General features: G+C 40.8%; 2 protein-coding genes across 13 annotated transcripts in view; both read right to left on the bottom strand.

Moving 5' to 3' along the window:
- Positions 1 to 4,392: 4,392 nt before the first annotated feature.
- Positions 4,393 to 86,749, bottom strand: plekhg3.L (pleckstrin homology and RhoGEF domain containing G3 L homeolog). 12 transcript variants are annotated; one of them, XM_041573366.1, is made up of 20 exons: positions 86,532 to 86,746; positions 75,803 to 75,887; positions 65,315 to 65,568; positions 26,315 to 26,757; positions 24,473 to 24,576; positions 20,985 to 21,054; positions 20,339 to 20,385; positions 18,850 to 19,000; positions 17,598 to 17,729; positions 17,022 to 17,204; positions 16,743 to 16,835; positions 15,804 to 15,890; positions 15,218 to 15,251; positions 13,834 to 13,929; positions 13,265 to 13,303; positions 12,447 to 12,457; positions 10,635 to 10,937; positions 9,812 to 9,913; positions 7,434 to 8,880; positions 4,393 to 5,837 (listed from the first exon to the last, which is right to left on the bottom strand). In XM_041573366.1, exons 3-20 carry the CDS (start codon positions 65,505 to 65,507, stop codon positions 4,939 to 4,941), a joined length of 4,434 nt encoding a protein of 1,477 aa, XP_041429300.1. In that variant the 5' UTR covers positions 65,508 to 65,568; positions 75,803 to 75,887; positions 86,532 to 86,746; the 3' UTR covers positions 4,393 to 4,938. The 12 variants fall into 12 exon arrangements, with proteins under 12 accessions (XP_041429300.1, XP_041429299.1, XP_041429298.1 ...); XM_041573365.1 differs by lacking the exon at positions 75,803 to 75,887 and having other exon boundaries at positions 86,520 to 86,746; XM_041573364.1 differs by lacking the exon at positions 75,803 to 75,887.
- A 13,928-nt stretch (positions 86,750 to 100,677) lies between these two features.
- The window catches only part of LOC108699246 (protein transport protein Sec23A), a 77,145-nt gene continuing 55,926 nt past the window's right edge, over positions 100,678 to 121,896 (bottom strand). The window contains exons 14-20 of the mRNA XM_018231207.2: positions 120,620 to 120,773; positions 119,787 to 119,864; positions 117,573 to 117,734; positions 109,550 to 109,636; positions 109,266 to 109,421; positions 107,727 to 107,792; positions 100,678 to 101,428 (exon numbers count right to left, since the gene is read on the bottom strand). Of these exons, the coding sequence (XP_018086696.1) occupies positions 101,339 to 101,428; positions 107,727 to 107,792; positions 109,266 to 109,421; positions 109,550 to 109,636; positions 117,573 to 117,734; positions 119,787 to 119,864; positions 120,620 to 120,773 (793 nt within the window). The 3' untranslated portion in view covers positions 100,678 to 101,338. The remainder of the gene's footprint in view (positions 101,429 to 107,726; positions 107,793 to 109,265; positions 109,422 to 109,549; positions 109,637 to 117,572; positions 117,735 to 119,786; positions 119,865 to 120,619; positions 120,774 to 121,896) is intronic.

The raw sequence follows: 121,896 nt of genomic DNA, 5'->3' as shown, positions 1-121,896 counted from the left end.
CAGTGTATAGTTTATGTGCCATATGTTAGGAAATGTAGGGGGGAAGCCAGTTACCCCAAAAAATTTGTACGCTCATTTGCAGCCTATCAGCCTGAAAAAAGGAGAAGACGCTAGCGTTTTTTTCAACTAAAGTTTGAGGAACTTCTATCTACTCTAATACACTTCGCCTGGTCTGAGCTGTCGAAGGCAAGTCCGCCTGGCGTTAAGAGTGCGAATGAGTGCCATTAAATTGGCTGAAATGATGAATTTTCGCCAGCGTTAGTCACTTTGCCCTTTATGACTCCATGACTCTAAGACACTTCACATGAAGAGGTAAATTTACTAAGCGGCGAAAATTCGCCATCGATGGGTTCACAGCCATCACAACACTTCGCCAGGCGACAATTTGCTCAGACGTTAATTTACTTAAATGCAAAGTTGCGTCCAGGGCGCCGAACACTGGCGAATTTTCGCTATCGTTACCTCGGCAATGCAAGCAAATCAAAGCAAAGATGCGCTCGCGTTCAGTTCTGCCTAGCACAATTTCGTTAGAGGTCTTCGCTCAGGCTAATTTGCATACGCTGGGAAATGATAAAGTTGGATGGACGTATATGTTGCAGCAAATACATTACATTACACAAGTCCAGGGAACCTTAATAAATAAAATAGAATTGTTATATTGCCCTATACATGAGCCCACTGTCTAGTTAATGTTCCATATGTTACATAGTTACATAGTTAAATTGGGTTGAAAAAAGACAAAGTCCATCAAGTTCAACCCCTCCAAATGAAAACCCAGCATCCATACACACACCCCTCCCTACATTCACATAAATTCTATATACCCATATCTATACTAACTATAGAGTTTAGGATCACAACAGCCTTTGATATTATGTCTGTCCAAGAAATCATCCAAGCCATTCTTAAAGGCATTAACTGAATCAGCCATCACAACATCACCCGGCAGTGCATTCCACAACCTCACTGTCCTGACTGTGAAGAACCCCCTACATTGCTTCAAATGAAAGTTCTTTTCTTCTAGTCTAAAGGGGTGGCCTCTGGTACGGTGATCCACTTTATGGGTAAAAAGGTCCCTGCTATTTGTCTATAATGTCCTCTAATGTACTTGTAAAGTGTAATCATGTCCCCAACCTTGACAGTATCCCCTCATAATTTAAGTCTTCTGTCCCTCTAACCAATTTAGCTGCACTTAGTCTCTGCACTCTCTCCAGCTCATTTATATCCCTCTTAAGGACTGGAGTCCAAAACTGCACTGCATACTCCAGATGAGGCCTCACCAGGGACCTATAAAGAAGCATAATTATGTTTTCATCCCTTGAGTTAATGCCCTTTTTTATGCAAGACAGAACTTTATTTGCTTTAGTAGCCACAGAATGACACTGCCCAGAATTAGACAACGTGTTATCTACAAAGACCCCTAGATCCTTCTCATTTAAGGAAACTCCCAACACACTGCCATTTAGTGTATAACTTGCATTTATATTATTTTTGCCAAAGTGCATAACCTGCATTTATCAACATTGAACCTCATTTTCCAGTTTGCTGCAAAATTTTAGAAAATGTATGGGGGAACCCGGTTACCCGAAAAGTTTTTTAAGGACTTTTGCAGACTATCTCTCTGAAAAACGGAAAAGACACCAGCCAACTTTTTCCACTAAAAAAATATGATGTAAGTAACAGAAGATTGAGGAAGATCTCTTAACTCTATTGCACTTCTCCTGGTCTGAGCTGGTGAAGGCAAGTCTGGCGAAAGAGGTAACGTTCAGTAAAACGAAAACGTTCAGAGCAAAATTTGCCTGGCGATAGAGTGCGAATGACCACTTGAGTCTATCTCCTGCTCTAGCGAAGTGACGTCCTGAAAACGGTAACGTTGGTGAATCTTCGCCAGCGTTAGTCACTTCGTCCTTTAGTAAATCTGCCCTTAAGTTCTCATCTTTTTTAGTCTTTGTATTTTTTTGAATTTCAAATTTTACCTGGTTTGCTAGCGCTAAATTACTCTAGTAACCAGGCAACTCTTGGATCTCAGAATAAATGATGAATAGCAAAGGGAGAGAAAATAAATCAATTAAAACAAAAAAGAACAATACATTTGTACCCCCACAGTTGATTTGTTTTTTTTGTTGTTGTTGTTAGGGACCCTAACAACCAGAGAGCATTTTCAGTTGCTGACAAGGAATTCTGTTTATTCCTAAACCATAACAACAAATAATGAAGACCAATTAAAAAGAATAGGTCTGTCAAGAACATCCTAAAGGCTAACGTCCCTTTTCACGTTGCCCTGTGTTAACGCATCCAGGGTTAATAAAACAAAGTATCTTGCCCTTTGAAGTAAAGTATCTCTGATTGATATTTAAAGGGAAACTATCGCGAAACTAAGCTTCAGCATACTGAAAGACGAAACTTGTTAAATACAATCAATTAAAACATTTGTACGGTTTCTGAAATAATCAAGTTTATCTTCACTATTCCTCTCTCAGCATCTGTTTCTCCTCATTCTGTCTTCATTCAGGAGTTGGGTGTCAGACGAATGATCCAATATATCATCTCCTTTTGCCTAGAAGATGTATTAGAGCTCACTCTATTAAACTCACCAGACATCATGTCTCTCTACATGCAGAATTTGTGCAAAAGGCAGTCATTTTGATAGATCCTATAAGATATATTGGATCTCACGGTCAATGACACCATTAAGAGAGAATGAAGAGAAACAGATGTTGAGAGAGGGATAGTGAACATAAACTTGATTATTTCAGAAACAATGCAGAATTTTTAATTGATTGTATTTAGAACGTTTCTTACTCCAGTATAAGGAAGCTTATTCAATTTTCATTTTCGCAATAGTTCCTCTTTAATAACAGGCATTTTGCTGTAAGTGTCTGTGCTTTGCATCCGTATTTGGCAGCCCCTAGCGGGGGGGGGGGTGTGTGGGTGGGTGTTTTTTTTTTCTTTAAAGGGGTAATACATGTCCTTGCACCTCACACACATCTGCAGCCAGTCCTTGGCTCAAGCACCCATGGTCAGGCTGTAGCCAGAACTTGTAAACATCACCCTATACTAATGCCAATGATGTATTTTATCTACCTAACTTGATCTGGAGGGTTGATATTATTGGAACATACGTGGTTCGCTTCAATTATTCTGCCTGTCCAATTTCCTGGGTTTCACAGAATATCAGTGGGCCCTGAGTATCTGCTTAAAACTGCCTACATAGCCAATGCCTGTTCCGCATGTAGTGATGAAGGTGGATCTGAGGCAAGATATGGACACTGTGAAATGGATTTACAAAAAACGCCATATTGCCCCGTTTATACCATTGATCCCCAACCAGTAGCTGGTATATAACATGTTCCATGGCACCCTCTTGTTGGTCCCAGTGGTTTCGAATCAGTTGCCCTGTTTGGAGGATCTGCCTGTTCCTGATTGGATATCTTCCTAAACCCTAAACTACAATGATGCAGCTACTAATAATCAGGTTTTGTAGATTAGTGCAAAACCTGTACAATCCTACAAAAAGTCCCTGCAGATGCCAAATAAGGGCTGTGATTGGCTGTTTGGTAGCCTCTATATGGACTGATAGCCTACAGGAGACTGTTTGTCAGTACACCTGGTTTTTATGCAACTAAAACCTGTCTCCAAACCTGGAATTCATAAATAAGCTCCTGCTTTGAGGCCACTGAGAGCAACATCCAAGGAGTTGGTGAGTAACACGTTGTTCATGGGCCACTGGTTGGGGATCACTTTATAACATCACTTACTCAGGCTTTAAAGGAGAACAAAACCTTGAGTAATAATTGGGTCGTCCTCCTCCCGAACCGCACCACTGGGGACCCCATAAACGTGGCTGTTAGCTTTACCTTGTTGTGAGAGTAGTACCCCAGGGTTGGCAGGCTCCATCTTTAGGTCCTCTTCTCTGCAATTTTCCAAACGGAGCACACGCACAGCCAAAGCTACTCCAGACCGCACCTGCTCCGTGTTGGCGATTAAAGAGAACTTGGAGTGGGAACAACAACCCCACTACCCTGCTTTTCACAAGATTCAGCAAATGGCCATGTTAAGGGTTTCCCCTGTGGTGCAGCTTGGGAAATGGGGGGAGGAGGGCCCTTAAGGGGGGGCCCAGTTATTGCTCAGGGCTAAGTTCTCCTTTAGAGAACCTTTATAAGAAAGTAAAGCAAACCATACTGATGAATAGGGGGTGCTTTCCCTTAAAGCACTTAGCATTTAAAATTCCCAAATATGTGGCAGTGGATCAGTCAACATGTAATCAACCAGCTTCTAATGGATAAATTGATGTATCAAATATAGATTTGTATTTTACTTACCAGAGCCAAATACCAACCTAATCACGAGCATTCACTGCCTTATTTCCAAGAAGCGACACAATTTCCCAGCTATAGTTTACTGCAAAGAGCTTTATAGAGTGACTTGTATTTACATGACAGAGAAATAATTACAAATTCGTAACACAGGGACCTCCACTTTCCTGAAATATTAAAATCGAAATCGACCACAAAATAATAATAAATAGCACAAAAAAAATAATCACAGAATGACTCTATCCTTAAGGCCCCCCTAATAAGCACCGACGAGAAGCCCGCACTTTTCAGTTGACTTCAGCTGTACATTTGAGGTGCTGGAGGATCGGTAAAACAGATGAGGATTAAATACAGTCATTAAAAAAAAAAAAAACAATAAAAAAAGCACAAATTAGGAATGTAGAAATATCCAAGGTAGGCAGTGTCTTGCTGTACATCACCTGGCTAGTGAAATGGGAAGTTATTATGGTCCCCAGAGAAAGAGGTTAAAATCCACAATATATAAAGTGCCGTTAGGATAAATGAAGTGATACCATGTGAGAGGGGTAGTGGCTAGAAGGAAATCAGGTTCTTCTCTGAACATTATACCAGGGCGACTATTCATGGAAAATTTCCATACAGATTAGTGGACTTCCGACTGTTTCAGGCTACTTGAGTGCTGCTGAGTCTGAAATTTTTCTCTCAAGTTCTTGACTCTGTTCTGCTGGTTTCCGTCACAGCTTGATCTGTCAGGATTGGACTCTTCGTGAGGAACAGGTTCAGTGGATTCAGTGGTTTCCTCTACTTCCCTGGATCGGTACTCCTCAGACTCCTGGTAGGCTTTGCAGCGCTCAATCAAAGCTTTGAGCGAGATCTTCTCCCTGCTGGTGGGAGACCTGATCTGTATGTATGCGTCGTCGCTCTCCAGATCATGGGCGGAAGAGCCGTTGGAGACCGTGGAAATTTTTTCCATAACGATAACTTTCTTGTTATTTTCCAGAGGAGCCTCGGCGCTGACGTAATACCCAGCCTTTTCACAGGTCACTAGTGGCTCAGGTTTACTATTGAGATTGGACAATACTGGCAAAGGAGGCTCAGCCTCTACTTTGTTATTCTGTGTTGAGTCCTTGGTGCTGCCATTGACATTCTCTGTGTGTTTCACATTCATGCTGTAAGAGTGACTCATGCAATCCTTACTTTCCACGTCAGAATGGCCCTTCACATTGGGCACAGTTATCCTTTCTGGCACAGATTGGCTCCTGATGACGGAAGGTGCCTTACTAGAACTGGCTGCACTTGTGTACCTTGATCTCAGTTCCCGGACGTCAGGCCAGTGAAATCTCTCTGCCTTGACTGGACTCAGAGGACTCTTGCAGTCGGCCATTGTTGGGGAAAGAGCCCCGGGGCTATCACAGGGTGTAGAAAAGGAAAGATGCTTTGGGGCGTTGTCTCTGCTCAAGGCAGATGTTGGAGTTGTAGGGCCATGCTCTTGGAGTATAATGCTGTCGTAGGTAGGGAGTGATAGTATCGGCTTGCGTTTTTCTAGAGAGTAGACATATGCAACCAATTAGTAAATAATGTAATGATATAATTTATGTAATGAATAAAAAATGCTGTATGACCCTGGCTGAGAATCCAGTTGTTCTACATCTAAAAAGCTGCAGGTATGGGGACAACTCATCTTCAAGGGGTGATTAACTTTTAGTATGTTATTTTTCAGTTGGTCTTCATTATTTATTTTTTATAGTTTTTGCTCTGTAAGGCTACACACCTATTGTTATTACTACTTTTTATTCGTCGTCATTCTTTTCAAGCCCTCTCCTATTCATATTCCAGTCTCATATTCAAATCAGGGTATTCTGGACCCTAGCAATCAGACTGCTGAAATTGCAAACTGGAGAGCTGCTGAATAAAAAGCTAAATAACTCAAAAACCACAAATAATAAAAACCAATCGCAAATTGTCTGAGGATATCACTCTCTACTTCATACTAAAAGTTATTTTTAAGGTAAACAATCCCTTTAAAGAAGCCCAAAGTTAATTTTATATTATAAGCCATTAATACCCAAGCCTCAGCGTTACTTCAAATCAGACTGTTTGTGCAAAAATATTGAAATGGAAATATGAGGACCAATTGCAAACTGAAGAATAGAAAATCACTGTCTGCTGTAAATGAACAAAGTCTGACGTAGTTTCCCATTAATATACACCTAAAACAGGAACATCCTGAGGAACAGAGTATAATAATGTTGCAGGATCACAGGACACAGAGAACCTTTAGATTTTATAAGAAATAAAGCCTCTCTCTTTCAGAATACGGAAGGATAATAGAGATTGCCTGAAGTTTAATGTTCTTGGCCTGTGGCCTCATGTCATTACAAATCCCATAACTCCTCAATTAAGGATACATTAATCCATATAAAACGGGCATAAAGGGTTAAGTTATATTTAACAGACATAAAAAAAAATAAGATTTTTTTTTTTTAAATTCAGGACATTTTATTTTCCCTGAGAGGACACGGGTAACTGCAAGCAGTGCATTGCACCTCTCAGGGTTTCTATTTATACATGAGTGGCACTTCCCATAATGCTTGCCTTTCCCCTAGAATCCTCCAGAGAATAACAGTATTGTCTATTTATAGCTGCTCATGGGACATTTACATTGGTGTCTATGGGGGAAGCCTGATGATTGATATGATTTAAAGCAAACAGAGAGTAATGCTAACCAGTGCACGCAATAAGTTATAACCTTAATGTGGCCCTACTTTATAAGATCCGCTAGTTTCGCAAGGTCACCAAATGAGTGGATTTGTCCCCTAATATGCCCACCAGAGAGGGGTGATATTGGGCTTATCTTATCGCTTGGCCCTAGGAGCCAAATGATTGGATGACAACTAACGGAAAAAGGGCTGTCGGGGAGACGACTGCATCAACGAGTCAATAAGGTCCTCAATCCTACGTGAAAATAAAACCTGCCCGATCAACATCTGGCCAATTTAATGGTGGTAAATAATAAACCTACTTAAAATACAGTAGCAGTATGTTAACAGTTATCTGAAACCCATTATCCATTGATGCTTCCTTAATGTACCCTATTTTCCCATGGTGCTATCCACCATATAAAGGCATTATCCTCACCTTTCTCCTCCCGGTTTTCCTCTTGTACAGCCGGCAGACTGTTCCTTCTGAGATCCTCCTCGATCTCCTTTAGATGCCTATGTGACACTGGCTTGTTGCATTTGATCCTCTGACTGTACTGCCTGGCCAGCTGATATACCTTGTTCTTCATCTTCTCCGACATGTCTTCATCCATGCAGTTGGCCAGTTGCATTATCTTGGAGTGTAACTTCTCAGGTGTTTTATACTCATTAAAACCAGTGTTATTCAGAACAGATCCAAACTGTTTAGGGGAGGTGCTTTCCGGTGTAGGAAGAGGGGATTCCTCTGTTATAGTACTCAGATCGCTGTCTTCCAGTATGAGCAGTGGTTCATGACCATTTTCCAGGTCACTATGTGCATCACTGATGGATTGTTGTTTGTCATCTTTTTTGGCAGTTTCTGAGGCCTCTTTCCATGCATTTACCTTTTCAATTTCATCCCACTCTTTAATCATTTCATTTGGTGCCCGGAACTCCTCATCAGTAATGGAGGCTGAATGGTCTGACACGCCATTTGTGGCTGGTTCCAACAGCAGCTGACTTTGGGCTCCTAGCTGTTCTGGCTCATTAGATCTTGTGTCTGCCAAGGAAGCGTGTCTACTGCTCACACCGCTGGTATTACTAGAAGAACTGGACATTCTCTGCCTTGATAGAGAACTCTGGGCAGAATCAAATCGGGGCAGGCTGTTAATCTTAAACACAGAGTTTCTAACAAGTCCAGTGGGGATATAGTTTAAGCTTTCTCTGCGCTTAATGCTAAAAGATGCATCACGATTTTCTGCGTCATCATAGTACGTTTTGATTTTGTCAAGGAGTTGTCTATCTTGGATGGACAGAATGGAGTCCCTTCTCTTACACGTGGGCCTCTCTCTCTCCTCAAACACATTCTCCACGCTGGCAGAGTTCGCCTTATTAAGAGTGGCGTCAAGAATATCTACACCGGTGTTACTACAAAGGTCAGGGAAGTCCTGGATGTCATTGGAACCATTCTGATAAATAATGGTATCTGTACATTCCAGATTGATCAAACTACTGCAGCGGCTGGTTAATCTTGGGGTAATGTAGCCTATAACTTTCCCATCTTCCAAAGCCATACTACTCCTCCTGGATATGCTGCTTATAAATCTCTCAGCAATTACACTGGCCTGGTCCAGAACAGAAGGAGGGAGGATACTTGTTGATTCATGGGTTGGTGTTTCCTCTTCATCTTCTTCACTGCTGAAAGTCTTTGAGTCTTCTGTACTTTCGGCTTCTTCATTCTCCACTGATTCATGGACTTTCGGGTGAGCTGTGCTCTCATCTTTCTCAGGCTCTGTGTCATCCGTGTTTTCCAAGAGGACGGCTTGTTCATTCTCAGAAGAGCCGACGACCACGGCCTTGTAGATCTCTTCTGACACTGAAGTTTCCTTATCCATTTCATATACAGACTTAATAAGAGAGAGACAAATATGGATAACATTAGTAAAATAAAGCCTTAGAAGCTCAGCAATCCCCTCATTAATTCTAAAGCAAGCACCTGAATCTTACCTACAAATCTGGGTCATTATATGCCTCTATCTTTGAATAAGAAAGCTTTTGTTTTTAACTCAGGGATGTGTTTCATAATCACTAATTCTAGTCCCCCTATTGGTGTAGCCCAGGTGGCCAACGTGACAGGGCAATGTATATTTTTGTGATATTTACAGCTGCCTTCAGCCTTACAGTCATTTTGTTGGCAATGTTACAAAGGAGTGAAGTCACTTTTCTTCTACCTCTGAAGACCACAGCTGGGCCCAAAGTGCAGGGTGTCCAATCAAGTCCCCTGCTGTCACCTCCCCCCCCCACTGGCCTGCTCACTGATCCTGATGTGCAGGGTCTTAAGTCCTAGCTCTCCACCACCTTTGTGTCCTCTGCTGCCTACCCCTATTTCCGGCCCTGCTTAAGGCATTCTTGTTGCCTTTGTACTTATCCAAAAAAAAGTCTGAGTGTTGGGATGGATTTATATCAAAGGCATACTACAATAATAGGTCAATGAGTTCTTTGCATATCAGTAAGTTTAAAGTAAGAGGGAAAGCTACTGGGGTGGTGCAGGTTCTTGTTGCTTTGTGAAAGCCATAAACCATCTAGTTGAAAAATTCATTGTGTCTGGATGTTCTTATGTTCTGAGTTAACAAGCTCCAACCACTTACACTTCAGTTTTCAGTACTACTGTGCCAACCAAAATACAGTATCATATATGAATTAGTAATTCCAAGAGATGGCTACATATAATCAGCACTCCGCATTTCTCTGCACCATGCCCGACACAGTCACTTGATTAGTTAATACACAGCCTGATTATAGTTGCACTTCTCCAACTCTACACATTGAGTAACTTACCTCTTGGTGCCCAGATGTGACCTCCACACTCCTCCTCTTCTCTGCATTCCCAAATGACTGGCTGTTTTGTCTCTTGCAGCCTTTTGGTACCTCTTCTTTAGTCTAAAAAATATAATACATTTTTAAAAAAAATCATGTTACGCAGGTCAATAAATGCCACATTCCTCATTAGACCCATATGCACTGCTTACCAACAAAGCCAGAGTAAATGATGGCTATGGTACTCTTCTGCAAGCAAATCAGGGCACCCCAACTTCTCATGGAAGAATTAAATGAATACAATTAAAGAAATTCTTCTTTATAACCTTCATCATAATTAGGAAAGAAATGGAACAAAATCTATGGGAATCACCATCCTATGGAGAACTGCAAGGCAGATATATGGTACTCCTGAAGCATAGAGCAGAAATGTGGATGTATCTATGTTCTCATACTTATATATAATGTTTTTGCCCTGTTTTGGTAAGCTGGTGCATATGGTGGTAAAGGGGTTTGTGACTATGTTATATGAAAATGAAACACAAGGTTATTCGATGAAGTAAACAAACTCCTTGCTTTATTCACAATTCTATAGACATGGCGGCTGTTAAGCTCATGCAGTTAATTGGCTCACGTGGTTCTTTGCGTGGATACACATAGTCATGCAGAAAACTTATGTTATACCAGATGATGTGAACCAGATAATTAACCAAAAAGCCATGCAGGTGCCTTTAGCATGAAATAAGGTTATAAGTAGGTCAATTGCTCGTGATAACAGCTGAATTAAGTTACTCAGATTAAAAAGACGCCTAGACAAGGAGAAAGAAGACAGAAAGACCCTCACCATAGGAGCACCCCATGTATAAAGCAAAGTCTTGGCTCTATAGTGCCAGCAATGTATGACAGCCAGTAGGGAGCTGGCAAAATCAGCTACCTGCTCATCATCATCATCTCCCAACTGTATCTCCTCCTCCTCCTCCTCATCAGAGGCACTGAGCTCTGTCACGGAGCTTCTACTCAGCTGTGTGCTGACAGGACGCTCCTTCTCTCCCTCAGCCTCCGGCTGCTCAAGGCTGGTGCCCAAGTTGCCAATACAAGGCTGTGGGATGTCCTCAAATTCCTGAAGATCTCCATCACTGCCTGCATGCTGCACAGACAAAGTTGATTTTTTTTAGGTATTAGGCCAAGATGTGGCATAATAAAAATTCTTCCAGTTGTAGAAGGTCATCCATGGCTCTGAATGGCCCCAAACAACCACCCAACTATGATATCCACCATGTAGGCCAGGCTCTTCTTGTCTACATCTGTATACCATGTAAAATAAACCCCATACTATAGTGCCACAGCCTGATCCCGACCCTGGAGTACAAAGGTCTAAAACAGCCTGATCCCGACCCTGGAGTACAAAGGTCTAACCTATCTGCCCTTTAGATGCAATTCTCTGGCACAACAAGGCAAGGACTTCTAACTTGCAGACATACTTATGAGAATTATAATACAGTAGAACCTCAATTTTACATCCCCTGATATTAAGTTTTCCCTCATCTTACATTTTTGTTTTGGGGTCCCACCTATATATTATGCATAATACATTTCCCTGATTTTACATTTTCCTGGACTTTATAAAAAAAAAAATTCTGGTCCCCTGAAAAATGTAAAATGGGGGTTTCTACTGTAGTCCCAAAAATCACAAGTCTTTTGTCATTTATAGGATGAAAAATTGTACAGATAAATATGCTGGTCTTTGGTAAAAAAAAAAAGAATAAAAGGAAAGATACACAGATGGAACTGTCCGCATGCCTGCAGTGACATCAGATTGAGAAAAGGTGGCATAAAGAAGGCTGTTAAGGGACGGAATAGTGATAATAGAACAAATTTCTATTGGAACAAGCAGCTGAGTCGGCAGTTGGGCAAAGCAAACATTCCACGCTTCCTGCTCTGAGACACAATATGCAGCCTTCCTGATTGGATCTCAGAAGTCTAGCAAAGTACGGAATGCTTTATACAGAAGATCTGAATAAGGCATATGGACAGAGAAAGAGGGGTTGAATGAGGCCTGGTGTTGATTGCCACATAAATTAGCTTTATACTTCGGGATGCACCAAATCCACTATTTGTGATTCGCAGAATTCCCAAATCCTTTGTGAAAGATTTGTCCGAATACGCATATGCACATTAGGGGTGGGGAAGGATAAAGTGGAAAAGATTATTTTTACTTCCTTGTTTTATGACAAAAAGTCATGTGATTTTCCTTCCTGACCCTAATTTATACATGCAAATTAGGATTCGGTTTGGCCGAATACAGAAGCGAATCCTGGATTCAATGCGTCCCTACTTTACACACGTCTTGCATCCATGCCTAAAAGCCTATGTACATAAAAGTATATGTACAGAGTACATAAAAAAACAAAGTACATAACAACAAAACAGTTTTACATGTTCCCTTTGACCTACTGAACCAAAGGAAGTAACACAGCACCCATTGAGCGCGGTACTATGTTACTTTATTTATATATATATATACATACAGTATATTGCAACGATGGATATGTATTGGATGTGTATTGCCGGATAAAGTAAAGCACTTGTAGGTCTTGAAAAAATATATATTTCATGTCCCTTCATTTTAAAACAATGGAATGAAAACTGGTTTTACCTTTATTCCTGCTTTAGTCCCCAGGGAAGAGAAAGGAAAAAAAAAAAAAAGAAAAATTAGAAAGGGAAATTTAGACTTACAGTAAATGTTACATTGCACCATACAATCGTGTACCTGGGAATCAAACGTAAATATGGTGTGGACAAAAATAACAGAAACACCTACAAATATATTGATAATTTCTTAAAAGAGTCAATCCCTCATGGATTTTAGCCATAATTACAGTGTTGTAGCGGGATATAGGCGGATTCTTCAATAAAGAAAATAGAAAGGGTTTGAGGGATGAAGAAGATATTCTAGTAGACTCTTCAGAAGTCTGCTTGTTGCCATCGCCTCACGCATCAAAGTGCTGATCATAAGACCCTTTCTTTGTAGCGGACACACTGCTCATATATATATATATATATATATATATATATATATATATATATATATATATATATATATATATATATATATATATATATATATATATATATATTAGGGATGCACCAGGATTCGGTTTCGGCCAAATCCTTCTGCCAATCCATATTCTAATTTGCATATACAAATTAGGGGGGGAGGGAAATGGCGTGACTTTTTGTTACAAAACAAGGAAGTAAAATATTTTTTCCCCTTCCCACCCCTAATTTGCACATGCAAATTAGGATTCAGATTCGGTTTTCGGATAAATCTTTCGCAAAAGATTCGGGGGTTCAGCCGAATCCAAAATAGTGGATTAGGCGCATCCCTTATATATATATATATATATATATATATATATATATATATATAAATACACACACACACACACACTGTACATGTGATTGATACCTTACCTTTGTCATTCAGATGTTTTGCTATGTATTTGGAAGGTTCTAAGTAAAAAAAACACAAAACAGAACATTATTCTATGGAAAATATAGAATAAGTGCACAAAAATGATCTAACTCCAATATTATCTGTAGTTTTTAGAACACAATTATAGGCTCACTTTTAAATCCTTGAAGTTTTTTCAACAATAATTACATGGGACTATCTGTATGCCACAAGGTGGCGGTGTAAGCCACTGGGTCAGACCAATATTTTCTAGGAATGGATACACAGCAGTAACAAGCACATACTTCATCTCTGTACAATAATATAAATCCTAGAGCCAGCCAACCAAATTTGTTTTTGAAAGGTAATTTATGCCAAAAAGCTGGATGAGAAGTCTGAATTGAATTGCTACATGAAGTTATGTGAAAATATGGCAGTCTACATTTCTTTATGCTCCAACCATAAATGAGCAATTACAGGCTGCACGGTAATATAAATGGATGATGGCGCCTAGAAGAGTTTCATGTAGGGCAGTACATTTAGCTCAGGAGTCTATACTGCTGGAAGAAGATTAGAAATGGGATCTTACCAGACTGTCTGCGTCCTGAGCGGTGTGTCACTGAGGGCTCAATGGCAGACATGGTCTTCTTTTGCCTTTCCGGGCTGTATTTGTACCTTCCTTTATCTAAGAAACAGATGAAAACTCTGGCGTTGGTACAGTACAAACTAATGAAAACACACTAGCAGTACAAACGGAAAACAAGTCTGACTGCTTCTCACTGATCCAATTTGCTTCCTTTCCTCTTCCACAGCTGGAATTATCCACCACTGCCTGGTTCTGGTAGAGGTAATATATATATATATATATATATATATATATATATATATATATATATATATATATATATATATATATATATATATATATATATATATATATATATATATATATATATATATAGTGAATAAAGTACCCCTCTTGTAAAATATAAGGATATTATAAGTTACCGAGGAGTTTCATGACCATATAAAAACACGAGGCCGAAGGCCGAGTGTTTTTATACAGGTCATGGAACTCCGAGGTAACTTCTAATATCCTCATATTTTACAACTGGGGGTACTTTATTTATTATAATACACAAATTTCAGTGAGTCATGTGACAGAAATGACATCAGAACTAACCGTTTATAACTGATGACATCAGAAGTCACCGTTTATAAGGATATAATTTACAGGATATTCATGGCTTTTGTGTTTTATATATATATATATATATATATATATATATATATATATATATATATATATATATATATATATATATATATATATATATAAAAATACAAAAATGTAACAATGTAAAAATGACAAGAGTCATGAACAAACTATAAATTATAGCCTTATGAAAGGTGCTTAGTGATGTCATCTGTTATAATCGGAGCTTAGAGATGTCATTTCTGTCACATGACTCACTGAAACTTGTGTATTATAATAAATAAAGTACCCCCTGTTGTAAAATATGAGGATATCATAAGTCACCTTGGAGATCCATGACCTGTATAAAAACACTCGGCCTTCGTCCTCGTGTTATATGGTCATGGAACTCCTCAGTAACTTATAATATCCTGCACCCCTAAAGCTTCCACCCTCAGCATCTGGCCCTGTCCCAGAACAATTTATACAATATACAGTAACTTCCCGGTCACATTCACACACATCATGGTCACTATTAACTGTAGCCAATGACTCTGCCTGTATATATTTGGAGTGTGGGAGAAACCAGAGTAAATTAAAGAAAACACAAACTCCTTGGAGATAGTGCCCTGTCTAGAATTCAACCTACTACCCTAGCGCTACAAGGCAGCAATGCTAATAAGCTTCCATGCTGCCCACATAGTATTTAATATTCAAAATCCACAAGACCATTTTATACAGGGTGATGTGCAGCAAGAGGGCGACTGATCAGACTTACACATATTATCCATTTCCAGTATTGCCTCCTTGGCCTGAAATAAAAGGAGAGATTTTAATGGGCACTGTTATACAAATAAACATTCCATCTTTCAAAACATTGAAAATTAGACATTTTAATTAAAACAAAAACAGTTTTAAAAACCAGCACCTGCACAGAGCAAGGATCAATGCAGGACATGTGGTTCAGAGATCATTTCTCTATGTAGGTGTCTTCTCCAATCAGGAATAGGGAGCCCTATATTCTACCACTGTCACTGCAATGGGCTCTACAGTATAGACCATAGTTCCACTGGAGTTGTTATAGCAGTGTGCTAAGATTAGGGATGCTGCACTTTCCTTCCAAAGCCCAGTAGAGTTAGCTGGGGGCAGGAAGAACCCTATACAGAAGGTTTTTGAAGCATCCAACACAGGTAGTTAATCCTGAGCCAGTGACCTTGCAGAAACAAATGCAAAAAAATGTTTTTAAAGACTTTTCCCCTTAAAAAATAGCTTAACTGAAAGAACAGAAATTATAAAATTGCTCAACTATTAATGTTTTGGGCACAATTTAGTTTGCAGAAGAATAACGGAAACAAATGCATTACCTTTTGGGGGATGATTGCATGGTGGTTTTCTAAAATAAGTTTCTTTAAATGATGGGTCCAGACATGTTTCTCTTCAACGGTTTTGGCCTGGAGATGAGAGATTGAGTTACTGCACAAATGTTTTTAGCCTGTATCAGTGTGGCCTTGACAAAGGAACCCAGTGACAGCACGTTGCAGATTTCAGCGGCCCGTGCAAAGCAGTAGGGCACAATTAAAGGAACATTAACACTGAAAGTAAAAATTAAAGTTTCTTAAATGAATGACAATATAATGTATTGTTGCCCTGCCTTGGTAAAACGGGTATGTTCGCTTCAGAAACACAACTACATTTATATATACAAGTTGTTGTGTAGCCATTCAATCACAGGATACACAGTAGATAGCAGATAAGTTTTGAAGAATCCCATTGTATATTAAAGAGATTATCAGTAATCTGCTGGGTATCCTGTGCCTTTTATCCTTTGTCAGCTTTGAATGGCTGCCCCCATGGCTACACAGCAGCTTGTTTATATAAACTATAGTAGTGTTTTTGAAGCAAACATGCCAGTCTTACCTGCAAAGCACAACTGAAAATTATATTTTTATTACTTTTATTTTTGGTGTTACTGTTCCTTTAAGCACATTACTATTCAAAGCCCCCCTTGCAAGGTGCAGGCACTGGCAAGTTATTGGCATTGTTAAGGACTCTTTATTTACACACAATCCACCATACCTGATTAGCTAATGAAAAACACCAAACACATATCATACATTTCCTGATTCAATCCCATCTGCACCAAATGCTTGTCTCCAATTTTCCCCTAGCAATTGTAATTTATACAGCTGCTGAATGAGACTAGCCGCTGCTATTAAACATACTTTTTGTTAAACATATTATTATATTTTTTTTAAACATGAACTGAAATGGAGCTGAACGCTTCACCCCACACACCAGCTTACCTGCACATTATGCTGCTGTTTGCTGTTCTTGTAATGAGTTACGCTGAAGCAGAGGGAGTCCCGGGCACTTTCAATCAGCATCAAGCTTGAACACTACAAGAAGCGGAAATATATAGTTATTAACACAGGTAAACGAGGGATAACCAAGCAAAATACTTCTACCTGCAGGAATACTGTATGGGCATTTGATATACAGAAAATATCTGCAATGTTTAATACACCTTGTGTGTGGAACTGCTTCCCACTTGGCACATTGCAAAGAAAGCAATAATTACTCACAGGGATATATGTTTTGTAGACATAGTGGTCTCCACGTCTCTTGGTGATAAACAGGGCCTTATCAAAAAGGAAAAATGTCCTCTCACTCCGGGCACGCTGGAGCCGAAATGTTCCCTCGAGCACCAGTTCTCCATATGCAGTGAGGTCTATACCCTTCCAGTTCAACAGCAAAGACTGGATCTCCTGTCAGATCCCACAGAGATGTAATATGTTAATATACAGGCCTAAGTTGCTCATCCTAACCTTGGCTACGGTCACTAGAATCCAGAAGGCAGATACAGAATAAGGACAAGCAAATCAAGAAAGTTGGAGCTGTTCAAAAGAAGCTTAGGGTTCTCATCTGCCCATGTTTTATCACATAAAGTTAAAGTGTATTTTTTGATTCAAGCTTGGACCAAACCATTGTACCACAGTGTTACTCTCCTACTGTTGAGCCCCATCTTCCACCATCCTCAAGTTGTTAATGAGTAGATGATACTGGTAGTTAGTCAATAACCCACTAAGCCCAACGGCTAGTCTATGACAATAAAAGCTTTCAAAATATTTCTAGTTTTTATTACTACAGGGTGTGTGTACCTGCTGCCGCACAGCATGTTCGTGCTTTCTTTTCATGTCGTTGATGTACCAGGCTACTCCCGTCATGGTTTCAATAGCCTCCTCAAGCACCTCATATCCTTCCACCTTCACATCAAGATGTTTCGCTATTTCCTGCAGAGTAAAAGAACAACAGTTACACCATCTCTGCTGCACCGACCTACATCAGATTCTTATATCCAAACCTCAATTGTGAAGATAGTAGGGATGCACTGAATTCAAGATTTGGTTCGGGATTCTGCCTTTTTCAGCAGGATTTAGATTCAGCCAAATCGGAGTGCCTTGCTGAACTGAATCCAAAATATCATGAGACATTTTGTCACACAAACATGGAATTAATAGATTTCTTTACCAAGCACTGTATGTGTTTTTTTTATTTCCCCCTAATTTGCTGTACATATGCTGCAAATTATGGTTCGGTATTCAGCTGAATCTTTCACAAAGGATTCGGCCGAATCCTAAAATTGTGGATTCGGTGCATCCCTAAAAGATAGTGAAGTAAAGCTAATAACTATTACAGCCATTAATCATATGCCATTTATACAGAAGTCAGGTATGTGAAGGCCTGGGTGTGGGGCCCCGCTGTCTCAGGAAATCTTTCCCAGTTGTTTTTCAAGTGATCAGGGAAAAGGATTTGACAAGCAAATGCTAGACATCCCATAATCAGTCAGTTTAGCAAGATAATTATTAAGGTGCATATACACAGACCAAGTTGCATCCAATGCACTTTTACATTTTTATCCTATGAGTAAGTGCCACGAAACGTGTCAGGCTACAGTATGTCCTAATAAAGTTTTTTCACTTTTATAATATTTGGGCTCCGTCTTCACTAAACAGTAAGTCTTTTCCGATTTTTGCCTTTTGAAATTATTTAACCATGTACAACCCTTGGACTGGGGGATAAGAATACTATGTATAATTTTTTATCCCCTTGAATAAGACATCTGTGACTTTAATTAGACTTTGAATTACAGTTAGAGAAGTGGAGGCATACACCACAGCAAAATTCAGTCAGTTCAGCCAAAGAATGATAAAGGTGCAAATACACAGACCAAGTTGCATCCAGTGCACTTTTACATTTTGTCCTGCAGCGGGCAGTTTATACACAAACATTTGAATCTATATGACAAGGTCCCATCTGACATAATTTAAATGTTTCATGTCCCCTTTTTAAGCCAGCACATCTTGCCATATATTTTCCCTTTAAGCATCTTGGTGCTGTAACTGCGAGTACCTGAAGCAGGAGGTGATACTTAAGTATTCTCTGCACTGGCTTTAGAAGGTAGGCCCCGAGAGGAAGGGACTGGTTCAGCATCTCCTGCTTCTCCCGGAAGAACTTGGCCAGGGTTTTATTCCTCATGCACTCGGTGAGGGTGGCCACAGAGCTGAAAAGAAATGGCAACATGAAGGATCAGCTTTACACTGCTTGCAAGACTTCAAGCCCAAGGCCCTGTGCTTAATACAGAGCTGTTATCCATGTAATGCTTATAGCCAAATGTCACAATAGAGCATATAGACTACTGGTGCAGCCTGGTCCAAAAGACGAAGGGTTGTTAGTTGCCCAGGACTGGCATTAGCTTCCATATGACATGAGGTTGTCAGCAATGGCCCAGACCCACTTTTAGGACTCCTGAACACTTATAAAACTACAACTCCCAGCATGCCATGACACACCCAGAAGTGCGGGAACAGTAGCTCAATAGCAGCTGGGCGACTGAACTTTGGACTACAGTCATAATCTGCCGTTTCAACCAATACACAGGTTAGCTCCCCAACAACACATGATATAAGGAATGTGGGAATAAAAAAGGGTTGTTTTTATATTTAAGAGTTGTTAGAACTCAAATCTGTAGAGCTGCAATTACGAAGGCATAAAAGGCATTCAGCTGACTCTTTCACATGATAAATCTTGCTTGTTATTTTTCCCAGTGAAAGTATGTTCTCAAATGAACACAAAATGCCTCCCGAAATGAAAGTGCTGTTTCTCGGTCTGCCCAACGCTTGTCCAGACAAGTCAAGTATCTCTTCCACACCCTTCCTTTGTAGCTGCAACACCCTTGGCTGTGTAATAAAAACCACATGGCCCACTTTGCCTGGATTATTCTACTTAAATACAAAATAGACCATATAGTCTTAATGGGGTTGGTCACCTTTAAATGAACTTTTAGTATAATGTACAGAGTGATATTCTGAGACAATTTGCATTTGGTTTTTAATTTTTTATTATTTGTGATTTTTGAGTTATTTAGCTTTTTATCCAGCAGTTCTCCAGCTTGTAGTTTCAGCAGTCTGGTTGCTAGGCCCAAATTCCCCTAGCAACCATGCCCTGATTTGAATAAGACTGGAATATGAATAGAAGAGGCCTGAATAGAAAGATGAATAAAAGAAAGTGTCAATAACAATTATATTTTAGCGTTAGAGAGCATTTGTTCTTTAGTGACCCCCATTTGAAAGTTGGAACAAGTCAGAAGAAGGTGGCAAATAATTCAAAAGCTATCAGAAATAAATAATGAAGACCAATTGAAAAGTTGCTTACAATTGGCCATTCTGTAAGATACCAAGAGTTAACTTAAAGGTGAACCACCCCTTTAACTGTTTTCTATCAAACATCTCCGTCCCTTCTAATTCTCCAACCCCAGAGCCTGAGCCGTTCAGTCTTCTTGAATTACGCTCAAGGAAGCAATGTTGCAATATATAGTGCATATACACAAGCACACACTTACTTGGGATAGTTGGTGCAGTACTGGGTATAGATGTCAAAGTCCTGACTCTGCAAAGAAGTTAGAATGATATTTTTTTAGGATACAAAGCATTAACAACAGTCATAACATAATGAAGATATGGGTATAAGGCACTATACTGCTTTCTCCGTAGCCGACTATAGGCTTGAAAGAATAATATTCATTAGAATTAGTTGATGCTGAGTACTAAGTATCCCTAAGACAAGGAATCAGCCTTGTTTTTTTATATAAGTTTTTGGTGGTCCCTCAGTCCATGTGTTTCAGGGTATCTCCAACAGAGTAGTAGCCCCGTCCAGCCACAAAACTTCCAAATCAGCTTAAGAATAAACTCTGGAGAACCACAGCAAATTCAGTGTAATTTATTTCTCACAACATGTTTCGGATTTAAATATCCTTCATCGGGTGCTTGTGGGCCTGATGAAGGATATTTATATCCGAAACATGTTGTGAGAAATAAATTACACTGAATTTGCAGTGGTTATCCAGAGTTTATTCTTAAGCTGATTTGTTGATTTCTTATTGCACAGATTCCTTGGGTTACCCCAGCTACACATAAAGCACCCGGTTCTCACAGGCAGCATTGTATGGAGCTACGAGTTCTTTTTCATGGATTTCATTCTACTCTGACCTTTTCGACAAAGCAGCTGGCCACGGCCACGGGGTCATTCCTGCAGTTATCCAGGTCCTGGAGCAGCTCACTGCAATATAGAAGAATTCAACATGAAAACGGGTCCGCTGTTGTGGTTCTCCCCTATAATTCAAGAGGGCCCCCATGTCAAGTGTCCAAAGAGCCTGCCCTGTAGAGATGGCTTTGCTGTGTGAGTCAGGATACTGGGGCACTAGTTGGGCACTTTCTTAGTGTGGCGCTATATTATATAAAGGAACTTGCCAATGACTTGCCCTATGGCATCATTTGGGCACAAAGAAAACAGAACCCTGCAGTAGACTGAACAGTCATCTATATAACTCAGCCTACACTGCCTCTTCATAAACATAAATTGTAATGGCAGAACTGAATACACTTTAAATTCACATCTGTTCCTCCTGGAGAGCGTCCGGACTAAATAAGAGCTGGACAAGGACTATAAAGCCCACCCCCTTAGCACTCGATGTGCAGTATATAAAGCATATACCAGAGAACATGCACTGAATAGTGATGCAACTCCTTCTACAGGTTTTTTAATTTGTACATTACAATATACACACAATATTACTTAAAGGGGTGCTTCACCTTTGAGGTAACTTTAGTGTGTTATAGAATGTCCAATGCCTAGCAACTTTGCAATTGTTCTTCATTATTTATATGTTATACTTTTTTGAGTTATTTGCTTTTTTCTTCTGACCCTTTCCAGCTATCAAATGGCGGTCACGGACCCCATCTTACAAACAAATGCTCTGTATGGCTGCACATTTATTGTTATTGCTACTTTTTATAAGTCATCTTTCTATTCAGGCCTCTCCTATTCCAGTCTCTTTTTCATATTAATGCATGGTTGCTAGTGTAATTTGTACCCTAGCAACCGGATTGCTGTAAATGTAAACAGGAGAGCTGCTGAATAAAAAGCAATTGGTTTCAGAATATCACTTTCTACATCATATTAAAAGTTAATTTAAAAGTGAACAACCCCTTTAAATACCACAGCTAAAGGAATTTAGAGGCCAAAGCCGCACAACTTACACTATTAAATGAGTTGTTCACCTTTAAATGAACTTTTAGTATGATGTACAGAATGATATTCTGAGACAATTTGCATTTGGTTTTAATTTTTTAATTACTTGTGGTTTTTGAATTATTTAGCTTTTTATTCAGCAAATCTCCAGTTTGCAATTTTGGCAATCTGGTAGCTATGGTCCAAATTATCCTAGAAATCATGCATGGATTTTAATAAGAAGCTGGAATATAAATAGAAGATGGCCTGAATAGAAAGTTGAGTAATAAAACGTAGCAATAACATTTGTAGCCTTACAAAGTATTTGTTTTCAGATGGGGTCAGTGACCTCCATTTGAAATCTGGAAAGAGTCAGAAGATAAATTATTCAAAAACTATATAAAAAAAAAAAAAAAGAAAAAATGAAGGCCAATTGAAAAGTTGCTCAGAAGCAAGAGTGGGGGAGATAAGTCGCCCCAGCAACAAATCGCCAGCGGGAGGGCACTCACGGTGCTTCGTTTCCCCATGAGGCAACTTCGGAAAACGAATAGCTGCGAGTTCCATCCCGCTGGCGATTTTTCACTATAGCCGGCGGGAAGGCAGTTCAGGGAGATTGTCGCCCCGAAGAAGAGGCGATCTGTCGCCGGGCGACTACTCTTCCCGAATCTGCCTGTGTGCCCTTACTCTAACAGATTGGAAGGTGGGGGCAAATTTTGCCTGACAAGCTTTTACACCTGTAGTTTCAGCTGGAGAGTTTTTCTCTATCTCCCATTAAAGGCAATAAAATTCTGGAAATCACCCTGTGTACCATTGGCCTGAAAGCAGCAAATGAAATACAGACAGTCCATGCATTATGAAAAGACCAAGGAACAAGAGCAGATCAGCCATGCAGCAGGTATTTAAAGAAATCGTTCTGAACACGGATATAATCTGGGACTGCAGGAAAGAAAAACAAAAACGCAAAAACTGTAGCTGTTTTATATATGTATCAAACCACACAGACACATGCATTTTTATATTCCACTGATGTTTTTCACTGTTGTGCAATAAACAGCTCAAATTCTGTTACTTACCTGGCTACCAGTCCATTAATTTAGACCTCTTGGGGCAAAAGTAATAAAAAAAAGAATGTGGATAATATTAAAGATCAGATGACCTAAGCTTTGGTCCCTAAATCATGTTTTATTGTACCCACTTATGGCAAACACACTTCATTCTCACCTGAATGAAATGCCTGGCCCTGTAGGGAAGGAATGTGTATCCTGGGGCCAGTCATTCCTTCTGTCACCCTGGACCAATCCGCTTAAACCCCATTATAATCTCTTACAGTGCTTAGTGTAGCGCAGCTCCTGCCTCATGCACCTATGGTATTTATATCTAAACTCCTCACTGCATAAATACCGTCTGCTAGTCAATATAACTAGCTCTTGTAAGTAGATGAAGTTACTTTTAAGTAAATAGGGGACACATTATGTGATTTGACCCTAACCACTTCTAAATGTAGATATTTCAATTACTGTTATGTTTCTTCTGCTTTAATTAGGCTTTAAGGGAGAAGGAAAGCTACCGAAGCAGTTTATTTCCAATAGATTAGCCAAATAGTGCAAGCTAAAACACTATATTTGTTCTGTAGAATGCTTTACCATACCTGAGTAAACAGTTCTAGAAGCGCTCTCTGTTTGTTTAGGATAGCAGCTGCCATAGTAGCTTGGTGTGACATCACTTCCTGCCTGAGTCTCTCCCTGCTCACTCATAGCTCTGGGCTCAGATTACAGCAGGGAAGAGGGAAAAGGAAGAGAGGAGCAAACTGAGCATGATCAAGCCCTGCCCTGGAGGTTTAAGCTGAAAACAGGAAGTCTGATACAGAAGCCCATGAGTACACAATAAAAGGAATGAAATGCAGTGTTTCTTTTGACAGAGGACTCAGAGCAGCATTACTTTGAGGGTTTACTGGTGTATTTATATAGACCTTTCTGATAAAGATTACTTAGTTTTAGCCTTTCCTTCTCCTTAAAGCAAAATGCCCACAAAACCCTTCTAGTGTCTAACCCTGTAATAGCTCTTATCCTGCCATTACAATTTACCTATGGTGCCATTACAATGTCAGGGTCAGAGTGATTACAAGGTTAGCCAATTGAGGGGTATTTGTGGGTGCTTTGTTACCCAGTCACAGTCTAGAAATTGTATGGGCCACACCCACAACGTTCCACTGTCCTAAACTCCTCCACGTGGACCCTTCATTGGAACCCTAGAAATCTTCCATAGGTCGCAACCAATCAACGAGATCCAAGAACTGCTGCCCATACATTATTATTACAGGGTAGACGCAGATACAAGTCACATGACTCCCAGACTATACATTTGTGTGTAATCTTTCCCAAAACAACTGTATATTCAACATCACAAAGCAAAAACCTTTTAATCCTGATGGCATTATAGGAAATAGGAAGACAAACAAACTTCTCACCTGTTCAGTTCATAAATATCCTCAATGTTTCCAAAGAGAGCACTGACTTGCTCTGGGGTTATTGGCAGATCCTCCTGTCTGTCTATGATTGCTCCCAGGTATTCCTATAGAAACAAAAGGCACATGAGTAACTCGTCATTCCTTAATAGATGTAATGGTTCTAGTCAGCCCTTTGGCTTGGGAGTCACACAAGAAACATCCCAGATGAACTGCCCAGCTAGGTAGTCATACAGCATAAAGCTCTGCCATAAATTTGCATTCATTTTTGTCACAAAAAGGTATAAAATGTCTCTGTGTTGGAGATACCCCTTCTTGTATCCCAGAAGCACTGGAATTCTGGGAATTCAGATACCCATAGGAATATTCTTCTGTTAATTCTGCCTGTTGCTAACATGAACCTTGTCCACAGTAGTCACAACATGTGGGAGAGCAGTGAAGAGAAACACCAGTCTCATCATATCAAGCTGCTGACCCTATGGGATACAATGGAAATAAACACACTGAGCCGTCATAAAAGGATGATCGTGTGTCTTAAAGGGGATCTATCTCGAAAATTAACATTTGAAATAAGCTTCCACATACAGAAGCGACTTTCTAAATATAATCAATTAAATATTCCACATTGTTTCTGAAATAATCAAGTTTATATTCACTATCCCTCTCTCAGCATCTGTTTCTCCTCATTGTGTCTTCATGCAGCAGTTGGGTGTCAGATGAATGATACAATATATCTTATAAGGGGGCTTCATTTCCTAGCAAATATATTAGGGAACACTCAATAACTGATTCCGGTGCAAACAAAATAAATGCCTTTTGCACACATTCTGCATGTAGAGAGACAGGATTTCTGGTGATTTTAATAGAGTGAGCTCTAATACATCTTCTCGGCAAAAGGAGCCCCCCATAAAATATATTGGATCATTCATCTGAAACCCAACTCCTAAATGAAGACAGAATGAGGAGAAACAGATTCTGAGAAAAGTGAACATAAACTTGATTATTTCAGAAAACAGTATAGAATTTTTAATTGATTGTATTTAGAAAGTTTTTTTTATTTCAGTAGTGTCGGACTGGGCTGGCGGGACGACAGGAAAAAACCTGATGGATCCCAGCCCTCCTGCGCCCCGCTGGCCCAGACCCATTCCACAGAATGAGACCTCCTCCCCCTCCAATCCTGACCTCTGCCTGTTTGCCCGCTTCCACCTCTTGCCCCGCCTCTTTCCCTGCCCGCACTGCCCCACTTTCCCCGCCCACAAATGAGTGCGCTGTAGGTATGCGCTGCCAGGGGGGCTGCGTGGGCCCTGATGTGGCAGCCCTGGTGGGCCCTGACCCCCCCAATCAGACCCTGTATTTCAGTATGATGAAGCTAATATAAAGTTCATAGTTCCCCCTTTAATAAATAATCATCTGTTGGTAGGGTTTCCACCTTTTCTGCAAAAAAATACCGGCCTTCCTATATATTTATCTTTTTTCCCTATTAATAACATTGGGATCAACCATCAGTTTTACCATCATTTCAGGTGGCAACCCTATCTGCTGGTAGAAATGTTGTCTAACTCCACCCAAATGGAAGTTAAGAATTCTGTTTAATTCGGTCCATGAGTATAGGGATTATTACTCCACATACTTGTGATGTGTTGATATCTACACAGCAATTATGCTTACCACTCAATAAGGCATTAGACTAGATTCATGTTAGTGGAAGCCCTTGGGTTTTTGTGATTGAGTTTATGATCTGCTGGCACAAACTTGAGTGAAAAGCGGTAACAATTGGTAAATCATTCTTTCTGCCAAACTATCAAAATATCTGTGACAAAGTCACTATTGGATTCTTGCACTTACATCCACAATGCTGCGCAGATCCTGGACATACATCCTTTCTGTGTCATTGATCTCCAGGACCACCCGTTCCACATAGCTGAGCTTGTGAGTAATGGCGTTGACCTTGTTACCAAAGGGAGAGAGGGACCTGGACCCTTGGCGGGCACGTCGATTAGCAGAATTATTGTTGGGTGTGTGGTTGCTCTTCAGACCGTTCTGCATCTCCCTGTAGGTTGCCTGCAGGCTTTCTGCTGCAGTGGTCACCAGTTCCATGTTGTGAGCCACCGTTCCGTTTCCCAGCGGCGTGTCACTGTTATCTTCATAGGAATCACAGCCTTCACGTATAGAGCCGGTGGACTCAGTAGAGAAGAGACTCAGGGGCCTATCGGAATCAGTGCAGATGGAAGCTGAACTGGAGAGCTTTTCATTGCTGCTCGAGGATGCGGCAGACAGCCGTGGGGATTCTAGGTGAAAGAAAACAAACAAGAGTTATGGAACGGACAAGGCAGTTTTAGTGAGCTCCACCCATTACAGCTATTTCCATGCATCACATGACTGCTTAGGGCAATTGTGGTATCTTTAATATAATTACAGAAACTCATCCCATGTACTTTCCCCCTTTAAAACTCCAACCATTACACCAAAGAAACCAGCTGGTTTTATACGGAGTTATAAAGGAGTTTTTATAGACAAGGTTATGCCAACCCAGTAACATGTAGGTGAATTCTAGGTGAAAGAACACAGACAATAATTATGGAACGGACACGGCAGTTTTAGTTAGCTCCACCCATTACAGCTATTTCCATGCTTCAATATAATTACAGAAACTCATTCAAACAAACGGCAAACATTACACCGAAGAAACCAGCTCGTTTTAAATAGAGTTATAAAGGAGTTTTTATGGACAAGTTTATGCAAACCCAGTAACATCTTAGGTCATAACTGGAAAGAAATGTTTTTATCAGCTCAGCCTTGGCATACTCAAGCAAATGTGCTACACAAAATATCTTCCCCAAACAGCTATAGAACAAGGGCCCATTTATAAACACTGGACAAATTTGCAAATGGGCAGTAACCCATGGCAACTAATCATATGATTGCTTTCACTGTTCAACCTGAAGCCGACTGAAAAAAGCTTTTCACTTATTGATCTCTATGGGTTACTGACCAGCAGGGCCACCATCAGGGGGGCACAGGAGGTACAAGTGTACTGAAGCCCTGAAGGGGGGCCGGGCAGTGCTGAACTTTTCGAAAAGACCCGGACCCCCCTTGACAGCACCGAAGCTGTGCAGCCTCCTTCCAAAGTCCCAAACAGCCAAAATGCGGAAGTGCCGAAAAAGCCGAACAGCTGAAGTGGCGAAAAGACCCGAAGCCGCAAAAACAGCCCAAATTGAAGTCCTGAAGCGGCGAAAAGACCCAAAGTCACGAAAGGAGGCAAAGTTGAAGTCCTGAAGCCACGAGTTCAATTCCTTTGAACACCAATGTGTGTTTTTTTTTTTTTTCAATCCCCTGGCCACCAATGTATTATTTTAATACTCTATAGACCCCTTCCACCAGTGTTTTTTTTAAAAAAAATTCCGTGGGCCCCCAATTTTTTTTTAATTGTAAGGGGGGCCCTGATGTCAATGTTTTTTTAAAAAATATTCTTTGGGGCCACAATTTTTTTTTCCCAATTTGCATGGGGTGCCCTGGCACCAATGCTTTTTTTAAAAAAACTTTTAATGGGGGGCCCTGGCACCAATATATTTTTTTTTAACTTATAGGGAGGCCCTGGTCCCCAATAGCTTTTTATAACTTGTGTGTGGGAGGGGTTACATTTTTTTAAGGTGTCTGTGTGATCTTAACTGTGATGTGGAGTGGGCGGGATCTGGGGCAGGGCCCGAAAATTTTGTTGTACGGGGCCCTGTGATTTGGAACAGCGGTCCTACTGCCCAGGTGCAAATTTGCCCACTGTTTATAAATGAGCCCCACACTAAGATTACAGTGAAAGAAAGAAATAATCGTGTATCTTTATCCTTCCATGCGTCCCAGGTTAATACAACAGTTGTCAGGGCACCAGAGCAAGAATGCGATTCCCCAGCACTACCTTAATCCAGATGGCGCAGGCTGAACTGTTTTGCCCTTATTATCCTTTTTGGCTTCAAAAGCCCATGGCAGCAGGGGGGCGCATGTGGATCTGCTGGGGGCTCTGCACAGGCTCGGGGCATGAATGTGCTTCATTGAGGAATACTCATTTCCCCGTGATACTTTAATAATAGACAAGCAAAAAAATTCTTCCGTCTGAGTAACTGACATTTTTGTCTGCCCTAATCTCCTAGCAAAGTAAACACGAGGAGCAGACAGTTTCATTAATTCACCTGTCTGCTGGCTTTTTGCTGGACTTTACTGAGCATTCATGGGCCAGACATGCAGTCTTGGCAGATATTAAAGGGAAGTACATTACCTCATGTTCCTATGAAGGGTTTATATTTCAATTATTTGCATTTAAACAGACAATAAGAGCATAACCTAGTTAGCACATAAAACATTCCCCCTCTGTTTATTGTATTTATTGCCTTATGTGATGCAAAAGCACCTCTAATGATCATAAACAAACTGCTGCGAGTCTGTTAGCATGGCAGCTGCTAATCACGTGGATAAATCCATAAGCTATATCCATATTGAATAGAAGAAATCTGACTTTTTAAACTGGTGCCTTCATAAAAGGATTTTTGGCTCCTCTAAATCAATGGGAGAAACCCAGCTGCGTGTATGGCAATCCAGCTACTGCCCAGGGCACTGGGAGTCTGGCATCAGCTGGGAGTAAATGTTCTAGGTTCTTCCTGTGGGGAAATGACACGGCTTGTTTCTGACAGTTGAAGGATGACAGATACCTCAGAGGGTTTCCGGCAACTCTGGCCAAGCGCAGGACTACATATTTTAGACATTTAAACAGTTTACATTAGCTATTGACCTACAGTATAGGAATTTCCAAATTGCTTGAGCTACACTCAGGTGCATGATCAGAAACTAGTTCCATAATCTTGTCCATAACACTGCGCACAAATACAGAGCTTTTCCCAGGGGCAAGGCACATCAGCATTACTGTATCTATGGAACCATGTCCACCGACCCTTCCATACCTTCCAACATTTTGAAAATAGAAAGAGGGGACAAAAAGATTCGGTGCGCAATTTTTTTTGACCACGTACATTTTGCACACCCTTATTACCATGTTTGTTTTACAAAAATGTTCAGGTTACGAAAGTTTGAACACGTTTTTGTGGTTTTTATGTGTTATTACAGTTTTGCTAATGAAGGTAAATTGCCCTTTAAACGGGTTGTTCACCCATGAGATAACTTTTAGTATGATGTAAAGAGTAATATTCAGCGGCTCTTCAATTTTCATGTATTTCATTGAATAAGAGACTGGAATATGAATAGGAGAGGCCTGAATAGAAAGATGAGTAGTAAAAAGTAGCAATAGCAATACATTTGTAGCCTTACAGAGCATTTGTTTTTTTAGAAGGGGTCAGCGTCGCCCATTTGAAAGCTGCAAAAAGTCAGAAGAAAAAGGCAAATAACTATAAAACAATAAAAAATAAACAATGAAAACCAATTGAACAGTTGTTTAGAATTGACCATTCTATAACATACGAAAAGTTATCTTTAAGGTGAACCGCCCCTTTAAGCTGCAAGTCACAGTTTCCCCAAGAGAACTGCTTATGTTAAATTGTTATATAGTGAATATAAATTATGTATATTATAGGGATATTATAAGTTATCGAGGAATTTCATGACCATATATAAACATGAGGTAACTTCTAATATCCTTATAATTTACAAGAGGGGGTACTTTATTTATTATAATACACAAGTTTCAGTGAGTCATATGACAGAAATGACATCAGAACTCACCGTTTATAAGGATATCATTTACAAGATATTCATGGCTTTTGTGTATTATAATTGCTTCTTTGCTTATCTTAAATTGTTACAAAAGTATCCAACTGTACCTGCCATGTATTCTGGCCGCTCCTGCCAAAAGTCAATTAAGTTTTAGAAACTTTGTATCTTTTTCTGGCTGTTCAGTGCAGGAGATCATCATCATCATTTATTTATATAGCGCTGTCAAGATACGCAGTGCTTTCAAAGAGAAAGTCGGGACATTTCAGTAACAAACCTGGGACTGCAGGTTGAGCTGTCAAATTCGACTGTCCGACAAAAAACGGGACAATTGGGAGGTATGTCTTCACCCATCCTATGCATGATTAAAACAAACCTGCGTTGCCTGATAATGCTCCCAACTGGATAATACAGAAGCCAGCTCATTCAGGGACCCTCAATTTTAAGGAATCAGCTGTAGAAGCTGTACAATAAAAGCAATGTTTATATGATAAAACCCATCTTTACACTTAGATCATCCCTCTGTCAGTGCCTTGGATTTAATCAGCACGCACTGTATGTTAGCTAGCTATTAGAAACAATGGTGGTTCTGTAGTAGGAGCCACAAAAGGACAAAGACGGTCTCTTTTCTTCCTGACCGTGTGTGTTTGCATAGAGTAATACTTTCTGTTAGTCTGGTTAAAGGGGATGTTCACCTTTGAGATAACTTTAAGTATGATGTAGAGAGTGATATTCTGTGACAATTTGCTTTCATTTTTTATTATTGAAGGTTTTTGAGTTATTTAGCTTTTTATTCAGCTGCTCTTCAATTTGCATCTTAAGCAATCTGGTAACTAGGGTCCAAATTACCCTACTAACCATGCATTTATTTGAACAAAAGACTGGAATATGAATAGGAGGAATAGGATCACTAATAAAAAGTAACAATAACAACACATTTTTTGTAAAAAGTAACAATAACAACACATGTTTTTGTACAAATTTTTTGTCGCCTTCAGCTGGCCATAGATGTTGAGATTTTTAAAAGATCAGATCCTGATCGTGAGACCACGATCTTCTCAGAACAATCGTACGATCGTACGAATTTATCATCAACTAAAAAGACCAATTTGTCAGGAAAACAAAGGGGAGCTGCCTGCTTGGCCCTGCAAACATAGATAGATTGCACTGGGACCGACAAAGATTTTTTGACCTGGCCGATCAATTTCCTGACAGATGTCGGCCGAAAAATCGTAAGATGTACGATCGTTCGAATACCACTAACCGCACGATAATTTCGAAGGATTGGTCGGTCTTCCCTAAAATTGGTCGTTCGGCAAGAAGAATCGTCGCGACTATGGGGAGCTTAACAGAGCATTTGTTTTTTTAGAAGGGAGTCAGTGACACCCATTTGAAAGCTGCAAAGAATCAGAAGAAAAAGACAAAACTACAAAACTAAAAAAAAAAATAACGAAAATCAATTGAAAAGTTGCTTAGAACGGGCCGTTCTATAACATAATAACAGTTACCTTAAAGGTGAACCACCCCTTTAAGAGGATTTTTTTCTTAACAAATAAAGCGGCTTTAACATGAACTCTGTATAAAAATAGTTTCTCTCCTTTGTGGCACCCCATAAGCACAGCAGGGCACCCAGAGGCACATGGAACCAATCACTTTCTCAAGTGATACCTTTACTACTAAAAAAAACCTATAGGTTCCCAGACACGGCAGTAGAATAAAGAAAGATTTACAACTGTTATTTTTCCCAAGTAATAATCACTATGGAAAACAGCTTGTATGAAAGTGTTGAAAGGGCAAGTGATTGCACATTAACGGGTGTGTACGGTACCTGCACCCACAGGCAGTGCTTTGCACTTTCACATGAGGAATGCATGTATCATGGTTTACCATATACCAGTATATAGATGACACACATTGGGGCTGTGAGCTTTTACAAACTACTACTGCTCCAGTTAACTGCTGCAAAACACATATTGTACATTAGCACCCAACACAGACACATATAGCCTCTGGGTGCTGCTTTAGATTCTCCATTATCGGACAGGTGGGATATTTATCCCCTATAGTCCCCTTTAAGTGTGTGTGTATAACTGGCCAGATCTGCAAGCTGTGGGCTTGGTTTGCTACTGAAGCAGCTCTGTGTGTGTTTCCCACGCTGACATATACACATAACTCATACATTGGGCTGGTTTCAGTCACTCTCAGCCCACTGCTCCAGACTAAAAGGGGCACAGGAATGCCAAAAGCAGCCAATGCATACTGTATGTGTATTATAGGCATTTAGATTTGCCTCCATATCTTCACGGGGAGGCACGTTTATTAAAGGTTGAATTTCAAATGCATGTGAGTTTTTAAAAACTCTCAAACTCCCATGAACTCTAAATTCGACCAATCAAAATTTATTAAAAAAAAATTGAATTTGCAAAACTTGATTTGAGTTTTAAAAACTCGTTTTGAGTATTTCTCTGAAAAAAACTTTAATGTCAGTAAGGGTGCCAACTCCAAATTGATCCAATGATGTCTCCCATTGACTAAAACAGCAATTCAGCAGGTTTTAGGTGGTGAATAGCCAAATTTGAGTTCTTAAAGGGCCAGGGTATGATAAATCTAGAAAATCAAATGAATTTTTTTTTTTTAAAAAAACCTTCAATCGAATTTTAACAATTCCCTAGTCTAATATGGCAGTTGTGGCCACAAAAAAAATTCAATTTGAACCTTTGATAAATCTGCCTAAGAAGTGTTTCCCATAGGGTTATGCATACCAACAATATACACATTTTCAACTACTTTATGCACCAGAGTGTATGTGCACCTGTACTCACAGGTCTTGCAAAGTGGTAATTTATTTAAACAACATTTTAAGGACCTTGAGAATGTACTCTACTGAGACCGAAAAGTACGTATACCAGCACTCACCTCACTTCCATTAATTCTCGGGTGCTCCTCATGTTGTAAGAAGCAACAGGAGCACTAACGGATATAATGAAGTACTATATATACACTTACATACACATACACACACGTGGAATGCTCACTTAGTAGAGCAGATATGAAACATTTATATATATTATACAGAATGGGTTCAAAGGTCACAAGTACTGTACACGAAAAGACATACTGACGTAAAGAAACCTGTAGCAGCATTATCAGTATAAGAGTATTTGTCTGATATGACTAATGGGCTATTTTTGGGCCAATATCACTTTATCTTACTAGGTGAACAATATTGTAGGGTTAATGACTGGTACGTGGGATGATTTCCCGGCAAGACAATTTTATCCCCAGTCGGCACAATGTTTTTTAGAAATTATACCTTTGAATAACAAAATTCCTCGCATAACTGATATAAAGGCAAGGGCCAAGCGTAAATCATCCTCCACTGCCTCACATATTCACTGCATGAGTCAAAAGCCGATTCCTGCATTAAGAGCTCCTTGTCCTTTAAATTGCCACTCAGCAAGGACAGCACCCTGAGGAACCCAGATAACTAAGGCTTTCACAAATGCTCTTGCATCATCAAAACCCAAAATGAGTCATTTTGCATGAAAATACACTTCCTAAGAAAGGCGTTAACCCTTTGCTTTCAAATGAATCTTGGTGCCCGATGGTTGCCATAGAGCTGTGGTTCAATCTCCCCCTTAAGGCATTAGAATAAGGAATTCCTTCACAACAAGGTTACAAACATACGTAAACATTGATTTTATCAGATACATGTTCATCTGAAATATTGCTCTAAATAACTTTCAAGGGAATCTAGGACAGTTAAGCTGGCCATACATAGGGGGAGCTACTCGTTTGGCAACGTCGCTAAATGAGCAGATCTCTTGAGGTGGACAATATCAGGCTGATCCGATTGTGGGCCCTAGGGCCCAACGATTGGATCACAATGAGAAGAATAGGGGCGGCCGGAATGAGGACCACATTAACAAACAAATGTGGTCCTTGATCTAAAGGGATTTTTAACCCAGCTCGATCATCATCTACCCGACTTTCGGCCAGATACTGACCAGGGAAGCCTGTTAGAGGACCCCATATACTGGGCCATAAACTGCTGACTTAATCGGTCAGCAGCTTATATCTGCCGGTGTATGGGGGCCTTAAGCAGGTATTTTACCTGATGGTTTGGAAACCACTGTAATCAGTTCAGTAAGGATCAACAGTTCATCAGACGTGTGGTGTCTCGACAGGGGTACAGTGGGTGTCTTTGAGGCAGCTCCCACTAATGACTAACTGTGACTACTGTATGAAGTTGCTCTCTGAGTTTGAACATTATTAAGGTGGGATTTCCTGCCTAGGAGAATAATAGTGTAATATGGTTCTCTCTGTAAAGAAATACGGCACATTTAATTAAACACTAGCAGCGACGTATATAATACTATGAGTTTGTTTATAGATTACATCCGCCCTTCCCCAACATTCCTTAAATACCATTTGAAAAGCAAGAACATCAGAGTTCCATATCCAAAGTACTGTGGCAGAGAACCCTATTTAACCCTGAGAGAAACACCTCATGAATACTGTAGGCCAAACCAGTTTTTGCTTTACGCCTGGCCAATTAAAGGGAACAATCACGTCACCTTCTGTATAGGAAAATATAAGAGGGAAGGGGCAAGTGCAAGCAAGTAGTGTGTGCCAGTGCTAGCAAAGCATTTCCAGGGTGTGATGGGCACGGAGATTTACAGAACTCCTGCACACTGAGAGCCTTTCTGTTCCACTACCAATAAAAAGGAGTAGAACCTGCCAAATATTAACATCAGTATTCTCCATGGCTACTGCCAGTTCCAACATCAAACCCTGTGAACTCTTAACTGTAGTATAATTCCATTTACCCTATAGATACAGCAGTAATATCTACACCCCAGCATCTCTGTCCCTGTTGGGTTATGCTTACAGCCATAATCCTGCAAAACTGTCAGACACATTGATTATTCCTGGCATTAGCTTCAGCAAACAGTTCCATTTATTGTTATGTGTTGCTCCTGAACTGTTTTACCTTAATCATCAGCTAACACAGAAGCAAACCCAACACTTTGGGGCAGATTTATCAAGGGTCGAAATAAAAATTTCGAGGTTTTTTTTATGGCCCAAACTGTGAAATTCGACTAGGGAAATGTTAAAATTAGATTTGAGGTTTTTAAAAAACTTCTAATACAATTTTCGAGATTTAGCATGCACTGGCCCTTTAATAATTTGACTATTCGCCGCCTAAAACCTGGCAAATTGCTGTTTTAGTCAATGGAACATGTCCTGGGATCAATTTGTGTAGTTATTGGCTGCCTTCCTGACGTTTGAGTTTTTTTTTGGAGAAAAAACGAAGCGAGTTTTTAAAATTCAAATCGATTTGAGTTTTTGGTTCGATCTTATTCAGCCGAGTTTTGAAAATTCAGTTTTTTTATTAAATTTTGATTAGTCAAATTTCGAGTTCATGGGAGTTTCTAAAAAACTCACATTTGACTTTTGATAAATGTGCCACCATGTGCAGCCGCTGAGTCACATGACTGTGCCTGATCCAATAATGTGGCCGCGCAATGTAGATCAGTCAAAGGGAACAGTTGCTATCTGACAAAGGATTCTGGGACTCGTAGAGCAGCCACGTGTTATGGATTGGCCAATAAGACTTTTAGATAGACTAAAAATAAACTGAAGAATAAAAGAAAGCAATAGCTTTGCCCCAGTACATAACCTTGTGGCCCCTTTGCCCAGAGCACTTGTGTACAACCAGCAGTCTGAAATTCTCCTTCCCAATTTACACCCCAGACACTCATTAATCTAACCTGCATTGTCCCAGTCTGGCTTCCTTTATTATAGTGGCCAGTGCTTCCGCTGCAAGGGGGGCTCTCCACGGATAAAGGAATTTTGTAGCCATTGTTTGCACACAAGTAAATGGCATTTCATGGGCTAATTATTTTTATTTAACTCCGAGGGGGGCAAAAAAAAAAACATATGGCAATATACCCTTTCAGTAACTCCCTCCAAGCTATTCAGTATACCTTTGTGAGCAAGATTATAGTCACTATCAATAACAATGACTTTGTTGTTTATATGAATATACAAGGTGTAGAAGTGTATGGCCAACATGCCTTATTTAAATCAAAGGAGTGGTAAACTCTACTTATATGCATTTTATATAATTCAATGAATTCCATTATATTGCAACTAGAGTCTGTGAGATTTAGCTGGTAAGAAATAAGTTGAATCCATTGCACCCCCCTTTACTTCAACAGAATGGCACTTACAGCCTCTATTGATGAGTACTAATCAGTGGCAGTAATCAGTTAAACAGTATGGCAGGTCCCACGGATAGCTACACGTACATATTCAGAGGAAAGACTTTATTGAATGGGAGGAAGTTCTGCCCACATACTGTATAACCATGCTTTTATTTAAAGTTTGTATGGGGAGCAGGGTCAGAATAGGAAGAATAGTCGTTCTGAGGTTCCTTCGGTCTCATGCAATGCCAAGGAATGGGAGAGTGTGGCAGCACAGGAAACTAAACACAATTCCACCTCAATAAACGGGATTAAATCTTAAATAAAATCATTACAGAAAAAAAAAAAAAAAAACTAACAATACATAATTGCTTCCCATAGATGGAGCAGTGTATTTCTCATCATAAGCCTTGTGATCAGACATATATGGCTTTCAGGTTACTTATTACTTTTTATTGCCATTCAGAGATGGTTTTATGGCACTAATTACACAGTTTGTTCCAGATCTATGAACAAAGATACACCCCTCAATATGTTCTCCGGAGGACAGAGAATTCTATTTGGGTAGAAAAAGTGGATTGTCATTACAGTGGTGCTGCCTTATTACATTCCCAAAAACAGAAAATGATCTCCTGCAGGCTTCAGTGGAACAGTGCCCCCAGGGGTCACAAAAGGACATAAAAAAGTACAGTTACAGGGGGCCCGGGAGGTATAAGGGGACACTGCCTAATAAGCACTTTCATAATAAAAGATCCAATATAAGGGGGTTCCTAGCGTGGTCATATTGGGCTCCTGGTTGAAAAGGAGGAATGGCTCAGCAGCACAAAACTAAAGGCCACACACACACACACACACAAGGATAGTTTCCAAGGGCCATAACTGGTCGGCACAATGTCCACTTAGAGGATTATAGTAAATCTTATGCTTGTCAGCTGTCTGAGATGGAGTTAAACCCTACCATCCGCTTGCTCAAGGCAATTCCAGGACAAATATCACTTACCAAATAACCTTGAGATTCTGCGGTTAAGCCCTTCGAAACGTCCCCCTCGGTCATCGAACATCTTGCCCAGAACGGATCCTTTACAGTCTCATAGATTCGGTAGTATTGTATCCTTACATGGGAGCTGTGAGCCAGGAGAGGTGTGGATGCATTTACTCACCTGCATTTACTCACCTGCATGCTCTCAGTCCTCCCCCTCATCTTACAGGAAACAAGACGTCAGGGCACCCTCTCTCCGTCCCACCCACTAATATCACACAAGCAGGTGTTGCCAGCTCCATGGAGTCTCACTACAAAAGGTTTTGAGAGCTTCCATTCATATTCCCAAAGCAAACAGACATAAGCCCCCCACCCCCGAATTCCCAAATCCTTCTGCTTCTCAAAGAGGACGGCAGGATATGTGACTGTGCTGCACTTGCTGAACTACGTTTCCCAGCAGCCCATGTGATCATTACTTCCCCATGTGTCTGTGTTTGGAGATGTGAGCGGGGCAGCACTGACAGCAGCTCTTTAGCCTAGAGGACCTCCTATCCACTAGGCTACAACTACTTTATCAATAAGAAAAACCTCCCATGTTGCCAATTTCTTAAAAACACGTCTGTGATTTTTTACATTACCTCTGGTCGACTGGTAATGGTATCTACTATTACACAATCTTGCTTACAAACACAGGCACAACTAATAATAAATCTGACCACCAACAGATAATATCTTTGTATCCCTAGTAATATTTTAAGTCATATTAGCAGCGCTATATAAATAAATGATGATGATGATATTAGGGGAGTTATTTACTAAACTCCAGTCAGGCTTTTTGCTGCAAAACTTGAATTTTGGGGTTTTTTTTTTTAACGCAAATTTTTCGGGATTTATTAAATGCTGCAAAATGTCAGAATCTGAAAATCCGCCATTTCAGACCTGCCGAGGTTGTTTATAAGTCAATGGGATAGGTCTCTATCCTGTTTGGAATTTGGAATTAGCCCGAAAATCTGACTACTTCGGGCAAAAATCTGAAAAATTCGTGATTTTCGGGAAAAAGCAAGAAAAAATCAAGTGATTTGGGGAAAACCTGCACATATCGTATGATTCGGGTTTTAGTTAGATTTTATCGAGTTTTCCCCCGATTCAATTAAATTGCGCTTTTTTTAATAATAAATAAGGTCAAATCTAGTTTGTTCGGCCTTTTTGATTTTAAAAAAAATCTGAAAAATCTGGATTTTCATAAATAACCCTTTTAGGCATATTAATGCTAACGGTAATATTATGGATGTAGATGGTAATGGGACAATATCACTAAAAGTAGACCCCACATTAGTAAAGTATGGGCACTCCTGACCTAGAGACCCTCTGCTTACATTAGACGAGGGGGTAAGGCCCCTGGGCTTTGTTTATACTAGAGATGCACTGATGGCCAAATTACATGGAAAAGAACTCCATTTTTTTGGCTGGGAAAGATCAAGGAGTTGCGATGGGAGTAGAGGGAAAACTGGAGGAGTAACGTTTCCTGCCTGCTAATGTTATAAACCATTCTTTTTGTGCAAGGTATATGTTTATACTTGTATATCTACAATTCCCAGCATCTTTCACAATATAGGCTGGTATCTGTAGTACACAGCAGCGAAACAGGTCACACTCTGGACTCCCAGTGCTAATGTTCTGGTCTTATTATACTTGCTATCCTAGCCCTGACACAGCACGGGGAGTGTTTAACCTCACTATGATCTCGCACAAGTATAGTGAGCAGCAATGCTCTGGCACCTCGTGGAAGCAGGTCAGCTGTCTGAGTGTGCTGACTGGTTGTGTAATTGTGTAATACTCACACAGGCGTAACCATTACTCACACGTACAAGTCAGCACTGCCAAATAGCACACAATTTGCAGCATTCCCAGGCAATAAACTGGGTCGCTCTTGTCCCAGCCTGAGCCTGCCCACTAAAAGAATGCACAGCCTTTCTGAAATTTCTGTCTTATTACTAAGTGCAACAACAATGGTTCTATGGAATGGTGGTCATATCTGGGGAAGCCTTTAGATATCTGCCAATAAAGCTGACCATACACGTTCCAATTATGATCTTTTCTGAAAAAGATCTTTCCAGGAAAGATCGTTCGTTTCAATACACACGTGTAGAGCTGAATCGTCAGATATACAGGTAGGAAAAATACAATTCTACCTTTATCTAATGATTCAGAATAAACAATGGCCGATATTTGGGTGCCTTCAAAGGCGCCCAATCAAAATTTTCTGGCAAGCCCGATCGAAGAGCCCTCCGAGTCCTTCAGCGTATCGGGTACCCACTGGTACCTGCGGGTTACCTGCAAAAACCTGCGGTACACTGCAGGTTGCAGTAGAAGTTTTGGGAGTGGGTATAGACGCAAATCGGCGGTTCTCCAGGTTTGCGGGTCACAGGACGGGTCGTGGATCTTCTCAATAGCGAGTTTTACTCCTTTTTTTCTTATCACGCCTACTACTAATGATGTCACTTACAGTTTACAATGACAGCTCTTCCTGTTTTACTCCTTTTTTTCTGATCATGCCTAGTTCTAATGATGTCACTTCCAGTTTACAATGACAGCACTTCCTGCTTCTTGATGGTTAGTGGGTCGCGGATCTGGTTGCGGATAAGTTACTTACCGGTCGGGTAACGGGTAAGTATGTGGATGCGGGTCGAGGTTTAACAATTTGGTTCAACGCAGTACTCTACCGTCTGATATCCAAATCTTCTGCAGATATCGGTTGGCTAGTCTTCCATCATACACACACCAAGTATCGTACAAAAATATTTTTGTACAATATTATTGTAATGCCCGAAGGCGCAGTAGAAGTAAAGACCAAAGAGGAGGCAACAATCCAAGTTCGCAGTACAGAAACGGGTTTATCAAAGAATGGTCGTAAAACAGGCAGGATGGTCAAGACAGGCAGCACAGATTCAAGGTCAATAACAGGCAAAGGTTCAAAACACGGATAAGCAAGACAGAATATATCGCACCCAGGAACTATATAAAATAGACCTATAATTGGGCAAGGTCAGGATGGAAATGAGGGTCTTTATAGTCCAGTCTATTGGCGCCAAAATTGACGCGCTTGCGTCAGACGCAGACGCCAGCGTCCCCACGCTGACGCCTTGACGCCGGCGCCCGATTCTGACGCCGGCGTCCGTTCCGTCGCCGGCGGCCAATCACAGGGCAAGAAGAAGATGATGCAGGAGGATTGCGACCAGCCGGAGCCATGTGCAGGGAAGGGGAATCGCCATTTTGGACGCCATCTTGGAGCAGGTCAGTAGATTCCATTACAGTACCCCCTTCCTTAGGGGGGGCCTCAGGACCACCGGGACCAGGACGAGAAGGAAACTGCCTATGAAACCTGCGAACAAGGATGGGGGCATGGACATCAGATTTTTTCACCCAAGAGCATTCCTCGGGACCGAAACCCTTCCATTCGACAAGGTACTGGAGAGCGCCCCTGGAAAAACGAGAGTCCAGAATCCTGCTGACCTCAAATTCTAGATGGTCATCGATAACAACAGGAGCTGTGGAAGAAGAAGAGGAGGAAGATACTGCAGGTTTAAGGAGAGATACATGAAAAGCATTAGGGATCCGCATCTCGGGAGGAAGAAGAAGACGAACTGCCACAGGGTTGATGACCTCGATGATGGGAAAGGGACCGATGAATTTGGGGCCAAGCTTGGGAGTGGGAATCTTGAGGCGAATATTCCGTGTAGACAACCAGACCTTGTCACCAGGAGCATAGGGTGGGGCGGCAATTCTTTTCCTGTCGGCAAACTTCTTCTGGGAGGACGAACTTTTTTCCAAATTAGCAGTGGTGGCCTGCCAGATGGCCAGCATATGAGCGGCTTGATCATTAGCAGCAGGAACATTTGTGAGTAAGAGATCCTGAGGGAAAGCCAGTGGGTTCCGGCCATACACACAGAAGAAAGGAGATTTCTGGGAAGAAGAATGTAAAGAATTGTTATGAGGGGGAGGTGGAAGGACGGATGAATCCTCTCTGAAGATTCTCCTGGATGTATAACTTCATAGCAGAAGTTTCCGCAGGAGAGAGTGGGTAGGTGCGGCCCCTGGGGGGCATAGAGCCAGAAAGAAGTTCCACTGGGCAATCGTAAGGCCGATGGGGAGGAAGAATCTCAGCGGAACACTTGTTAAATACATCGGCAAATGCTTGGTACACAGAGGGAAGAGAAGAATTAGAGGACACAGAGGAAATTTTGACAACCGGAACAGTGGGAAGGCAGTTTTGTAAACAAAAAGGACTCCATCTGGAAACTTGCAATGAGGACCAGTCAATGACTGGATTATGTACACATAACCATGGCAGTCCCAGGACGACCGGAGTGGAAGGGCAATCTATGAGGAGGAAGGATAGTCTCTCCAAATGCATGGTGCCCACCCTGAAAGAAAGTTCCTGAGTAGAATGCGAGATGAGGGCAGACGACAGAGGACGATCATCAATCGCCAGGACACGAAGAGGAACTGCCAAGGGTTGGAGAGGGATGGAATGGCGTTCTGCAAAGGTTCGATCCATGAAGTTTCCTGCAGCACCGGAATCTAGGAAGGCTTGAGAAGAAAACTTTAGAGAGCCGAACTGGATCTGCACCGGAAGAAGGAAACGTAGAGCAGAGGAATGGGGAGAATGACAAATCCCACCCAGGTAAGTCTCCCCATGCTTACCTAGGCTTTGGCGTTTCCCGGCTTCACTGGACACTCCTGGGCAGAGTGGGCCTTACCCCCACAGTAAAGGCACAGACCGGCAGCCCTTCTCCGGAGTTTCTCCTGTTCGGACAAACGGGCCCGCCCAATCTGCATGGGTTCTTCAGCCGGCAAGGAGGAAGAAGCAGAATCCATAGGGGCAGGAGGAAGCACTGGGGGAACAGGGTTGAAAAGCAGGGGTCTCTGGAAGCGGGGGGCCAAAGTAGGTTGGAACCGGGGGTACCTTTTTGTACGCTCTCAGTCGAGTTCGAGCTGGAACTCCCTCTGCCGGGTATCCACCTTCACCGCCAAGGCCACCAGATCCTCCCACCGAGAAGGAATTTCCCGGGAAACGAGGTCATTCTTAATGCGCATAGCCAAGCCGTTGTAAAAGGCCGCGTGGTAACCATCGTTATTCCAGGAGGTCTCTGCCACCAGGGTACGAAATTCAATGGCATACTCGGGGACTGAGCGAGTGCCTTGTTGAAGCTGGAACAGTCGAGCCGAGGCTGCAGTAGTACGACCAGGAGCGTCAAACACCGTCCGGAGTTCTTGGAGAAGGGCCCCGGCGTTGTCGATCAGCGGGTCTCTCTTCTCCCAAAGGGGTGATGCCCATTCCAGAGCCTTCCCCGGCAGACGGGAGATGACATAACCAACCTTGGCTTGCTCGGAGACGAACTGGCCTGGCTGCAGAGTGAATTGAATTTCACATTGGTTAATAAAACCTCGACAAGCTTCTGGGTCTCCGCTGAAAAGAGGTGGAGCGGGAACGCGAGGTTCAGACACCTGGAGAGGAACAGGAATGGCAGGAACAGGCACAGCCGCAGGAGCCGCTGGAGACATGGCAGTCAATTTCTCCAGGATAACATCAATAGCCTGGCCAATTTGAGACTGCTGGGCTTCATAGGATTTCATGCGAGAAGCCAATCCCCGAATGGCCCCTCCGACATCGAGGGGTACTTGGGCCTCCTCCGAAGGGTCCATGGCCCAATTATACTGTAATGCCCGAAGGCGCAGTAGAAGTAAAGACCAAAGAGGAGGCAACAATCCAAGTTCGCAGTACAGAAACGGGTTTACCAAAGAATGGTCGTAAAACAGGCAGGATGGTCAAGACAGGCAGCACAGATTCAAGGTCAATAACAGGCAAAGGTTCAAAACACGGATAAGCAAGACAGAATATATCGCACCCAGGAACTATATAAAATAGACCTATAATTGGGCAAGGTCAGGATGGAAATGAGGGTCTTTATAGTCCAGTCTATTGGCGCCAAAATTGACGCGCTTGCGTCAGACGCAGACGCCAGCGTCCCCACGCTGACGCCTTGACGCCGGCGCCCGATTCTGACGCCGGCGTCCGTTCCGTCGCCGGCGGCCAATCACAGGGCAAGAAGAAGATGATGCAGGAGGATTGCGACCAGCCGGAGCCATGTGCAGGGAAGGGGAATCGCCATTTTGGACGCCATCTTGGAGCAGGTCAGTAGATTCCATTACAATTATCAGCGCAACTATGGCCACCTTAACAGAAGTTGTTATAAGGACCTGTCACTCTGCAGCTGCTGTTAAACTACAACTTTTACCATGCCATTGGCAGCTGGTAACGCACAGACCCCTGGTTTAGGGAATAGTGATTTATTGCTGGCAGATCCACCAGTTGTTTTTTTTGGATTACAATTTAAAGCTGTTGGGAGCTAAAGGAAGTTGTAGTTTCACTTTTGAAGAAAACCAGTTTATAGTACATACATTATTTCTCTACAGTGCAATATGTTGGTGCTCTAAAAATACATGTTAATAATAATAATAATAATAATAACAACAAAAATAGGCGCAAGCACATAATTATGACGAGCTCGGTCTCTGACTATATTACCCATGATGAATTCTATGGCTTGGAATAACAGATGTGAAGTTGCCCTTTAATAAGCTGGGCAAGAAAAAGAAAGTGCAATGGCAGTAGGCGGCTTGGCACATAGTGATGCAATGGGGTGGAACCCGGCTTAGTTTCCTGCCCTGAAGGCTGTTTCTTGCCAGGCTGCCAGGTGAAATCTGGGATTATCCACACCTAATAAAGTGATCTCACAGATAAAGCATGAAACGCTTATCACTCTCTCTGTTGTTACACCTATAATAAACAATATTATTTTTAGCACACATAGCCATATAATGCATGGGGAGAAACCATAAAGTAGGTGGGTGCAACAAACACAACACAACACTCAAGTTCTTGCCAATTATTCCTTGTGATGGGAGGGCAGCTACGGAAGGATAAGACACCAACATATTGCATTGTGCTGTAAAGAAAAGAGTAAATGCCAGCAGAGCCAACAAATCATTATTCATATTGGCAAAACATTTATAGTAAATACTGGAGCATAAAAATAGAGGGAAAAATCCAGGAGGGCACATTAAGCTGGCATGGGTCAGCTCTAACCTGAAATCTTTTGTTTTGGCAGCAGAGTATTATGGTGGATATCCTTAACTTACACAGGAGCCTTCGAACTTAAATACACCTAAATACTGTGTGTTGTGATGCAAACGGGGGGGGGCAATTAATTTGCAGAGTAACCCCCAGTTTGTCATGCTAATGTCTCTTAATATACAAATCTCCTCCAGACGCATTCACTCCACTTCCCAGGCCAATTTAGCTCATTTACACGACAGGTTCAAAGCAGGCAGGATCAGGTGCACAGGAAATGTTTATGGCAGGGACCCATTTTGGCACCTTGAACCCAAGCACCAGCTCAATGTGTCTCCAACTGCCTATTGATACTGACAATTTAATAATGTACAATAATAGTGTTTTAATGTACATTAGAAGTTACCTATAGGTCATGTCGATAGTTAATTCACTGATAAGTCTGCTTTTGCAATTAATTGTAACTTGAAGTTCCTAAACCTGACTGTCTCTTCTCAACCTGTTAAAAGTTTCAAATGCTCATGGACTACTTCTGCACAAATATCGCAGCCCCCTAAGGGCTCTTACACACAGGCGTTTTTTCCCACAGACATATGTATGCGCCGAACGCAGGTGAAATGCAACATGTTGGTCCCACCTACATTTGGTACTTACATGTGTCTGTGTGCGTACAGCCACAATATGCACAATAATTGAGTGTGTCTACTCCTGCACTCCCCTGCGGCTGAGCGGAAGAAAGTGCAACGCAGGTGAGTGCAGGAAAAACCGCCAGTGTGTAAAGAGCCCTTAAGCTGACAAACTTAAAGTGCTTGTATGGCAACATCGGCAAACAAGTGGATCTTTCCCCAATATGCCCACCAACTCAGTCCTGGCCATTGGTTAAACTCATAATCAACAAATAAACCTGACCTATTCAATCCTCTTTTAATATATTAAATCAAATTCTTTTATAAATTATGTGACTAAAGGAACATCATCTGTTTTATACAAAACTGGCACAAAACAGGTGCCATAGAGCCAGAAGCCATTAGATGCAGCCCTTAAATGGTTTGTTCACCTTTAAATTGACTTTATGGTGTGGTATGATGTAGAGAGTGATATTCTGAGACAATTTGCAATTGGTTTTTATTCTTTATTATTTGTGTTTTTTGAGTTATTTTATTATTATTATTATTATTCAGAAGCTTTTCAGTTTGCAATTTCAGCAATCTCGATGCTAGGGATCAAATTACCCTAGCAACCATGCGCTAATTTGAATAAGAGACTGGAATATGAATAGGAGAGGCCTGAATACAAAGATGAATAATATAAAGTAGCAATAACAATACATTTGTAACCTTTCTTTCAAGATGGGGGTCACTGCTGTTGTAAAAGTGTAATATTAGCAGCATAAAAGTGATAATATCATGAAAACGCTACAGGAAATGGAATGGTTACAAAAGTGCTCACAAGAGCACTCTCCACAATGTTTTTGTGTGTTTAGTTCCCCTTTGACATTACCTAGTGCTTCAGTTGTCCACAGATAGCTGCTTTGATTGACTGATTTGAGCTCCTTAGTCATCTTAGAGTAAAGCATTATTCAAATATTTCCGTTTCACAGCAACTCCCAGAGTCCTTTGACAGTTAAAACAGGCATTGTCATTCAGCTGCAGCTCCAGACTGACCACCCTTGTCTTAAAGTTAAACAAATACTAAATACACAACATACCAGACTTTTAATACACGAATACAAGCGGACTTAGTGATATTGAATGGGATGTTCTCCCTGACATGTCCACACAAAGACACAAAAAGCAACATCTCTTTTCAGTCTGAAATAACCACAAGATACTCTGCGGTGCTATAGAATAGGCGCAAGCACTTTATTTGCACAGATTACACTACAAGAATGCTTCAAACCTAGCACTTAGAAAAATCCAGGTTTTTTTCAAAGGCCTCCCCGGGTCAAAACTGCCTGCCTGGTTTTCCAAATTAGAAAAACCATGCAGGATTCCATACGATTGACGCTGCAATCGGCCAATCGCCAATGCCTACGCCCCTGACATCACAACCCGCCCCCTCATGATCACAAATACGCCCCCCCATTGCGCCACGGTCCTGCCCCCTGCCCTGATTCAACTGGGCCAAAAAGGTGGCAACCCTAACTAAGGTTCACCTTAGTGTTTTTAGCTGCCCCTGCCAGAACAATGTCCCCATAACCAGTGTTAGCCATTAGGCATGTTTATAAACAAGACATAAATAAATTTAAACTGCAAAACACAGGGGTCAATACATACAGGTGACCAGTTATCCAGAAAGCTCCGAATTATTGGAAGGTCGTCTCCCATAGACTCCATTTCAATCAAATATCATTTCAATCAAATTTTTAAAAATGATTTCCTTTTTCTCTTTAATAATGAAACAGTGCTTGTACTTGATCCCAACTAAGTTATAATTGATCCTTATTGGAAACAAAACCAGCCTGTTGGGTTTAATTCACTTTTAAATAATTTTTCAGTAGACAAGGTATGGAGAGCCAAATTATTTCCCTTGCATCCGACTTGACACCTGCGTTTTTGCACAGCGCCGAAATCGCCCGTGTAGTCCTACCCTTATCCCCAGGTCCAGAGTATTCTGGATAACAGGTCCTATATCTGTACTGATATTTTTAGCTGCATTTCTGTTGTTGTGAGCTCCTTGGTGCAGCACACCTGTTGGACTTTCCCTAGAAAACCCCCCAAGATGTGGGGGGGAGGGAGTTTACGCTTGGGGAATGAGATCATTAGGGAAGAATGAGATTGTGGAGCTGTCTGAACAGTATCATTGTGTGTCTGTATATGAAATTGCACCGGGGCTGCAGGGTGTGGTTTTTACTCACAGGCAAAGTATTTCCCATAAGCAGAGTACCTACAGGAGAGCTGATCCATCTGCAGGCAGGGAGTGGGGGTGCAGCTACTTACCAGCTGGATACTGTCTGGAAGATGATGAGGAATCTGTATCAGCAATACTGCATCACATTAAGAATCTGTTGCTGGCACATGGAATCCTTGTACTTAATCTTTGTCATAAGCAGGAGGCAAGAGGCAAGTGCAAGGCTCTCTAGCACCTTTTAAATTATATTCCAGGGGTGTCACCTCCCATCTTCTTGCCCCCCCCCCTCTGTGCACACAAAAAAGGGGAACAAATGCAACCGGGGGCAAACGAAAAAAAATAAACATTGGCTAATGCACCCGGTTTCTACACCCAGCCCCAATTGGTAAATGAACTCATTACTGTAACTTAGAGCAGTCAAAGCATTAAAGGGGTGGTTCACCTTTAAGTTAACTTTTAGTATGTTATAGGACGGCCAATTCTAAGCAACGTTTCAATTGGTCTTCATTTTTCCTTTTTTTTTTTTTTTATAGTTTTTAAATTATTTTATCTTCTTCTTCTGACTCTTTCCAGTTCTCAAATGGGGGGGGGGGGTCAGTGACCCCATCTAAAAAACAAATGCTCTGTAAGGCTAGAAATGTATTATTATTGCTATGTTTTATTACTTATCTTTCTATTCAGGCCTCTCCTATTCATATTCCATTCTCTTATTCAAATCAATGCATGGTTGCTAGGGTAATTTGGACCCTAGCAAACTGAATGCTGAAATTGCCAACTGGAGAGCTGCTGAATAAAAAGCTAAGTAACTCAAAAAACACAAATAATAAAAAATGGAAACCAACTGCAAATTGCCTTAGAATATCTCTCCTGTCAATCAACTTACACCCAGCATTCCACAAAAATCTCAGGTGCCTGATTTGTAGTACAACAAGACCATGAGAGGCACTCTGGATGCCACACAAAGAAATCTTTGGAGCCCTTGAGCAGACTGGGTGCCATAAAAATCCCTAAGAGGTCCACATTGGGCCTGCAGCCCTGTTCTAGATATAAGTAGAGAATTATTTCATGGACACAACTAGATTTTCATACTGATTTATCCTGAATCCTGTTCTGTTTCTTAACCTTAGGTCCTTGGACAGTGTCGGACTGGCCCACCAGGATACCAGGAAAACTCCCAGTGGGCACAGGTGTCAGTGGGCCCTCATGCTGCTAAATATTTGGCCTATTTAATGACCATTCCCTAGAGAACAAAGAGGCTAAATAGATGGAATAATAGATTTTAGTACCATTATGTAAAGAAAACAGAATAGGCAAATAAAGGTTGAGTGAGGAGCGGAAAAATAATAGCGCCGAGAGTAGGCCCTTGGCCTAAGTTTTTTTGGTGGGCTCCTGGTTTAAGGTTTTTGGGTGGGCCCCTGGTGTTCCAGTCCGACATTGTCCTTGGACAAGTCTCCGCATGCTATGTATTTGGTGTAATAATGAAAGAACACGGATATGTGGTGTCAGACACAGCACAATTGAAAGCAAAACCAAACATTTACCTGCACAGGCCTGTCTCAGACTAATGAACTCTAATAACATGGATAATAACAAAGCATGATTTATAGCCCACTGATAGACATTGTGCGCTCATACAGCAGCCATTCTCCAATCCCCAGGCAAGAATAACACTCACTGCACTAGTAATTTGGGTTGTTCAGAGCCATTGCCTGGCCACGACCATGAGGTGTTGCTGCCATTGCCTGGCCAAGTCCAGGAGTTTCCTCACTAGAATTCATTTGCAAGTAATGCCAAACAATGTGTCTGCATAACCCTTCAGAATAATATGGAAGCAATAGGTTAGCGAATAACCTATATTTCTAATATACCATTTTAACAATGTATACCTGATGGCTTAAAGGGGTGGTTCACCTTTAAGAACTTTTAGTATGTTATAAGCAACTTTTGAATTGGTTTTCATTAGGGATGCACCGAATCCAGGATTCGGTTCGGGATTCGGCCTTTTTCAGCAGGATTCGGATTCGGCCGAATCCTTCTGCCCAGCCGAACCAAATCCGAATCCTAATTTGCATATGAAAATTATGGGTGGAGAGGGAAATCGTGTGACTTTTTCTCAGAAAACAAGGAAGTAAAAAATGTTTTCCCCTTCCCACCCCTAATTTGCATATTCAAATTAGGGTTCGGATTCGGCCAAATCTTTAGCAAAGGATTCGGGGGTTTGGTCGAATCCAAAATAGTGGTTACAGTGCATCCCTAGTTTACGTTTTCTTTTTTATAGTTTTTTAATTATTTGCCTTTTTCTTCTTTTCTCTTTCCAGCTTTCAAATGGGGCTCCCATCTAAAAAAAACAAATGCTCGGTAAGGCTACAAATGTATAGTTATTGCTGCTTTTTATTACTTATCTTTCTATTCAGACCGTCTGCTATTCATATTCCAGACTCTTATTCAAATCAATGCATGGTTGCTAGGATAATTTGGACCCTAGCAGCTAGACTGCTGAAATAGCAAACTGGAGAGCTGCTGAATAAAAAGATAAATAACTCAAAAACCAGAAATAATAAAAAATGAAAACCAATTCCAAATTGTCTCAGAATATCCCTCTAAAAGTTAATGAAGGGTCTGGCCACATTAGCAGATTCGGGGAGATTACTCGCCCCAGCGACAAAATCTCATCTTCTTCGGGGCGACAATCTCCCCAAACTGCTTTCCCCCTTGCGGTGCTTCGATTTCCAAAGTCACCGAAGTTTCCTCGTGAGGCAACTTCGGGCCGCAGGTGATTTTCATTTTAGCGGCGAAGGGCAGGCAGGTCGTGGAGATTGACCGCCCGAAGAAGAGGAGATTTGTCGATGGGGTGACTAATCTCCCTGAATCTGCTCGTATGGCCAGACCCTTAAAGGTTTATTCCATTCTTGTTTTGCTTAGCATATCTCCCAGCACATCTGAACTATATTTGGGGAAAAACAGAGGTTAGTTAATTATTAAAATGCCTGAGCCAATCAACTCTATAGCCAGTAAAAATGCTTGCCCAGCCATTCTGGTACATCAACAAATGTGTAGGATGTGAATCAACCCACAGAGTGAAAAAAGAACCAATAGAGACATGTTAAATCAAACCCAGCTAAACATGCTGAATGTGGAAGAATGAAGGTATTTGGGTGATTTGGTAGAAATACCTAGGGGATGTTGTCACGAACAGAGAAGGTTCAAAAAAATAAACAAAAGGGAAAAAAAGAGAAAAGGATAAAAGATTTTGTCTGTCAGTGATACAGAAATGATATGCTCCACTAGGGCAGGGATGGGTAATTTTGTCTGTTAAATAGTCTAATGTCAGACTTACGGTGGGATAATAGAAGGAACATTTATAATACAAATGCTCGGGACCTCTGGTTTTCTGGAAATGGGGCCGTTCTGTAATTTGGACCACCAAATTTTAAATCTACTAAAAAAAATAATTTAAACATGAATTAAACCCAATAGGATTGCTTTGCCTCTATCTTAGTTAGAACAAAGTACTGCTTTATCATTACAGAGAAAAAGGTAATCATTTTTATAAATTGTAATAATTTGATTATAATGGAGTTTATGGAAGATGGCCTTCCTGTAATTGAGAGCTTTCTGGACAATGGGTTCCTGGATAATGAAAACCTGAACCAATAAAAACAGATGGTAGGGAAAAGAAATGAACACAAGCAAATTGGTGTATAATGGAGTTCAGCAAGCTCGTGTCTGGCTGGGTGCTAAATCCACCGACACACTGTGGTATTTTAAATGGCAGCGGTCTGGGAATACAATTGTCAGGTTGTTTGTGAACAAAGCCAAATCCGAGCAGATTCCCAGCCTGTGTTTGTGACGTATAAACAAAGATCCAACATGCAGTTGTATGGGACAAGAACAATCCAAACGGCACAAATATTCCACGTTTGTGTGCTACAAAATTCCTCTAGAGTTGTTTCTAGACATTCTTGTCCCTTACAAGGAATTCTCTTACTTGTTCACAGCGTAAATTTGGCCTCTGGGTGGCAGTATGTTGACAGATGGGGTTAGAGGTACTAATCTTACTCAGCAGGGGTCCAAAATGATTGGTTTGCTCAATTAAAATCAGATTTGGATTGGATAGGTCTATCACCGTGCAGAGTTGAAAACTACATCCATACCCCTGCCAAAACAGTGCCCGTGTTCCACGTTTTTAATTCATGTAATTTTGGGATGCTGATGTTCTTTATTTAAACATGATCAGGTTAAAGCTGTCCAAGTTGCCCTTTGCGCTTAAGTGTGTGCCATTACCTTCATTCCCTGTAATAGGACTCAGTTTGCAGCAGCTACTGTATGGTTTGGGCTCAGCAAAAAAAGCTCCCAAATTATTAATATATGTACACATACAAAGAGTGCATAATATATACACACAATATAAATACATACAGACTGGAAGACAAAAGTGGACTAATAAATGAAAATCTACAACAGTCTGAGTGCACTGAATAAAAAAAAATAAAAACATAAAAAATGCTAATGGAATGCGGGAGGAGTTTAGGCTTAAGACCTGAAAAATGACAATGTCACAGTTAGGCCCTAACTACTAGGACCCCCGCAGCTTGTAGGGCAATTTAAATACCTTTCATCCAAGCCTTTGAGAAGAGTAATTGAAGCATGGGGAGCTGCAGGCAATTGGGAAAGGAAGAACCCAACATTAAGGGCTAGTCCACACGGGGAGATAGCGACGCGTTTGCGGTCGCGGCGACAAAGCGCCGCGACAGTCGCCGCGACCGGCGCAGGCGACAGTTTTGTATGGGCGCCTATGTAAAAACGCCTGTGCTAACCACACGAGGCGATGCGCTTTTCAACAGTCGCCTGAAAAAGCCTGGCGAGGCATTTTCAGGCGACTGTTGAAAAGCGCATCGCCTCGTGTGGTTAGCACAGGCGTTTTTACATAGGCGCCCATACAAAACTGTCACCTGCGCCGGTCGCGGCGCTTTGTCGCCGCGACCGCAAACGCGTCGCTATCTCCCCGTGTGGAATAGCCCTAACACTGGAAGCCCATGTAACCTGAAGGCAAATTGGCAGAAAACCCCAGGGACCAGATTGTAAAATAGATTAGGGATAGGCTATTCTAATGCCTCACTTAATATAGGTTCTAAATTAGGGATGCACCAAACCCAGAGCCAGGCCTAGTAGTATTTGGCTCATGACAAGGACATTAGTCGCCTTCCTGATCCCGTTAGCCCACTGTGTTTCTTATCTCTGCTATGCCAGGCAATCCAGCCAGAAAAGGCAGTGTCTATGGGGATATTTATCAAAGAGTGAAGTTAGAGTTCTCCACAGTCCTCTAGAGTGAAATTCCTCCACTCTCCATTAATTTCTATGGAATTTTTACAGGCATATTTATCAAAGAGTGAACTTTCACTTTCACCCATTGATAAATACTCTTTTAAAATCCCATAGAAATTAATGGAGAGTGTGTGTTCCATTATGATATATCAAAACATTAAAAAAAAAAAAAAAACCTATAGGATCAATATGGATTCATGCAGCTTAGCTATTAGAAAGTACAAGGTACTGTTTTCAAACAAAGTCTGGAGGCTCTCCACGTGCCCATCACAGGCATTCAGGACAGACTCGCAAGCAGCGGCACCTGATTACCAAGTGCTGCCAGGACACGACCTCTGCTAGAGCCACTTCATCGTTACAGAGTTAATAATAAACAAGCAAAGACTGGTCACGTGACCACACAGGGTTAACTGCTGCACAAAATGCGAAGTACTGTTAATGGGTTTGTGTTCCTGCACCAAGCAAACATAAGCCCTCTATTCCATTTATACCCTCCCACCCTTTCTTGACAACAACTACAACATGAGATACAAAGGCAGGGTATACATACACCTGTTAATAGCCCCATGTATGTGTATGAACGCATGTCACTGTATAACCCTGTGAGTGCTTAGCAGGGATTCACAAGCATTCAGCAGGCATGTAGTGATTTTCTCCAGACTACTATAGCCCCTATCATTAGATAGCCGAGGTTGCTGGGAATTCCACTTCACCGCATCAGAGAGAAGCAGGTTGTGACTTCCCCATCTAGTGGTTTATAGGCATCAAAGTGTTGTTTGATACACCTGCCCACAACGCAAACAGTATCTCAAAAGAGAACGACTGAATCAGCGGAACCTGAAAAACACCTCTGCAAATAGATCTCTTCCCAACACACGTCAGTCGCCGCACCTTCGGGCACATTTAAAAAATGCTGATGATGTATTGACCGTTTTTTAGGGCTCTGGTCCTTACAGACACCTTACAGAGGTTCTATAGGAGCAAACGAAGAAAGGCACAGGCCACACTGGCTAGATGGGATAAGTAGTTGGCTGGGACATATAGAAAATCCACCAACGCAACACATCCAGTCTTGTCCTAGACAATTACTCTTATTTAACTCAATTTCTTTCATTGCTAATATTATAGCAATCAAAATGCTTCTTTCAGGGATACATCTAGTTACAAATCACTCAGAATAAGGAGATGAATGCAGCCTGGAAGAGGAGACATGACCTTACCTGCTGTTGGGAGATCCAATGGAGTACCAATTGGACAGAGTCCTACAGGGTAATGGTCAGCTCTTCTGCCAAACAGGTGTCTGAGGTTTCCTTGATGATCCTAAATCCCACTGGTAAGAGAACTCACAGGATCCCCTGAGAGAAGCAGGAAGTTTCACAGAAAGACAGTGAGGACCGTTTGCTGAGAGTACTGGGCGTAAGAGCAACTCCCTGCAGGCGGAGACTTGGAGGAAACAGCGGGACTGGAGCCCAGTGCTGAGAATTTGCTCTCCCCCCTCCCTCATACAGGAAGCCACTTCTCTCCTGCTGCAATTTCTCCCTGGCACAAGTCCCCTTAGACCACGGCACTGGCACTCTCCTACTATTTCATTCTTTCACTTTCTCATCCCGAGTTAATCTTTCACTACTATTTGTAAAAATGGTGGGCACTGCTGGGCACGTGGGATATAGACAAGAAGCTTACAATCTAACAAGCACAGTGCCAGGTGATTATAAGAGGAAATATCTGTGCAGCTGTTCTATTTGTACTTTTGTCCCGGGAGAAACCATTTCCCATGGGCGACAAACCATGTAACATTTTTGTATAATTCCAGTTATTTCATTGGCACCCAGTGAATGGAAAACAGAAACTCCTGGACAGGGTTATTCAGGCATAAGTAACCTGCAGCCTTGAATAATAATTAACCAGGCAGTTACTGCAGGGCAGAGGGGCACTAGAAGGACACACAGAGAAAAAAAAGAAAGAAACTCAGTTTGACCTCTAACTAGAGAGCTTGCTAAACATCTAAACATAGGGTGAGACTGGCTAAAAGGAGCTAAAAAGCCTTTTATATGCAAGACATGCAGCATAAAGCATTCTGAAAAAAGAAGGCATTTACTTGCCTCTTGCTATATACATAGTACTGCCTTAATGCCATAAAAGTGAGTTAAACTTTCATTTTTGGTATTAAGGCAGTGCTATGTATATGGCACAAGGCAAGTAAATACCTTTTATTTTTGGAAGGTTTTTTGCTGCATGTCCTAAACTTCTCTTTAATGTCATTGAACTACTCCAAAGAGCTTTATGTCAATGTTGCTGTTTATTATCCTATCAAGGGAGTCTAAAACTGCTAATATCTCAGAAACCTCTACAAATAGGGATGGTTTACATGAATTCATTTTTTTTTGGTGTTTTGTTCCCCTTTAAGTAGCTCTGCTATTAAAAGGAGGAGCAGTGCCGTCAGGTGCACAAAGCCAAACAAGACAGCACCTATACTGAATTGCCACAGCATAACTAAAGCCCTCTGCTAATAACTGCAGTTAGCAGGAGTAAAAAGGGATGAGACGGTGTTATAGGAGCTGTCGCTAAGCCAGGTTCTAAATCCTGCCGACTGTCATCAAAGCGGGTTTATCTGGCCATGAAGGATAGGTGTATACTTCACACCTCCTAAATATCCCTGCGTTCTTTAGTTAATTCCTAACCAGATACAATTGCACTGGAATCGCAGGTTCCTCTTTTACCTCGGTCCAATTTGTAGCATGCTGCACCTCAAAAAAAAAAAAAAAAAAAAAGCTCTGCATAAACACAGCATCCCTTTAATGCATGTAAAAATGTTGAATAAAAATCAAAACCAATTTTCAAAAGGTACTAGTCAAAAAAAACTACCTCGTTAAACTAAAAGCAATACATTAAAGGGTTTGTTCACCTTCCAACATTTTTTTTTTCAGTTCAGTTGGTTTCAGATTTTTCACCAGAAATAAAGACTTTTTGCAATTACTTTCTATTTTCTACTTGTGACTGTTTTTCTAATACTGAAGTGTAAAGTGTCATTTTTCACCTTCTAAAGCAGCTCGGGGGGGGGTCATTTAAGGCAGCTGTTAAAATTGATAAAATAGTTGCTTATACTCCAGAAAAGCTGCTGAGAAATCAAATAAATGTTGCAAAATTGTAACAGTTCAGAATCCGCACCTGAATTACTGAGCTGCCAGACTCAAACACCAGACACTCGAACATTAAACTTTAAGCTTAGATTTTGGAAAAACGGTAAAAAAACAAACAAAGAACACAAAAATCTTTATTTCTCAACTGAAAAAGTGTTTGGAAGGTGAACAACCCCTTTAGGGTCAGACTAATCTAATCGCCTCTTCTTCTGGACGACAATCTCCCCGAACTGCCTTAGCTTCTTCCCATCCGTTACAATGAAAAGTTGCCTGCGCTAAAGCACACGCAACGCTTCATTTTCCGAAGTTTCCTTGTGAGGCAACTTCGGAAAGCTAATCGCAGCGTGTGCTTTAGCGCAGGCGACTTTTCATTATAGCGGGAAGACACGCTAAGGCAGTGAAGAGGCGCTTAGTTGCCAGGCGACTAAATCTCCCCGAATCTGCTTGCGTGGACTGACCCTTAAGTGCCAGAAAGTCTACCCAACACCAGCCAGTATATGGCACCTCAGCAGGCGCCACTTGAGAAGAAGAAGGGTTAAAGTTAATGAGAATAAAGCAGGGTAGGTCCTGCTGAGACAATCCTATAATCTATGGGCTGTTACCTAAATAGCTAAGGCTCAATGGGAGATTAGCCAGCAGAGAAAGAAGAAGCGGTGTGTGCAAACACGTGGGGCAAAGGCAGTGCAAACACATGGGAACATGCACTGCTGTGTTCCAGTCAAGTTCATCTCAGCAACATTCTATTCATGTTGATTTCCCAATGAGTCTCTGGATCGATCCGTGCATCAGATTCAGACTCGTTATTGAAGGGACTGGTGTGCATAGAATACAAGACTAGTGTGCACAGAATATAAGACACTTTTTGCCAATACCTACTCCTCCAACCCAAACAGACATACTATATGTATGGGTGCCTTACTTGCTTACAGTTTTCTAAAGCTGCTTTCAGCCTTGGTTGAGCTCCAGGGCCTTTGCCAAATCCTGATTATGTTGCAAACTTAGGGCTTGTATTTACAATGGAGAAACAAAGCGTGTGTAACAACATAACTGCTGCTTTTATGTTCATCACACAGCTATGGCTGCCGCCAGCCCCACTACACATTCTAGTTCTAGAAAAGTTCAGTGAACAAACCCTGGAACATACCAGTTGGCTAAAAAGGCCCAGAGGCAATAAGTAATGGAGTGGCATATTTCATAAAAATGGAATAAAAAATGTCCCTGAAAACAAAATGTAAGTAAGAGTAAACTGGGCATACCTAGTGGCAAAATAATCTCATTAGCCTACAACTACAGAAACCCATCAAGAAAGGATCTCATCAGTGTGCCAATGCGCCCCTTGTCCAACAGGATTTTCTAATCTGCCCAACAGTCATCTAACCATTTTTCAAATGGAAACACCCAAAAAGTGAAAAGGTGCTTCATATATATAATTCAATATTCAGTTCTATTACCCTGCACTTGTAAAATTCAGCCTGCTTCTGAAGAACCTCAAATTAGGATAATCAAAGCAGGGCTGCGGAGTCAGTACATAAATCTGAAAGTGTTTCAAAGTAATTAAAATGATTAAAATGAAGTGCTATGTAACCTGTGCTTTTTCTCCAGCTTGAATGGCTGCCCCTATGTCTACACAGCAGCTTGTTTATATAAACTATACTAGTCTTTTACCAGTGCAGAGCAACAGTATATTATAGGTTAATTACTTTAGAACACTTTCATGTTTTGGTGTTACTGTTCCTAATGTAATTTCCATGTTGATTGAAAGAAGTTAAGTACACAGCATTTTATCACTGCCAAAGCTCAAAAATATAAGCCACATCCTTAAGTAATCCTAAAGCAAAGTCAAAGTTAAACTATATAAGACAAACACAACTGGAAAACATGAAACGACATATATTAATTTAACCTGGCATAAAGCTGTAGAATAGCTGTTAAATACAATCCAAAATTAACTAAAGAAATGGAATTACTTCTACCATATCCTCCTTCACAGTAGCTCTTAAATCTGATTTGATTATTTTCAGTGTTTGTATTTAAAGTTATTAGGAGTCAGTACATTTTTGGCGAGTCCAAGTCATCGGCTTATCATTCAGTGTACGCTCAGTTTGAAAGTGTGTATACAAAGATATATACAGACTGCAGAATTTGCCTTCCTTGACAAAATTGGAATCAGACAATGTATAAAGTTAAGACCCCCATACACGGCAGATATCGGCCCTTGTGTAGAGCCCCCCGACAGGCTTTGCGATCGATATCTGGCCGAAAGTCGGCAAGTGCATATATACAGTGTTCTGATAAAATCTACTCACCCTGGAGGTCCAGTGGTGTGCCGGGGACGCCCTCCGCGCCATTGGTGGAGACGCCTGCCACGTGCTTCCTCTGCCATTGCGGTTTCTTAGGGCGCGTGCGCCCGCGTCTCGTTTCCTATGTCGACGTGGACGCGCTGGCGTGATGACACCAACGCGCTAAAGGACGCAATGGCGCAAAAATACTAGGGTATAAAAGGGGAATTCAGTCTTGTGCAAACTGCCCCTGATAGGATCTGTTTCCTGAACTTATTGCTGTCTGATTCCTGTTTTGACCCTGCCTGGCTAACTACTATTCTGAACTCCTGATTCCTGACCATTGCCTGTTATACGACTACCTCTTCCGATGAATCCCTTCTGATTGATTACCCGGTTTGACCCTTGCCTGCCTGACTACGCTTGTTCTCTGCCAGCCCCGACTCGGCCTGATCGGACTACGATTCTTCTTTACGCCTTGTACTGTGACCTTCAGCCCAAAGACTCTTGCTTTACAGTTGTGCCCCTCTGCTTGTTTAGAACCCCTCGCCTTGCACCTCTCGTTTTAAGACCTGGCGGCATCTGAGTAGCTGAGGGCTCCTCCCGAAGCCAAAGGCGGCTGCTACAGGCAGAAGCACGATCCGGGACCAGGGTGCTTGGCATCGGTTCTAGAATTAGGGTGCCAACCGTTACAAGTATATTATAACACCAGCAATTATGGAGCACAAAACATACAATTATATAATGGAGTACTTACACAAACCTATCTACTGTACTGCCCAACAAACTCACAGTTGGCCATTAATAGACAATATTTGCATTCCAAAAAGTATTGATCATGGTACCCACAGATTTTATATATATATATATATATATATATATATATATATATATATATATATATATATATATATATATATGTTTCTGTAACATTATATATATATATATATATATATATATATATATATATATATATATATATGTTAAGTCTCTGGCTCTTTTTGCAGACAAAACACTAACAATGTACTTCACGACACTTGGGTATTGGAGTTGGAGTAAAGCGTTAGTGTTTCACTTGGTTACCCCTGCTCTGTACACCAGGGAAGCAAGTTTCATTGTTTTCATCTGGCAAAGTATGCTGTAACAACTCATATACAATGTATGAGAAGTGCCACTGGCACTAAAGCGTAACTAGAGTTGAATGCACAGTTACCCATGGCCAGCTAAAAATGAACAGTTAATTCAGTTTCACATATTTCGGTTTTTTTCTGTTATAGGGCCAATTAAAAATGTCACAATTCACCCTTTATGATAAATGGAAGATAGTTAAGTAGTTTGTTTTTGCTGAGACCAAAACTCTGTTCTCTGCAGGCAGTCTGGTCCCATTTAACTGAATGGGTAAATGGTTGATTAAGTGTATGTGTTTAAAGACAAAATTGGATCCAGTACTTTCCACCCTTTGCACTTTTGCCAAAGAGAAAGTGGGCTCTTATTCAAAAAGCAGAATCCTTTGCCAGTGCACAAGTGCAGCTGCCAATAGCAACCAATCAGGTTTTTAAATTTACCGACTTGCAGTTATTGGTAACTGCACTTTGCAATTTTGCAGTAATGTTTGTAAATCAGTGCCTGTAACTAGGAGGTGTGCTCCAACTGTATTGGTGATTTAAGAGCTGGACTTTCTTTTGAGTAAAAGGATTGAGTTGAGTTTGTAACTTAAACCTGGTGTGATGGTGATCACGGAAGTGCTCATTGAATGAGAGACAGGAAAATGAATCGAAGAGAGCCTACATAGAAAGATTAGGAATTAAAAGTAAATAAAACTCGTAGAGCAGTAGTTTTTTTGTTTTTGACTGCTGGATGAACTATCCCTTCATTGAATATATTTAACATTAATGGAATTTGTGAGGACATGATTCTCCTGCACACATAATATCAAAACCAGAACAGGAAACTGTTTTGCAATGTGGCAGAAGCGCAGACATCTATAATCCCAACAGACAGGGAATCCAGGAACTGATCCCTGCAGCAGACACTCCTATCACAGATCTGCAGCACAAGGGCATACCCCTAAGCTAAGAGGAAAACTGGCAGTCATGTGCATCTGCTCCTGCACATTGCAAAGGGCTGGGATTCTTCCTCCCAGGTACCTGCTTGCCAGGACACAAACATCGATCTGAATGCAATGGCTGCCCCCACAAGCAATCACAGAGAGTTTGCTGCCAAGTGTCAGGAAAGAATGTTCTTTACATTCACAAAAAGTTAACTTATTTTTAAGAAAAAAAAACCTGCAGGGATACGGTTTATTTTCTTATTGAGGTTTATTAATGACCTGGAGGTGGCCATTAGTGATGTGCAGGTCGGGTTTTACCCGACCCGCCCAATATTGGCTCTCCCTCCAACCGCGCTGACCCAGCGATGATGTCACAAAAGGGGCGGGGCGAGCAGGCGCATGTCTATAAAAGTTGAACCAGGAAGTCAGAAGCTAGCATTGTAGGGTAGAGCGGGGAGAGCAGGCAGAAGAGCTCAACCAGACCTGCTCACAACCCAGAAAGGGGGGTGCGAAGTCGGCCCGAAACCGCCCGACCCGCACATCACTAGTGCCTATTGATGGTACTCTCTCTATTTTTGCTGATAAAACGAAATCGTGCAAAACTATACAGGTGTTGCCACTTTGCATTGCTATTTGACTAAACTGGGCAGAAAACTGGAAACGGAGGTTCAATGCTGATAAATGCAAGGTTATGGCAGAAATAATATAAATGCAAGTTATACACTAAATGGCAGTGTGTTGGGAGTTTCCTTAAAGGGCAACTCCGGCTACCAAACCAATATTTAATAAAGAGGCCCACATAACACAGAAACTCCTAATATACGCATCACAGTTACCTAATTCTTCAAAACGTATGAATAAATGCCATTTTCTATGCTGAAATCCAGCTGTTTAACAGTTCTTTTCTTTCTGCATCATTTGAAATCCTCGCAGGAAAGGAGGGACTAAACACTGATGTTACAAATTGTGACAACTACTCCACAGCTTACAGACAGCATGCAGGAACTACATAACCCACAATGCATTGCACTGTGATGTTCCGTTCATTATTGAAATCACATGTTCAGGGAATTGTGGGGTTTGGAGGATACAGGCTAAGGACAGATGTCTGTTGATACAAAGTAACAGTAGTCAGCCAGCTCAGCAAAGTACTCAGACAGATCAGCAGGAGAGCAGGTGGCTAGGCTTAGGGAACTGTTTCAAACCATTAAATATCATGAAAAGTCTGCATATTTATGTAAATTGCAAAGTTGCTTGAAATCATGTTTAATTTTCAAAAAGCTTAAGTTATGTTTGTGTGGAGTTCACCTTTAATTGATAAGGATCATGGGGTTTTTATAGATAACAAGTTGTCTAATTCTGGGCAGCGTCATTCTGTGGCTACTAAAGCAAATAAAGTTCTGTCTTGCATAAAAAAGGGCATTAACTCAAGGGATGAAAACATAATTATGCCTCTTTATAGGTCCCTGGTAAGGCCTCATCTGGAGTATGCAGTTCAGTTTTGGACTCCAGTCCTTAAGAGGGATATAAATGAGCTGGAGAGAGTGTAGAGACTAAGTGCAACTAAATTGGTTAGAGGGATGGAGGAGCGTGGTTTTAGTATTGTTAAGGCACTAAAGCACAGTATATCATGTACAAATGAAACAGTGCCACGTGTGACCATATTCATTTTACCAAGACTATTTTTTAAAAGATTAGACTACACTTGCTTTACTTATCAAGAAAGGAGGAATGCTTTCAGATTATAATGCTTTCCAAAGCCACAGGGAGTGAGAATAACGGCATTTAAAAAAGTTACTTTATGTCAAAAAAAAAAAATCAGCAGGAAAAAAAAAAACTTTATGATAGTTTCCATTGCAATGAATACAGACATTTTGGGGAACTGTGACCATAAACGCAGTGGAAACTATAAGGATATGTAAAAGACGAGAACTATGAGAATAAAGGAGGGGGCCTTTGGGTCGATTGGGAAAACTTTTTAAGATAAGAAGTGAGAGACAGGAGAACCAGTATGGCACTGCACACAGACTGTCATACTGATTCTCTATAGAATATCAGCTCAAGGACAAGTAGCACAGCATTTCCAGTCCTATGTAATCCACAGCATGGCAACACTTGTATAAAATGCTCATGTTCCTCCTCTCCAATTTAACAGCGAAAGAGTTTGTTCATCAGGCTTAGCTGCAGCTAACATTTTCATACTGAAAATATGAAAAGATAGCGATTCGTCTTCTGAAGTTGCCTCATGAGGAAACTTCGGCGACTTCGTAAAACGAATCGTGGCGAGTGCCATCCCGCTGGCGATGTACATTTTAGCTGGCGGGAAGGCAGGGGAGTCAGTTCGGGGAGATTAGCCGACCCGAAGAGGAGGAGATATGTCGCCGGATGACTTATCTCCCCGAATCTGCCTGTGTGCCTAAGAGGGAGAAGGAACAAGGCTTAAAGTTCCAGCCTCTTTCACAGCTGTGAGAAATAATGCAGCCCGCGTGCCAAACTTTATATCACAAATGAATGGAAAGGATTAAACTTGGATGAAGAAACACATCTGGATAGGGTCATGATATGATGATGATGATGAAAAACGCTGGGATAGATATAGGAATCCGGTGAAGGAAGGAGGAGACCAGGCTAGATGCTCTGACTGCCCCAAGATGGATTATGTCTGTGCTATAGAACTTAGTTCATTCAGTGGGCCAATTATCATGAACACTAAATTATCCAGTCCGATATGTACACGATATGATCTAAGACAGGGATGATAGTTTAAGTTATCTGACTGATCTGCCCATAAGCTGGAAGGACAGCACACAAGTGCCACACAAAGTATTGCGACCTTTCTGATGGTTCATACAAAGCAACTGAATGATTGGAACAGAAGGAAATAAAGAGAAGCTACAGTATCATGCACTGACACACTTACTGCATCAAACTAGCCTGATCCCCAAACCAACTGATATTTACAGTACGTGCATATTGTTTGGGACCAGCGGGCCACCATACACATACCAATACAAATATATTACTGGTACATGTATGACCATCTTTAGTGACAACAGGTGATAACGGTTTTCTGCCTTACATAAATAACACCAAAGTTCATACCCAATGGTTTATTATTGTGTGTATGTGAAATTGCTGTTATACATTTAAACTGACAGTAATTACACAAGTACATTCTTGTTTGATAGCAGAAGGTTTGTCTGCTTATCCCTTGCAGTTGAGCATATCATTTCATTTTAGTTACCCTCCTGTGCCTAAACTACTAGCCTAGAAATGTGAAGCTCCCTATCCGATTCAGCATGTGAAAGTTCATACATCAACTTGCGGTATCTCCCTTCAGCCAAAAGCCGTACCTGTTCCATGGCCAATTAGAGAGTAGAAAGTCTGGCATTTCAGAGGCAAATTCCGCACAATTTCACTGTTCAGCTGTTTCTGACTCTCAGCAAGTTAAAGGGAGTCAATACTTACTGTGGTGCCCATACATCTCATGCTTACTAAAGAAATAAAGGGGCTGGGGTGGTTTTGGGGAACCAAAACCAATAATTGACTATTATTATTTCAGGTGACTGGGTGAGGAAGGGACAAAATTGGTTGACTCCCCCAAAAAAACCTGTAAGTTGAAATGTTTGTGACTGGAACAGTGGGATAATGGGCACACTATAATTCCCTTACTGTCATAAAGAGAAAATAATTCACTAATATTTAGAGACTGTCATTAAAGGAATTGTTCAGTATAAAAATAAAAACTGATAATAGTAATAATAAAAATAGATAGACTGTGCAAAATAAAAAATGGTTCCAATATAGTTAGTTAGCCAAAAATGTATAAAAAACTGGCTGTCTAACATTATAGCCAGAACACTACTTTCTGCTTTGCAGCTCTCTTGGTTTCCACTGATTACCAGGCAGTAGACTCGAGAGGGGCCACATGTGTCATGTGGCCCCCTTAAAGTCGCTAACTAACTCAGAGTTAGAGAGCTGAAAAGCAGGAAATTGTGTTCTGTTATGTTAGATATCAAGTCACTCTTTATACATTACATTTTTGGCTAACTAACTATATTGAAAACATTTTTTATTTCTCACAGCCTATTTACTTACCCAGTTTTTATTTTTACAATGAACTGTATAAAGTTGCAACGCTAGATGAGCCTAAAGGGTATACAATTAAAAGCCTACACAAGTTAATAAATATATTGAAAAATGCAAACGATGTCAAATAACTGAAAAACTAAACATCACATACATACCAAACAAATTGCACCCCCACCCCTATCTGCTTCTAAGGATTACACACAGCCCCGGCACCAAGCTGCCATTGTCAATCCTAGTTTGCTTTACCTGCATTCCTTACTCAGCACACGCAGCAATGAGGAATGCAGGCATCTGGTAGGCTACTACCACTTAACCCCTTCCACCCATGGCCCCCATGCAACTTATCATCCATCTCGGAGGTCACTTCTTGTCTGCACTCCATGGCTGTCACCTTCTAAACACTTTCACTGTTCACCAGAAATATTTTATTGCGCAAGGGGTGTTTTGACTGCCACTGCCTCCAGCGTAGACAGTGCAGATAAAAACGCCCCTTTTGTTTGATTCAGATATGCAGAGAGAGAAGCGCATAGAACTGTCACAGGTAGACGTTTGCTCAAAAAAAAAGTTCACTTGCAGCAGTGACAGAAAGCAAGATAGGAGTTTTGAATACTGTTGGTGGAGGGCAGCAGCCATCAAAGCAGAGTGTGCCAAAGTCCTAAATCAAAATTGTATGGGATCCGTTATCCTGAAACTTGTTATACAGAAAGTTCTGAATTATGGACAGGCCGTCTCCCATAGACTCCATTTTATCCAAATTTTTTAAAAATATTTCCCTTTTCTCTGTAATAATAAAACAGTAGTTTGTACTTGATCCCAGCTAAGTTATAATTAATCCTTATTGGAAGAAAAAACAGCCTATTGGGTTTATTTAATGTTTACATGATTTCTAGTAGACTTAAGGTATAAAGATCCAAATTACGGAAATATCTATTATCTGGAAAACCTCAGGTCCCAAGCATTGTGGATAACAGGCCCCAAACTATATACAGTAAAATAACAGATAGATAATCAGCTTGTGCAATTTGAGATCAGATATATAACTATACAGCACTGGTCTACAATTAAAGTAGTATTCACCTTCATAGCCCTGGTGTGTTGGTTCCTCAAAGAACAGCAGTTGTCTCTCATCTTTAGAATATCTGGGCAAGGACTCTGAGGTTAAGTGGTCCGCATCTGTAGAGGTCTCTTTATATTGGAGTGTCTGGGGCTCTTCACCATCATTGCAGCCTTTACTTAGCCACAGAGTCTGTAGCCCAGGAGCTGAAGACATCTTCCGATTCCTCTAGAAAATTTAGGACAAGAAAAGTTTCTCTGTCCAGTCCAATCTCACCCTGTATGAACATAAGGATTTTGAAATCAAGATAAGTACATGGCGTCATATTAAAGGTCACAAGTTTCAGCTTAATTTACCAATATATCTGGTTATCCTTTCACAACGGTTAATAATGATTTGGGGGAGAGATTCATACGATGTTTATCATCATCAAGTCACTGAAACATGGAACTCACACCACCACCAGAAATGCTGGAGTTAAGATGCCCACCCAACTGCTCATTCCCATGCTTGAATGGTAACCACCTGGGCGACTACTGGAGGAAAGGGGTGTGAGGCATAGAGGTGGGGCAGGCAATTACTATCTTACTTTAAGGGGTTGTTCACCTTTGAGATAACTTTTAGTATGATGTAGAGAGTGATATTCTGAGACAATTTACAATTTGTTTTCATTTTTTATTATTGAAGGTTTGAGTTATTTAGCTTTATATTCAGCAGCTCTTCAATTTGCATATTAACCAATCTGGTAACTAAGGTCCAAATTACCCTAGCAACCATGCATTAATTTGAATAAGAGACTGGAATATGAACAGGAGAGGCCTGAATAGAAGGATCAGTGATAAAAATATAACAATAAATTTGTAGCCTTACAGAGCATTTGTTTTTTAGAAGGGAGTCAGGGACGCCCAAGTGAAAGCTGCAAAGAGTCAGAAGACTATAAAAAAATAAATAATGAAAACCAATTGTTGCTTAGAATTGGCCCTTTTATAACACAATAAAAGTTAACTTAAAGGCGAATCACCCCTTCAAAAGGTTGAACTTGATAGACGTGTGTCTTTTTTCAACCTAACTTACTATGTTACTATGTTACTAAAATGTCACCTACCTGCTTGCTGTGTTTGTCAATTTTGAGACTTGAAAAAAGATTTAAATTTTTTTTAGTTTAAGTAAAGTTTATATTGCTTGACTAAACTATCATAAAATAGGATTTATAATTATTTCTTATGATGACACGTCCCTTTAATATTGGACATTAAACAGGGTAAATAAAGATACCAGATAATTAACAGTATAAGAGCTCATATGGGGATTTTTGAGAAGGACACAGCAATGCAAAGAATACACGAGATACATGCAGGGGAATGGAGAGTCCAACATCTGCAGGCAGCATCTTGCACTCAGATAGAATCCTCTGAAGTATGTCTCTGTTATAAACACATGATTATATCCTGCTCACAGATGAGGAGTTATTATGGGATCTAAACTATATCGCCTTCCAGTAAATACAGAGCTGAAGACAAACGTTCCAAATGGCTAAAGTTGTAGTTCAGCCGTGTCATAAGAATGGTAGCATTCCGTGCCCTTCTATCGTTACCATTATATACAAGCCAATCATGAATAAAATGATACTCGATTCACTAAGACTTGTTTCATTCACATTGAGTTGTGCTGCAAATACTTGCCTAGCCAAAGCCGGGCGGCCATGTATTGCAGCTATACACCAGCTATATACGACTGGAAAGTCAGGGGTATGTTTAGACAGATCCCAGTGGACTGAAGATTATCCGTCCTGATGGAATATTTCTGTCAGCTAACCAAATGGAAGTGAAGAGCCACAGCTCCTCTTTAATCATGCTGTTCAGATACACGGGCAGAAGGCATGAATAGACTACCCCATCTTTGGCTGGTTTTACATACGTTATAGGCCCATAAGCTGCCAGTCTTGGGCCAAAAATGCTACACCCAATATATAAGATCTACCAAATCAAAATGCCCACTTTTTTTTTATATAAGCTTCTTACATGGTTTACAGTACTGGACTTTTTATACTAAGTTTTTGTATTGCTGTCAGGCTGTTAATTAACTTTGTTAGGGCTCACTTACCCTATTCATGGGTCATATTTCGCAAAACAGGCAGTTTTACTGTATATATTTAAAGAAAAGAAAGGTAAGTAGGGAACTAGCTCTACAAGTAATGGCAAAAAAATAATTTCAAAATGCTGAAAAATAGCCCTAGCATGACAATACTACCCACCCTGCTGGTGCGATTATCTGGCAATTCTTTCTCAAATATCAAGCAATAATATTGCTCTAAGAGTCGTTAAGCATCCAATAATAGAGTCTGGCCTTAAAGGGCTTGTTCACCATCAAACGCTTTTTCCATTTCAGTTGTTTTCAGATTGTACCCCAGAACTTTTTGCAATTACTTTCTATTTTCTATTTGTGATCTTTTTTCTAATATTGTCATTCATTTTTCACCTTCTAAAGCAGCTCTGCGAGGAGGGGTTGCTGACTCTTTAGGGTCAGAACACACAGGCAGATTTGGGGAGATTAGTCGCCCCGCGACAAATCTCATCTTCTTCGGGGCGTCCAATCTCCTCTTCATCGGGGTGTCCAATCTGCTCTTCATCGGGGCGTCCAATCTCCTCTTCATCGGGGCGTCCAATCTCCTCTTCTTCGGGGCGTCCAATCTCCTCTTCTTCGGGGCGTCCAATCTCCTCTTCTTCGGGGCGTCCAATCTCCTCTTCTTCGGGGCGTCCAATCTCCTCTTCTTCGGGGCGTCCAATCTCCTCTTCTTCGGGGCGTCCAATCTCCTCTTCTTCAGGGCGTCCAATCTCCTCTTCTTCAGGGCGTCCAATCTCCTCATCATCAGGGCGTCCAATCTCCTCATCATCGGGGCGTCCAATCTCCTCAACATTGGGGCGTCCAATCTCCTCTTCCTCGGGGCGACTAATCTCCACGAACTGCCTCCCCGCTGGTTAAAATGTAAATCGCCAGCGGCATGGCACTCGGAGCAATTCGTTTTCTGAAGTCGTCTGAAGTTTCCTCATGAGGCAACTTCGGGTGAATCGCTCCAAGTGCCATCCCACTGGCGATTTATATTTGAGCTGGCGGGAAGGCAACGGAGGCAGTTCGGGGAGATTAGACGCCCCAAAGAAGAGGAGATTTGTCGCTGTCTCTGTGTGCCCTGACCCTTAACTGTTCTAAATGGATACATTTAGTTGATACATTTCTTATCTTTGTCCCTGCTGAGCAGAGTCCCTGAGTTTCATTAAAGGCAGCTGTTAGAATTGATACAATAGTTGCTAATATTCTACAGATACTGCTGAAAAATGTATCAAGTAAATGTAGAAAATTGTAACATTTCAGAATATGCTCCTGAATCAGTGAGCTGCCAGACTGAAACACTAGAGACACCTTTAATTTTGGAAAAATTATAAAATTTGGAAAGCAACCTGAAATAGGTCTTTATTTCTGGTGAACAATCTGAAAACAATTGAACTGAAAAAAGTGTTTGGAAGGTGAACAACCCCTTTAAGTCATAAAAGTCTGTAGGATTTATATGTGCAATGTCAGCCTTTCCCTGTCACCCACAGTCTCTCTGTTACTGTCGTGTATTGGATTCTCAAGTCTGGGACACAAATCAATACAGAGGCAAAGAACCAACCCCTGCTAAATACCATTTACAGACTTGAGCAAGGAATAAACCCGGCTGCTGGTTTGTACTAAACTGGCTCTTTAATACAATGGACATATTGTACGAGGATCACAAGGAGTTTGCAATATAGAAACACTACAATTTTAAAGCCAATGATTATGTTGAATGTACAGCCTGTGCCTGCCCGAAAGATCTGGCCTTCTCCTGGAAGGGAATCATTTCCATAATTGGGTATATTTACTGTAACTTCCGCATCAGAGCAAATAATTCCTATCGTGCGTGTAGCCACAAACAGATACTCAGCAGGTAGATAAGACTAGATAAAGAGGAACTGGTGCATAAGACAAGAGCAATGATCAATTAATTCCATGAAACACAGATCCTGGGTGGAACTAGCAGGTCCAACTGTTCTATCTGGAGCAGCATTCACACACCTTTCCTTCACTCGCCTGCATACATTTAACAGAAACAGAACAAGTATCAACATGGGCTGACTGAATCCGAACCACATATCAAAAAAAGAAAACAGTCCCTTACAGGACGAGTCACACAAATGAGTGCTCACAGAGGCTCATGCTTTTGGTGATGGTACTAGTTTTCAACTTGGGAGGCCTAGGTCACAGTTGGGTGACCACACTGCAACTCAACCATATGTATAAATGTGGGCACATATAAGAAGTATAAATACAAAATGCAGGTGGAGAGAAGCAGACGTACATATTGTATGTTTTAACACTTTATGAATTTCACGAGTATGATGGGCCAACAATCACAAGTGTGCTGTGGCTAATGGTCAATTTTTCAATGGGTGGGTTTGAATACTTCATCTGCCAACACAAATACCTGCCAGCAAGGCCACCATCAGAAATCAATGGGTCTTATACTATTTAGTTAGACCTTCTACCACCAGGGGGCTTGGGTTATTAGTCTACCGCACACATGTGCCTCCTGGGCCCTGCCAAGTAGATGGGGTCCAAATTAATTACATTAAGACAGACTTGTTCTCCTGTCCACAAACCTGTTCTGCTCTGGTCACACCTATTTAACCCAAACCCACCCACTCCCTGAATGCTCCACACCTTGAAGGACCAGAAAAATTGGACCTTCACGTATTTAGGGTGCTGCCACCAGTCCCTGAATGGAGTACCCTTGATGGAAGCCCTGTCTGTGCATGGGGAATTGGCAAATGGAGAGGGAAAGAAGCAAAGCTGCTGCTTCTTGCTGTTCCATTTGTTTTGGTGGATAGTTAAAAAGCAGGATTGGTGGAACACACCCATTGGTCAGATACTTTAAAGGATCTGCCCATTAATATCCAATTTAAGCCTCCTTCATTTTTATAGTTGGATTTCCAGTGTCCAGGGCCGTATTTACCAAATGGGCATCTGTGGGCCCATGTGAAAGCTTTAGGGAGACGGCTCTCTGGTGTCTATATGGTAAATACAATTCATTACAAAAAAGAAAATAAATAAAAACCCTCCCCAGCATGCTGCTGGATACTTGGCTTAATCCAGCTAAGGGGTACCTTAATCCTCTGTGATCAGCCCATGACCAATACAGCAGGTGCCCCTGTGCATGCCCCAATTGCAGTTTAGGGGATGGGGTTGAGGTCTGGTGCCTAGGGTGACATCAAGCCTTAAAACAATACTGCTGGTGACACAAATGTCATATCATACTGATGTCTTTAACATGAAACTGTGCTAGTGTTGGATCACAAACATGAAACCAAGACTTGTGATGCTTGAAACTATGGTACAGGGTGCTCTTTTATTGTACCCAGCCCTACCCTTGCCGAAACTGGCTCCAGTTCACATCATTATGAGCCTCCTGATGTTTGTTAAACTAATGAGCGCTCTCAACAATAGGATCCGGGATAAGTGCCTGCACGGATGGAAGCATCTCTGGTATGTATTCATCAGGCTACAGCAAATAGTACGCTTCATGTTTTGTTTTTTTTACCAAAGCAAACACTTTGCATATATTATATATAGCTCAGAACAGTATTATGGCAACATTTTCCACAAAACAGCACAAAAAATAGCAGATTTTCCATTACCACTATTTCTTCCTGCTACACACACTCAGTGTGTCAACAATGACACTGTTTTTCAATCATGAGGAGATCATGGGGAAGTACAAAGGGTGTGGATGCCTCATATCTATAGGCATTGAAAGAATCCTGAAGATAACGTACCCTCTGTACAAGAGGAAACTAGCAACTTAAAGGGGAATGATCATGAAGTTTTACAGATGTTGTTAACTAGCCATTCCTCTAAATACAGTCTAATAGAAATTCCTCTGGAGGCATCTGCCCTGCTTGATCTTCCCAAAATCCAACTTCCACTCAGAGTGGAATTCTATTAGCAGCTGAATGCTTAAAAGGAAATCCAAAGCAGCCCCGGCAGATGTGGGCCAGAGGATAACAGTGCATGTGCTGGGAAAAAGGGTTGTTAATAGAATTATCCTTTATATAAAGTCAACATATTCTCCAGTACTTTACAGAGATTTTAGATCATTTACATCAGCTCCTGCCCCAGTGGAGCTTACAATCTAAGATCCCTGTCTGCCACACCCATGGCCGGTGAGTTTATGGAGTGCGGGAGGAAATCGGAATACCCAGGGAAACCTACAGAAGCACGGGGAAATCTAAAAACTCCTGTACTGTAGCAATTTAGCACCATAATCAGCCTCATATTGCCCGTGTGAATAGATGCATTCAAGTTTATTTACTGGGTTATTGCCCAGGTGCAGTTTTGCCCATCAGTGAAAAACAAAACAAAGGGTTTCTCCCCCTTCCTGTACAAATACGGCATAGTATAAATGAACAGTGCAGCATAGAGTCCTGCACGGAACCAAAAAGACCCGGACCTACAACCAGCAAACCGAACCGCAACCCACATATTTACCCACTTTGATCCGCTACCGGAATGGTATGAAATAGACCAATATACCAGTTATGATCACAAGACCCATGAAATCGAATTCTTTACAAATGACCTCATGGCAGCTCCTGCACTTGGCACAGCATTTAGAAAGGTCTGATCACACCTTGCAGGGATTGACTGGTTAAAGCAACATGGCTAAGTGACAAGAAGCCATTCCCGAAGGCACAATAGGCAGGACTGGGAACTGTCACATGCTGGGTTACAATAATGCTGCTATTCTAGAGGCTGGATACAGAGAGCATTGTGAAGTCAGCACAAAGTGCACCAGATTCTACAATGTAAAAGAAATGATTGTTTAGGTGCCCTTTCATTCCCTTTAGTGAAACTCTGTTTAACCCTTTCCGTGCTGAAAGACAGCTGTGACTGCGGCACACAGAGTCACCAACCACTGGGCTGTGTTTCAGCTGCAGGATGAGGCCCATCAGGTCTAAGATGACAACGAAAAATGCAGAATAAGGCGACGTGTCTTTAAAATATTTATTGAAAATGTCAGCAGCATACTAGCCTGTGTATGTGTACGATGACCTGTCCAACCTGTATCTAGTCAAAAATCATTCCAATGGGCAGGTAAGGGGTTTGGTTCCCCTTTGTGTGTTTACATAAAGTTACCATCAAGTACAAGGTGCTGTCTTATTACAAAGATATAGCAAACCAGTCACAAATGAAGGACTCTGTTCAATTGGACATAAAGGGAGATGGTAGTGCTGTATACCAGTGCTATCTTGATGCCTAGATTACAGAGAACAGATGCCATGCCTCGACTAGAAAGATATTTGTATGTTGAAGCACTACAGGACCTGTGAGAACCCATAGGCTTGCCTGTGTATAGTCTACCAACTGGATATGTAAAGGCCCGATGCCATATCCCTCCCTATAAGCTGGAACTGTCTAGGGTCCCCACGTAGCATTTGTGCTTTGCTTTGTGTTAGTTTGCCTTTAATAAATGGGCACAAAAGAAAAAGCTAAAGTACGACAATTACAAGCATTTATAGAAATGACTAACTTGAAAGTCAGCTTTGTACATAGAAGACAAGCTATGCTTTATTAAAAGCACTGGGGCGGAAAGAATAAAGTGGGGTATTTAGCAGTCAGCTAGTGGAAATAAAGCTTAAAGAAGCAGATATAGCTTATTGAAATGTGATCATTATCTCATCTTCAGAATGTTAAGGGCCAGGCTACTGTGTCTCAGCATGTCAGCACTAAAAAGAAGCAGCTGAAAACCACAACACTGAGACCCTACTGCCCAATACTCCAGGACCCTTGCCAGCAGCTGGGACAAAAGTGGAGATAACCTATCAAAACGGTTGCCTTAAGATGGCCATACACAATAAGATCCGTTTGCTTGGCGAGGTCGCCAAACGATCGAATCTTAACCCGAAATGCCCACTAAAGGCTGGACGATATCGTTTGAATCCGAACGTTCGGACCTGGGGCCAAACTATCGGATTACAATACTGCGAATGGGCACAGACAGGTCGCAGGACCGCATCAACTAGCCAATGCGGTCCTGGATTTCAGAATAAAAAATCAAACTTGCACGATTGATATCTGGTTGATTTTTGGCCTGATATCGATCAGTAGGAACTGTCAGGAGACCCCACACAGACCCCATCAGTCTAAAGGACCGATATCGGCAGCTTTAATCTGGCTGTGTATGGCCACCTTTAGACCAGTGCTCCAGATAAGGATGAAGTGAAAAGATCGTAACTGGAGACATAAATGAGACAATTCCTCTCACAAATAAAGAGTTTAGCATTCCTTTATATAGCATAGCTATATAACCAGAAAAAATATGTCCATGTGAGCCCCTCACAATAAATATGGTCATCTGAATCTGACAGGGGCAACCTCCTTCCTACTGTGTCTCATACCATTTCTACTTTTGTATTTATTGTAATACTTGCCCTCCCTGTGCGTACTTATACATTGTAAGATTGTACGGCACTGCGTATCCTTGTATCCCTTTATAAAGTTATACATACATACATACAACTGGAATTTCATGACATTCCTCTATATCTTAATTGGCCTATAATGAAGCTCATATTTATTTAATTGGAGCAATTTTTTTCCCAATCAAGTATATGCACAGGAATGCTCAGGAATCATGGCAATCTAAATGCTTTCCTTAAAGATATACTGACACCAGAAATTAAACTCTTTTTTCCATCTATCATAATATTGCCGCTACTTATAAATTTGTCATAAAGTATTTGCACAATGCTTTTACATTACTTGTCTGATGCCCCATGTTCCTGTATGAGGGAGATGCCATATTTGTGCAGCAGGACTCCGTTAGCATTAGAAACTTTGACTGACAGTCAGGTTGGCAAAACAGTCAGGTTTAGCAACTTAAACTAACAATTACTTACAAAAACAAAGCTCTCAGCAAAAAACAATCAACATGACCTATAGGTTACTTATAGTATACACTCATATTTTAAAAAGTAGTTTTTTAGTGTCAGTATCACTTTAAGGTGGCCATACACTTATGATCTTTCCAGGAGTGTTATATTTTCAATATACACGTGTAGAGCTGAATTGCCAGATATACAGGTAGAAACAATATAATTCTACCTATTAATTCAGCACTAACAATGGCCGATAACAGGGCCAGAACTAGGGGTAGGCTGAGTAGGCACATGCCTAGGGAGCAAAGCTGAGGGGCACCAGGCACGTACCTTCTCTGCCGCTTGCCTACCCCTTGTCCGGAACCCTCTCTCCTCTCTAGACTGCCTGGCCCGGCTCTGGCTGATTATCGGGTGCTTTCAAAGGTGCCCAATTAAAATTATACAACCAGCCCAATCGACGAGCCAACTGATATCCAAGCCTTCTGCTATCGCACAATTAAGCTGCAGATTTTGGCCCTTTACCAATTCGGCAACTTATCTGCCAATTTTATGGGGCCATCCGACGAGCTCTCCCGACCGATATCTGGCCAAACTTGACCAGGTTTGATTTTCCCATCAGAATGAGGCATGCTTCTGTCTGCTACGGTCCTCAATTCAACTACTGGAACAGCAACAATTATCTTTGACATATGTGCCAAACGATCTTATCTTTCTCACCTTAAAGTGGGCATATCAGTAAAAGATCCACTCGTCTGGCAACCTCACCAGCTATAATAGGAATATATTCTGGTGACAGTAGCCTACACCCTTGTCATTTATGGCACAGAAGTACCTATATGTTTTGCAAAGCTCGGTCATGTAAGCTGTTAAGCATTCACCCTATCACACACAAAGAACTGACCCCAAATGCTGGTTAAAGGAAAATTGTCCTATATTTACTCACCCTTCTCCCACTATAAAAATAGAAAAGTTCTCTGGCAGAAAGCTGGAAATGAATATGGTTACTCATTTCCTGTGTCAATAAGGTTTTCCCCATACCCATGAGAAAAAAATAACATTTACTTTGAAAAGTGATCAGTTTGTGTTCCCATGGCTGCTGGAGTGGGTTGGTGTCTGCAGATTGCTTATTGGAATTCCATTAACTCTTTATTTCAGGGACTGATACCATGAAAGTGTCGGGCAGAGAGCATTTAGCATGTGCAATTCTCGACACAAAAAGTATAAAGCAGCCCTGCTTAATAGTGTGATTTTATGGGAGCCTGCGTGTTTATCTACATGAAAACTACTATTTACTAATGTGTTTAACCCAGCACTAATGTGTTTTTGTAAATATAATCAAATGGAACACATCAATTAAGCCTTCCTGCAAAATAAACACACATTTCCCCCAAGGGAGCATCCTAAGGATAAAACAATTAGAACTGACTAAAATATCCTGGCTAAGCGGCCATATATGGAAAAGAGAGCAGCGACAGAGCTGTAGCGAGGGCTGGATACAGGAAACTCTTCCAAGTGGGAAAGGGAGTATCAAGTCACTAACCAAAGGTAAATGCTAAATACCTGTTTCAAACTGCACAGAATGTACCAACCCACTCCATTAAGAAGGAGACAGTCAACATCATACTGACATTTATTCTGATAATTTCTGGAATGAAAAAAAAATCAAATCTAAAATCTACTTACAAATGATATTCAGTAAATATTTCCAACTTTGTGATCCCCTCACCCCAAACACCCTCATAAGCATTTATGTGAAGAAAGAATAGCACAGCCTGCTTAAAGTGGTTTCATTTCAGTCATAAAACTGTATACTTCTGGATCCCATCTAGGCACCAAGCCTGCCCGAACAAGAAAGCCAGTGCCTATCCAACTCAAAACAAAAGTCAGACAGGAATGTAGGGATATATTTCCTATTATTCTTCTGGCTTCATGTTGCATTTATTTTCCGCTAAATATTTAAGGGGTAACGCATCAGCTGAGAGCTCAATGTGCACACAGATCATTCCTTCTAGGCATCAATGGGAACTGCTATATTGCTTGTCTCATCTTTAAAATTCCCAATAGCCAACAGCAACAGGCACATATTTGTCAGTGATGTCCAGGACCGCCATCAGGGGGTACAAGTGTTACAGGGCGCGGCCTGAAGGGGGGCCCGACAATGCTGAACTTTTCAAAAGAGCCAGGCCCCCCTTGACAGCGCCGATGCCGTGCCGCCTCCTTCCGAAGTCCCGTACAGCCGAAATGCGGAAGTGCTGAAAAAGCCAAAGCCCCAAAGCGGCAAAAAGACCCGAAGCCACTGAAATAGCCGAAGCTGAAGTCCCGAAGCAGCAAAAAGACCGGAAGTCACGAAAACAGCCAAAATTGAAGTCCTGAAGTGCCAAAAAGACCCGAAGTCACAAATACAGCCGAAATTGAAGCCCTGAAGCAGCGAAAAGACTCGAAGTCATGAAAACAGCCAAAATTTAAGTCCTGAAGCGGCGAAAAGACCCAAAGTCACGAAAACAGCTGAAATTGAAGTCCTGAAGTGGCAAAAAGACCCGAAGTCACGAAAACAGCCGAAATTGAAGTCGGATTGCGGAAGTGCCAAAAAAGCCAAAGCCGAAATCCCGAAGCGGCGAAAAGAACCGAAGTCACGAAAACAGCCGAAATTGAAGTCCTGAAGCACCCAAAAGACCCAAAGTCACGAAAACAGCTGAAATTGAAGTCCTGAAGCGGCGAAAAGACCCAAAGTCATGAAAGGAGGCGAAGTTGAAGTCCTGAAGCCATGAGTTCAATTTCTCTGAACACCAATGTGTGTTTTTTTATTTTTTTTAATCCCTTGGCCACAAATGTATTATTTTAATACTCAATAGGCCCCTGCCACCAATGTTTTTTTTAAAAATATTCTTTGGGGCCCCAATTTTTTTTTAACATGTAACGGGGGCCATGGTGTCAATGTTTTTTTTAAAAAAAATATTCTTTGGGGCCCCAATTTTTTTTTTAACTTGTAAAGGGGGCCCTGGTACCAATGCTTTTTTTTTAACTTATAGGGGGGCACTGGTCCCCAATAGCTTTTAGTAACTTGTGTGTGTGGATCCACACAGATCCAGATGAAACATAGTTACTTCATATGAAACATATGTATCCCTATGACTTCTGGAAACTGCTACACAATATGTGGATAAGAAGACACAAATGCCAAGGACTCTAGATTCTACTACAGGTATGGGACCTGTTATCCAGAATGCTTGGGACCTGGGATTTTCATCCAGAAAAAACGGATCTTTCCGTAATTTCCTACTCCCTACATTTAGGGGCATATATATCAAGGGTCTAATTTAGAATTCATGGGAGTTTTTTTAAAGTTCGACCAACTGCAATTTATTAAAAAAAAAAAATCTAATTTTTGAATCTCTGTGAATTCTAAGGGTCTGATTTAGAGTTCATGGGAGTTTTTTTTAAAATCTCAAATCGAACCGAAAATGAATTTCAAAATTACAATTTTCAATTTGACCCTTGAAAAACCTGCCCCTAAGTCTACTGGAAAGTCATTTATGCATTCGTTAAACCCAATAAGCTGGTTTTGCCTCCAATAAGGATTAATCATATCATAGTTTGGATAAAGTACAAGGTACTGTTTCATTATTACAGAGAAAAAGGAAATCACTTTTTAAAAAATTGGATTATTCGGATAAAATGGAGTCTATGGGAGATGGAATTTCCCTAATTCAGAGCTTTCTGGATAACAGGTTTCTGAATAACACATCCCATACTTGTATCTCTAACAATTCAGTGGTAAAAGTCACTGATCAACTTCTATTATGTTCTCCTGCCCCTAACAACAAGCAGTTGGAGGTACAATTAGAAAACAACAGCCACATAGAAACCAAGACTGATGTTGTCCATACACTGGCCAATCAGGAACGGACAGATACCATACGAGGGACCATGGTGGGCCAAATTAACGGATTATAACAGCGGGAATTGAAGATGTCGGAGCGAGGACCACATCAACCAGTCAATAAGGTCTACGATACAACAGGATGTATTTCCTTGGTTCTACACATGCTGATCCAAAAACCCTGCACTGCACCGATGAGCCCCAATAAGGACCTGATTGTGCTGTAAAACTCAGCCTTGAGTGTATTCCATGTCAAGAGAAAATTTAGGAGCAATCCTGGGGCTTCCTTCCCAGAATTCCTTCTGTATTATTGTGATTGTTGTTGACAAATGTTTTGTTTATTTAGTCAGGCAGAGATCCGCATTGCTTCCTTAACAATGTTTAGGTTTAACAGATGAGACTTCCAAACTGGCAGCACAGAGTCGCATTGGGATTAGCTTGAACTTCAGCCAATCGTTGTTACGACCATTTTTCACAAGAAAAAAAACAAAGCACAGGGGGTATGCTGAGATCCAACAGGGGTGTAATACTCATACAGTATAAAGACAGGGATCATAATAAGAGTAGTGCACCCCTGTCCTGCATTAAAGCTATCTAGTTGATAAAAGCTGATCAATTGTATTGTAGGGACCACTATAAAAGGTGCTGGCACACAAGATCCTTTGCCCGCAGTAGATTAAGCAAAATGCAATGCTTGCGGCTAACCAGTGTAATCATGGAAATAAGGGCATTTTCCTGTAATTAAACAAGATCACAAAGTAATGTGTTTTATTTGCAGCAGTCCAAATGTTTCACAAAGCAAAGGCATTTTTTTAAAGAAGATTATTAATGAAAAAGTGTCTTATGGTCTAAAAAAAATGACAGCATAGTCAAAGAATCTTTTGTATAGAAATCATGGGCCCTGAATAAGGGGTCTAAGGGGCTGTGTTTTGCTATCAAGTCATATGTATGTATGTATGTATAAAGCGCTACTTGAGAATGAAGCACTGTACAGCAGAACAATAAATTAGTAGTATTACAAACAAGGTGGTCAATACAATAACAAATACAAAGAAGTATTAAATGCAATGCAAGTAAATACAAAGTACAGTAGTTACATAAAGATTACAAGAGTTTAGTGTCAAGGAGATAAGAGGATGGAGTACCTTGCCCTGTAGAGCTTCTAATCCAAATGGGTAACTTAAAGACACAAATAAGAAATAAGACACTATGGAAGATATTGGCAAGATTAAAAGGGTTAAATACCGACTCCAGGCATCTGCAACAATCCAAGGATGTCTACAACAACATACTGATAAACTGCAAGCAGGCAGTAAATGCTTGAATGGATAAAAGACAGCAATCTATCTAGACTCTGCCATAACAACAATCTGATTAGTTGAACAAATCCATTGGGACTGAAAAGAATACAAATTGTCATGTAAATAACTATGTAAGAAAGCAAAGAATGAGCTCTCTTCTTATCACAACACTATTATTTTGAGAGACTAATAACATTGTTATGTAACAAACAAAAGGGTGCCTGCTGGCTGTAAGAATACCACTGCGGCTGCAAGAGTCTGTAGTAGTGCCAATCTCAGAAAGCTGGGTGCTTCCGCAGATGTATCGGGGCGGCACAATGACAGTGCCAAGCACACCGGCTAATGGCATGATAATCAGATCACTCTGGATTGATGCTGGCTGTCTTTAAACACATGCCTATTCACTGGCCCGCAGGAGCAGCACTTTATTTCTGATGGACAGGGAGTAGGAATCTTATAATCTGCATAAAAAATCCTAGACATGTCATTTAATAGATCCACTGGCCTCTTGAGTTACTTCAGAACAGCACCTAATAATGTTGGAAGGTTAGCAATACATTGAAGTGACAAAGTCACTGCCCTGAGGGAATTGTAAGTTAATGGGGGTGTCTTGTAAAAAGCCCAAAGTTGGTGATCCACAACAACTCCCTGGAACTATGGAATAGCTTAGCGAAGTTAAAAAAATCGAATGATCCTCCGTATACATTGTGCTATTTTTGTGCTATTCTAGATGGTTTAGAAATTAATAAAAAACTTTCAACCAATACATTGAAATGTTCTGTAAACAACCAAATCTCAGTTAAGAACCTCACACTTACCCAGCCCAAGATAACCATGCATTTCAGGTCAGTTAAGACCCTCACACTCAGCTAGAGAAGAATAATCATGTATATCATGTGGAATGGCTTGGTATGATAGGGCTGAGGCTCAGAATATCTAGGTTTGTGTGTGGGTTGAGGTTAGAGATGTGTGTAGTTGCAAAATGTATGGATCGGCTGTAAGATATTGAGTGAGGTATCAAAGACATGAAGTTCCCAGACAAAATAATATAGTAAAGGTATGGGATCTATTATCCTGAAACCTGTTATCCAGAAAGCTCCAAATTACAGAAAGGCCATCTCCAATAGACTCCATTTTATCCAAATAATTTGAATTCTTAATCAGTACCTTGTACTTGTTCCAAACTTATATATAATTAATCCTTGCTGAAAAAAACAGCCTTTTGGGTTTATTTAATGTTTAAATAATTTTCTAGTAGACTTATGGTATGAAGATCCAAATAACAGAAAGATCCTTTATCCAAAAAACCCCAGGTCCCAAGCATTCTGGATAACAGGTCCCATACCTGTAATAATCTGCCCGAGAGATGAGCAATTTAATGGCTGCTGATGTCCCTGCTGGTGTTTTGGCGCTCATAAATGCATGCTTGCTATGGGCACACAATCCTTGTATGTAGAAAACCCACCAGGATCAATTGCTGGACTCATTGGGTATTAAAAATAAAAGTCAAATCTGGTAAATATTCATTTAATAATACCGTTTTTACTATAAAGTAAAAATCTGGAGTTTGTCATCATGTCACCAAGACTTTGGTGCAATAAATAATGGATTACTTTCACCTTACTATATCGGCCAGCATTCACTCTTTCCTGTTTGTTTTGTATATACACACACAGAGAGATTCCCTTAGATAACATACCAAGTGGAATAAATCCCAGAATCCTCTGCTGCAGAGCAAAATGGTGACATTCTTTTCAAGTTCTCTACATGCCACAACGATAGGACAAACTCTGACTGGAGCAGGAACTGGAATTAACAGTTTCCTGTGCCAAAAAAAAAACATTTGGGTTCCCTCAATCCCCCGGGAGATAATGTGCTTTCCACACAACTTGCACATCAGCCAGGCTTTCTGTCTATACTCCCGAGCCCCCAGTAGCTGGTGAGTCTGCTGTTGCCATGATTACACCCCAGCAAGCGACTTAGCCTGGAGTCTCACAAACAAGAACCAAGAGCAATGGAAATTTGTCACCCTTCCCAGCCATCTGACATTCTGTAATACTTAACTCCATTATGACGCAACTAGGCCCAGCCAGCTGCCGGAGGTTTAATACTCCAAGAGCCAAAATACACAATTTCACATGATAACTTCAGATATGAAACTCTATGACTGAAAATAAGTCAATGCCACAGGCTACAGGTAACTAGAGAAAACTTAATATCAAATGGACACTATGAAATGCTGATAGATTATATATATATATAATCTATATATAGAGAGAGAGAGAGAGAGAGAGAGAGAGAGAGAGAGAGAGAGAGAGAGAGAGAGAGAGAGAGAGAGAGAGAGAATAAATTACCCCCTCTTGTAAAATATAAGGATATTTATTATAAGTTACTGAGGAGTTTCATGACCATATAAAAACACGAGGCCGAAGGTCGAGTGTTTTTATACAGGTCATGGAACTCCGAGGTAACTTCTAATATCCTCATATTTTGCAACTGGGGATACTTTATTTATTATAATAGACAAGTTTCAGTGAGTCATGTGACAGAAATGACATGAGAACTCACCGTTTATAACTGATGACATTAGTACTCACCGTTTAGAAGGATATAATTTACAAGATATTCATGGCTTTTGTGTATTTTATTTATATATATATATATATATATATATATATATATATGAAGTCCCACAGTGCCCGCACACAAACCAAAAAGTAAAGCCAGTGGTGCTCGATCCAAATGTGGTTCATGTATATGGAAAGAAGATCAGCACTCACTGTAGTTTTGGTGAATTCGTGTTGATTTATTTGTCAAAAATCACATAAGATGTGATTTTTGACAAATAAATCAACACGAATTCACCAAAACTACAGTGAGTGCTGATCTTCTTTCTATATATATATATATATATATATATATATATATATATATATATATATATAATTTAATTTAATTTTGTAATTTCCTTGATCATGTGATTTTAAGGGATCAGAATTGGCTATTTTGGGCACTGGTATTCGGTCAAATCCTGCAGTAAAAGGATCAGATTCAGCTGAACTGCATCCGGGATCTGGTGCATCCCTAATACACATATTTATGTACAAGGGCAAAGGAAAACAGATTTTTTTTGATCTCTGCTATTCTCCCAGTGTGTTCAGTGGCAGTGAAAGCACTCAGCGTGCCATGGCGTCCGAACATCAGCAAAATGTTGATGCTGAATCATCAGACAGAGGTAAAATTCTGTTAGTTTTACTTGCATATCGGACGTTTCAGGTCTTAACATAGCTAAAGAAAATAAATAATCTTTCCCACGACCAATGGTTACTGGAAGGTCGTAATTGTAACATCTATGGCCACCTTTTCAATCGTATGGAGGCAATCTGTTCTGAGGCCTGTACTTCATCTAGAAGGCAGGAGGTTTAGTTTCAAATATGACTAGAATAAAGAACTATTAAAAGAGCATTCAGGCTAGTGTCACAACAGGCAGATTCTTGGTCTGTGGTTAAAGGACCTGTAACATAATTTATTTTATTTTTTTTAAATTTGTTTCTTTGCAATGAAAAAAAAAACACCAAGACAGTTTTTAACTTTTAAATTGCAATGCTTTTATTAAGAAATTGCTTACCGATTTTCTGCATGCACTCCTCTTCAGAAACGGCGACAGGGCGATGATCCATTGTGCGGCGCTCGATTTCTCCTCCCTGCCTTCTATAGCAGATAGCTAGGGAGGAGAAATCGAGCCACGCACGATGGATTGTTGCCCTGTCGCCGTTTCTGAAGAGGAGCTCATGCAGAGAATCGGTAAGTAATTTCTTAATAAAAGCTTTGAGGTTTAAAAGTTAAAACTTTATTGGTGGTTTTTTTTTAGTTACAAAAAAAACTAATATTTTTAAAAAAAAAAAAAAAAAGACTGGTCCTTTAAACTCTCTATGTGCCTGCTGCCCAGGCACAGTCACATGGAGTGGGTTTAGGAGCAAAATCGCTTGCGTATGCATTTTGGCGACTAAAATACAATCGTATCAGACCTGGGCTGACACAACGGCTATGGGGGCACAGGCACATCACAAAGCAGTTAGGAGAGCAGGCGCAGTTTCTCTGCCTCCGTTTACCTGCAGGCTGATGAGACTGCCTGATGTGACACTAGCCAAAAAGTAAAAGCACCCAGCCTTACAGACCCCCCCTCATGTGGCCCTCCAAATCAAAGTCTGCCTGCTGTGTCTGCTTACCATATGTAAGATTTAAAAAGTATCACTACAGAGATTAACTGGCCCCTGCATTGTCTAAAACACAAATTCAGACTAATCCCCTGTATTGTTCACACCTGTGATCCCCCTGTATTGTTCACACTTGTGACACCTCTATTGTTCACACCCCCACAGCCCTGTACTGTTCACTACTGAGACCCAGACTGAAACTGCCCACATTGTTCACCTGTTCACACTTTATACAAAATGCTAATGGCGCACCAGCACTGTGTCACTGTATGTAGTACATATTAGACTGGTCCTGATTCCTGTCTCCTGCTCTGTTCTGCCTTCCCTATGCTCCCTGTGTGTGTCATACTTTGGTATTTGTTCTGGGGGTTTGTTAGCATTTGAAAATTATTGTTAGTGGCCCCTAAGGTGTTTAATCATATACTGGGGTACTGTATTATACACAGGGGAAGAGGAGGCATTTGGATTTATGGGTATGTCTTATGACTTAGCTTTTTTCACATATGAGGGACATCCTTGCCAGGGCAGGCACAAGGTAGTTCAGCACCACAGGCAAGAGCTTCAATCAGTGCCCCCCTGTCCTGCATTACCATTTCCCTCCTTACCATTATGGTAAATATTTTAAATAAAGAGAGCAAGAAAGTGTACAACACTTTTTCATTTATATTACTGCCCCCTGTACCTGTTGCAAGCAAGCTCAGCAGCCATTCATCATACAGCCCTCCAGCAGCCATCATATTGCCCCCAATCTTTATCTGTGTCAGCAGCAGCCAAAAATAAATCTGATCACATCAAATTGCCCCCAAGTATTTATGTACCTGGTGGGACCGAAACGTCGGATTATGATGTGAAGAAAAATTTGCTTTTATTTATTTACATCAGTACAGTGAGTGCTGATCCTTCTTGTTCTATATATCGTGTATTTGATCGTGCACCACGAACCAGTTTAAAGATCGGAGTGCTGGTACTGCGGGACTACATATATATATATATATATATATATATATATACACACCAAGGTAAGTGCACATGAAAAAAAACAGCTGCCTGGGTGCTATGGAATAATATAGTACAAAGTCCAGCACTCCCATGTCTTCATGAAAAATAAAAAAGGATTTATTGTTTAACTTTCAGCTCACATTAGAGCCTTCTTGACAACTGAAGGTGAGCATCAAACTCTGTGTACATGCCATGAGAATTATTTGTATACAAAACTATAGAACTTGCTGTGGGGTAAAGGTAAAAAGGACAAACCACTAGAATGTCACTACCTTCCCACTTTTCTTTTACCACTACCGTGACACATTTTACAGTCTGAAGGGGTATGAAAGCTGTAAACGGAATAGCAAGTGTCCAATCTCTTGTACGGAAAACACTATATATGGCCAGATGCACAATGAACAGCACAGGAAGTTTGTAGAGCTCAAGGAATACAAATATATGTATTTCAGACCCCAATTAAAGCCGCAACCCTACAGACTCTGCTGAGTACATCATTTTACACTACACATAGAGCTTCCACCAGCAATCTCATCAATACGTCCCTCAGAGGACAACATGCCAAATTTCAAACTACAACTTCAGAGCCTCAAAAAAAACCACAAAAAGTCTCTACAGCAGGGATACCCAACCTTTCGAACCGGCGACATTCAGATGTAAAAGGAGCTGGGGAGCAACACAAGTATGAAAAATGTTCATGGGGTGCCAAATAAGGTCTGTGATTGGCCATTTGGCAGCCCCTATGTGGACTGTCAACCTACACAGCTTGGCAGTACATGCAGTTTTTATGCAACAAAAATTTGCCTCCAAATCAGTAATTGAAAAATAAGAACTTGGTGTGAGGCCACTGGGAGCAACATCCAAGGGGTTGGAGAGTAAAGGTGGCCATACACGGAGAGATCCGCTCGTTTGGCAATGTCGCCAAACGAGCGGATCTCTCCCCGATATGCCCACCTTGAGGTGGGCAATATCGGGCTGATCCGATCGTGGGCCCTAGTGCCCAACGATCGGATCCTAATGGTGGCTTTACAGGCGGTCAGATTGCAGGACCGCATCAACGAACAGATGCAGCCGCGATCCAACGGGATTTTTAGTCCCATCCGATCTCGATCGGGGAAGCCCGTTGGGGGGCCCCATACACGGGCCAATAAGCTGCTGACTAGGTCTGTTGGCAGCTTTTATCGGCCCGTGTATGGCCACCTTAACATGTTGCTCACGAGCCACTGGTTGGGGATCACTGTTCCACAGAGACACTAAAGCTTCCATTGCCATGCTAATAACACTTGCTGGCATGGGGCTGTCCCAAAGGTTGCGAGGATCAATTTCTGACCCATACTGCTCCTACTTTAGCTCACCCACTGGCTACGTAACGCAGCCCCAAGTGAATGTTTAAGTTTACTTCAGTAAAATCAACTCAATAGGCTCACAGGAGTACATAACTACACTGCTAGCCCCAAAATGGACAAATGCAATTCATTTGTGGAGTTTGAAATGAAATGACGTATCAATGTGTTGTTATTAATTCTCTTACAACTTTAGACTGGTGACTGATTTCATATTCAGGTGCTGATCATTGTAATGATATTGTTTACCTTTTGTTGTTGAGGGGATGATGTATAACACCCGAAAGCAGAAACACACAGAATGAACAGGAAGTGGCGAGTGCAAAAGTAAAAACTTCCCCCCTCTCTTCCCAAAACTTTGTTAAATGAAAAGTCTGAGCCAATGGATATGAGTGATCTGGTTCTAGTCCGTTCCAGCAGGTTCTGCTTCAGTTTTGTTACAACTCAATGAATCGGAGCCTTTGGAGGAAGAAAATCTTCCCTCTGAACCGAACCTGCCGCCATATGTGTACCCCCAGTACTCACCCCAGTACTCACCCCAGTACTCACCAGGCCGCCTTGATCTCAGCATCCCGCTACCCAAACCGCACCCGCACTCCCTGCCACCAGCCCGCTGCAGCCGAGAGCCACGCCAAGTGGGCGGTCACTTTCAGAAAACCCCGCCCCTCGCCTTTCGGGTGTGTAGGAACTACGCCTACTTCTAAATGTAGGGGACCCGCTTGTTTGAATACAGCATTCCTGCTGCCATTGCCCGCGACCTCCAGTGCTCCGGGGGAGGGGGATGTCACACTCGTGCAATCGAGCGAGAAAGCCACGCCCAGGGAAGCTCTGAGACAACCCACTTATCCACCCCCATGTCCATGTGCACATTCCAAAATATGCCCCGCCCACAAGCCTGAGTCTGCGGATTAATCCCTGTGAGCTGCTGTGTGTGTGTTCTCGGAAGTGCCCAGTGTAGGAATTGCTGTAATGAGGCCCAGGAGTAACGTCAGGAAGCGCTAAACGGCGGTGTTTGTGTAAAAGAGAACGTACATACCGGCGTGTGATTATACTGACTAACCACTAGGTGTCACTATACTGTTAAGAGATGATAATGATGTGCAATTATCTGGCTCAGTCGCCTGGGATGCTTTTGGAGAAGAAGGAATCAGGATTGTAACAAAACTGGAAAGGAGTCAAATTAACCCTGTAATAAAGCAACCCTGTAATGAAACCCTGTAATAAAGAAACCTAAGCCCCCACATTCAGTTCCAGCACGTGGCCAAGACCCATAAAAACGCTTTGCTGTATTTACTAATCTGCCAAAATGTTGAGATTTAGGGCAGCAAATCAGTGTTCAACCCAAACCTCATCCTACTAATGCGGATACTTTGTATTTAGGAATCATACAGACCAGTGTTGGACTGACCCGCCGGGATACCAGGAAAACTCCCGGGGGGCCCAGGTATCAGTGGGCCCTTCTGCTCACCCAATTATTTGCCTTGTATGTCTGTACCACAGCCATTCCCTCATTTCTAAGAGAGAAGAGAGGGAAGAATGGATGATAATATGTAAGGAGAAGCGATTAAAATAATAAAGAAAGAAGAAAAGTGAATAAAGAAAAAAAAGGAAAAATAATTTTGAGAGTGGGCCCCAGGCATCCCAGTCAGACTCTGACTTTATTAGAGGGTTTCTTTATTACAGGGTTTCTTTATTGCACCCTATTACCCCAGTTAAATAGAGTAGGGTGGGCATTTTAGTGAACCCCAGATCTGTTAATTTATAGCTCCCTCCCCTGGTCTGCCGTCACTACTGGTCACGGGCCGGTGGAACATTGGGGAAAAAACATGGTGGGCCCCACAAATCCAGACCTGCTCCCTGGCAGAGACTCCATGCACGGCTCCCTAGCCTGCCACCCTCGCCCTGATGGGGGGGAATAAGGTGTAAGGGGGAGGTGCAGCTGAGGGGCAGGTGTCCCCTGAATCAGAATCCCCAGTGGGTCCTGAACCCTCCCCACTTCATCACTATTGGGCATTCCCAGTCCCACCATTTTCTACAATCTGTAGGTAAAATCCGCACATGCATAGAATGTTTCCGAGATATCGGTGGAGCGGTCTGCACATGCACAACATCGGCTTCAGGAATGGTTGTGTGCATGCACTGTAATGTCACTTGCAGTTTTATAAAGTTAACGTCTGTTATGCTAAAACCTCACCCATGATATGCCCAAACGCCGCCCACTCCCTGCAAGCCCCACCAACTCCCTGCAAGCCCCACCCTTGCGTAATCTGCACATTGCACATTCAAATATATCTGTGATGGGTTTCGTATGATAATACAAAAATTTGGGGGGTTTTTCGGCGATAACACCAAAAAAAAAAATTTGAGCAATTCGGGAGTCAAATCCCAAAAATTTGCACCCTTTTAGTTTTTTCATCATTTTATTGAGACTTTTCCCAAACCAAATTTTTCGAGTTATTTTAATAATAAAAAAGGTAAAATTGTGGATGGGAGTTTGGTTGTTTGTTTTATTGAAATTATGAGAATAGAGTTTTAGTAAATAACCCTCTATAGATTGCTTCAAGCCTCCTCTCAGTGTTGCAACTGGAAAAAAGTTAAAAGCTGCCATACATGGGCCAATGAAATCTGCAGACTAATCTACTCAGCAGCTTATTGGCTCATTTATGGGGCCCTCTGACAGCCGTGCTGCCCCAACTGATATGTGCCCATAAATCGGGCAGATACCAGTTGGACAGGTTTGAAAATCCTGTCTAAGGGGCAGATTTATGAAAGGTCGAGGTGAATTTTTGAATGAAAAAAATTTGAATTTCAAGCTATTTTTTTGTGTACTTCGACTAGGGAATAGTCCAAATTTGAAAACTAAAAAATTTGAATATCAAATTTATCATGTCCTGTCTTTTTAAAAATTCGACTTCAACCATTCGCCATCTAAAACCTGCCGAATTGCTGTTTTAGCCTGTGGGGGACCTCCTAGAACCTATGTGGAGTCAATTGGTGGACTTTGAAAAATCGATTCATTGATGCAGTGCTCAACCATCTGTATTCCCAGTGTTGTGGTTCACCTTTAAGTTATAGAACGTCCAATACTAAGCAACTTTTCGATTGGTCCTCATTATTTATTTTGTATTGTTTTTTAAATTATTTGCCTTCCTCTACTGACTCTTTCCAGTTTTCAGAAGGGGGTCAGTGACCCCTTCTAAAAACAAATGCTTTGTAAAGTTACACATTTATTGTTACGGCTTCTGTTTCTTACTCATCTTTCTATTTACGCCTTTTAATATACCAGTCTCTTATTCAAATCCATGCATGGTTGCTAGGGGAACTTAGTCCCCAGCAACCAGATTGCTGGAATTGCAAACTAGAGAGCTGCAGAATAAAAAGCTAAATTACATACAAGCCATAAATAATAAAACATTAAAACCAATTGCAAATTGTCTCAAAATATCACCATCTACATCACACTAAAAGTTAACTCAAAGGTGAACAACCCCTCCAATGTGCTAATGTAAAGTGAAATATGATACACCGACACCCCCTACTGGTCATAGTAAGGAATTTCACACAAAACCCCTGCTGTTATCATTGAGAGCGATATTCTGAGATCATCTGCATTTGATTGTAATTGTTTATTATTTATGTTTTTTGAGTTATTTAGCTTTATATTCAGCAGCTCTCCAGTTTGCAATTTCAGTCTGGTTGCTAGGGTTGAGCAATAAAAAGTAGCAATAATAATACATTTGTAGCCTTACAGAGCAGTGTTTTACACGGTGACCACCATTTGAAAGCTGGAAGAATCAGAAGATGTAGGAAATAATTTAAAAACTATAAAAAAAAAATGAAGGCCAATGGAAAAGTTGCTTAGAATTAGCCATTCTCAGTGGCGTAACTAGATGTTGCTGGGCCCCACAGCAAATTAATTTTAGGGCCCCCAACATATTCAGTGTTTGTCCTGTTTTAACAACATATGTTGAAATTGCTCATCAATGAGAGCCTCATGGGGCCCCCTGTATCTCCTGGGCCCCCCTGCAGTCGCAGGGTCTGCTTCCTCTGTAGTTACGCCCCTGGCCATTCTAAAACATACTAAAAGTTAACTCGAAGGGGTTGTTTCAACTTCTAAACACTTTTATTTTTCAGTTCAGTTGTTTTCAGATTGTTCACCAGAAATAAAGACTTTTTTCAATTACTTTCCATTTTTTACTATTTTTCCAAAATCTGAGTTTAAATGTTAATGTCCCTGTCTCTGGGACTTTCAGTAATTCAGGTGCAGACTCTAAACTGTTACAATTTTACAACATTAAGTTGATACATTTCTCAGCGGCATCTCTGGCATTTTAGAAACTATTGTATCAAACAGCTGCCTGTAATGAAACCCAGAGACTCTGCTCAGCAAAGACAAAGATAAGAAATGTATCAACTAAATGTATCAATTTAGAACAGTTTACAGGGTCGGCGACCCCCCTTCTCAGAGCTGCTTCAGAAGGTGAAAAATTAGACTTTACACTTCAATATTAGAAAAACAGCCACACATAGAAAGTAATTGGAAAAAGTCGTTATTTCTGGTGAACTATCTGAAGCCAGCTGAACTGAAAAAAAGTGTTGGAACCCCTTTAAATGAGAACCACCCCTTTAGTTTAGTTCCTAACAATTGTGAAATTTAAGGTTTCATAAAATTAACTTTAAGTATGATGTAGGCTATAGTATGGTAAGGCATTTTACAATTACTCTTCATTTTGTTTTATTACATTTTTTTTTACAACCTTTGTTCTGCAGAAATATAAATGGCTATCTGGTTGCTAGAGCCGATTACCATAACAACCAAAGAGCAGCAGGAAGGGAGCACTGGGTGTAACATCTTCAGCTTGTTTTCCCTTGCATCCATATGGTCTGGTACTTTTCACCTTGGACACAATTGTGCAGATTTCATCACATCTTGGCTTTTGGGGGAAGCAGTAAATACCTTTGTTACTAAGGGATAACTGTGCATAGATTGTATAGTAACTAGTCCACAAGTGATAGTCACATTTTGCTGTGCAGGATGGTTGCTAAGGAACATAGCCCATTGGCAGAGCCATTATCTGGGGCCCAGTACATAATATTAGAGCCCAGTCCCCAGAAGCACTATCGGCATATCCTTACATCAATCAGTTTCCGGATGTCAAATGCTCAACACTGCTTAGAATAAACCTATTGGTAATATCAGCAGTGCTAGAGAGATAGAAGGGCTGAACCCTAACAACACTACATAGAGGGCAACCAGGCAGGGCTGAATGTTATCTCCAGGAACAAGCTCTTTATTCAGGAGATATGGGCTGACGGTGGCTACAGAGATGGGGGAAGGGAAATATGTTTGAATTTATTAATGCTCTTAGATTTGATGTATTAAAGGGCCTCATCCTTTTTTGATACCCTTTGGATGTGGATTTTGTTCCTTGGCCTCAATGAAGTTGTTACTGGCTTGTACTGTAGTTCTAGTCTTGCCAATGTCTATGGGAGAGGTCGGCCGCAAGCCCTTAATCACCTCTCATAGCCCTCCCATTATGTTGTAATCAACAAAAGGCCAGGAGGAGCAGTCCATGGTCACAGGGTTTGATCAAAACCATACATTGAATTCTACATTCAGCCACATGATGGTCACACAGATGGTCAAGCTGCACTAATAAAACTGGTCAGGCTGTAGGCTCAGTTATCAGATTGTATATGAAATGGAACATTGACATCTTATAAGAGGAAATGATGATAAGGTCAGAGACACACGCTCAGATTCAGGGTGATTTCGGGCAGAGACACACGCTCAGATTCGGGGTGATTTAGGGCAGAGACACACGCTCAGATTCGGGGTGATTTAGGGCAGAGACACACGCTCAGATTCTGGGAGATTTAGATGCCTGGTGATAATTTGCCTCTTGTTCAGGGCGACTAATCTCTCCAAACTGCCTCCCGCCAGCTAGAATCTAAATCGCCTGTAGGATAACACTCTGAGCGCTTCGTTTTACAAAGTCGCACAAAGTTTGTTCGTGAGGCAACTTCAGAAAAAGAAGCGCTCTGATTGCCATCCCGCCGGCGATTTAGCTGGCGGGAGGCAGTTCGGGGAGATTAGTCGTCCCAAAGAAAAGGAGATTTGTCGCAATAAATCTCCTCTTCTTCAGGACGCTAATCTCTTCGTACTGCCTCCCGCTGGCTAAAATCTAAATCGCCTGCAGGATGGCACTCGGAACGCTTTGTTTTCCGAAGTCGCCCGAAGTTTCCTCGTGAGGCAACTTCGGAAAATGAAGTGCTCCGATTGCCATCCCACCGGCAATTTACATTCTAGCCGACGGAAGGCAGTTCGAGAACATTAGTCGCCTCGAAGAAGAGGAGATTTGATGCTGGACGACTAATCTTCCTGAATCTAAAGGTCCCCATACACTGAGAGATCCGCTCGTTTGGCAATGTCGGCAAACGAGCGGATCTCCCTCCGATATGCCCACCTTGAGATGGGCAATATCGGGCTGATCAGGATACCCTAGGGCCCAACGATCGGATCCTAACGATGCCTTAACGGGCGGTCGGATCGCGGGACCGCATCAACTAATAGATGGGGCCGCGATCCGACGGGATTTTCTGTCCCATCCGATCGAGATCTGGCCGACTTTCGGCCAGATCTCGATCAGTGAAGCCCGTCGGGGGGCCCCATACACGGGCCAATAAGCTGCCGACATGGTCTGTCGGCAGCTTTTATCGGCCAGTGTATGGCCACCTTTAGCATATGTCTCTGCCCTAAACAACAGATTTTATGTTCAGACATGACTACAGTGATTTGATAAGATCCAAGTTTATGCTCTGGCTATTGGAGTAGCTGGCTGCCAACCCTCACCTCATACTCCCAACATTTTGGAAATAGAAAGACGGACAAAAATACTTGCCAGGTGGAGCACTGCAATTTTTTGACCACGCCTATTTTCATGAACACACCCCCTAATTACCATGTTCATTTTCCAAAATTTGGCAGGTTATGAATGTTTGAACACATTTCTGTGGGTTTTATGTGTTATGAACGTTTTGCTAATGAAGGTGAATTGCCCTTTAGGGCAGAGACAAACTGGCAGATTCGGGGGGGTTTGTCGCCTGGCGATAAATCTCCTCTTCTTTGGGGCAACTAATCTCCCCAGACTGCCTTCCCCTCTCAACTTCGGAAAACAAAGCGTTTCGAGTGCCTTGCTGCTGGCGATTTTCATTCTGGCCAGCGGGAACGCACTCAGATCGTTTTGTTTTCCGAAGTCATCCGAGGTTTCCTCTTGAGAGGGGAAGGCAGTCTGGGGAGATGAGTCGCCCGAAGAAGATGGTCATCTAACATATCTATATATATATATATCAATATATGGGGATCTAAAGAGCATGTGATTTTGAATGAATAATACTATTCAAATATAAAAATGCCCTAAAGACACAAACAGACATGCCTGGCTGAGATAAGGTCATTCCGGTTGTTGGATCTTAATAAACTGGGTCCAACATTCTGCAGTGCAAAGGGCACAGACATATTACAATGGAGATCCTGTTTTATTTGATAGAGCTGTTATGTCTGATTTTTGCTAGATATTCTTACTGCACATTCAGAGTTTGCAGGACAAGGGGTCTGTTTTCATGGAGATCCACAATATGGAAAAAATGCACAAACTTAGGGGCAGATTTATTAAAGGGGTGGTTCACCTTTAAGTTAACTTTTAGTTTGTTATAGAAAGGCTAATACTAATGTCTTAGTTAATACTAATGTAATGTAAACAATTCTGTGCTTCTTTATACCAACACACAAACACTTTTAAAACCGCATCCAAGAGTTGAGAGAGTATCAGATTCCCATACCAATAAAAACACAGACATAGGGATTCCTTTACTTCCTGCATAAAAAGAGACAGGGCCTTGGAGAGTAGGTGTGAATCATTACAAGAGTATAAAATTAACCACAAATTATAAAATAAAAATAATACAATATTTTAAGCAAAAAAAAAACAATAAGTAAAACAAGAATACTGAAATTCCATCCAGGATGTGGCATCCTTGCAACATGATCTTGACAAACTGGCAATCTGGGCAGCTAAGTGGCAAATGAGATTCAATGTTGATAAATGTAAAGTCATGCACCTGGGATGTAAAAATATCCAAGCCACTTATACCCTTAATGGGACTGCACTAGGCAAATCCATTATGGAAAAGGACCTTGGAGTCCTTGTAGATGATAAACTTGGCTGTAGCAAGCAATGCCAGTCAGCAGCATCAAGGGCAAATAAGGTCTTGAGCTGTATTAAAAGGGGCATAGAGTCACGGGAGGAGGGGGTCATTCTTCCACTTTATAGAGCACTGGTAAGGCCCCATCTAGAATATGCCGTACAGTTTTGGTCTCCATCACTCAAACAGGACATTATTGTATTAGAGAGGGTACAGAGAAGGGCAACTAAGCTGGTAAAAGGTATTGAAAATCTTAGCTATGAGGAAAGACTGGCCAAATTGGGGATGTTCACGCTGGAGAAGAGGCGCTTAAGGGATGATATGATAACTATGTATAAATATATAAGTGGATCATATAATAATCTCTCTAATGCTTTATTTACCAGTAGGTCTTTCCAGCTGACACGAGGTCACCCATTCTGATTAGAAGAAAAGAGGTTCCGCCTAAATATTCGGAAGGAGTTTTTTATAGTGAGAGCTGTGAAGATGTAGAATTCTCTCCCTGAATCAGTGGTACAGGCTGATACATTAGATAGATTTAAGAAGGGGTTGGATGGTGTTTAGCAAATGAGGGAATACAGGGTTATGGGAGATAGCTCATAGTACAAGTCCGATTGCCATTTTGGAGTCAGGAAGACATTTTTTCCCCCTCTGAGGCAAATTGGAGAGGATTCAAAAGGGTTTTTTGCCTTCCTCTGGATCAACTGGCAGTTAGGCAGGTCAAAAAAAAGTTTGATCTTGATGGACGTGTGTCTTTTTTCAACCTAACTTACTGTGTTACTGACTAGAACATGTTCAATTGCCTGTCAACATCAATCAATCAAGATGATTTCCAAAAAGCAATAACCAAGACTTAAATAAGGGCTGACAAAATGGGAACACTGCAGGGAAACAATCATACTTATGAACAGCAGGGGGGGCTCCGTCTTACTTCCCAGCCATGCAGAACTCAAGCAGCTTTGTTTGTTTCCCTGTAGAGCAGTCGGCGACTGTGTAGAGATTTGTATTGGATTTTATTTTTGCCTTTACATCCCCTTTACTGTTTCCAACTCCAGCTGCAGGGACAAAGATCATGGAGTCAGATTTAAACAGATAAACTGGGATTCTATTTGGAGGATTATTTTGCTGCAGTCACTGGTTCTGCAGAGTTGAAGAAAGTTTGTATTAAACAATACAAAAACTATAAAAACTATAAAATCCACATTAGATTACATGACAACACAGGACCCAGTGCAGTCTGTCTATTCTGATTATTAATCAGTCTTGCTGTATCGGCTTCTGGCAGATGTTATTTGACTTGCTGTTTTGATAATTTATGACGATCCCTAAGCAGCCCAGACCACACTGAGCATGTGCACAGTCTTGGTCTTGCAAAGATGTTTAACAAAGTTACACGATGGTGAACTCCTGTGGCCAACTTTGAAAGCATAAATCATTTGTGTGATTAGGCTTGTGGTGCCGTAAATTCATTTTTATGTTTAGTATACAACATACAGCATTTCTAGCCTTATTCTATTTTAGACTTTAATTCCCCTTTAATGCAACCCTAGACTTTGCTTCTGACCTTCACCTCTTATTGTTTCATCTCATTCCCAACTGCAAGACTTTTCTTGATATTCTGTCTGTCTCTGGAACTTTCTGCCTTGAGCTATCCGACTCTCCCCTTCGTTCCAAACACTTCCTAAAGAGCTGTCTGTTTAGGGAAACATATTCAATGCATCTGGATTGATCAGAAATCAACTTATCACTAATCACAGGTTTCACAAATCCTAGAAAATTCAGGGTAAAATCACAAACGGCTACTCTTAAAGCTGGCCATAGACGCAAAGATTTGATCGTACAAATCTCAGTTTCGTACGATTTTCGGGGTGTGGAGAGTCCCGACATTTTTCTGCATATCTATGGCCAGCTTAAGTGTTGGAATTTGTGAATCCTGTTACAAATCACAGGTTGTTTTCATCTTCATTATGTATTAAATGTTCCCTTATCCTTTAGATTGCAAGCTCATGTGAGCAGGACCTTCAAATCCTGTTTTTATTCTGTAATAATGATGATGAATCAAGATCACAATGATGAATATGTAATACATCGAGAACCGAGTAAAATAGTTGGTAATTAACATATGTTGGGAAAACATCTTAATAATAATCATGTAACAAGTACTAAATTAGCTGGAATATGCAGGATAAATACAGAAACAATGGTATCTGTTGGCTGGCTATACTTTTTATTAGTGGTGGGTGAAACAAATGACAAATAGCAAAAGATGATGAGAGGATAGGAGGATATATATTTTTTATATATATTTTATTTATGTGTTTTTTTGGGCTCATGTGTCTTTTAGAAAATAGATTTCAGAAGATCATGAGGCGCATCCCTAATAAATGAACATGTCACTATTGTTAAAGCCCTTTCCCACTGAACAAAGAGATCATACAGGCAGTTAAATAAGGCACTAAACAAATGTCATTAAGTTTATTTGGATTGTTAACACAGAAGTCAAGCACTTGATGGAAAATTAGATCTCAAACTGATGTAAAGGTATGGGATCCGTTATCCGGAAACCCGTTATCCAGAAAGCTCTGAATTACGGAAAGGCTGTCTCCCATAGACTCCATTTTATCCAAATTTTAGAAAATTATTTCCTTTTTCACTGTAATAATAAAACAGTAACTTGTACTTGATCCCAAAAATATATATAATTGCTCCTTATTGGAAGCAAAACCAGCCTATTGGGTTTATTTAATGTTTACATGAATTTTCTAGTAGACTTAAGTTATGAAGATCCAAATTACAGAAAGATCCCTTATCCAGAAAACCTCAGGTTCCGAACATTCTGGATAAAAGATCCCATACCTGTACAATATACTGGTTCCACAGGCAAACTCAACCATCTGATGTAGCCCCTCTGTTATTGGGCTGTGCTCCAAGCAAAAGTGATCGTTTTAGGGATGCACCGAATTTGTAATATTAATATTTGGCCAAATACAAAACAAAATCAAAACAAAATCAAAACCTTATTCAACAGAGACAAATTTAAAATTCCATATATCTTGAGCAAAACCAATGTTGCTTTCACTTGTATTGCACTTCAGTGACATGATCTTAAAGGGATACTGTCATGGGAAAAAAAATGTTTTTCAAAATGAATCAGTTAATAGTGCTGCTCCAGCAGAATTCTGTACTGAAATCCATTTCTCAAAAGAGAAAACAGATTTTTTTATATTCAATTTTGAAATCTGACATGGGGCTAGACATATTGTCAATTTCTCAGCTGCCCCAAGTCATGTGACTTGTGCTCTAATAAACTTCAATCACTCTTTACTGCTGTACTGCAAGTTAGAGAAATATCACCTCCCTCCCTCCCTCCCTTTTTCCCACCAGCAGCCTAACAACAGAACAATGAGAAGGTAACCAGATAACAGCTCCCTAAAACAAGATAACAGCTGTCTGGTAGATCTAAGAACAGCACTTAGGGTAAGGCCACACGAGGAGATTCGGGGAGATTAGTCGCCTGGCGACTAATCGCCTCGTCTTTTTCGCGACTATCTCCCCGAACTGCCTTGGCGTTTTTCCCCATAGGCTACAACGCAAAGTCGCCTGCGCTAATGCACAAGCAGCGATGCGTTTTCTATAATCGCCCGAAGTTGCCTCACTGAGGCAACTTTGGGCGACTATTGAAAACGCATCGTTGCGTGTGCATCAGCACAGGCGACTTTGCGTTGCAGCCTATGGGGAAAAACTCTGAGGCAGTTCGGGGAGATAGTCGTGCAAAAGACGAGGCGATTAGTCGCCAGGCGACAAAATCTCCCCGAATCTCCTCGTGTGGACTAGCCCTTAATAGTAAAAACTCATGTCCCACTGAGACACATTCAGTTACATTGAGAAGGAAAAACAGCAGCCTGCCAGAAAGCATATCTCTCCTAAAGTGCAGGCACAAGTCACATGACTGGGGGCAGCTGGGAAATTGACAAAATGTCTAGCTCCATGTCATATTTTAAAATAGAATATAAAAAAATCTGTTTGCTCTTTTGAGAAATGAATTTCAGTACAGAATTCTGCTGGAGCAGCACTATTAACTGATTCATTTTGAAAAACATTTTTTTTCCCATGACAGTATCCCTTTAAGGGATCAGATTTGGATGAAGTCAAATCTTGCAGAAAGTGCTGGAATTTGGTCGAATCCAAAACCGATTCCTGCATTTGGTGCATACCTTCTTTATTTCTTGCACCCTGTATATGACAGCAAAGTAGCATTTTACGCTAAGGCAGCAAACTTCAAGCAAATATTTTAAGGAAATGTAAACAATTCTGTGCTTCTTTGTACCAACACACAAACACTTTTGAAACAGCATTGGAGTCGGACTTCGAGTATCAGATTCCCAAACCAATAAAAACACAGGCATAGGGATTCCTTTACTTCCAGCATAAAAAGAGACAGGACCTTGTAGAGTAGGTGTGAATCATTATAAGAGTATAAAATTAACCACAAATGATAAAATAACACAATATTCTAAGCAAAAAAAAAAAAAAAACAATAAGTAAACCAGAAATAAAACCAAGAATACTGACTAGAACATGTTCATTGCCTGTCAACATCAGTCAGTCACGATGATTTCCACAGAGCAATAACCAAGACTTAAATAAGAGCTGGAAAACATGGCAACACTAAACTTATTATTCTGTGACAATAAGTCTGTGTGTTAAAGGGGTGGTTCACCTTTAAAAGTTATAGAATGGCTATTTCTAAGCAACTTTTCAATTTTCTTAATTTTTTTTTTTTTTTTAAATAGTTTCTGAATTATTTTCCTTCTTCTTCTGACTCTTTCCAGCTTTAAAGGAGAAATAAACGGCTTGGTGCACTCGGTGTGCCAAATGTTAGGCACCCCCAAGTGATTGTATTGACTTTAGGGATGCACCGAATCCAAGATTCCATTCGGGATTCGGCTTTTTTGAGCAGAATTCAGATTTGGCCGAATCCTTCTGCTCGGCCAAACCAAATCCGAATTTGCATATGCAAATTAGTGTCAGGGAGGGAAATCGCGTGACTTTTCGTCACAAAACAAGGAAGTAAAAAATGTTTTCCCCTTCCCACCCCTAATTTGCATCTGCAAATTAGGATTCAATTCGGTATTTGGCAGAAACTTTTGCACAGGATTCAGGGGTTTGGCCGAATCCAAAATAGACTGCACCGGCCCGGGGTTATCCCAGTGAGCACCATGGAGTGATCCTCTTCTGGCTTCTTCTTGCTTCAGATTTCCCGGAGCAGACGCATGCGCAGTTGAACGAAATAGCCGACTTTTTAGTTAAAGTTCTACTGCGCATTCGCAGCCGCGCAAAGGAGGAGGAAGACGGAATACCCCGAGGCCAGTGCAGTTTTCTGCGGATAGGAGCACCAGCCTGGGGTTTCAGGTAAGTCAATACAATCACTTGGGGTGCCTAACATTTGTAACCCCCAAGTGCAGCATGCCTTTCCTTCTCCTTTAAATGGGGGGTCACTGACCCAATCTATAAAAACAAATGCTCTGTAAGGCTACACATTCATTTTTATTGCTACTTTTTCTTACGCATATTTCTATTCAGGCCCTCTCCCATTTGTATTCAAGTCTCTTATTAAAATCAGTGCATGGTTTCTAGGGTAATTCGGACCCTAGCAACCAGACAGCTGAAATTACAAACTGGAGAGCTGCTGAATAAAAAGCTAAATAACTCAAAAACTACAAATAATAAAAAAGAAAAACAATTGCAAATTGTCCCAGAATATCACTCTCTAAATCATAACATTTAATTTAAATATGAACAACCCCTTTAGCCCTAAAGGTGGCTATACATGGGCTGATAAAAGCTGCTGCTCGTGTATGGGGCCCTCAGATGGGCCTATCTGACCAATACATGGCAGAAAATCAGCCAGATATAGATCAGGCTGGTTAAAACATTCCATCCAGGTGAAGAACACATGAACGATGCTGCAGACCTTGACCGATGGCTTGCTTGTCCTGCATTGTGCCTTGGGCCAAACAATCGGATCAGCCCAATAACACCTACCTCAAGGTGAATATATTGGTAGGGTTACTCTAATTTGGGGATCTCGCCAAATGAGGGGATCTTTACATGTATAGCCAGTTTAAAGATGAGCAAAATATGCTAAAAAACAAATTTTCAAGGTAAAACAGCTTAGACGGATTAGGCTAATGTCTAGTGATCTGCGTGTCGGGATTTCCCCGACTCTAACCTGCACTCCTTTGGCCCGCACCCGCATTTCCGGGTTCCTTTTATAGACCCGCGCCGACCAGCTGATGATGTCACAAAAGGGGCGGGGCGAGCAGGCACAGCGTCTATAAAAGACGAACCCGGAAGTCGGCATTTGAAGCGTGCAAGCATGCCCGGACTGGCAATCTGTGGGTTCTGGCAAATGCCAGAGGGGCTGCTATATAGAAAGTCAGTATTTAGTGGGCTAGTGGGGGCTGCTTGGGCCTCTGTGTGGGCCAATTGGGCCTCTGTGTACCTGAAATGCCAGGGCCTATTTTAATTCTCAGTCCGGACCTGCGTGCAAGGTTGGCCCGAACCCACCTGACCGGTCCCGCGGGTATCGGGTCGGCCTGCACATCACTACTAATGTCACTCCTAGCGGATCTTGGCCTGCAGACAAAGGCAAGAAGAATGAATTCTAATTCTCTGCATGCGTTTGTATAGGGGTTGAGATCCGCTACATGTGACATTAGCTTTAGGCAACTTGGGGGTCTCCACCACTAATTATTGCACAACTCAAAGGACAGGATTTCAGCAAATGGTGGGATTACATGGACTGGCTGAATGTTTCACACCCACACGTATTATACCTAAAAAACAAATATAATTTGTATTCGTCAGTGCTTGACATTGATTTGGTAGGCTCAGAATGATAAGAGATTTGTTCTTTTTGCTCACATAGAATTGTAGTCATACATCTACTTAGGAACTATTGTCAGAATAGAGCAAAGGCAGCCTAAGCACATGAACTGTAAATCTACAGACAAAGGAAAGCTGGGGAGAAGGAGCAGTCTGTACCACAAGCCCTTATGTAGTGAGAGTTGGGTAGGGCTACATCTCCAAGATGGAAGGATTTCTCTGTACAGGAATGGGATGCTGTTCCAGGCAAGTAAAGGTTGCATTTAGGCAGCACTTGACACTGCTAGTTTCTTTAGATGATCCATAAAAACCTGAAGACTGACATCATCAGTGAGAATGGGAGATCCAGATTCCTGTGGGGGAGATGTGAAACACAAGTGATTATTATGAATGAAACTGAATACTGAAATTCTGTGATAAAAAAAAGTATATTTCTCTTAGCAGTGTCTCTAACCAATATAGAATTGGGTCACAGGATGGAGAGAAACCCATATACAGAAACCTATATATACATATAGCCCCACTATGCAACACTGTATATAAGAAAGCCTAAAGGAGCACTCCAAGGTCTCAGATACATTTAAATCCTCACCCGAAACCTCCACGGGTCAATAAATCACATTACAACTTCAGCACGGAACAAATTTGTGAATATGCATAAAAGTATACAGCCACACACCAACACAAATTGAACATACTGCTATATATATATACTGTACATTCATGCACACAAAATATATTTCCCAGTCCTTTTATTACAGAAAAGTAAATAAATATGTAGTCACAGTATGTTACAATATGTAGTATCAGCATAGTACAGCATTTTCTGGCCCAAAAGAAATATTATATGAATACGTAAAGCTTGCTGCTGGTCTAGTAACCAATAGCAACCATCCAGTAGGTATTATTAACATTATTAACATGTATTTATATAGCGCCAACATATTGCGTAGCATTGGTAGCATTTACTGGGCATCTGATTTCCCCGACCTGACCCTAATCCACCCTCCCTGACCCTGCGCCCGCCCGCATCCGACTTCTGGGTTGCTTTTATAGTCCCACAACGCCGAACAGGCGCATCGTCTATAAAAGACGCACCTGGAAGTCAGCATTTGTCTGTGGCAGGCGGGGACAGCAGGAGTACAGCTCAACCCGCACCCGCCCACCACCTGCGAAGAAGAGTGCCAGACCTCACATCATTAGTAGGGTTTATATTTGGTTCACGAGGCTCTTGGATTATGTTGAATCTGAATCCTGATAAAAATGGCTCAGATTCAGCTATATCCTGAACCGAATGCAGGACCTTCGACTACGACTTCAAATCGAACGATTCGAACTAAAAATCGTTCGACTATTCGACCATTCGATAGTCGAAGTAAAGAAAAAAACTTCGACCCCCTAGTTCGCCACCTAAAAGCTACCGAGGTCAATGTTAGCCTATGGGGAAGGTCCCCATAGGCTAACATTGGTCGAACAAAAAACGTTCGATCGATGGATTAAAATCCTTCGAATCGAACGATTTTTCGTTCGATCGAACCAATAGCGCTAAATCCTTCGATATTCAAAGTATTTAACTTCGACAGACGAATATCGAGGGTTTATTAACCCTCGATATTCGATCCTAAGTAAATCTGCCCCTAAGTGTTCAACAAGCAGCCAGAATTAAATCCTATTTAATCATATTGTCATAGTAATATCAAATATCAGTGCAATTAAGGTTTCATCCTCTCCTGATATAATGCATTTTCTAGTTATAGTGTAGGATCCGACCTGGCATTCGTTTATGGGGCCACTACTGAAAGAAAAAAGTTATATCACTTTGTGGTAGATGGGTACAAGGCACAGGGTACCAAGGTGTAAATATATATATATATATATATATATATATATATATATATATATATATATATATATATATATATTGATATGAGATAATTGAAATCCAGTTTTCCCTTAGGGACTTATATCTGATAACTGGCCTCGCAGCAGCAAGTTATCCCTATGGACAGCAGAGGGTTATTTTTGTGCATCATGATAGTGCTCCGATATTTATTTTTGACTTTAACCATGCCTAAGTATATTAATACATGTTCTTATAATCCATAGATTGTTCTGGATATGTGAACAAATCGTTAATTTGTTATTTTTCTTGAAGGGTCCTCTAGAAGGTTGGGATGTACAATGACCCTATATTCTTCCAGGGGTCCCTGGGAACATCAGTTTCATTTCATTCTAGTAGTGTTTCTATTTTTTACTCTTATTGCAAAAGCCTGGCTCATGTGGCTGAATGCACAGCTGCCGCTTCTCTAGGCTACTCTGCATTACAAACCTAGAAAAGGACTTTCTCATGCAACTGCTAAGGTTGTTGCTTGCTGAATTCATGAGATGAAACCCAGAACATGATCCATTTTTGATGTTGAGCAAGAAACTTGCAACCTGTACAACTAATCTAAATGTCCTCGAATTGTTGCAAATTTTTATTGCAATTATTTGCAATTTACTTACAAATTGCTGTTTGTAGTATTAAGGAGAAACATTTTCTCCAGCAACTTTACTGTGCAGTGACCGACTGAGACAATGGGGGTCAGCATTCTCTTGTGTAGAGCAAGGCTCATCAACCAGGACACAAGCATTCATTACAAGTCTTGCCGGCGGATTTTTCAGACAGTCTTAAATTTCGAACAGAGAAGAGTCAACTTAAACTTTAAAGGGCAAAAAAAAGAAACCAAGCCCGAAGGACTGTTTACAGAACTAAACAAATAGACACAAATACTGAACTAAACACAGTTCAGAGTTTAGTTCTCTTTTAAAGTGATGATGCATTTAGGGATATGCTCCTACACTATTCCTTTTAAATAATTTGCTTTAAATGTGCTAGTTTTAATCAAAAAACATATATACAGGTATGGGATCTGTTATCCGGAAACCCATTATCCAGAAAGCTCCGAATTACGGAAAGGGCTTTTCCCATAGACTCTATATTATCCACATTTTAAAAAATGATTCCCTTTTTCTCTGTAATAATAAAACAGTAGCTTGTACTTGATCCAAACTAAGATATAATGAATCCTAATTGGAGGCAAAACTATTGGGTTTATTTAGTGTTTACATGATTTTCTAGTAGACTTAAGGCATTCAAATTACGGAAAGACCTCAGGTCCTGAGCATTCTGTATAACCGGTCCCATACCTGTATACATAAGAAGTTGTATAAACGGACTTGCTGCAAGCCTTCCTCTGCCTTCTAAATCTCTAAAAAGGGAGCCCACTGCATATAGGCCATTTCTTCCCCCCTTTTCCTCTCTTTTACTGCCTTCTTGCACATTTCAAATGAGTATTATATGATTGTTCTTGTTCCTTTATTCTGTGTCAACTAAAATCTATTGAAAAGAAAAAAGGAGGCCACCTTTGCAATGGGAACAGATGGGTAAAGCTGGAATTATAGATCACTTGTAGTGGTCACATGCAATGTAATAGATTCACGGGGTCATGTAACAAGTCTTACGTTTGTCAGCATCTTGTAACCCATAGCAACCATCAATTAAAATAGCTGCCTAGTAAATGCTACACGCTGATTGGCTGCTTTTAGTTACTGGAGAGGTATATTTTGCATTACCACCATTCCAGCTAAAAGCGTTACAACTACAAACTGAGAAAGTATTAGCCCAAGTCTGCAGATTTTGGGTGGCTGGAGACCAGGTACAGACAGCCACCAGTTCACAGATTGTATGATTTCAGTCTAGGAAGGATTGGATTGACAGCCCCACCCGGCAGCTTCCGTGAGATAAGATCGGACATCGTTTTGAAATAGTTAAAATGAGTTTTTTCAGAACTCGTTGTGCGTGCATTTGTTACAAAACAAAACTGATCTGCATTTCATTATGGATTTGGGGTATTTAATTATGGGCATATAATGTTTTTGTTTGTATAAACATTCATAAATAGGGATGCAAAGAGTTCTTAGTTTTGTAGAGGATGTTCAACCACTTCCCCTTCATGAGCTGCTACTTACATTCATTGTGGTAACCTCTACAGTATCTAAGAAGTCGTCACTGCATGCAAAGTAAGAACATTTCAGACTTGAGCAGTGCACAGACAAGAGAGATTGCCGTGCAGAACACACAGTTCCTCTGTTATCTTTTTTTTTTTTTTTACCAAGTGACAGACAGTCCCAGAGAGCGTAAACCAACAAAGACAGATAGATATTAAAGATATAGATATAGAGATACAGGCCTCTTGTGAACACTTGGAAATACCGTCACTTGCTGCTGTTCCAATCATTTGGCCCAAACAAACATATATGGCCTCTAGTATGGCATCCATTTATTCAGTTACTCTCAGTACAATGTAGAGATTGTCCTTATGGAATCAAGAATGATTTTTCTTTCCCCTGTAAACTGGAACTGGCTCCATACAGGCGCTTTTATGACTTTTAGGGTAGGTTTTCAAAAGCTGAACTTGAGGAACATGTGCCTTTCTACACATACAGGTCAGTGTTAGTAAGTTTGGAAGCCTCCAACCTATGAATGAAAGTAGCGGCACCCACTACCTTTCTGGCTTCATGCTGGAACCTGTATTCACCAACATTTGCTTATACAGTGAAATCTCGATTTTAAGTCCCTTGATTTTAAGTTTTCCTGATTTTTACATTTTTTATATGTGGTCCCACACCAATTTATAACGCATTTCAGTGGGTGCATTTCCCTAAATTTTATGTAATGTTTTCCCGGATTTCACATCACAATTTTGTCCTGATGTACCCAAAAACTGTCCTTTTACCTTTATGAGTGTTATTATTTGTGAAATAAAGAGGTTTAAAATACTTACCAGATGTATATTTTGCCATGGTTCTGCCTGTAAATAGTCAATTCCAATTAGTCTGCCCTTATACAGTCCTGCACCAATCACTTATTGCTTTAGGTTGTGTCTGTGACTGACAGAGAGGCCTTGTACACCCCCCATAGTGTAAAATGAACACTGCAATGCTTAACCCTTGTTATTAACAGAGTAAATATTGTATCTCAAAGTAAAACAGACCCCTGTGCTTATATCCTTTCAATACTTGAAGAAAAAATTACTTTTAATTTTTATTTACATTTTTGTCCTGGTCCCCTGAAAAATGTAAAAAGGGGGTTCTACAGTATAAAAAACAGGAATAAATATGTGCCACGTGTTGACAACTGAATGAAAAATACACGCACATAATGTGACATTAGAGCAACAAATGAAGAGGCAGGTGACCCAGTATAGATCCAGCTGGCTGGATACATAAGCAGTCAGAATTTGGATTGCTTCCCCCTCACTGCAAGGTAGCCCTTTATTAACGACTGATATCCAGATAAAAACAAATAACTTGTGGATTTATAATATTCTGCCCATCTTTGAAGTGCCTTTGGGATACCTTTCAAATCTTGCCAACTACCAAGTTCCCTTATGTAACGCTGCCATTACAGAAAGATACGGATTAGATGGCCCTGGCCCTTTCATGCAAACAGATACAGTCTCTCCAGCTTATAATTTTAAAGTGGCGGCATACACATATGTACACATTTGCCAAACATGAGCACAATATATGGGACTGATGTTGAAAATGTATTCTGTCTATTCTTTTATTTGCACATTTCCCCCCATGAATCACTAATAGCGATGCGCAAATTAATTTTGCCAAGCATAGAAAATTCCGCATTACACCATTTTTTTCTCGAAACTGATGCAAAGAATTTGACACAACAAAAGTCGCCGTAACAAAAAACACCCAATGACTTGCGTAAAGATTTGTCATGGTAAAAACAAATGTTTTTCACTTATTGACCTCAATGCGTTTCGCAGTTTTTTTGCACCTTCGCAAAGTTTTTAGCAGTTTCGTGAATTTTTTGGCGACCCCGAAACAGAACAGATGAGTTCATGACTAATAATATTTATTTTCCCCTGAAAACTGTAAACAGAATAACCTGTTAAAATGTAGATAATTAGGGCAGTGGCCGACGGAGAAATTTGTCGCCCGCGATTATTTATGAGCGATTGCGGATGACAAATCTCCTGAAAACGTGTCTCCATTGGTTTTACTGTCGGAAATTTCAGTTATTTCCAATGGAGACGCGTTTTCAGGGGATTTGTTGCTCACAGTTGTGGATAAATTATCACGGGCGACAAATCTCCCCGTCAGCCACTGTCTGTATATACAAAGTACAGCTCATTCTACAGAAGCTTATATGTGAACTGGTAATCTGTTTTACTACCTAATGCTCCTCACACAGTGAAACTTAAAAAAGCTCTCACCTTCTATATCTTCTTTAGTGCAAGAATTAAAATCAAAGACATTTTACTTAAATCAAAACAACTGGCAAAAAGTATGTGCAGCACTATTCGCGGATATCATGTTGAAATTCAAGGACCCTAGCAAACGGCAAAAGAGCTTACGTTTCTTAGTATATTTTAGATTACTCCCACTTGCAAGATACAAAGTCCTTCATTTTAAGGTCTCCTTTAAGTTCAGCGATGTTATGGCATTATAAGCATGTTTCTAAGCACCTACTGCAATTGCCTATTCAGTCACATTAAAAAAAAAGAGTGAAAACAGAGATTTAATTTATAACTGCATAAAGGTGAAGAGATAATGGATGAAACAGAAGACAAAAGCATTGATACTGACCTGACCCCAGCCGTACATGCTGTTATGGGTCTGGGACGGGTTGACTTTAGATAGCAGGAAACGAGCCTGTAAAGCAAAATGAATGCAAAAAGTGAACCACAAATTCCCCTTGATGAACATTTGTATCCAGGTAGTGTTTTACCACTCAATCGTCATTCTGATTTCTACCTGGAAGAATTACATACTCCAAGAGTGGTGGACCGTACTAAAAATATTCAAAAAAAACAAACACCCTAGCCCAAAAGAGATCATACTCAATGAAAGGATCACATAGATACCAAGCTCTATCAAGCAGGGCCCTCTTTACCTCCTATATCTTAATCGGATTTTGCCCATGACTAATATGGTAGAACCTTCTGCATGAACGATTATTATAACTGGTTCATCTTTCATTCTTAAAGGGCTTTGACTTGAACATCTCTGATTTAGGCATTAGGGATGCACTGGATCCAGGATTTGGTTTGTGATTTTGACTTAGTGCTTAGCCTAGTCAAATCCAAACCCCAAAAAGCCACGTGAGTTCAATCATGATCTGCTACAGAATTTAATAATCAGCCCTGTAGAATCAGCTTCTATGACAATTTCTTGATCATTTGCTTTGACCCCTAAGCTTAACTTCCCAATGGCTGCCCAGACTAACCCTAAAATGGCAACCCCCTGTACATAACAGCGATGGGCCAGTTCAGTAAGTTATGACATTTCTACCCATATTTGTTTTTATGGTTTTGCTCTCTATATATAATGGTACTTGTGTGTTTAAGAGGTGCTGTGTTCCAAATATAATCCCCAGTAAATTAACGATTAAAGCATTTTTGAGTATGATGCTGCCACTAGGGAACAATTACATTAGAGTGCAACATTCCCAATTTCATTTGAGTATTTAAGGGTCTTAATGAAATTAACATGTAATATGGGGTATACTTTTCGTCTTTAAATAATGGCAGTACAATTGTATAAACGTTCCATAATTACTTTGTGCGGAAGGTTAGAGTGCTAATTATACGAGCGGAGATGTGTCCCTAATAGCTGTGTGCGGTGAAGTGCTTTAAAGTACATTTATGCAATGTGGTAAAATGGAAGTTATAACAGTAAGCGACTAATTCTGTTCAATCTTTTTTCCAGGCATACAAGATTTTTGTGGATAATATATCGCTTCCTACCATTTGTAGGCTTCTGATTGCTGTTAACAGCTATGTTATGTCATTGCTAGTTGCAAACTTTCACACCATAGAGCAGTACCTTAAATCTACCCATTCCCCCAGGGCCGGAATTTCCATAGTGGGTACCTCTAGGCCCGCTGACGTTCGTTGCCCCTGTCCCCTCCCTTTTATTTGAGCAAATTTTCATCATTGGGACAGGAGAAATGGGGATTGGCGCATGGGAAATTAAAAAAATTATATTATCTCTTGCGCATCCCCAGTGTTTCTGAACCAATGTGGGTGTGGTTGGGCTTCATGCCGCTCCCTAAAATCCTGCCACCCTAGGCCTGGGCCTTGGTGGCGTTTCCACAAATCCAGGCCTGCATTCCCCTTCACTTACTTGGCTTCCTCCATGTTCTGTGTCTATGTAACGTGGCATTGGGAAACGGGTTTGAAGGATCTCCTGACCATCATCTACAGGGGCCTGAAGCAGATGTCGGAAGTTCTCATATTCTGGCATGTCTTGGTAGCCTGCTTTCTTCCACTGTGCTATAGTCTACAATTAGCAGTCAAAAAATGTAAAATTATTTGTTAAAAAAAAATTGAGGCTTCACATGCCCAAGAGCCAAGTAAGAAGACAGTATGAAATAAATGGTCTTTCGCATTACACCAGTATGGACTCACCTCTCCATGGTAAATTAGAATTTGGAAGAACGTGTCCATCAGAAGAATCCTATCTGCAAGAATGCTGCTACTGTCAAGCAACACGGGCTGGAAAACATAACATTAATTATGTTTTAGGAGTTTATCTGAGCATGTCACTTAAACATAAAAATAACTGTTATACAAAAGTATTTTTCAACACCTTCTGCTGCTCCACTTCCAAATAGGTCACATAGGCAACAACCTGCAGACTTAAGCTGGCCATAGATGAAAAGATCCGATCGTTCGAATCCTCGAACGATCGGACTTCCCCATCTGCCGACCTGCCACTAACCATTCAGATCAAATAAAGTAGTAAAAGAACAGATCAGCCGATGCCCCTTGACAGCAATCGTACGATAGTTATGCCCGACAAAGCTAGTGACAGTCTCCCACTGAAAATCGTACGATCGGCAATACACGCAGAGATATTATCGTCAGCCGACAGAAATTGATCGAGCAAACGACCGATCTCCACCAGACAAAAAATGCAGAGTCTCTCCACAGATCCGATCTTTGCGTCTATGGCCAGCTTTTGCTGCAAAAAAACTTTAATGAACCCACAACTTGTTTCGGATCACACAGACCCTTTCTCGAAGAAGAGAGAAAGTGAAAGAAATAAACTGAAAAAGAAATAACAGGAATAACCTACAGAGCCACTTGCAAACCCCGCCAAGATAAGACCTGTGTTATCAACCCTACAGTTACATTTTAGTGCAAAATTGGACTAAATTCTGATATATTAATTTTTAAGATCGTTACATGCCAACCAGTTTGGTAGCAGGGGTGATCCAAAGAACAGACAGAACCCTGGAATTTTATAACTTCTCTAAATCTGACATGACCTCAAAGGGTGACAAGTCTAAAAAGATAGAGAAAAACCAGAGAAAAAAAGAAGAGATTGTGCTAGCAACCAATGATAGGATGTGATGGGAAGAAAAATGCTGCAGAAGGGGCTTGTGTGATGGATGGAGTCTGAAAGATAAGGGAACATGATGTGAGGTATAAAAGTGGTAAATGGAATGTTCTAAAAGAGAGGTGAGATATTCAACAAAGTAGGGCTATGTAAAGACTGGCAACAAATACAAGATTGAGTGGGTAAGATGCAGGTGGTGTATAAGAGAGAGCTGGAATAGATGAGGTAATGGTGCCAATACACAAATAATCAAATCAAATACAAACAATGGAGGCTGATCTCTGTGTTTGCTTTCAACTACGTAAAGCTATTAGCAACTTCATGATCTCTGTTATAAATAACCTGCACCCTTCTTCATTAAGCAGAATGTGAGGAGGGATAATCAGTGTTTGCTATTTTAATTGAGTTGATGAGGCATATCCAGGTTGTCAACAGTGTCCCACCTCCTCCCCTAGTAACTCAGTAACTAGATGTTGTAATTGGATCACGAGTTTCAGGTACAGTAGAGCAAATTTTCATAAGATGAGCACCACCAAATGTATTATCATATTACCCTTTATACATTTATTAGGCTTTCATGTTTACCTGATTGCATGTGACCTATGAGCTAGGAGACATCCTGACATCAAATCCGCATGATATCCTGACATCAAATCCGCTTATTTATCCAGAAAAAAGCTATTTGGGAAATCCTCTCTAATTACATCAATAGCATAAGTGTCTGGTGCACATTTACTGCAATGTCTCTCCTTGTCTCATTTCATGCAGAACTGGCTATCCTTATAACTACAATCGTATGAAGTAAATCTATTTGATGCTACTATTACTTGGGTGTATAAGGTATTGCTTCCTATCAGCACATCATAAGGTTGATTCATTGATTTTACATTTGTTTTATTAATATTTTTACTAATATTAATCAAAATATAGTGCAATAATTAGAACAACTGTCTTGAAGTCTTGAAAAAATCAGCACAGGTGTAAAGATGGCCATAGACACGAATATAAAGTTGCACGAAAATTCGGTTCATACGATTTTTGGACAGTGTGTGGGATTGTCCTGACATTTTTCGTACCAGGGCGATTGATCATTTAGTTGATCGGACAGGTTATAAGATTACGGTCGGGTAATGATAATATCTCTGCATGCATTGCCTATCTGACAATATCAATGGGCGACTAGAATTTGTCAGACATAACTTTCGTACAATTGCGGTCATGGTCAGAACATCATCTAATTTGTTCTTTAGCTACTTTATTTAATCTGAATGGTTAGTTGCAGATCGGAAGATTGGGATTGTTCGTTGGATATGCTAAAATCTGCATATCTTTGGCCAGTTTAAGAGGTTAAAGGGCAATTTCTTCAGCTATCCAGTGAGGAGCTCCTATATTGATGCAGGATAATGTGCAATCAGGGCATGGCTACCACACTGTCGCATCTCAAGCACAGAGTCCTGGGTAGTGGCCCTATTTGGTGCACCATAAGAATGGCTACGCTTGCAATCTTCTCAGAGATAACTCCTGGCATTAGGTCTCAGTATTTTTTTCCTCTTTAGGGCAGAGACACATGCTCAGATTTGGGGAGATTCTTCAGGGCGACTAATCTCCCCGAACTGCCTCCCGCCGGCTAGAATGTAAATCGCCAGTGGAATGGCAATTGGTGCGCTTCGTTTTCCGAAGTTGCCGAGCGACTAAATCTCCTCGAATTTGATCGTGAAACAGAACAATAGAAAATTCTCTGTGTGCTATTACCCGAATTGTCACCAATATTTAATTAATGGGACAGGCACACAATGGCATTCTCTTTGATCTTGCAACACTATAAACACGTGTCTACAAAAATCAAAAATAACCCCAAACCACAGACTATACAGTGTTAGCACTGTAGTATGTTTATGCCAAAAGGCAAATTAAATGGGTTAGAACTTCATAAGAAATAACTTGAAAGTTATTTGTGTATGGGTTTCACCAATGCAATAGCAAATTTATTATTTTTTAAGAAAGATTAGCAATATACAGTCATATGAAAACATTTGGGAACCCCTCGTAATTCTTTGGAGTTTTGTTTATCATTGGCTGAGCTTTCAAAGTAGCAACTTCCTTTTAATATATAACATCTTATGAAAACAGTAGTATTTCAGCAGTGACAACGTTAATTGGATTAACAGAAAATATGCAATATGCATCATAACAAAATTAGACATTGATTACATCAATACTTAGTTGAGTCTCCTTCTGCAAATGTTACAGCCTCTAGACGCCTCCTATTGCCTTTGATGAGTGACTGGATTCTGGATGGCGGTATTTTTGACCATTCGTCCATACAAAATCTCTCCAGTTCAGTTAAATGTGATGGCTGCCGAGCATGGACATCCTGCTTCAAATCATCCCATAGATTTTTTCATGATATTAAAGTCGGGGGACTGCGAGGGCCATTCCAGAATATTGTACTTCTCCCTCTACATAAATGCCTTTGTAGATTTCCAAGTGTATTTAGGGTCATTGTCTTGTTGGAATATCCAACCCCTGTGTAACTTCAACTTTATGACTGATGCTTGAACATTATCCTGAAGAATTTGTTGATATTGGGTTGAATTCATCCGACCCTCGACTTTAACAAGGGCCCCAGTCCCTGAACTAGTCACACAGCCCCACAGCATGATGGAACCTCCACCAAATTTGACAGTAGGTAGCAGGTGTTTTTCTTGGAATGCCGTGTTCTTCTTCCACCAAGCGCTTTTTGTTATGACCAAATAACTTGATTTTTTTCTCAGTCCAAACCACTTTGTTCCAAAATGACTGTGGTTTATCTAAATTAGCTTTTGCACACAACAAGCGACTCTGTTTGTGGCGTGAGTACAGAAAGGGCTTCTTTCTTATCACCCTGCCATACAGATATTCTTTGTGCAAATTCTGCTGAATTGTAGAACGATGTACAGATAAAGCATCTGCAGCAAGATGTTCTTGCAGGTCTTTGGAGTTGATCTTTGGGTTGTCTGTATCCATTCTCACAATCTTCCGCATATGCCGCTCCTGTATTTTTCTTGCCTGCCAGACCTGGGCTTTACAGTAACTGTGCCTGTTGCCTTCCATTTCCTGATTACCTTCCTTGCAGTTGAAACTGACAGTTTAAATCTCTGAGATAGCTTCCCCTAAACCATGATACTGAACAATCTTGGTTTTCAGATTTTTTGAGAGTTGCTTTGAGGATCCCATACTGTCACTCTTCAGAGGAGAGTCAAACAGAAGCACAACTTGCAATTGGTCACCTTAAATACATTTTCTCATGATTGGACACACCTGCCTATGAAATTCAAGGCTTAATGAGTTAATCCAACTAATTTGGTGTTGCCAGTAATCAGTATTGAGCAGTTACATACATTAAATGAGAAAAATTACCCACATTTTTGCACAGCTAGTTTTTCACATTTGATTTAATTTCATACAACTGAATACAGCTTCACTAAAAATCTTTGTTCAGAAAACACTCCAGTACATACCACTGTTGTCTTTTTTGTTGAAAGTGGAGTAAATTATTATGCAGGCTGAGAGGGGTTCCCAAACTTTTTCATATGACTATTTAAATAGCACCACAAATGTATGCAGTGCTTTACCAGGCATGTGCACATACAGTTATTATAGGATTAGACAGATTACACGGGTCCCTACCCAAAGAGATTACAATCTTTTACATGGCTAAAAGAAATCGGAGCATATAAAGCAAGAAAAAGATGCTAATCCCATGGCAGAAATGTCCAATTCTACTAGTTTGGTGATAATTCCTCACACTGACATGGATGGTTGCGTTAGTAAGTCGCATTAAAACTAACATTTAAAATAACAGCAACCATTTTAATAACTCATTATCAATTTTTAAAATCTGAGACAAACTACTGTATAATGCATTAGGTAATAGCACCGTGAGAAAACAAGAAGTCTGTGTTCATTTATCTCGTTTGTTAACCTTTACTGAATACACCCATTGGCTATGAAACCCATTGAACCGCATGGGGTCACCTTCAGTTGACTTCAGTGAAAATTCCCTGGCACTGCTTCTTACAAATGAAGTCAAGAGGATGTGGCAAAGGTGCTTGTCCAACAGGTGAAGAACAGTGTGCTATAACCCTAATACTTCAACAGATCTATGACGTCTCTGGAAAGCTCCATATTGATATTAAGGAATAAAACACATTCTCTTCAGTGTTAACGAGCTACAAATGCACCCTTAATATAACAATAAACACCAAGGCAAAATATACATGTCATACATAATTGGTCCCAGAGTAAATTGCCTCTAGAACATCTCAAACTATTTTATTGGAGAATTAAAAAGTCCTTGTTGGGCAGTGAGTGTAACAGAATTCCAGGATCACTTTGCTCTACAATATAAGCCAAGTGTCAACAAAGCACTGGCAGCTAGAAATAATGCTGCAAGTCCCCACTGAGTCTAAAGTTAATGATTGGTGGAATTAAGTTTATAGATAAGTAAGTCTTTCAACACAGAAAATGCATTAGTGGGTTGGGGTAAAACAGAAGTAAATATTTAACGGCACATAATCTTGATTTTATGAACCATTACAGCAAATCAATTTAAAAAAAGGAAGTAAACCATGGATCAAACTTGTGTTAGTCTCCAATGGGTGCCATGTAGAGTCCTGCGCGGGTCCATTTTTTGGAACCTGTACCCACAACCTGCATTCTTACCCGCTACCGACTCGCAAGTACCTTATCCGCAACCCGCTGACCATCAAGAATCAGGAAGCCCTGTCATTGTAAACCGGAAGTGACATCATCAGACGTAGGCGTGATCAGAAAAAAAGGAGTAAAACAGGAAGTGCTGTCATTGTAAACCCAGAAGTGACATCATTGGAAGTAGACGTGATCAGAAAAAAGGAGTTTAAATCGCTATTGAGAAGACCCATGGCCCGACCTGCAAACCTGTGTCTATACCCGCACCCGGAAATTCTACCCGCAACCCGCAGGGTACTGCAGGTTTTTGCGGGTAACCCGCGGGTTGCTGTCCCTTTAAGGAAAATAAATGTAAAGGAAAAACTCAATGGGGTATATTTATCAAAGAGTGAAGTTAGAGATCACCACAGTCCTCTAGAATGCAATACCGCCTCTCTCCATTCATTTCTATGGTATTTTTAAAGGTGTTTTTATCAAAGGGTGAAAGTTCAACATTGTGAAAACAGTGTGAATGCAGACAGGATCAAGAATACTGTGCCCCCCTCAGCCTCCTGGACCCTCCTACTGGGTGTGCTGGTACTTCGTTATGCCAATGCTGAGCATTGTGATATAACAAAGCATAGAAAGTGTTTTCCCTCACCAATGATGGACACACAGTGTGAGCCTCCTATATGATTAAGTAGAAATGTTAACAGCCCAGAGTAAGAAAAGAACTGTTTTCCATGGTTGAGGTAGAGGGGGTCCTCTTATACTTAATTACAGGAATATGTCAGTATCACTTTAAATGCATTTAAAAAGCCATTCCCTTTAAATGTTTCCAGGCTTTTAATCCGGAAAGAAAGCCTTCATTAATATGAGCGGTGCATCCCTGACAGCCTCTAGGGAAAATAACAGATGCAATAATGTGAGAAATATTCAGTAAGGGTCTGCACATCTTCAGCAAAATAAACATTTCTCTCAGGTCATCATTCTAAACCAAAGTATTTAAATAATCTGGCTTTCCCACAAGAAAAGTCAGAAAGGAAACAAATATCCCATCAAAAGAGAAATATGAAGTATCTGTTAACATAGGATACAATACTTTATTTATTTATTTATTTATATTTGACTAAAATGCTCATGGGATTGTAGTTGTATCGGAGAGTTTATTGGACATGCAAACCTTTATCCCTATGACCAAAGAACAGAAGTGTTTTGCTTTGGAACCCAGTCTTAACAATACTGCCCAGAGCCAGGCCAGTCTCAAGCCACTGCTTGACCCAACTCCCCTGTTGCCAGCAACCTATTGGTTAAAGTTCTTTGTGATGTAATTTATCTTGATTGGATAAAGCTTTGAGTGATGTTTGATTGGTCATTACCCCTATAAAATGTCTGTACAGGGGTAGGACGATTAGCCTATGAGTAAGTGCCCATTTGGTATGAAACACGTTAGGCTATTATGTCCTAAATAAACATTTTTTATCGTTTTTGCTACTGCATTTACTATCACTGGGTCTCCTACATGTATTTGGATTTGGAATTATAGCAAACCCATATGTTACCCATGTGTTAAGACCATAGTGTCATAGTGATTATAAATATTTACTTCACCCTGGGAGCAGATCTACATGCCAATATCTTAAAGGAACAGTTCAGTGTCAAAATAAAAACTGGGTAAATAGATAGGCTGTGCAAAATAAAAAATGTTTCTAATATATTTAGTTAGCCAAAAATGTAATGTATAAAGGCTGGAGTGAACAGATGTCTAATAAAACAGCCAGAATCCAACTTCCTGCTCTATAACTCTGAGTTAGTCAGCGACTTGAAGGGGGGCCACATGGTACATTTCTGTTCAGTGAGTTTGTAATTGATCCTCAGCATTCAGCTCAGATTCAAAAGCAACAGATATGACCCATGTGCCCCCCCCCTCAAGTCTCTGATTGGTTACTGCCTGGTAGCCAGGGCAACCAGTCAGTGTAAACCAAGAGAGCTGAAAAGCAGGAAGTAGAGTTCTGACTGACATGTTATACATCAAATCACTCCAGCCTTTATACATTACATTTTTGGCTAACTAACTATATTAGAAACATTTTTTATTTTGCACAGCCCATCTATTTACCCAGTTTTTATTTTTACACTGAACAATTCCTTTAAGAGCAACAGCCACCCCTTGCGATCATCTTCCCATTCCCAGTGCCACATGCAGAAATGATGCAGAGGAAGTGGTAGGAACATTGCCATTTCCTTTCCCCCTCAAATTGCATCCCCCTCACGGCCAATGCACAAAAACACAATATGATCACTCTGCATATGTTTCCAAAATACCTGATAATAATCAATAATATTTAATGGTATGGTCTGAAGCACTGTGCTAAGTACATTATCCATCCAAATTCCTGCAATCTATCCTAGAAATCGTACCTCTGGAGGTCCGTTAAAGGAGTAGGCGTACAAGATGGGTTGAACCATTATTAGGGACTGGGTGAGGTCTTGCCGCATGAAGTGATGCCTGTAGTAGGAACTCTCATCTGGACTGTTATTAAACACCTGTAGGAATGGAGACCTCCTCAAGTGGAACATAAACTAGAAGACAAGGGGAAAAAAGTGCTATTATTTATATGAGAGACAAGAACAAATACTCCTTAATCACAGCAAACAGGGCCCTGTAATTTTTTTTTGTATTTGTCTATTATAAATATTAAGAGGTCATTTTATAATATTAAAATCAGTTTCGTTTATAAATGAATTTCCCCAATGTGAATATTCTTGCAGTTTCAGTTTTGCCTCAAATGCCATTTTCTGTGTCTATTCAAAACCATCTTCCCTACTCTGTTGTATTTACCAATGCTTCCACATTAGGTGGCTTATTTATTAAAGGTCACGTTGTGTTTTCCCTAAAAAATTCAAGTTTTCTAGGGTAGTTTCAGTAAAAACTTTAATTTTTCAGGGATATATAAAAAAAAACTAGAATTTTCTGAGATTTATTATGCCCCGAAGCTGGAAGAAGCCGAATACAAAAATACTCCAGCTAAAACCTGTCAAAGTCATGTAGCAGTCAATGGCAGAGGTCCCTTGAACCATTTGAAGATGCTTTTAGCCTTCATGATTTTCGGGTTTTTATCTGTTGTTTGTGCTTGAAACTTCAATCAATTCAAGCTTTTTTTTTCTCCGATAGCAAGAGAGCACAGTCTTCATTTTGAGTAAACTGTGTAAGACATTGCCCTACTTGCTGTACAGATACAAAAAGGGAGCAACTTCTGTCAAATTCCCAAAACATACCGCTTTCTTTTCATAGAATAAAAACACACAGTGGGGTTCCAGCACTGGGCAACTGTGCCCTTGTGGAGTAAACTATGCCAGCCAGTCAGCAAGTAGATTTTTGCTATCCACTATAGGAAGAATAATTAAAGTAAATATGGTTGCGGAGGGCAACAGCACTGCTGCAAATATTCACTGTTAGTAAATAAGTGTTGTTTACATTATAGAGGAAAGAACATCTTCCTTGGCAGAGTAGCATAAGCAAAGCTGGAAAAATAAGTATGTTGTGCATGAGTCAGCTTACACTGGGGGGAAAATTAAGGCGGCATGGCAAAGTACTATAAAGCAAAGCAATGTAACCCAGACCAGTGCATTTTTAGATAAGCATAGCTCCAGCCTGGGTGCCAGGTTAGCGATTAGTGAATGGGGATGTGCAGTGAATTGGGAGTTTATTATTCTTAAGGTGGCCAATAATATCGTATGAAACAAATTTTCATATGATATTCCTTGTGTGTATGGTGGGAGACGAGTCGTCCGATATCGGCGGAAGACTTGGATATCCGTCAGGCTTTCTGAATTTTTTTTTGATAGGGCGCCTTTGAAGGCACCTAAACATTGGCCACTGTTAGTGCTGAATCATCACATACGAGTAGAATTCTATTGTTCTACTTGTATATCTGATGCTTCAGCTCTACACGTGTATTGAAACAAAGATCTCTCAAGGAAAAAAAAATTTCAGGAAAGATTGTAATTGTAACATCTATGGCCATCTTAACAAACATAAATAAAGGGTTGAAGTAGAGAATGTAGATATGGTTGGTTTGATCAAATGCGTTCAATATAGTAGTGGGCACCATACCATGTGGAACTTGGGTTCTCCTCTGGTCAGGTAGGCAAGTTTGGACAACTCCAAATGGTTATTAATTGGTGACTTCCACTTCTTAAGGGATGGGTTTGACAAACTCATCCAGTGCATGGCCATAATGCACCTTCAGGTTCAAGCGATTGCCACATAAATTTGTGGGGAGGGGGATTCCAAATGTTTTCCTTCTTGCCAAGATGGAAATTGCTTCTAGTTTGCTAATAAGGGGACTATTTATTACATCTGAAACTTCTTGCCAGCTCTTACCCATTTTATGGAGTACCATGGAGATTGTAAAATTTATGTTTTGTGAGGGCATATACTGTACTTAAGAGATTATGTTTATCTTTTTAGGACTCAGTGTGTATATGTGAGAGAAACTGTGTTACTTGGCCGACACTAGCACAGAAGCCTTCTTCTTGCATTTTAAGCACCTATTCCAGAGATCTTTTTGAAGTGCTCTACTTTTTCTTGCAGAATTTCTACATGTATATTAGAAGGGACAAGAGACGTACCTGTGGGTAGAGAGAGAAGGTCTCAGAAAATTTGAAAGAGACAGGATCATCTTTGTGGTATTCTCCAAACTTCTGACACTGGAAAAGAAATATAAAACTTTATAGTTTAATATACAATATGTGAACAAACACAGTTGTTATAAAGAATTTACTGGAATAAATTGAAAAAAACCTTTCATATTGAAACAATTAATGTTTCACAACGACTAGTCTGCCACGTTTTTTCTTAAAGCGATACGGACACTAGAATTAAACCTTTTATACATCTATCGTAACATTGTCTTTGCGCACTTTTTATCATTTTTATCATTTTGCCATGAAAGCATCTGATAACCATGTTCCTCTATGAGGGAGCTGCAATATTTGTGCAGCAGTAGTTCGTTAGCATTAGAACCACTGACAGACTGAGAAGGGACAGTCAGGCTGGCAAAACAGTCAGGTTTAGGAACTTCAAGTATTAATTACTTGCAGAACTATCAGTGAAAAACAAATAAAAAATGACCAATAGGGAACTTTTCATGTACATTCATATTTTAAAAAGTCGTTTTTTAGTGTATCACTTTAAGTAAGCTAGTTGAGGTGAAACATGACTGCAGAAAAATTTACATGCTTTTTGTTGCTTTCTTTCCCTGCAATCGCATTTTTTCCACCTTGACCTTGAAAATTGGTATATCTGCCTCCCAATATTCTATATAAAAATTTGCATTTGGACATGCTTCATGTTTGCAATGATCCAAGGTCCAAACATCTGAACTCCTCATCTCATACCTTATCTTTCCCAAGAATGAGTTCATCATCCATGTCAAAAGTGAATCAGAAAACTCTTGTCTTACCAATCGAATGAGCTGCCTGTCCAGCCATCGTAAGACATCAGGACCTTCCTCTGTCTCTGCCCTGTACACGGCAAGCCTGGCCATAAGCATAATAGCTCCCTCTTGATCAAATGAAGCTGCAATGTTTTGGATCTGAGTCTGAGCATCGGCCCAGCTAAAAGAATCAAATAAAGAAATACAATCAGAGGAGCACTTTTATTTAAGATTAATATAAATCTGTGGAATTGTACAATTTTGTTATATATTTAGCAAGTATAAAATCAGTTTTTTAGGGCACCTGCCTATTCCGTTTCCTACCAGTAAATACTTCCTGGTGCTTGTAACATCACAGAGGTGTTACAAACACCGGGTAGTATTTGCTGGTATGAAGCACAAGATCCTAAGGGTTTAAGTGTGACCCTGAGTACCTCGAGTTTTCCTGGTTCTTAAAGGAGAAGTAAAGTCTTTTACCACTTGGGGGTGCCAAATGTTAGGCATCCCCAAGTGAATGTATTGACTTACCTGAAACTTCAGGCCGGTGTTATTCCACGGAGCGCTTCACTTCCAGCTTTTTCTTTATTCTTGCGGCTGCGCATGCGCATTAGAGCCAAAGCGAACTTTAACTGAAAAGTCTGCTTTTTTATTCCACTGCACATGCATCTGCCCTGGGAAATTTGAAGAAAAAAGAAGCCGGTAGAGAAGCGTTTCATGGTGCTCGCTGGAATAACCCCGGGCCGGTGCAGTTTTCTGCTGATAGGAGCACTGGCCCAGGTTTTCAGGTAAGTACATTCACTTTGGGGTGCCTAACATCTGGCACCCCCAAATGGTAAATGACTTTCTTTCTCCTTTAAGAATGGATAGTAAGGCAAAGTGGTATTAGAAACTTATAAGAGTTTATTTACTAAACCACAATTTTTTCTGGTCTGGGATTTTTGGCCAAAAACCTGATTTTTCTCTGGAAAAATACCTAAAATTTTTCGATATTTATTATACCCCGATGCTTCAAAATGTCCAAATCAGGAAATCGGCCATCTCAGACCTGTTGAGGTAATTTATAAGTCAATTGGTGATGTCCCTATCCCAACAGGAAGATATCTTGGTCTGGGTTAAGCCTGATAATAAATTTGGGATTTTGTGAAAAAACCCAAAAAATCTAGCGATTCAGGGAAAAGAGTCAGAAAAAATAGTATGATTGGGGTTTTCACTCGATTTTATCGGCTTTCCCCAATCTGATTTATTTGAGTTATTTTATTAATAAATAAGATAATATTGGGGATGGGAGTTTGTCAAGCTTTTTT

Source organism: Xenopus laevis, chromosome 8L (assembly GCF_017654675.1).
Source record: "Xenopus laevis strain J_2021 chromosome 8L, Xenopus_laevis_v10.1, whole genome shotgun sequence".
Classification (NCBI taxonomy): Eukaryota; Metazoa; Chordata; class Amphibia; order Anura; family Pipidae; genus Xenopus; species Xenopus laevis.
The sequence above is the reverse complement of the archived record's forward strand: the minus strand, read 5'-3'. Positions and strand labels throughout refer to the sequence as shown.

Excerpts from the sequence above, each read along its gene's own strand:
- plekhg3.L (XM_041573365.1), bottom strand. The coding sequence starts at position 65,507 with ATGTCTTCAGCTCCTGGGCTACAGACTCTGTGGCTAAGTAAAGGCTGC. Across the intron at positions 17,205-17,597 it reads AACATGCTGTGCGGCAGCAG|GAGATCCAGTCTTTGCTGTT; the intron begins GTACACACACCC and ends GGGATCTGACAG. Across the intron at positions 5,838-7,433 it reads GGAAAACCGGGAGGAGAAAG|AAAAACGCAAGCCGATACTA; the intron begins GTGAGGATAATG and ends TCTACTCTCTAG.